This window comes from Mus musculus, chromosome 3, assembly GCF_000001635.26.
Source record: "Mus musculus strain C57BL/6J chromosome 3, GRCm38.p6 C57BL/6J".
Taxonomy (NCBI): Eukaryota; Metazoa; Chordata; class Mammalia; order Rodentia; family Muridae; genus Mus; species Mus musculus.
The window spans coordinates 128,987,026-129,131,204 of NC_000069.6; the positions used below are offsets into that span (position 1 = coordinate 128,987,026).

General features: G+C 40.4%; 1 long non-coding RNA gene across 1 annotated transcript; it reads right to left on the reverse strand.

Annotated features, from left to right (window-relative positions):
• Nucleotides 1-9,124: 9,124 nt before the first annotated feature.
• Gm35726 lies at nt 9,125-118,775 on the reverse strand. Its single transcript, XR_867631.3, has 3 exons — nt 118,403-118,775; nt 118,076-118,158; nt 9,125-9,571 (listed from the first exon to the last, which is right to left on the reverse strand). It is a non-coding gene; the product is annotated as a predicted gene, 35726 (long non-coding RNA).
• Between the last annotated feature and the right edge of the window lie 25,404 nt (nt 118,776-144,179).

Genomic DNA, 144,179 nt, shown 5'->3' on the forward strand with positions numbered 1-144,179 from the left:
GTTGCCTACAAAAAGAAGGAGTCCCAATAAATCCAGTAACAAAGCCCAGACTCCACAGGAAAACTGGATGATCTTTCGAGGGAAACTACATGGGTTCTTGAAGGGAAAAATGAGGTGTTAGGAGAGCTTGATGTATATGCTACCAATCGTAACTGTTACTCACATGATGGAGTCAGAGTGAGGACATAAGGCAGGAACAGACAGCTGGAAAGCCACAAAGGGCTCTGGGTAAACCAGCGACTTCCTCCCTTCCTCCATCTGACTTCCTTCTTCCCTTTTGGAACATTGCCTGCAAAAATACAGCTTGTTCTTCCTCACTACAGTTTTGTAGTGATAACTAGTGAGATGTGGTACCTTGACTGAGTTAAGGAGAGAAATCATGTCATCAACATGAAGTATAACAATTAAAATGGCCTTTACTCAGACCAAACCATACACACCTTTGCTAGGATAAAATTAGATACCCTTTCACGATTTTGTGACACAGAATTCATAACACCTTAAAACAGAGACAAATTCAGGAAACCTAGTCAGAAAAAAAAAAAGCCATGTTTGGCTCTAAGGTAGGGACTTAGCCTGTCAGCTATAAAACATTTTCTATAATACAGAAAAAGGCTTCAGTAATGGTTGCTACGTTCTACACTTTCTTAATGTCGTTTAAACATGAGGAATAAATGACAAATTCCTGTTTGGTTGTAGGCCTTGCACCAGTCGGCATTGAAGACATTGATTCTACTACACACAACTGGCGTTTATTGAGTGCTTACTACACAGGACACAGTAAATGGTTCTTATTTGATCCTCATAATAACTCTATTGTGCAAATATTGGCATCCCGCCTATTTTACACGTAGGAAGCTGAGGCGCATAGATACTAATTTATCTAAGGTCACACAGGTGGTAAAGGCAGAACTGATACAGGAGAAAGAATAAACAAGAGCTGTAAAACTGGCAGCATGGTGAGCTTGACGCTGTACTATGCAAAAAGAGAAGATTTTACTCTAAAGGATATAAACAACTACCAATAATGTTGGTGTGAGAATGAGCATTGACGTGTAGGAAAATGGCAAGACTTGGCCATGGATACTCAGAAAAACAAGCTTCTTCTTGACATCACAAGGCTCACTCTCATGAGCCCGTGCATTGACTGCTCCTGATGCTGGCTGGCTGAAAAGGTAAGAGCAATACATCCTTGGCCACATGCACAGCGGATCACTACACTCTAGGCTGACTCCCAAGGAAACACTGGTGGTTGTTCTCCGAACGGTTAGAACTTAGGAATAAACAATACACATAAACGGTGGCAAGCAGAATCAGTGGGCAGAAGTTCTGGTCACACAATTCTAATGACCTGAGTTTGATCCCTAGGACCTTTGTAAAACTCTGGGTGAGGTGGCCTTTATAGAAACTGCAGCACTCCCATGATGAGCGAGAGGTGGAACCAGCGAATCCAGCCTCAGCGCTCAGCCTGCAGAAATCGGGAGTCTGGCCTCTACAAGGTGGAAGGAGAGACTCTAACTTTGAAATTTGTCTCATCTCCCACATGCACACTGACACTCACACTTACACACACAATACTTATAACAACAATAATTAATAAACAAAATAGATCGTGTACGGGAAGCAATAGTTTTTCTAAATCGAATTTTAGCATCATTTGTCATGTTCTTTTCTTGCACCCTCTATATATGCAATCCATTTAGTCACCACATTTGGGTTCCGTTTGGTATAGTTGAGCTGTGAACATCCTGTCTCCCTGTTCTTACTCTTGGAGGTAGTTTCTCTTTTGTCACGACTGTAAAGAACAGGCCAAATAAAAGCGACCTAAGTGAAGAGTTGTTTTTAGTGCTTTTAAATGTTACACACATTATAAGAGTTAGAAGCATCTTCATCCAGGGTACATTTTTACGAATATGCTGTAGTAGTCCTAACCATGACACTTTACCAGGATGCTGTGAGCTCCTGTTTAAAAAGTCTCAATCGTGGATCTGGAGCTCAGTTAAAACCACAGGTTCGTCTTCCACTTCTCACCATAACAACCAATCCTATTTCCCCCAAAGACCTGCACGAGAACACAGGGCCTCTCAGCATGAATACCAGTTACAGTGGTCACACAGTTACAACCTGAAAGTCAAGGCTGCTTTTAGTCCATGGATTTTTTTGACTATAAAGGTCAACAGTAAAACACATTGGCATTGAAAGCAGCTCTTTTCTACTTCCCAGAGTAGACAGCATCCAGATCTTGGCTCCACTCTAAGAAAATCTAAGAGAAGAGAAGTTTCCCAGTTGCTGAAAACATTGTCCTTGTTAAACCTTGGTCTGGTTTGAAACAAATGGAGTTAAGAAATTCTAAACCAAACACTACATAAAATTATTTCGACTTTGCACCATGGCTAGAATTACATCTATCGTACTACACCTATGCTATTCTCAAAGATCAGGAACCAATCAAGGCCATGGTACTGGGTGTAGTTCTGTGTGCTTATTTCCCAGCATACAGTAAGGACATCTGTGGGAAAGCAGTCATGTCTATAGACATGCAGTAATTGTGAAAGCTATATTCAAGCAAATACCTTAAATGCAAACTGTTCTTGTTTGATTGTATCGAAATAAAATGGAACTGCTTGCAATTATAAGGTTATAAAACTGCCTTGACTACTGTTTAAGAAAACATGCAATGACTCACTACCTTTCTCCCTGCGCTTTGAAAGCATGATTTATGTTGGTGACTACATGTGCATTCAGATGTTTTCAGTGTGTCTTATGGACTTTATCTGGTATTTCATCTAAGGCACAGTGGTGAGTGTGTTATTAACTCCATCTTTTTTAGAAGTGTTCTTCCTTTTGTGAGGCTGTCCTGCTTTTAAATATATCTCGTTTTAGCATAGAGAGTCAAATCTCATAAAAGTAAGAATATCTGACTTGATAAATCTGCTCAAAGCCTTTTACTGAAGTGGGAATTCTGTTTCTGGGAAATTGAAAGATTTAATGAATATATTCTTGTCATATTATGGCATCTCATTTTTTTCCCCTCTCATAAATACTTGCCAGGTTTAGGATTTCCTACCCATTGGCCAGGGATGGCACTGCACTCTCTGCGATTGCGAGTGCTCATACCAAGTTTAATTTCTCTCACAAGGAGAGTTGACAAAAGATCACTGCCACTAAGCCCTGGAATTACCCTAGATATTGCCCTCTGTGCTCTGCAAATGAAATCCTACAGAAGACCCTTTGGAAAAAAAGAACATGATGGTTAACACTAGGAAATCCATTTTGCGCAGGGCAGCATGCGTACACACAGCAGTGCAGAGTGGCAGGAGGGGCTGCTAGGTTCTGGATGAGAAAAGTCAGTCTTAGCAATACGGGGTGGGGGGTGGGGGGTGCGTGCGCGCGCACACACACACACACACACACACACACACACACACACGCATGCACTGTCCCTCACAGACATTGGTACCCTCCCCTGCAGCTTCTCACTCCCAAACCTCTTCCCTCCCACTCATCCATCTTGCCTTCAGTCCCTTCTCTCACGCCCTTGATTGACTACCAGGTCAGATAAGAAATTAAGAGCAGTGAAATCGGACCCACTGCGGCACCTGTCCCTTCTGCCGCCAGAAGAGAGCTGAAATGAAGCACTTATGAAACGGCTGTGATCATAACCTTCAAAACACAGAGCTTCGCCCAGCTGTCTGCTCTCCCAACCAAAGGTTCCACAATAGAGACACTGGCACCAGGGCCTTAACCGTCTATTTGTAACAGAATGCTGTCATTTTGGGACAGGGCTAAGTGTTCCACACTGTAACGGTCCCATTATAGCTACAAAGATTCTGAAAATAGATGTTGCTTTACTGATTTAGACTCGCTAATAGGAGGATCAGTTTGCTTCTATTTAAAATGATTCATTCGCTCTAAAGGAAGAATGAAAGTCCGCGATGATAAACACCGTGGCATGCGAGCAACGCCTGCTATCTGCTTTCATTTCACGGACACTGGTGTTTTGTTTTGGTTCTCTCTCTCTCTCTATCTCTCTCTCTCTACCTCTCTCTCTCTTTCTCTACTTCTCACAAACTAACTCTTGGCATCTGTAAACAGCTATCGAATCATCTGTCATAAAGTTCAGTTCTTATCTAGAGACTCCAGTTATTCATTATCAGCAGCAATCGAATAAGGAAGGGGGCATCTACTTGCACAATGACCAGGTATATGCCCAAGCATATAGTGCCAGCTATGTTTACTGAAAAAAAAAATGTTTGAGTCATTTAATTGAATGTTAAAGATTTAAGTTTTTGAACCAAAGCATTTCTACTTAGTCTTGCAGTAACAAACCGCTAATTTGTTTATTAAGGGAAAATTCTCTATTCTGAGAATAACATACTGAGAACTCAAAAAATATATATGAAAAGATTTCTAACTGCATTCTCTAATTAATATAAATTCTCACTCACATATTTTCCCCAATCACCAGCAACATTCAATAGGAATAGCATAATTAAATATAAGAAGGCTTGACAATGATATATATTTTCTGTATTCATAACACCTATCTATATCTTAGCTTTTTGGAGGTCATGCTGTCTGCATATGGAGTGATACACTAGATTAAAGGTTTAAAAAATCAAAAATCAAAAAAAAAGGCCAGTCTCAAGCTAGTTTAGCCAGATGTTAAATTGTCCTACATATGTGTGTGATGTTGCAAATATTCATACAGATACACAAGACTAAAGCCAAGAAAACAGAAAAAAAAAGGTTGTAAATATTTATACACAGGATATATGCTGTATTTGTGTATATACCACTCCTAAGCTCCTTCTTCTAATGATTTATTTTATACTGTCTCAATGGGCATGATTTTTCAACTGTGCTATTTTTCTTTTGAAACAGTAGACTGTTTACATGAGGCTTCAAAGATATTTATGTAATTAAGGTTCTATTTCTACACTGGCTTTTAAAGCTAAGTTCTTCTTGTTTGGGAATGTCATGAACCCACAAATAAGCATACCAGTGCCACACTGAGAATCCAGTGTGGGGGTGTTGGGTAGGCATGCAGTCAGTCAAGCCAAATTCCAGTGTCTCCCAGGTTTGTGGCTTTACACACCAACCCCAGTCTCTTTTTGCCTCTTTAACTTATCTTAAATAAGGGCAACTCCTTTCTAATCTTGTGTGGAGACACCCAAATTATTAGCTGTAAAGTGGCTAAAATAGAGCCTGTTACTAAGTAGATGTTCTATAAACATGCAAAATAAAATAAAATTGACATTTTCAATGCTTACGTGAATTAGCATATGAATTCTGATCTACACCTAAGGCATCTTCAGAAATGTTTGCCCATCATCTACTTCCTCCTGCCAGTAATTTCAGATTAATGATAATAATAATTTAAAAGAGTATCAACAACAGCATTTATTGTTTACTCCAGGAAGGCACAATGCTCTATGTTGTTACAGAGCTCATCCTCATCTTTAGGGGATGGACACTGTTATAGCGCCCATTTTACAGGTGGACAGAGTGAAATCAGGAGAGCTTACGTCATTTTCCTGCTCCTAAAGCTTTTAGCCAGCAAACTCAACATGAAATAGCATCAACCTGTTCCCAAGAGCAGTGCCTGGGCAGATGAGCACCTCTGCTCTCTCTCTCTCTCTCTCTCTCTCTCTCTCTCTCTCTCTCTCTCATCATTTCTTTATCTTTTCATGAGTCAACTGTTAGTCCCAAGACTTTCTTGGGTGTACTGAGAAAAAGAAAGCAAATGTGTTTGGAAAAGAGAACCTGGGTAGCCAGTGGCTACTGGGCACCTAGATTCTCGGCTTTGTACACAACACCATCAGATGAACTTTCCACTTAAACCCAGTGGGATTCTCCAGACATAAATCAGCAGAGTAGGCTGAGGACAAGAGACATTCCAGAATCCTCTGTTTTCTTACCCCAGATGAGGATGAAGCAAACTGAGACCAGAGGGGCTTAAGCCATTGGGGAGTGTCCAAGGCTGCCCAGGGCTGTTGACTTGGCACTCCCTCTGTAGATGGCCACTGGTGGTTATGTACTCCATTTTAAAATACCTTTAGCAAAATTTCTTATATTAAAAATAGCAGATGACGATGAGAATTCAATGAGAGAACTGAAAGAACAAGCCCTGATTCAGGAAAGACAAAGTCAGCCAGAAAAAGTAAGTACATCTAAGCACATTATTTGAACATCTCTATTAGCAACCATGCCATTTCTGCTGTCTTCAGGCAGTGGCTGGTGAAAGGCTAGAAGATCATATCTGCTATTCTCTATTAATCTCTATTCAGGGTACAATGTTGTTCAAATTGCTGTACAATGGAGAGAATGCTAATCCATTAAATGGCCCCTCCATACAAAAACCAAGTATATTTACTAAACACATCTGGGAGGTAAAAGTCTCAAGCCCCCCGAAATGCCCCTGAAAATATTTAGGTGTTAGAAAATGAAGTTTTTCACAAAATTTAAAATATTCTTTAATGCCATAAATGTTCTTATTGATCTTCACAAAGCATTACATCAGGGACCACAGCTTTGACTTAAAGACTGTGAATGAGCAGTTGATATTCCATCACGTTAGATCCTTAAGGCTTATAAGAAAGATTTGGGTCAACAGCAAATGCTAACAGTTATCCAGACTCGGCTTCAGATATTTGAAAATTGCTTTCTAGATTTGGAAAGTCTCTCACAAAATATAATAGCTACTTTGAGGTTAAGGGCACTTCAAAATTCTTAAATCTCTGTATAGAATAGTAATTCTCTAAAATGAATGGTTTTCTTTTCTCCTAAAAAAAAAACAAAAACAAAACCTAGCACGAAATACTTTAAAACGTGGCTCATAAATCACTTGAGTACAGGTAACTCAAAACATTATTCCCTAGTTCGATGGCTACAATGATACCATTTTCCATTGACATTTAGTATAAGTACTGAAAATCAACTTAAAAGTAAAATAACAATGTTTAGCACAAATTTCTATTTTATATTTTCATGCATAACCTTTTAATTTTGGATTTTCATGAAATTCTGGAAACATGAAAGCAAAAATCTTTTAACATCTCTTTTTTCCCACTAACTACATACTGCTACAACTCGATAATATAAACCCTATAGTGGCCTTCTCATATGATTTGGTTTGTGCTTGGAAATATCCATAAATGTGTGTTTTTAATACTTAAAACATTACGTCTACTTCTTGATAAAATGCCTATTGTCCACAGGACACATAACCGAACAAGTGTGTATTTAAACATGTAATAGTTTGTGCCCCGATAAATATGTTCTTTACAGCAATCCTTTCAGAGCTCTAAAATTGATTATATGAAAAAAATGACCATTTCTGTCTTAGCAACCTAAAGTGCCTCGCATCCCTTGTGTCTGCCTCACTGGTACATCAATAGGAGCTCCACATGGGATCTGAGAGAAGAATTTTGCCCCGTAAGTGTAATCCATTTATTGGTTTATGGACCAAAGAACCTCTCGGGAGTGTTGCAAACTCACGAGCTTTCCGGAATGATGGGTTTTGCACTTGGATTTCTTATTTAATTGAAAGATGTGTAAAAACTTATGTATAAATAGAGTCCCCTGTTGGTTACACATTTCAAGAGTATCTCAAGAGTATAAATTATTCCATCAAGGGGTTGGAATAAATTATACTCAATAATTGGAATCAATTTTCCCTAGAGTAAGCACACACACACACAAAATTCCCATTAACATGGATAGAGGTTGCATACAAAGCATGAGATGAAACTATAATGTCACCTACAAATTAGCTTTGTGTTCCTGGGTAGCCAGAGAAGTAGTGTGGTGAGATAAGCCCACTCATCTTGAACTATATCCTTTCTGGGTAAAGTCCCCATTGCCTTTTGGATAGGACACAGTGTCAGCAGATCAATGGCAGTGAAGAGGATACAGCGGGTCAGTGTGCAATCAGTGCTTTCTGGCTGCCGCCTCTTAGGTGACACTAGGCTGGCCTGGTTCGTGTAAACTTTAGAGGAAACACAGCTCTTTCCATTGAAGAAAGAAAAGGCTAAGGTAGCCAGTCGAAGTACTACTACTAGCAGTAATCAGCCAGCACACAATATGGCTAACTATTTTACCACACCATCCTGTTTACAAAAGAACACAGCAAAATAGCTAAGCATGTAGACTTGCACCCAGACTTTCCAGGGTTTAAATATCAGTGACGTCACCTCCTAGCCAAATAACTATATAAAATGCTGGTAAGAATTCCACCTACTTCAAGTGTTGCTTGGCTTCAACATGGCAGTTCAAATGTGATACCCAGTGCAATCCTGGTGCAGGACAATCTCTGCCGCCAACATTCACATTACAGAACAGGAAGCAGGCACATTGTGCAGACCTCTTCACTCCAGGAGCACGGAAAACTGAAGCTCCCTGCTCTGCCACTTGTGTACATAGCAGAGGCATCCTTCCCACTACTATTTTGAAGAATGTATAATTCACAGTGGTGTTTTCTGTGATAATCACTACGTTTAATCTAAATTATTTTGTGGACCAAGTAAATAATCTTCTTTCTGCTGAAAAGAAAAAAGAAAAAAAGCAAACCTATTTCTAGCAAGAGTTTCAAAAATAGTTGATTCTGTACCCTGACTACAGAAGCAACTATAATCACATTAAAGGCAAAAGTGAGCAATTAGGGGATTGTGGTGTGTTTAGCCATCTCATACGAAAGGACCCAGATATGGCTGTCTCTTGTGAGACTCTGCTGGGGCCTGGCAAACAGAGAAGTGGATGCTCACAGTCAGCTATTGGATGGATCACAGGGGCCCCCATGGAGGAGCTAGAGAAAGTACCCAAGGAGCTGAAGGGATCTGCAATCCTATAGGTGGAAAAACAATATGAACTAACCAATTATCCCCCCCCCTCCCCCTGAGCTCGTGTCTCTAGCTTCATATGAATCAGAAGATGGCCTAGTCTTCCATCAGTGGAAAGAGAGGCCCATTGGTCGTGCAAACTTTATATGCCTCAGTACAGGGGAATGCCAGGGCCAAGAAGTGGGAGGGGGGAGTGGGTGGGGGAGCATGTGGGGGACTTTTGGGATAGCATTGGAAATGTAAATGAAATAAATACCCAATTTTAAAAAAAGAATGCATTTATTACAACAGAGGACTCATTTTCTCTACTGAGATTCTTGACAGCAAAATAAGGAATATTTTTACAAAAGGAGGGGGGAATATTCGTCCATTCAGCTTCCATGGCAGAGTGCAATCCTTCTTACCAACTCCGATGGGGATCTGCTCGTGTTGAAATCACGTCTAACTGTCCGATTTGCACTGGAGAATGAAATGTCAGAAGTCACACAGCATCAATTCTGAGCTGGAGCTTCCTAATGCTGCAGAATGTGTTGTGCTGTGGTATGTCTCTCCCTCCTCCATAGTTCTAGATAAAGTTCTCAGACAGTGCTTTGGGGAAAAAAAGAAAACTATGTCGGAAGAGGGGTTCCTCAGACTCTTCAGTGACAGTGCCAGCCATTTGTATTGCTATAGTACGGAATTCCGAGCTTCCCTCTGCAGCAAGCTCTTGATATGTGATTGTCGATACTCTTCTGCAGAAACAGAGGGAGAGATATCACCAAAATATCCAGGAGACAAGTATGAACTGAGTATCTATCAGGTACAGGGCACTGTGAGAGTGTCTATGAAAAATAAAATAAAATAAAAACTAAGATCTAGCCCCTTATTCAAAGGCTACTGAAATTATTGATAATCTCCTATGCACTAGCCATTTTGATGGCTACTGCACATGACTGATTATCTAGGACCTCAAAAAAAAACTGAGTGGGATACCATGATTATCCCCATCTTAGACATGAAAACGTTAGACTCAGAGTGAATGGACTTCCTTTTCTAGGGTCCTACAACAACAACGGTAAGTTAGTCACCTGTCTGCTATTAGAAATACCTCGGATAAGCAACTTATAAGGAAGAAGTTTTCATCTGGGGTGATAGTTTCAGTGGTTTCAACTCATATTCAACTGGTTCAGTTGATTTGGGGTTTATGGTAAGACAGAATGCCATGTGGTAAATGTATGATTGATTGAAGCTACTTAGGGCTGGAAAGAAGGCTGAGCCAAGAAAGGGTTTGCAGAGCCTGCATGAGGACCTGAGTTCAAGCCACAGAGACTACATCAAAGCTGGTATGGCAGCTCATACCTCTAATCCCAACAGGGACACAGAGACAGGTAGATCCTTAGAGTTTACTACCTAGTCAGTGAACCAGCCTAGGTCCAGGTGTAATAACATGCCCTTTCTTAAAGGGGGTGGGGGTGGAGAAGCAGGAACTACTGACTGAGGAAGACAGCCATTCTCACTTGCCGACCTCTACAAATACATGAACCCCAGAACACACAGTAAAACAATTTTAAAGCTATTAATGGCATGGTGGTACAAAAAGGAGAAACGAGGGAAGGGAAAAGAGAAAGAGAAGAAATGGAATCCAATATACCTTTCTCTTTTTTATTTTTTTAAGATTTTTTATTAGATATTTTCTTTATTTACATTTCAAATGTTATTCCATTTCCTAGTTTCCCCTCTGAAAAATCCCTTATCCCCTCCCCCTCCCTTTGCTCCCCAAACAATGAACTCCCATTCCCAGTCCTGGCCCTGGCATTCCCCTATACTGGGGCATAGATCCTTCACAGGACCTAGGGCCTCTCCTCCCATTGATGACCGACTAGGCCATCCTCTGCTACATATACAGCTAGAACCACAAGTTCCACCATGTGTTTTCTTTTATTGGTGGTTTAGTTCCAAGGAGCTCTGGGGGTACTGGTTAGTTCATATTTATGTTCCTCCTATGGCGTTTCAGACCCCTTCAGCTCCTTGGGTACTTTCTCTAGCTCCTTCATTGGGGACCCTGTGCTCAGTCCAATGGATGGCTGTGAGCATCCACTTCTGTATTTGTCAGGCACTGGCAGAGGCTCTCAGGAGACAGCAATATCGGGCTCTTATCAGCAGGCTCTTGTTGGCATCTACCATAGTGTCTGGATTTGGTGGTTGTTTATGGAATGGATCCCCAGGTGGGGAAGTCTCTGGATGGTCATTCCTTCAGGCTCTGCTCTGAACTTTGTCTCTGTAACTCCTTCCATGGGTATTTTGTTCCCCCTTCTAAAAAGGATTCTGAGTTTCTGGGCTAATATCCATTTACCAGTGAGTGCATACCATGTGTGTTCTTTTGTGATTGGATTACCTCACTCAAGATGATATCCTCCAGATCCATCCATTTGTCTAAGAATTTCATAAATTCATTTTTTAATAGCTGAGTAGTACTCCATTGTGTAAATGTACCACATTTTTTGTATCCATTCCTCTGTTGAGGGCCATCTGGGTTGTTTCATAACTGATGGACCATCACAGATGCCTGGATTCCATATGAGGATATGAACCATGACCCCAAAATGATTTGCCCACTGAGCCATCCTCCTTTCCCCAAAGATGGGAGTTTTTAAGTGGTCTAAGGTACCAGGCAACAAAACCTCTTGCCACATTTCTTGGCAAAGGTCCCCACAACTCTCTGCATCAACTATGCCTCACTTACTAGAGTGTCTACCACCTCCAAAGCATCACCAATTAAAGTCTGAAGATGTAACACGTAAATATTTCATTAGAATATTTGTTATCTATTCTTTAATTTTTTTCTATATATTTACAATGTGTCATGATCATATATACCCAAACTCCCCTTTCTCTTCTCCCTAGGCTCCTCCAATACTTCTCTGACCCACCTTCATGTCCTTTTCTTTTTAGTGATGAATGAATCCAATTCGTACTGTTTGCACCTACATTGGTGTGAATCTATCCACTGCAGCTCTGACACTTAAGGAAGAGTTCCTCTTTGTTGTCTGTTGTCAACTGACAACAGCTCCTTGGCTGGTGCTGGTGTCCACGAACCTTTTCTCTATCTGTTTTGGCATGTTGACTGACTTGATCTTGTGCAGATCTTGTACAAGTAACCTGGACTTCCATGAACTCATGAGTCTGGCAACTATGTTGTATCCAGAAAACAGCTTTTCCTAACATTACTCCCAATCCAGTGATTTCTTGCCTTCTTGGCAATAAAATAGTCCCTGAGCCTTGAGGAAGCATGGAAGGGCAGGTTTGATGTGTGTCCTATTCAGAGCTAAGTACTCCACAGAACTTATCCTCAGCATTTTGATCACTACAAGTGTCTACATTGACTGCTGCTCATGAAAAGTAACACTAATATATGTAAACATAAATATTTAGAAGGCAGTTTGATACTGTATCCATTTAGTAAATAACAGTAGTATATAGCAAGTTCCCTCCTAGGACCTCTTCTGCCACAGGCTTTTGACCAGGCTCACAGTACCAAGCAGGAATTCTCTACAATGGAGCAAATCCAAATCCAATCAAAAATCAGTGACTGATTACCTCTATGCCATCCATGCCACTATTGTACCAGTAGCACACCATCTTGCCTGGAAGGCTTGTTTTGTATTATACACTATGGGATTAACAACATTGATGACTTTGTCCTCCAGCATGCTACATGGAACTTTCTAGCACCACAAAAGCTAACAAAGAGAATGCTGCCAGTTCAGTTCCCTCATGATTTCACTGTGCCCTGCAACCAAAGTGTGTGGTGTCTTCAGCAACAGGATTTCGTCATTTAGTTATGAGAGCAACAGCAAAACCAGGCCATAGCGTTTGGACTTGAGATCCAAATCAGAATACACAAGACCTGATTCAAACCCTGACATTTTGACTACAGAAACTAAAATCATAAATGTTTCCTGACACTCCTACAAAGAATCTTGAAGAACAAATGCATAAAGAAAGACAAATACAATGTGCATTAAAAATCCTAAATTTAATGAACCAACCAGTAACCCCCCCCCAGAGCTACCTGGGACTAAACCACCAAACAAAGAGTACACATGGAGGGATCCCTGGCTCCAGCCACATATGTAGCAGAGGATGACCTTGTTGGTCATCAATGGGAGGAGAGTCCCTTGGTCCTGTGAAGGCTCGATGCCCCAATGTAGGGTAATGCCAGGACCAAGAAGTGGGAGTGGGTGGGTTGGTGAGCAGGGGGAGGGGAGAGAGGATAGGGGGTTTTCAGAGGGGAAACCAGGAAAAGGGGATAACATTTGAAATGTAAATAAAGAAAATATCTAATAGAAGTCATAAATTGAAATATAATTAATTCAAAAGGATTGGATAATAATAATAATAATAATAATAATAATAATAATAATAATAATAATAAATTTCCAATCACTACTATGAGCTGAAACGGGCACTCACTGAACAAGAGATAAATATTGCCAATAAGAGGAATGTGAGCAGAGAGGAGATGGAATAAAGACCAATCAGAATCCAAGCAACAAACCTTAGCAACTTTCTCCCACTTAGAAAAAAGGACCAAACAGCACTACTCATCAAAAGCAGGGCAAATGTTTTCATCTTGGCTTCAATGCCAGTTCCATTGCTGCCATCCCTCAAATAGTGCTTGATTCTAAAGCTAGAAAGATAGAACAGCAACTTCAAAAGGGCCTTTTGACATTTATTTCCTTGCTCTAAACACAGCTATAATGCTGTCAAGATTTCATTCTTACAGAAACTAATCTCGGGCAGGGTCAGCCCTCACTCGGTCAGCAAATCTCCTCTCCTGTTTATCTTCTCCTTTAACAGACGGCTCTGCCCTTTTAGAAATCCTTTCCTGGAAATACTTCCAACTCAGCCCATTTGCTGCCCTGATGAGGATACTGAGGTTAGTGAAGAGCTAAAGTGGCCTCTCCAGGACTCCACAGCTTCTGCAACCCAGAGTGCTCTGTGGCTGTCCCTGAGACCGCTAAGGATAATGGAAACGGCAGAAAGTAACAAAGAGACAGAGGGCCTGGGAAGCAGGTATACTTGCACATAATCAGGGTTTTGGATGTCAGGGACACTCCGAATTGAACTTTAGCAATTATCTAATTTCCCAAAACTTCTAATTTGCACATTATGAGAAATTCCACTGCTTATATAGCTTAGAGTAGTTTACTCCTGGTCATAAGATACTCCTTAAGACTAATAAAAACCAAGAAGCCTTCATAAGATCTCGAGTTTTTAAATTAATATTCAAAATAATCTTTCTCTTACCACATGCACAGATCTCACTTAATGCCACACACCTGGCAATTTCATATTATTCTACTTAGTTAACTTGGAAGACAGAAGTATATGCGATGTCAAGTGCAAATAAAACTTTTCTTCAGCGTGTTTGTTACTGTGGGCAGCAGGGACAGTGCACCTCGGCTTTTATTTCAGGACAACTGCACACAGAAGTAAATGCCATTCTAGAGACATGCGCGCTAACCACAGGCTCTTCTTGAAGAACTCGAAAGACACTAGAGTACCCACCACATGGGCGACTCCAGCACAAGCTGTCTTGTGAAGGTCGGGTTAATGAGGGATAGATAGCTGCTTAGAAAAATGCCAAAACCAGAAACTATTCATTAAGCTATGACAATAGTTTGGAGTCGAGAAACATTTCTAAAGACGCCAATGAATTGTGGTAGTGGTGGTGGTGGTGGTGGTGGTTGTTTGGTTGTTGGTGTTTGTTGTTGTTGTTGTTGTTGTTGTTGTTATTGATGTTGCTGTTATTTTATGTTTTTACCACTCTTTTTAACCTACAAAGGAGTGGTGGCAAATCTCTGTGAAATTCAATGATCCTTTGAGTTTAGGTGATTTATGTAAGGTAGTAGTAGTATTACTGTACTGGCTCTTAGTTAATGCCTGCTAAAAATAGTAAAAATAATGTGCCACTTTATGAACAGAATTCAAGCTCCTTTTAGCTACATATTTTAACTAAAGTGTTCAACAGTGAATCTAAGATAGACAAGGAAAGACTTATAGAAAATAATTTCAAATCATGTTTACTCAATCCTGTATCCAGTTTTGTTTCTAACATCAGAAGCCAAATCAAATGAAACCATTAGAAGAAGAAGAAATCACTTTTCATATAGGAGCAATTCTTTGCATCACAAAACACATTCACAATTTATGATCCATGAAGCCCTCCTAGACCATTCTAATCACTACAAACTATTTAAATATAACAATTATTGAAACAAATCAGCACAAAAATCAGGCCATTAAAAATATGTGAGGATTATCCAGCAAGCCTGCGAGCGGTAGGCAACTCCCTGCTTATAAACACTGCAGCCTCCTAAAAGACGACAAATGATTCAAAACATTTTTATTGAATGGTTAACCATAAAATCCATTTCAAATCTGAAGCTAAAAAGAAAGATATAAATCCCATGTTTTTCTTTTGAGTTTTGCAAATTTTATAGCATCAGTCAAAAAATGTGACCAGGGTAGTAAAACGTGACTGTAGCTCACTGAGATGGTATGTGTTTGAAATACAACCCATTTGCCCTTCACTCATTTCTCCTTAATGGTTGGCAACATTACAAAGTTTTTCTATAAAATATTCTTTGTTGTCCTGTTATCATAGTCTCAGAATTTCTCAATTTTATCTCTCTTGATAACAATGTTTTTCCCACTCATGTCTGTTTTTTATCACTTCACAACTTACGGTCACTTGCCCTTTTTTCTTGGCAAAGTTTATGAAGCATCTTGACTAAGAAAATGCTTGAACCAGCTTATCAACTGGCAACTGTCGCCTAGCACTTGAGTGACCATTATCTTGGGCTCAGTAGTGGACTGGGTTCCTCTCTTCAGCATCATGCTATGTGATCACCTTGGGAAAGTAAACCAGGTTGTGTTTTGTCTGAAGTCCTTGTAGAACAGCTGGCAGTCAGGGTGCTCTGTTCAGTTTTCCTGCCTATCCCTCATGTACAGAGTTTCCATAAATCACTCACGTGGGATGTTGTTCATATTCCCATGCCATTGCGTCTGTGTGAAGGGAAGACTCTGTGGCAGCTGAGCAAGCCGAGCATTTAAATACCCCACTCATCCCTGGTTTTGGCTTCCTTGCATTCATCTAGCTGTTTATGGGCACCCGAAAGCTCCAAAAGCTGTTTTCCTTGGCTGTGAATTGAACTCTATAAAGTGCGTCTTAGTAAGAGTATTGTATTCCTGCCCTGTAAAACCCAGCCAGGTACTTTTCAGCTTTGGCAGCCCTGCGGTTGCCTGCATCAACATAGCTTTATTTCTTTACAATGACTGACAGCATTCTGCTCCTCCTAGTCTCCCTGACCTACCGTGTCATCTCTGCACTTTGTCACAAGACTTCAGAGCACAATGGATGTGCTCCCTAACAATGGCTTATCCTCCCTCAGCAATGAAAGGCGGCTGCTTATGTCCCCTGTTAAAGAAGTTCTGAGCCTGTTCTTTCATTTCTGTTTTTACAGAAAGGTCTTCGTTAGAATTTCATAAACAGGAAGTGAGCCTAATGAGCTCACAGTAGGCACTACACTAGGCAATTTATTAAAGGCAAGAAAAGAAATTGTTCATCTCTGCCATAGGACAGCATTATTGGAAAGAAAAGAAAAAAAAAACACATACTTCTGAAGTGAGTGGGGACTCTTTATGATAAGGCCAAGCAATACATTGTCATTTGAATGTTACAGAATTCAGTGTCACTTCCTGTTAAAGAAAAGGAACATCTCCTTTAAATACCTTGGGATTTATTTTGTTTTACGTATATGAGTGTTTTGCCTGCATGCATGTGTATTAACCAGTTTGTTCCTGGTGCTGGGGAAGGTCAGCAAAGTCGGCTGGATCCTCTAAAGTAGCCAACAGGATGGTTGTAGCACCATACGGGTGCTAGGAACCAAAGCCAGTCCTCTACAGGAGAAACAAGTGTTCTTAACTACTGAGCCATCTCTCCAGCTGGGTATATACCCTTTAAAGGGAGACAATATTTCAGAAGGAAAGTGTTAGTGGCTATGTGATCACAATGGAAGAAACCCCATGCTCCAGCAAATACAAAGAAGAAACCGGCTCTGGGTTTGCTTTCCAAATGAATTTCTTCAATGAAGGTATGTTCATGATTGTCCACATACATGGTGAGAGTCCTCAAAGACAGGACCTTCAGTTTATATCTCTAAATGCAGATCTGGGAATGGACCAAAACCAAGGAAGTGCTTTTTTTCACTAACTTCAACCTGACCCCTCACGGATGAGCCAATCCATGTATAAATAGAAACATGGTAACTCTCAGGTAGTATATGCCAAGGAGATTCGCTGAATGACCCTGCTGGCTGGAACTCCTCTTGGTATCTCACGACAGTAGCTCATGCAGACATACGCAGAGCATTCCATGCAGACAGTTCATTTTGCAGGAAGGACATTCCACTTGAGACACTTAAAGGCAGATACTCTTGGCTGCTGTGGCATGTCTAGAGGACCATGACTATGATGCAGAAAGTTTCTGACTTGCCATGGCTAAAAATAACGCAAAGTCAACTTTGAGTTACCGTTTGTAAGATATCGCTGAAAGTTTCTTATCAGACGTAAATTTCATCCAAGTCTATATAGCATTAGTTAAGAACATTTTTTTGTGAAGTGCTATAGTGATATGGAATCTGGGAAATGAAAATTATCCAGCTCAGCCAAATTCTGCCTATAGCCATTTTTTAATATTGGCACTCATTAACAAATTAGCTTTGCATTCTAATATCCAAAATAAACAGAAGCCAGTCAGTGAATTAAGCACCTTCTGTTCTGTCAGAAAGCAGAGCCCAGGGAAAGGGTTAGAAGCTGCTGTTTTATTAAGGAGTGCAAGCCCAGGATCAACAGTGAGGGACAAAGAAAATTAGGAAGTAAAGAGAGAAAAGCCAGCCATGGGCTGATCACTATGGAGTGTGACTCGTGACTTCATCTCGCAGGTTTATCCAGCCAAAAGCTCTGAACCTGATTCTGAGCACAGTCTGTCCAAAAAGACAGAACACAGTGATTTTCGTCTTGTTCACATCTTCGAATTGTAAGAGATGTGCCACAGAGTACTTTTCGTCCCCCCACCATGTCTGGGCTGTGCACAGGGATGCCCTGAGCAATGCCCCTCAGCATCCCCTCCAACATCAGGAGCAAAGACCCCAACCAGTGAAGCACATCAGATGGTGGGTCTGAAGGCTCTCAGTTTATTCCTTGCTGCTACACACAATCATGCATTATTCTCACAGGTAGGCAGGAAGATGGTGTGCTGGGTGTCAGATGAGATGTCAAGGATTCTGACCACACCCATCATATCACTTGCAATCACCCAGCAATCACAAGTTGAGGACACTTATGCCCCATTTGACACATAGAGAAATGCAGATTCAACACAGCCACAAAGCTCACACCGGAAAGCATGGAGCTTTTAGCAACCTCCACCCATCCTACTGGCAAAATATAAATGTCAAAAGTACTCATACACAATCCCATTTAATAAAAAGCTAAATTCTTAGTTTGATCTTCCCAAATCTCACTCAGGCAGGAATGACTCTTGATGCCCGCTCTACTTCTCATAACGTTGGAAAAGAGGAGCGAAAGCTAACGCCACAGTCTCAGGATGGAAGTTTAAGTTCTACTGTTTCCATTTGTCCTCAGCCAGAAGGATCTCATTGCACTGCATGTCTCAGAGAAAAAGCAGCACACGAGAGTGAACCAGTGACATCAGAGACTGGGAAGACCTGAATGGCACTGGGCTGGGCACTGAGGGCCTGAAAAACACTGTCCATGCTTCCAATATGAAGCATCGGAGCAAGGACAAGATGCTGAGATGTTCGTAGGCATTTTCTTAATTTGCATGAAATTAAGGGCCCAGCTCATTATGGGTGGTGCCATTCCTTGATAGGTGGCCCTATGGTGTCTAAGAAGGCTGGCTAAGTGAACCAGAACAATCAAGCCAATAAGCAGCATTTCTCCATGACCTCTGCATCAGTTCCTGCTTCTAGGATTCTGCCTTCAGTTCTCCTAACTTGGCTCAGTGATGGACTATTGCCCGGAACTGTGGACCAAAATAAACTCTTTCCTCCTCAAGCTGCCTTTGGTCATGGTCTTTTATCACAGGAATGAACAGGTATCATTATTCAACACACATCACCAGTTGTTATGGTCCTGTATCTATCTTTCCTTCCAAATACACTAGCCCATCACTTTCCAGATCTTCAAGTGATGTCATAGCATGTGCAATTACATACGTGTGCACATGATAATCCATTTAACACGCTTAAAGCCAAACAGCATGTAGGTAAATACCTTCTGAAATGGGTATAATCAGTTGTCAAATGAAGCTAAGTTGATTAAGTTCTATCTATTCACATTTTATTAAAGTCAGCCCTCCCTACTCAAGCATTACAACTACTTGAAAGACAAAATTCAATGTACAGGCAATACCTTCTGAGAGCATAGAGCCTGAAGAAAATCGTCAGCCATTTCAAACCGCTGTTATTCTGTAAACAGTGCCTGGGAGGGACAAATTTTGTATTGTGCTTTATAAGAGTTCATATAGTTTCTAACAGAAAAGGAGATGGGCAGATATTTAACAGAATTAGCCTAGAGAGGACAAAAAGAATAAGATATGGAGCAAGTAACGGAACACTTTGCATGGCCTGGTTCTTTTAACATATAAATCACTGAATGAATATTCAAAGTTTAGCACCCTCCTCTGTCTGTTGGTATAATTTCCAGTTTATAATCAAGATTTCTTGGGCAAAGCAGAATGCATTCTGTGTGGGATTTCACAGTGTGAAGCTTGCTGGTAATGGACCCTCTTAATCTACTGCTCTTAATCCTGTGTGCTGTGTTTTTATTAGGAGAGGTGATTAAGTACAGAATGCTCACTGCATTCACAACACAGCTATTATTTGAACCCTAGTCTCTAAAACTGAAATGTATATGTTGAGGGATAGCACCGACATGATCATCCACATTTACAACTTAGAAATGCCGCACATTTTTGCCATAGTACACAGTTAGCAATTCAACAAAGTGTTGCCCCTCTCCTTTACTTTCCAGATCCAGTTCAAACAAGGATAGGAAATCTGAGCTGCACTTAAGACCAAATCTGTTAAGAGTTTTGTCATGGTACCTAGTTTGGCCCAAATGGAATATTTCATCAACAGCAGATGTCATAGGCTTAGTTCCAGAAGCATGAGAATGCATGCATGATCATTTTTAGCAGAGGTGTTTAAGTAATTATGCTTGTGTGGCTTTTATATTTTCTGTATATTACAAAGTATTTGAAGAGGATCTAATAAAAGTCATATCTACTGAACTATTCAACCTATGTGAAAGGCTCTCCCTCCCCAGTGTGCTCAATACAAAATGCCTTGCACAGCCCAGCACCGCTAGCTTTCAAAAAAACATAATTAGATGGATTTGCTTCTCTTTCAGTCTCTGTATTTTTCCTACTTGAGCTCACACAAACTTAAGTCCTTACTTTAACATTTTATTTAAAGAAGTTCCATGTGTACACTTGTCAGCATCATCTATGGATAATAAACAAGAGCATTTCTCCCACCGCTATGACCACCACCCACTTCGAGAACCTGGAAGCCAATTTGCAGCCTGAGAAGGGGAAACCTAACACTTGTGAGACAGATGAGAAAACACCTGAAGACTTGACTATAACCCAGCAGAAGGAGGGGGGACCGGGCCAGTCAATTGGGAATCACTCTAACTATTGGAGATAGAATGTTAAGAGGCAGAGAAACAGAGGAACGTGCGCGCGCACACACACACACACACACACACACACACACACACACACACATAAATCCTCTTCCTTTCCCCAGCATTTTCATTTTCTCCCCTCCCTCTCTTTCCCCTTCCTTCCTTCCTCTCTCTCCTTCCTACCTCCTGTTTTCCCTACCCTGTCTCCATGCATACACATTGTGTGTGTGTGTGTGTGTGTGTGTGTGTGTGTGTGTGTGTGTGTGTGTGTGTGTGTGTTGGAGGAAAACGCTGTCTTACTGCAATAACTATAAATTAACTGGACACAGAAAGAAATGGTTATGAGTAAAAAAACTTAGCGATAAGTATTCCAGTGAACCTTTATTTATTGAAAATGACATTCTGGTAGTCCCTGCCTATATATTAAGATGAAACGTTCCTTGCATTAGTCTTCCTCAAGCTCCATGACTATGAACCAGGGTCGTAGAACTTGACCTGCTCTTCATCAGTGATGTTTCCAAGATGTCCAGGAAGGGCGTGGCTGCAGACCACACCTCTTCTGTGGGCTCTTAAGGAGCAGCTCTTCATTTTTTCATAGAAATGTAACTTCATCCCTTATTTTTTATACAAATTTCTATAATTAATTTTTAAAGAAGCAATTTGTTTTACTTTCTATTACTAATCCCAGATTGTGTTCAGTAAATTTTGAGCTGTTCTTCAAATTTCCTGAGATGTTGAGAAAGAAACCAGATAGCAAGGGCTTTCAAAATGACAACTGGTGTCTATTGTTAGACTCCAGCACATTGACTGTGACCATGGGTCAAGAATAAAGAATAAATCTTGAATTTTTGTTACAGCAAACCACATCTCTTCAAAGATCTTCTTTCCCTATGTTGTGTGTATGGGCATGTGTGTACATGTCTGATAATAATAGAAACAATAATATCATCAATATATAATAGCTCAATGATGTACAAAATATTTGTTGTGTTTAAATTTTGAAATTACCCTTCTTCAAAAAAAAAATCTGTTTTCAAAACTTGAAAAATACAACCTTCACATATGTGCGTTTGCAAATCATATCCTCTTTTGTACCAAATTGAAAGAACTTTGTCATGCCTAACGGCAGGCTCCTCTCAACTACTGCTGAGTTCTTGCTAATTCGGGGATTCTATTTTTTTAAAAAATATGTTCTTTGAGGCTGGTAGCTTTGGCTTCATGGTACTCAAAGGGAGAGGTCTCCATGACAAAGAAGAAGATTCCGCCTGGCGTGGTGGCGCACGCCTTTAATCCCAGCACTTGGGAGGCAGAGGCAGGCTGATTTCTGAGTTCGAGGCCAGCCTGGTCTACAGGGCGAGTTCTAGGACAGCCAGGACTACACAGAGAAACCCTGTCTCGAAAAACCAAAAAAAAAAAAAAAAAAAAAAAAAAAAAAGAAAGAAAGAAAAGAAAAGAAAAAAGAAGAGGAAGATTCCTTTGTGAAACTAATAAAATCCCCAGGATAAAATGTCCATAATGCCTGCTTTGACATTACATGATTTATTTTATCTAATATTGCACATGCATACTTGTGTGTGTGAAGTTGCACATATAAGTGCATGTGTGGAGGCCAGAGAATAATCTTGGGTGTAATTGTGCAGGTGAAGTCTACCTTTCCTTTGAGGAAGACTCTCTCCTGGCTTGGAACTCATTGAAGAGGGTAGATGGTCTCCACAGTGGTCGGGTGTAAGTGCATGTATCCCATGTGGCTTTCTTCCTGTGCGTACTGGGGATCAAACTCGAGATCTGGTGCTTTGAAGGCAAGCACTTTACTGACTGAGTGGTTTCTCCAGCCCCATCATTTAACTTGATGCTACTCAGTCTATGCCAAGCTGAAAAGCCTAGCACTTGCTCTCTTTAAATATTTTAATTACTGCTACACATTACTGAATAAATTTGATCAGAAAACTACGATGGTTTCTAAATTATTAACTGCCTGCAGCTTAAATAATAAAGCTGATATCAATTACACAGAACAATTATTCTTCTATTTGCATCTGCTTGAGTAGCCCTGTAGATAAGAAGCATGTTTTTCTTGGTACAAGCTGTCAATCACTTGTGTCCGGATTATGCTATACACTCACTAATGCTAATACATGACAATAAAAAAAAAGCACTGTCCTAGTCTCAATGGGCTCAAAGACTTGATAAGGAAGATATTTTAAAATGTCATACCCTGGGAGATATTTCCAAAAAGAAAAATCTATACAAGGTTCTCCAAGAGCCCAGAAGATAGACTAGGCTCTTCCTACCAACCTGTGTGATATTAATATTGTCAATTTAGCAGGATCTAGAATTACCAAGCAGCATACCTGACACAAAACATCTGCATTAGGTTAGTTGAATTCAGAGATTCATCCTAAATGTAGGTTGTACCATTCCATGGGCTAGATTCTAGACAGCATTCAAAGGAGAGGGAGGGAGGGAGGAAGGGAGAGAGACAGAGAGAGACAGAGACAGAGATACAGAGAGAGACAGAGAGACACAGAGAGACACAGAGACAGAGAGAGAGACAGAGAGACAGACAGAGAGAGAACCAGCAAGCCATCTTTCTCTCTCTGCTTTCTGACTGTGGATGTAATGTGACCAACTGCCTCACATCCCTGCTGCCCTGATTTCTGCACCATGATGTGCTGTCCATCAAACTCAGTCAAAACTGGCTTTTTCTTCTTTAAATTGTTTCTGTTGGGAATTTTGTTTCAGCAACAAGAAGATAAGTATACAACCTCTATCTCAGAAAGTTAATTATTAGAAAATAAAGCCGGTGATTGAGCGGGTGGAAGAGCACCCTCAGAGAGGCAAAGAGGAGGGGGGATGGAATGGGGGTTTTGCTGAGGGGAAACTGGGAAGGGAGACAATATTTGAAATGTAAATAAATAAAATAACAATAAAAAAGAAAGAAAGGAAATGAAGCAACCAAGTGTAATTGTTTTCCCTTCCTTTCACAAGCCTAGTCCATTTGCTTCTTTTACCATAGATGCTAGTTCGGTTTTATTTTGCCCCATGAAAGGATACTATGATTATGAATAATATTTGCATGCTTTTTGATTGTTCATTTTTAATTTTTCAAGCAATGGATCATTAAATTCATTTTTATATTGATTTTAGAAATATTCGTGATTTTCATTTTACAGAAGAAGAAAAATGTAAAGAAAAATAACTTCTCTACTCCATGGACCCAAAGCCCCATCTTCAAGTAGATCATTGGCATTTTAAAAAGCTTTAGTAGGGTTTCTGTGGACATTGTGGACTTATTTGTTAATTGGTCTTTTCACTTTTTACATGTATTTTGTGTGTGGTGAGGGAGATCAGTACTCATGACACAACATGGGTGTAGAGGTCAGAGGAACACTTTCTGAGAGTCAGTTCTTTCTAGTACGGGGGTTCCTCGGGTCCAAGTCAGGCTTTCGGTGATACAGGGAAATGGCTTTATTCCCTGGGTCATCTTGCCAGCCTAGGTTTTTAACTTTTCCTGCTTACTTTTGACAAGTCAAGAAGTGAAGGTTAATGGGTCAGGGCATAACTAGGTCAAGGATCTAACTAGCAACCATGAAACAGCTGTGAGCTGACCTTCAACCACATAACCAATGTGGTTTAACCAACAACGATGACAGAAGTCAACAGAACATGAAATTATAATGAGCAAATCCATTTGATTGGTTGATTGGTTGGTTGGTTGATTGATTGATTGATTGATTGATTGATTGATTTAACATCCTGACTTCGGTTTCCTATCTCTCCTTTCCTCCTAGTCACACACACACACACACACACACACACACACACACACACACTCCTCCTCCAAGCACCCTCTGATCTGTTCCTCCTCCATTTCTCTTCAGAAAATAGCAAGCCTCCCATGGATCCTCCCAGGGATATCAACCAACCTTACCATATCAAGTTGCAGTAAAACTAGGGCCTCCGCTTCTATTACAGCTAGACAAGGCAACCCACAAAGTAGGAAAGGGTCCTAAAGGTAGGCAACAAGGTTAGACATGGTTCCTGCTCCACTTTTAGGAGTCTCAGAAGAAGACCAAGCTACACAACTATAACATATGTGCAGAGGGCACAGGTCAGTCTTCCTGATTAGTGGATCGCTTTCTGTGGGCTCTTATGAGCCCAGATTAGTTGAATCTGTAGGTTTACTTGTGGTGTCCTGACCCCTTTGGCTCCTACAACACTTCTCCTCTTTTATGGAAATCCTCAAGCTCCACCTAATATTTGGCTGTGGGTATCTGCATCTGTTTCCATCAGTTGCTAGATGAAGCCTCTGATGATAATTGGGCTAGGCATGAACCTATGAGTATAGCAGAATATAATTAGGAATCACTTCATTGACTTTTTTTTTAAACCAATCATGTTCGGTTCTATCCTAGGTCTCTGCGCTATATAGCCTCTGGTTCCTGGTCCTCCAGGCACTGCACAGAAATTGTGGGAGTGTCCAACCGATGACTGGCCCAACTTAAGTATTTCCATTTTTTTTCAGGCCAAAGAGAAGCATTCTCTGATAATCTAGGGCTAATTCAATGATAATTGAACACAATTGATTAGAAAAATAATATCCCTTTGACTATTGTTGCTAAATGTCTCCCCTAAAGACACAGATTAAACAGATCATGAGAGAGGCCCAGTAAATCTTTTAAACAAAAACCTGAATGATTCTGAGCACTAGGAAAATTGAAGACATCTTTACATATCAGAAGTCATTGTCATCAAGAATGTATTTAAAGAACTTGTCAGCTTTATGATGTAATACTCTAATGCTGTGGCCTTATCCTTTCTTCTTTGTGATAGTAAACACTCGGTGCACTGAAGGCATTCCAACACAAAGTACCTTCCTATATTCTCCTACTTCAGGGAGAAAAAGTTGCTGGATAACATAAACAAGGACAAGTTATTTACATGGTATATACAAATCTGAAGAGCAAAATGGAAACACACAGAAGATGAAATGAAATCGTAAATATGAACCAACCACAGACTTGCAGCCCACTGCTAATTAGAATACTCAAAGAATCATGCACTCCCCTGATGCACAATCATGGTTTGTTTTTGTAGCTACAGAAGTTCAGATGCTTTTATCCATAGTGAACATAAACAATCAGTGAAGTTTTCAACATATCTTCCATGTATGGAGGGTGTCTCTTTCTTAGATCAGGAGTCCTCTCCTTCTACACAAATTGAGACATGTCTAGATATTCAGACTTTACACTTTTGAGGACTCTACTACACATTAACTTAAACAAGTTAAGATGGTGTCTCTGTCACAGGAGAGCTGACCTTGCCTCCTGCCACTGGGTGGCCTAACAGGAGCACTGTTGGAGAACTCACCCTGGTAGTGCAGAAAAGGGAAAGGTGGAGGCTGACCAATTCAGCTTCCACCGAAGCCCAGATCCAGAGCTCTGATTGGCCCACCCCAAAATCTATATCATCTGTGAATGGTTGGCGTGCATGAAAAAGACAGTCTTGCTGTTCTAAAGCTGCAGGATCTCCAGGACACAGGGCAACAACAGGATAATCTGGATGAGTCCCAGTGAGGATCTAATATTGATGATGTCAGAGAAGCTAGAGATCTTGAACAAGACGAATGACTCATTGCAATAAACACTTGCAAGTGAAGATGTATGGAAGGAAGGATATATGTGACACACTACAACTTCCACAATGAGGTGTTTTCTATGCTTTGTTTTCTGTTGTTGTTGTTGTTGTTGTTGTTGTGTGTGTCTGTCTGCCTGGCTGTGTATTTTATTGGGGAGATTGCACAGGTGAAAGGTGAGTTTGAGGGGATGGGAAAATCAGTGGGACTGGGGTTCATGATATAAAACTCACAAAGAACCAATACATTTTTTTCTTTAAAAAAAATGCTGTCTCTGTCAGATGAAATGTAATTTCCCACTAAAATACTTTCAAAATTGTTAGAATTGCCTTTTACATATAATTTGCTTTAATTTGACCATAAGGGGCTCTTTTTCCTGAGGTTATGAGTATTAATCTTTATTTTTGTAGTCATCTCTAGTGTAGAACTGAATGGAGGCGTTGACATAGCTTATCAGTGGGCCTCTGAAAAGAGTAGAGGGACTCTGTGTTGTCCTGATAGTCCCGAGCAGCCACACCAGCATCACACCTCTTTGGAATAAATAGACTCATCTCTGTGTGATGCATTTCTCTACTTGGAAAGTCCCTCCAAAGCATCTGCACTTTGGAATCAAGTTCTGCAAAGCAACTACCTCTAAAAGAGGACCAGAGACAAATCTGCATTACAATCCAAGAGTTGATTTATAACTTGCTAACTTCCTTTCTCCAATGCCTGGGGATTATGAAATTTTTAGACTTTAGGTTTATATGTACAACAAACACGTTTTAAAAGCCGGGTATTCCTCAATCATAAATCTGAGGATGATGACAATTCATCATCATTGTGAATGGAGATGACTATCACCTTGTGAGATTGAGACATGCTGATTCTTAGTTCTTAAATTGGGTAAAGAATTCTGCTTTGGGCCATTTTTAGCTTCACAATAATAGCTAGATCTAGAAATGACAGAGCATGCTAGCAAAAGGTTTCTTTCTCAATATTTGTGTCTGAGTTAGCTACACAAATGCCGACAATCTCACATGCAATCCTGCTCTGCTAACATCTGAAGACTTAACTATGTTTAGGCAGTTGAGATAAGCCTTACATAAGCAGCTGAATTTCTGGGTGCTTCTGGAAAATGAACCAAATTCCTCTCCTTTCGAGATTCACTTATGTCTGATTCTAATGCATTCATGTAGGAATATAGGAGGCCTTGCTTTACATACCTAAGCTTACCATTAATATTAAACAATGAGTTGAATGTAGGTAGCCACGTGGTACTCCATTCAACGCCATGAGCAGGGATCTTTTGTGTTTGTTTTACTTCCAGCCAGTGAAATATGTTATTTGCCTTTTGCTAAAACAACTGCTGTGTCTCTCTGAGGAGCTGAGGCACTCTGGGGAAAGTGCATCCACAATTTCAAAAGACGGCATGATATAAAAACAATAAAGGTCTCCTTAGTGTTGAGATGTAGTAGCAGAACAGCAGAGGAAGGTGGTGGTGACGGGCTGTGTTTGCCTGATATCATTATATCATTGCTATGTCGATCTGTAAACCCATTGGATTCCTGTTCACCTTGATTATAAGCTATCGCTGTTGTCCACCAGACTGAACTTATAAGTTAAAAAAGTAGAGTACTGCCTGATGAGATGACTTCTAATGATATTCTGCTATATTCACAGATCAGTGCCTTATTCTGCAACAATCACAGAAGCCTCCACCTGTGGCAGATGGGAAAAATTCAGAGACCCATATAGCCAGACACTATGCAGAGAATGGGAGACCTTAAAACACTCAGCCCTAAATGAGATGTCTCTGCCAAATCCCTCTCCTCAGAGCTCAGAGAGAGCAGAAAAAAAATGTAAGAGCCAGAGAGGCTGGAGGATATCAAGAAAACAAGGCCCTCTAAATCAATATGAGCAAAGTTCATATAAACTCACAGAGACAAGCAGCATACACAGACCCTGCACATGGACCAGGTCTTCAGCATATATATTATGCCTTCCAGATTAGTGTTTTTATGGTACTCATGAGTATGAAAACTAGTCTGTGTCTGTTTCTTGAGCTCTGTTGGCTTGTCCTATCCGACTTCAATGCAAATAGCTTCTATTTTCCCTTATTAGATTTTATTTTGTTATATTTTTGCATGGATGCACAGATGGTAAAGGTCAAACACTAACCTGTCATGTATACCTGCTGGAAGTAGGAAAGTCGTTTTTCTCAATGGAGTGACACTGTGTATATCAACCCTCCAGGGCAAGCCTCATGCTCAGGAACAGTTGAACACATAATGGACTCCACAGTTTGTGTGTGTGTGTGCCTTTTTGTTTATAATTTGGTGTGATATTTTATTTTTCTGTTTGTGTGTTCTTTATTCTTTTCTTGGTTTGGGGGAGTTGGTATTGTATTTTTGTCAGTGTTTTTTACGAGAGCTTAAACTTGGGTAGGCAGAGACAAAGAGAAGATCTGGAAAGACTTAGGGGAGTAGAGTATAATTAAAATATATTTAAATTTTAAGAATGTTTAAATTATTTAAAAATGATTTAAAAAAAAAGGTGAGTACTAGCAATGTCTTTAATCCTTGCATCTGGAGTTCTAGTAGTATGAATAAACTATCACCTCCCTAATAAGCAACTATGATTTTGTTCAAAGGGCACTCTCTTCGGAGATGATTTCTGAGTCTGTGGAAAAATTACAAACAAAGAGCTCCTTCCTAAAAATTCAAATAATAAAGCTAAATAGCTATTTACAATTGCTTTAATTTTTTAGAACCAGATATTTTGAACTTTCAAAACAATTACATCACTAATAAGGAAAAACAAATAGCAAATAATACCATCAACACTATAAAACATAAACAAAAACCAACTACCTAATATCTTCCAGACACTAGGAAACGGGCTTTGATCCACAATGCCTTATAATGTTCTCCCAGCAGCTCTTTGAAGGGGGTAGTGTGACTTGTTTCTATAGATGAGGAGATTCAGGTTCAGAGATAAATAGGTCTGTCCGATATCACACAAGTCTTAAATGATTAATGCAGCATTGGAATTGGATGCTGCCATTAGCATGTTTCTCATTTGTTAACATGAAATCAACGTAAGATGATAGATTGATGAGAAATACATAAATAAATGGTTGGTGTCCCGAGCTATCGTTCTCACTGGCAAGAACACACTCGGACAACCAGATTCTTCTGCAGCAAGGTTTATTGCTTCTTAAAGAGGGAAGACCCAGACCCCGGAAAATGGTGTTGCTTATATAGCCCTCAGTGTGGCGTTTCAGCACCTGATGTGGCATGTCAGCTCCTGATTTGTTGCTCTCCCATCACCTCATTATTATGCCCCGAGATGGCAGTGACTAGGCGTGAGTTCACTCTTGCACTTGCGCACAAGGCTTGTTTACTAGTTAGGCACAGCGGAAGCCAGAGCCATCTTATAATGGCGATTGCTCTCGGCACAGCTCTCCACAGGTTGGCAGATAGGTGTATAAACAATAGATAGATAGATAGATAGATAGATAGATAGATAGATAGATAGGATAGATGAATGAACAAATAAGATGATAGATGATAGAAATGATAGACAGGCAGGCAGGCAGACAGATAATATAGGATACTCGATAACCCAGAGAACTCCTGACAAACTCTCCGTGTTGGAGAATCAAAAAGATGAACTTCATCAGCATAAACAGCTTTTCCACAGCTTTCACAAGGTTTGGGGCAACCATGAAAATAGAAAGCCCATCTGTTATATCCTCAAACATTTAAGTCATAAATCAAGCTGCCAAACTGTTATATATGATACATGCTATCTGCCTTAAGAAATATAACTTCAAAGTCCAGAGTGCTAACCATTACACAATGGGACACACACATGTACACACACACATAAATATATACACACACGTGCGTGCACACACAAACACACACAATTTTAAAAGTCATTAAATGGCAAGAAAATAATGATCATTTTTGAATTGCAAAGAGCTTGAGAGTCCTGAACAGGCACATGAGTTTTCCCTTGTTACAGCACTAGTTCCAACTGAATGGGTCTGGAAATCTGTTTCCTCCCATTTTCCCAGTGTTGCTTGTCCATAGACCAGGCAGAATGGATACATTTGCCTACCTTTAAACCTTAGCTTAGCCAGGAGTGGTGGCAAATGTCTTTAATCCCAGCACCTGAGAGGTTGAGGCAGGCAGATCTCTGTGAGTTTAACACCAGACTGGTCTATGTAGTGAATTCCAGGATAGGCAGGGCTACAAAGAGAGACACTGTGTCACCACCTCTCCCAAAATTAATTAATTAGTTAATGTTATCTCAAATGAATTCTGTGAAATTCCACAAGTTAAAATAAAGGTTATCACATGAAACTCAAGAAAAATGAAGACTGAAGTGTGGACACTATGCCCCTCCTTAGAAGTGGGAACAAAACACCCTTGGAAGGAGGTACAGAGACAAAGTTTGGAGCTGAGATAAAAAGATGGACCATGTAGAGACTGCCATATCCGGGGATCCATCCCATAATCAGCTTCCAAATGCTGACACCATTGCATACACTAGCAAGATTATGCTGAAAGGACCCTGATATAGCTGTCTCTTGTCAGAGTATGCCTGGGCCTAGCAAACATAGAAGTGGATGCTCACAGTCGGCTATTGGATGGATCACATGGCCCCCAATGAAGGAGCTAGAGAAAGTACCCAAGAAGCTAAAGGGATCTGCAACCCTATAGGTGGAACAACATTATGAACTAACCAGTACCCCGGAGCTCTTGACTCTAGCTGCATATGTATCAAAAGATGGCCTAGGCGGCCATCACTGGAAAGAGAGGCCCATTGGACACGCAAACTTTATATGCCCCAGTACAGGGGAACGCCAGGGCCAAAAAAGGGGAGTGGGTGGGTAGGGGAGTGGGGGTGGGTGGCTATGGGGGACTTTTGGTATAGCATTGGAAATGTAAATGAGCTAAATACCTAATAAAAAATGGAAAAAAAAGACAAAAAAAAATAAGAGGTGGGATAGAATGAGGTAAATATACTGTACTCATGTATGAAATTCTCAAAAACTATTTTTTGGGGGGGTCTGGATATGCACATCAGGTTTCCTCTATCTCAACTGTTTCTGCTACAAGCTGGTGATTTTTTCTTTGTATAAATACTACGTGATTTTATTATAATACCATAATAATAACTTTTGATATTTACTTCGGCAAGTTCTCTGGCCCTTCCCAACAATTATATGACTTCTAGGATTTCGTAGCAATTTCCAAACTAGTGTTCTTCTATCTATATGTATTTTAGAGCAATTTCATTGTGTGCCATTTGTAATATTTTTTTCAATTCTATCTAACACTATTATTGAGTTATTATTAAAATTGGTACTTACATTTGAAAACAAAAACAAAAACAAAAAAAAATAAAGGTTATCAGTACTTTCCCCTTAAAAATCAAAAAAAAAAAAAAATAGTCTGCCCAGCCTGGGAGGGCATTGGCTGAGCGTCGGCTGCAGACATCTTGGTTCCTGGACTCTGCAAAGAGTAGTCTGCACAGGTGAGAGTGTGGACTACAGAAGCTAACAGGCCGAAGCAACAGAGCTTCTGGGACAGGTACTGTTTTGGGCCTTCATCTTCAGCCAGGAGGGAGGTCCCTGTAAGAGGAGAGCTTGCCTGCAGAGAGTGCTCTGACCACTGAAACTCAGAAGAGAGAGCTAATTTCCCAGGTATGCTGATAGATGCTAACAGAATCACAAGAGGAACGATCTCTAACCACAGACAACTAAATCAACTAACTACAGAGATTACCAGATGGCGAAAGGTAAACATAAGAACCTTACTAACAGAAACCAAGACCACTCACCATCACCAGAACCCAGCATTCCCACCTCCCCAGGCCAGCGCACCCCAAAACACCTGAAAAGCTAGACCCGGATTTAAAAGCATATCTCATGATGATGGTAGAGAACATCAAGAAGGACTTTAAGAACTCACTCAAAGAAATACAGGAGAACACTGCTAAAAAGGTAGAAGACCTTAAAGAGGAAGCACAAAAATCCCTTAAAGAATTGCAGGAAAACACGACCAAACAGGTGATGGAATTGAATAAAACCATCCAAGACTTAAAAAGGGAAGTAGACACAATACTGAAAACCCAAAGTGAGGCAACGCTGGAGATAGAAACCCTAGGAAAGAAATCTGAAACCATAGATGAGAGCATCAGCAACAGAATATAAGAGATGGAAGAGAGAATCTCAGGTGCAGAAGATTCTATAGAGAACATCGGCACAACAATCAAAGAAAATGGAAAATGCAAAAAGATCCTAACTCAAAATATCCAAGAAATCCAGGACACAATGAGAAGACCAAACCTACGGATAATAGGAGTAGATGAGAATGAAGATTTTCAACTCAAAGGGCCAGCAAATATCTTCAACAAAATTATAGAAGAAAACTTCCCAAACTTAAAGAAAGAGATGCCCATGAACATATAGGAAGCCTACAGAACTCCAAATAGACTGGACCAGAAAAGAAATTCCTCCTGACACATAATAAACAGAACAACAAATGCACTAAATAAAGATAGAATATTAAAAGCAGTAAGGGAAAAAGGTCAAGTAACATATAAAGGCAGGCCTATAAGAATTACTCCAGATTTTTCACCAGAGACTATGAAAGCCAGAAGAGCCTGGACAGATGTTACACAGACACTAAGAGAACACCAATGCCAACCCAGGCTACTATACCAACCAAACTTTCAATTACCTTAGATGGAGAAAACAAAATATTCCACGACAGAACCAAATTCACACATTATCTTTCCATGAATCCCTTCCTTCAAAGGATAATAACAGAAAAAAACCAATACAAGGACAGAAACCACGTATTAGAAAAAGCAAGAAGGTAATCCCTCAACAAACCTAAGTCAGCCACAAGAACAGAATGCCAACTTTAACAACAAAAATAATGGGAAGCAACAATTACTTTTCCTTAACATCTCTTAATATCAATGGACTCAACTCCCCAATAAAAAGACATAGACTAACAGACTGGCTACACAAATAGGACCCAACATTTTGCTGCTTACAGGAAACCCATCTCAGGGAAAAAGATAGACACTACCTCAGAATGAAAGGCTGGAAAACAATTTTCCAAACAAATGGTCTGAAGAAGCAAGATGGAGTAGCCATTCTAATATCGAGTACAATTGACTTCCAACCCAAAGTCATCAAAAAAGGCAAGGAGGGGCACTTCATACTCATCAAAGGTAAAATCTTCCAAGAGGAACTCTCAATTCTGAATATCTATGCTCCAATACAAAAGCAGCCACATTCATTAAAGAAACTTCAGTAAAGCTCAAAGCATACATTGCACCTCACACAATAATAGTGGGAGACTTCAACACACCACTTTCACCAATGGACAGATCATGGAAACAGAAACTAAACAGGGACACAGTGAAACTAACAGAAGTTATGAAACAAATGGATCTAACAGATATCTGAAGAACATTTTATCCTAAAACAAAAGGATATACCTTCTTCTCAGCACCTCATGGTACCTTCTCCAAAATTGACCACATAATTGATCACAAAATGAGCCTCAACATATACAAAAATATTGAAATTGTCCCATGCATCCTATCAGATCACCATGGACTAAGGCTGATCTTCAATAACAAAATAAATAATAGAAAGCCAACATTCACGTGGAAACTGAAAAACATTCTTCTCAATGATACCTTGGTCAAGGAAAGAATAAAGAGACAAATTAAGGATTTTTTGGAGTTTAATGAAAATGAAGCCACAACATACCCAAACCTATGGGACACAATGAAAGCATTTCTAAGAGGAAAACTCATAGCTCTAGAAAAAAAAGAAGCAAATTCACCCAAGAGGAGTAGATGGCAGGAAATAATCAAACTCAGGGGCGAAATCAACCAATTGGAAACAAGAAGAACTATTCAAAGAATCAACCAAACAAGGAGCTGGTTCTTTGAGAAAATAAACAAGATAGATAAACCCTTAGCCACACTCACTTGAGAGCACAGGGAAAAAATCCTAACTAATAAAATCAGAAATGAAAAGGGAGACATAACAACAGATCCTGAAGAAATCCAAAACACCATCAGATCCTTCTACAAAAGGCTATACTCAACAAAACTGGAGAACCTGGATGAAATGGACAAGTTTCTAGACAGATACCAGGTACCAAATTAAATCAAGATCAGGTTAATGATCTAAACAGTCCGATATCCCCTAAAGAAATAGAAGCAGTCATTAATAGTCTCCCAACCAAAAAAAGCTCAGGACCAGATGGGTTTAGTGCAGAGTTCTATCAGACCTTCAAAGAAGATCTAATCCCAGTTCTTCACAAACTATTCCACAAAAGAAACAGAAGGTACTCTACCTGTCTTAGTCAGGGTTTCTATTCCTGCACAAACATGATGACCAAGAAGCAAGTTGGGGAGGAAAGGGTTTATTCGGCTTACACTTCCACCCTGCTATTCATCACCAAAGGAAGTCAGGACTGGAACTCAAGCAGGTCAGAAAGCAGGAGCTGATACAGAGGCCATGGAGGGATGTTCTTTACTGGCTTGCCTTCTCTGGCTTGCTCAGCCTGCTCTCTTATAGAACCCAAGACTACCAGCCCAGAGATGGTCCCACCCACAAGGGGCCTTTCCCCCTTGATCACTAATTGAGAAAATGCCTTACAATTGGATCTCATGGAGGCATTTCCTCAACTGAAGGTCCTGTGTCTGTGATAACTCCAGCTGTGTCAAGTTGACACAAAACTAACCAGTACACTACCCAACTCATTCTATGGAGCCACAATTACTCTGATACCTAAACCACAGAAAGACCCAACAAAGATAGAGAACTTCAGACCAATTTCCCTTATGAATATCGATGCAAAAATCCACAATAAAGTTCTCCCTAACCGAATCCAAGAACACATCAAAACAATCATCCATCCTGACCAAGTAGGTTTAATCCCAGGAATGCAGCGATGGTTCAATATATGGAAATCCATCAACGTAATCCAGTATATAAACAAACTCAAAGACAAAAATCACATGATCATCTCATTAAATGTGGAGAAAGCATTTGACAATATCCAACACCCATTCATGATAAAAGTCTTGGAAAGATCAGGAATTCAAGGCCCATACCTAAACATGATAAAAGCAATCTACAGCAAAGCAGTAGCCAACATCAAACTAAATGGTGAAAAGCTGGAAGCAATCCCACTAAGATCAGGGACTAGACAAGGCTGCCTACTTTCTCCATACCTATTCAACATTGTACTTGAAGTCTTAGCCAGGGCAATTCGAAGAAAAAAGGAGATCAAGAGGATACAAATTGGAAAGGAAGAAGTCAAGATATCACTTTTTTGCAGATGATATGATAGTATATATTTGACCCTAAAAATTCCACCAGAAAACTCCTAAGCCTGATAAAGAGCTTCAGTGAAGTAGCTGGATATAAAATTAACTCAAACAAATCAATGGCCTTTCTCTACACAAAGGATAAACAGGCTGAGAAAGAAATTAGGGAAACAACACCCTTCTCAATAGTCACAAATAATATTAAATACGTGGCATGACTCTAAGAAAGTGAAAGATCTGTATGATAAGAACTTCAAGTCTCTGAAGAAAGAAATTAAAGAAGATCTCAGAAGATGGAAAGATCTCCATGCTCATGGATTGGCAGGATCAATATAGTAAAAATGGCTATCTTGCCAAAAGCAACCTACAAATTCAATGCAATCCCCATCAAAATTCCAACTCAATTCTTCAACGAACTAGAAAGGGCAATCTGCAAATTCATCTGGAATAACAAAAAACCTAGAATAGCAAAAACTCTTCTCAAGGATAAAAGAACCTCTGGTGGAATCACCATGCCTGACCTAAAGCTGTACTACAGGGCAATTGTGATTAAAAACTACATGGTGCTAGTATAGCGACAGAAAAGTAGACCAATGGAATAGAATTGAAGACCCAGAAATGAACCCACACACCTATGGTTACTTGATCTTTGACAAGGGAGCAAAAACCATCCAGTGGAAAAAAGACACCATTTTTAACAAATGATGCTGGCACAACTGGAGGTTATCATGTAGAAGAATGCAAATTGATCCATTTCTATCTCCTTGTACTAAGGTCAAATCTAAGTGGATTAAGGAACTCCACATAAAACCAGAGACACTGAAATTTATAGAGGAGAAAGTAGGGAAAAGCCTCGAAGATATGGGTACAGGGCAAAAAAAAATCTTAATAAACAGCAATGGCTTGTGCTGTAAGATGGAGAATCGACAAATGGGACCTCATGAAATTGCAAAGCTTCTGTAAGGCAAAAGACACCGTCAATAAGACAAAAAGGCCACCAACAGATTGGGAAAGGATCTTTACCTATCCTAAATCAGATAGGGGAATAATATCCAATATATATAAAGAACTCAAGAAGGTTGACTCCAGAAAATCAAATAACCACATTAAAAAATGGGGCTCAGAGCTAAACAAAGAATTCTCACCTGAGGAATACCGAATGGCTGAGAAGCACCTGAAAAAATGTTCAACATCCTTAATCATCAGGGAAATGCAAATCAAAACAACCCTGAGATTCCACCTCACACCAGTCAGAATAACTAAGATCAAAAATTCAGGTGACAGCAGATGCTGGTAAGGATGTGGAGAAAGAGGAACACTCCTCCATTGTTGGTGGGATTGCAAGCTTGTACAACCACTCTGGAAATCCGTCTGGTGGTTCCTCATCAAATTGGACATAGTACTACCGGAGGATCCAGCAATACCTCTCCTGGGCATATATCCAGAAGATGCCCCAACTGGTAAGAAGGACACATGCTCCACCATGTTCATAGCACCCTTATTTATAATAGCCAGAAGATGGAAAGAACCCAGATGCCCCTCAACAGAGAAATGGATACAGAAAATGTGGTACATTTACACAATGGAGTACTACTCAGCTATTAAAAAGAATGAATTTATGAAATTCCTAGGCAAATGGATGGACCTGGAGGGCATCATCCTGAGTGAGGTAACCCAATCACAAAAGAACTCACATGATATGTACTCACTGATAAGTGGATATTAGCCCAGAAACTTAGAATACCCAAGATACAAGATACGATTTGCAAAACACATGAAACTCAAGAAGAATGAAGACCAAAGTGTGGACACTTTGCCCCTTCTTAGAATTGGGAACAAAACACCCATGGAAAGAGTTACAGAGACAAAGTTTGGAGCTGAGACAAAAGGATGGACCATCTAGAGACTGCCATATCTGGGGATCCATCCCATAATTAGCCTCCAAACGCAGACACCATTGCATACACTAGCAAGATTTTGCTGAAAGGACCCTGATATAGCTGTCTCTTGTGAGACTATGCTGGGGCCTGGAAAACACAGAAATGGATGCTCACAGTCAGCTATTGGATGGAACACAGGGCCCCCAATGGAGGAGCTAAGAAAGTACCCAAGGAGCTAAAGGGACCGGCAACCCTATAGGTGGAACAACAATATGAACTAACCAGTACTCCCCCGGAGCTTGTGTCTCTAGCTGCATATGTATCGGAAGATGGCCTAGTCAGCCATCAGTGTAAAGAGAAGCCAATTGGTCGTGCAAACTTTATATGCCTCAGTACAAGGGAACGCCAGGGCCAAGTAGTGGGAGTGGGTGGGTAGGGGAGTGGGGGGGAGGGTCTGGGGGACTTTCGGTATAGCATTGGAAATGTAAAAGTAATAAATACCCAATTTTTTAAAAGGAAAGGGAAAAGAAAAAAACATATCTTTGATCTTGGTTCCGGGACTCAGCAGAACTTAGGAAATTAGTCTGAACAGGTCAGAGGGTACACCAGAGAACCGGACAGCTTCTGGGACAGGCAGAAGCACAGAGCCGCTGAGGCAGCACCCTTGGCAGGCCGCAGACAGCCGGCCACCATCCGGACCAGAGGACAGGTGACCACCTGGCTTGGGAGGCGGCCTCAGCCTCAGCAGCAGCGGTCGCCATCTTGGTTCCAGGACTCAGCAGAACTTAGGAAATTAGTCTGAACAGGTTAGAGGGTGCGCCAGAAAACCAGACAGCTTCTGGGACGGGCGGAAGCACAGAGCTGCTGAGGCAGCACCCTTGGCGGGCCGCAGACAGCCGGACACAGTCCGGACCAGAGGACAGGTGTCCAGCTGGCTTAAGAGGCGGCCTCAGCCTCAGCAGCAGCGGTCGCCATCTGGGTTCCAGGACTCCACGGGACCTAGGAAATTAGTCTAAACAGGTTAGAGGGTGCGCCAGAGAACCAGACTGCTTCTGGGACAGGCAGAAGCACAGAGCCGCTGAGGCAGCACCCTTGGCGGGCCGCAGACAGCCGGCCACCGTCCGGACCAGAGGACAAGTGTCCGCCTGGCTTGGGAGGCGGCCTCAGCCTCAGCAGCAGTGGTCGCCATCTTGGTTCCGGGACTCAACAGAACTTAGGAAATTAGTCTGAACAGGTCAGAGGGTGCACCAGAGAACCGGACAGCTTCTGGGACAGGCAGAAGCACAGAGCCGCTGAGGCAGCACCCTTGGCGGGCCGCAGACAGCTGGCCACCGTCCTGACCAGAGGTCAGGTGTCCGCCTAGCTTGGGAGGCGGCCTCAGCCTCAGCAGCAGCGGTCGCCATCTGGGTTCCGGGACTCCTTGGGACCTAGGAAATTAGTCGGAACAGGTTAGAGGGTGCGCCAGAGAACCGGACAGCTTCTGGAACAGGCGGAAGCACAGAGCCGCTGAGGCAGTACCCTTTGCAGGCTGCAGACAGCCGGCCACCGTCCGGACCAGAGGACAGGTGTCCGCCTGGCTCGGGAGGCGGCCTCAGCCTCAGGAGCAGCGGTCACCATCTTGGTTCCAGGACTCCCTGGAACTTAGGAATTTAGTCTGCACAGGTGATAGTCTGCACCACAGAAGCTGACAGCTTCTGGGAACTGCCAAAGCAACACAGCTTCTGAGAGAGGCCCTGTTTTGGGCCTTCTTCTTCGACCAGGAGGAGGTCCAAAAACAAGATATCTGCGCACCTTCCCTGTAAGAGAGCTTGCCAGCAGAGAGTGCTCTGAGCACTGAAACTCAGAGGAGAGAATCTGTCTCCCAGGTCTGCTGAGAGACGGTAACAGAATCACCAGAAGAACAATCTCTAAACAGAGTCAACTATAACTACTAACTCCAGAGATTACCAGAAGGCGAAAGGTAAACATAGGAATCCTACTAACAGGAAACAAGACCACTCACCATCATCAGAACCCAGTACTCCCACTTCGCCCAGTCCAGGGCACCCCAACACACCCGAAAACCTAGACCTAGATTTAAAAGCATATCTCATGATGATGGTAGAGGACATCAAGAAGGACTTTAATAAATCACTTAAAGAAATACAGGAGAACACTGCTAAAGAGTTACAAGTCCTTAAAGAAAAACAGGAAAACACAATCAAACAGGTAGAAGTCCTTACAGAAAAAGAGGAAAAAACATACAAACAGGTGATGGAAATGAACAAAACCATACTAGACCTAAAAAGGGAAGTAGACACAATAAAGAAAACTCAAAGTGAGGCAACACTGGAGATAGAAACCCTAGGAAAGAAATCTGGAACCATAGATTTGAGCATCAGCAACAGAATACAAGAGATGGAAGAGAGAATCTCAGGTGCAGAAGATTCCATAGAGAACATCGGCACAACAATCAAAGAAAATGGAAAATGCAAAAAGATGCTAACTCAAAATATCCAGGAAATCCAGGACACAATGAGAAGACCAAACCTACGGATAATAGGAGTAGATGAGAATGAAGATTTTCAACTCAAAGGGCCAGCAAACATCTTAAACAAAATTATTGAAGAAAACTTCCCAAATATAAAGAAAGAGATACCTATGAACATACAAGAAGCCTAAAGAACTCCAAATAGACTGGACAAGAAAAGAAATTCCTCCCGACACATAAAAATCAGAACAACAAATGCACTAAATAAAGATAGAATACTAAAAGCAGTAAGGGAAAAAGGTCAAGTAACATACAAAGGCAAGCCTATCAGAATTACACCAGATTTTTCACCAGAGACTATGAAAGCCAGAAGAGCGTGGACAGATGTTATACAGACACTAAGAGAACACAAATTCCAGCCCAGGCTACTATACCCAGCCAAACTCTCAATTACCATAGATGGAGAAACCAAAGTATTCCACGACAAAACCAAATTCACACATTATCTCTCCACGAATCCAGCCCTTCAAAGGTTAATAACAGAAAAAAACCAATACAAGAACGGGAACAATGCCCTAGAAAAAACAAGAAGGTAATCCCTCAACAAACCTAAAAGAAGACAGCCACAAGAACAGAATGCCAACTTTAACAACAAAAATAACAGGAAGCAACAATTACTTTTCCTTAATATCTCTTAACATCAATGGTCTCAACTCCCCAATAAAAAGATGTTAGACTAACAAACTGGCTACACAAACAAGACCCAACATTTTGCTGTTTACAGGAGACACATCTCAGAGAAAAAGATAGACACTACCTCAGAATAAAAGGCTGGAAAACAATTTTCCAAGCAAATGGTATGAAGAAACAAGCTGGAGTAGCCATCCTAATATCTGATAAGATTGACTTCCAACCCAAAGTCATCAAAAAAGACAAGGAGGGGCACTTCTTTCTCATCAAAGGTAAAATCCTCCAAGAGGAACTATCAATTCTGAATATCTATGCTCCAAATACAAGGGCAGCCACATTCATTAAAGAAACTTTAATAAAGCTCAAAGCACACATTGCACCTCACATAATAATAGTGGGAGACTTCAACACACCACTTTCACCAATGGACAGATCATGGAAACAGAAACTAAACAGGGACACACTGAAACTAACAGAAGTGATGAAACAAATGGATCTGACAGATATCTACAGAACATTTTATCCTAAAACAAAAGGATATACCTTCTTCTCAGCACCTCATGGTACCTTCTCCAAAATTGACCACATAATAGGTCACAAAACAGGCCTCAACAGATTCAAAAATATTGAAATTGTCCCATGTATCCTATCAGATCACCATGCACTAAGGCTGATCTTCAATAACAAAAAAAAATAACAGAAAGCCAACACTCACGTGGAAACTGAACAACACTCTTCTCAATGATACCTTGGTCAAGGAAGGAAAAGAAAGAAATTAAAGACTTTTTAGAGTTTAATGAAAATGAAGCCACAACGTACCCAAACATTTGGGACACAATGAAAGCATTTCTGAGAGGGAAACTCATAGCTCTGAGTGCCTCCAAGAAGAAACGGGAGAGAGCACATACTAGCAGCTTGACAACACATCTAAAAGCTCTAGAAAAAAAGGAAGCAAATTCACCCAAGAGGAGTGACGGCAGGAAATAATCAAACTCAGGGGTGAAATCAACCAAGTGGAAACAAGAAGAACTATTCAAAGAATTAACCAAACGAGGAGTTGGTTCTTTGAGAAAATCAACAAGATAGATAAACCCTTAGCTAGACTCACTAGAGGGCACAGAGACAAAATCCTAATTAACAAAATCAGAACTGAAAAGGGAGACATAACAACAGATCCTGAAGAAATCCAAAACACCATCAGATCCTTCTACAAAAGGCTATACTCAACAAAACTGGAAAACCTGGACGAAATGGACAAATTTCTGGACAGATACCAGGTACCAAAGTTGAATCAGGATCAAGTTGACCTTCTAAACAGTCCCATATCCCCTAAAGAAATAGAAGCAGTTATAAATAGTCTCCCAGCCAAAAAAAGCCCAGGACCAGACGGGTTTAGTGCAGAGTTCTATCAGACCTTCAAAGAAGATCTAATTCCAGTTCTGCACAAACTTTTTCACAAGATAGAAGTAGAAGGTACTCTACCCAACTCATTTTATGAAGCCACTATTACTCTGATACCTAAACCACAGAAAGATCCAACAAAGATAGAGAACTTCAGACCAATTTCTCTTATGAATATCGATGCAAAAATCCTCAATAAAATTCTCGCTAACCGAATCCAAGAACACATTAAAGCAATCATCCATCCTGACCAAGTAGGTTTTATTCCAGGGATGCAGGGATGGTTTAATATACGAAAATCCATCAATGTAATCCACTATATAAACAAACTCAAAGACAAAAACCACATGATCATCTCGTTAGATGCAGAAAAAGCATTTGACAAGATCCAACACCCATTCATGATAAAAGTTTTGGAAAGATCAGGAATTCAAGGCCCATACCTAAACATGATAAAAGCAATCTACAGCAAAGCAGTAGCCAACATCAAACTAAATGGAGAGAAGCTGGAAGCAATCCCACTAAAATTAGGGACTAGACAAGGCTGCCCACTTTCTCCCTACCTTTTCAACATAGTACTTGAAGTATTAGCCAGAGCAATTCGACAACAAAAGGAGATCAAGGGGATACAAATTGGAAAGGAGGAAGTCAAAATATCACTTTTTGCAGATGATATGATAGTATATATAAGTGACCCTAAAAATTCCACCAGAGAACTCCTAAACCTGATAAACAGCTTCGGTGAAGTAGCTGGATATAAAATTAACTCAAACAAGTCAATGGCCTTTCTCTACACAAAGAATAAACAGGCTGAGAAAGAAATTAGGGAAACAACACCCTTCTCAATAGTCACAAATAATATAAAATATCTCGGCGTGACTCTAACTAAGGAAGTGAAAGATCTGTATGATACAAACTTCAAGTCTCTGAAGAAAGAAATTAAAGAAGATCTCAGAAGATGGAAAGATCTCCCATGCTCATGGATTGGCAGGATCAACATTGTAAAAATGGCTATCTTGCCAAAAGCAATCTACAGATTCAATGCAATCCCCATCAAAATTCCAACTCAATTCTTCAACGAATTAGAAGGAGCAATTTGCAAATTCATCTGGAATAACAAAAAACCTTGGATAGCAAAAACTCTTCTCAAGGATAAAAGAACCTCTGGTGGAATCACCATGCCTGACCTAAAGCTTTACTACAGAGCAATTGTGATAAAAAATGCATGGTACTGGTATAGAGACAGACAAGTAGACCAATGGAATAGAATTGAAGACCCAGAAATGAACCCACACACCTATGGTCACTTGATCTTCGACAAGGGAGCTAAAACCATCCAGTGGAAGAAAGACAGCATTTTCAACAATTGGTACTGGCACAACTGGTGGTTATCATGTAGAAGAATGTGAATCGATCCATACTTATCTCCTTGTACTAAGGTCAAATCTAAATGGATCAAAGAACTTCACATAAAACCAGAGACACTGAAACTTATAGAGGAGAAAGTGGGGGAAAGCCTTGAAGATATGGGCACAGGGGAAAAATTCCTGAACAGAACAGCAATGGCTTGTGCTGTAAGATCGAGAATTGACAAATGGGACCTAATGAAACTCCAAAGTTTCTGCAAGGCAAAAGACAACGTCAATAAGACAAAGAGACCACCAACAGATTGGGAAAGGATCTTTACCTATCCTAAATCAGATAGGGGACTAATATCCAACATATATAAAGAACTCAAGAAGGTGGACTTCAGAAAATCAAATAACCCCATTAAAAAATGGGGCTCAGAACTGAACAAAGAATTCTCACCTGAGGAATACCGAATGGCAGAGAAGCACCTGAAAAAATGTTCAACATCCTTAATCATCAGGGAAATGCAAATCAAAACAACCCTGAGATTCCACCTCACACTAGTCAGAATGTCTAAGATCAAAAATTCAGGTGACAGCAGATGCTGGCGAGGATGTGGAGAAAGAGGAACACTCCTCCATTGTTGGTGGGATTGCAGGCTTGTACAACCACTCTGGAAATCCGTCTGGTGGTTCCTCATCAAATTGGACATAGTACTACCGGAGGATCCAGCAATACCTCTCCTGGGCATATATCCAGAAGATGCCCCAACTGGTAAGAAGGACACATGCTCCACTATGTTCATAGCAGCCTTATTTATAATAGCCAGAAGCTGGAAAGAACCCAGATGCCCCTCAACAGAGGAATGGATACAGAAAATGTGGTACATCTACACAATGGAGTACTACTCAGCTATTAAAAAGAATGAATTTATGAAATTCCTAGCCAAATGAATGGACCTGGAGGGCATCATCCTGAGTCAGGTAACACATTCACAAAGGAACTCACACAATATGTACTCACTGATAAGTGGATATTAGCCCAAAACCTAGGATACCCAAGATATAAGATACAATTTCCTAAACACATGAAACTCAAGAAAAATGAAGACTGAAGTGTGGACACTATGCCCCTCCTTAGAAGTGGGAACAAAACACCCTTGGAAGGAGTTACAGAGACAAAGTTTGGAGCTGAGATGAAAGGATGGACCATGTAGAGACTGCCATATCCAGGGATCCACCCCATAATCAGCATCCAAACGCTGACACCATTGCATACACTAGCAAGATTTTATCGAAAGGACCCAGATGTAGCTGTCTCTTGTGAGACTATGCCGGGGCCTAGCAAACACAGAAGTGGATGCTCACAGTCAGCTAATGGATGGATCACAGGGCTCCCAATGGAGGAGCTAGAGAAAGTACCCAAGGAGCTAAAGGGATCTGCAACCCTATAGGTGGATCAACATTATGAACTAACCAGTACCCCGGAGCTCTTGACTCTAGCTGCATATGTATCAAAAGATGGCCTAGTCGGCCATCACTGGAAAGAGAGGCCCATTGGACACGCAAACTTTATATGCCCCAGAACAGGGGAACGCCAGGGCCAAAAAGGGGGAGTGGGCGGGTAGGGAAGTGGGGGTGGGTGGGTATGGGGGACTTTTGGTATAGCATTGGAAATGTAAATGAGCTAAATACCTAATAAAAAATGGAAAGAAAAAAAAACATATCTTCTAGACAGATGGGTTTGGAGGTCAAATTACTGAGCTAATAGTCCTAAGCCCAAACTAGCTGAATAAGGAGGCCTCTCCCTTAGTTCCAAGACTATGTCACTTCACTTTCTAAATGAGCTATACTCCTTTCTTTGTTCTCCACCACCGTAGCTTGCTGTGTTCACATGTGGACATCCTAACATCCATTTTCAATTTGCTGAATATATAAACAGCTATGCCCTGGTCATTCTTTTGCACAGATATCAGCACTCTTGCCATAGTCTAAGTGACAGCTGCCAGAATCTAATTCCCTGAAGGCAATGCAAGCTCTGGTAGGCTATTATCTCTTGGCTTTCTAGTTCTGCACCCCAAAGTTAGGATCACAGTCTCATGAGAGACAAAATGAGCCTTTCTACAGCACAGATCAGAACAGGAGGCCCTCTTGTGTGTTAACAAGTATCAATTACATGGGGTCTCCTCACGAGATCTTTATTAACTAAGATTGTTCCTTATTCATTGCTGCCAGCCAACCACAGTGTCTGAAGAATGAAAAGATGAAATAGTGAATGGATAGAAAAGGGAAGAAGAGAAAACACACAGATCTGGAAATGGGAAGCATGAAGTTATTTTTCTCGTGACATGTCTGCCCCAGATGACTCTCCTCCAGATGCCCTAGCTGGTGGCTGCTCTCTACTCATGGAAAAGAAGACTTTGCCACCAAGAGACAGAGATTTTGCCAGTTTGCAGACTGGGAAGCAAGCTAAGAGATGCAATGATTTAAAGTAGCTAAGAGGTACTCATGGGCATGCCTTGTTATCCCTGAGATTCGGATGGTGTGCCTAGCACACAGATAGACACATGCAGTTGAGACCACAAGGCGAACCCACTTCAAAATTAAATGGCATTATCAGTCACTCAACAATTACAGTTGGTCAGAAGTAGATTTCTCCCGAATTTAGCAGAGAAAGGGTGAGTAAGCTGGTGTACAGTTGGGAGCAAGGAGAAGGGTGATTTTTTTTTAAAGGTGAAAAAAAAAGGAGTTCATAATGTTAGATTGCTTTTTTAAAACATGAATGTGTAGCACTTAATATACTGGTCAACACAAAGTAACCTCTTAATATTGGTAGATTAAGTTTAGAGAATAACTCTCTGGAGCTCTCTTCTCTGTATCCAGCTGTCCCTGTTTCTCTTCAGTTGAACAAAGACAAGCAGAAAGCACACAGTGAGGTATTTTAGTCACCCGCAGCTGCCGTAACTGTCCTCACACTTTCAAAAACCCAAGAAGAATTTTAAAACATTGTGTTGTTGTGAAATGATTTCATTTCCCGGAGAATTCACCAACCCAAGCAGCACCCAAGGAAATTTTTTATGAATGTGTATGATCGATGAGCTTGGCGCAGAGTCCATGATGTTTCCCTTACTGAATGTACAGAAAAGAGAGCCTTCAACAAGTGTGTGACCTACCAGAAACTAAAGAGACACTGTTACCCCAATCATGGTTGTGTATACAGTTTTGAGACCTAGGAAGAGTGATGTAACTTGTCTATGGCTTTCTGTGCTCACCACTAAGTGCTGTGGATAACAAAACTGTCGGCTTCAGATTGTTGTCTCTGAGTTTTAAATTTAGTGGCTTATTCAGGGAGTTTTCCCAATGCCTCTTCGTGAGGATGCGTCACCAGCTCTCAATAAGCTCCTCCACTCTGTCTGAGATGCAGTTGTCATGCGCACAACACACCATGCAGAATAGAAATACATTAAAACCAGCCAATGCTGAGTTGATTGTCTGGTGATTAGGCTACTGGGTTGTTATTATTCATGCTATAAGTTAATGTTTTTTCTCACAACATACCCTTATTTAACTGTGCTACTTTATTTTTTACTAGTAAATTTTGCTCTTTCACAAAATTTCATGCATGAACTCTGCCTATCTTAATCCCTCTCCCTCTCTCTCTTCTTTCCCACCACTACTAGCCACCCCTGTTCGCATAATTCTTTCCCCCAGTTACTAGGTTTTGTGTTATTTAGTGTTCCACAGAGTTTAATCAGGCCCTTCTGTGTGATCCTAAGTTTGGAGTTAGTCATCAGAGATTGTTGGGCTCAGTGATGGGCTCATAACTGGATACCATGCCTCCTACATACCCAGAATCTCTCAGCTGCCAACCTATCATTCTTGATTCTAATTCTGTGAATCCATAAAAGCCAACATAATCACACTAATGTGGATCCATTTACTAGATTCTAATACAGCAGATCACTTCAGTAAGTTGGCGTGTTATCACATTTAATTGTACTTATCAAAGGCAATAATTACTTGCTTTAATTAAAATTAATTTAGGTCCCACCTCTGATTCATTTTAGCTAGTTCATTAATATTATAGGCTCATAGTAAGTATAAAAATGAATCTGTCCTTTTGGGTTCATATGTTGCACACAAATAATAATTATGGTAATTTAAATAGCAATTAATTCATTGAAATGTTGTGTTCTTTCAAAATAATTCTGGGGCGCAAAACAGAAATACTATACATTAAAAAAAAACTTCACACAACTATATCTTAAATCTCAACTGAGGTTTTATTACTTCTTGTCATCAATAAAAAGCATTTATAATGCTGGATGCTGGCCTCAATGAATTTAGCTTCAGACACTTGCTTGCCTTTCTTTTCAATCCTTTTTTTATATTCTTTCCAACATTTCATATTTTGATTCCTAATTTCCTTCACATGCTGAACCTTTTTCATCGATGTTATAAAATATACTTAATGCTTATACTTAATGTTATAAAATATACTTAATGCTTATACTTAATGTTATAAAATATACTTAATGCTAGAACTTAGTGACAGAATGAGCTAGAAACCTAGATGCCCCGATTCAGCCTTGACCTAACACAGTCTTATATTTTTCCTAAAGAAGGCACAATTTCATGTGCCTCTTGGTTACAGAACTATCAGTCCATGGTCCCCTTGCTCCATTGTTGCAGGCCTGAGGTAAGGCTGAGCATCAAGGGATGGAGAGGTAAGGCTGAGCATCAAGGACTGGCCTTTTCATGCAGGTTCTGTCTCCCAAAGTTACTAGGATCTTCCAAAATAATAGCAAAGCAAGCTGGAGTTCCAGGTTTCAACTCGAGGCTAATGGGGGATCTCATATTCAATTACCACAACTACTAATTCCAAGCTTCCCATCTAATAACAACTTTTTAAATCATATATTAAAATTTCAATTGTTGGGGCTGGAGAGGTGGCTTAGTAAGTGTAGTGGTTTGAATATGCTTGGCCCAAGCAGGGGTACTATTTGGAGGTGTGGCTATGTTGAAGTAGGTGTGGCCTTGTTGGAGGAAGTGTATCACTGTGGGGGTGGGCTTTTAAGCTCTGCCAAGTGTGGAACAGTTAGTCTTCTAGGAGCCTTCAGATGAAGATGCAGAACTCTCAGCTCCTTCTACACCATGCCTGCCTGGACACTGTCATGCTCCCGCCTTGATGACAACGGACTGAACCCAGCCCTAATTAAATGTTGTCCTTATAAGAGTGGCCTCGGTCATGGTGTCTGTTTACAGCAGTAAAACCCTAAGACAGAAATTAACACCTGGAGTGCTTCTAGAGGAAAAGAAGTATAAAAGCACAGACTGTGCAAACCTGAAGACCTGTATTTAATCCTGAGAACCTCTGTGGAAAGCCACAACACACTGACCCACGTGTGTAACCTCAGCACTTCTGAAGCACAACAGGAAGTAGAGAAATGAAAACTACCCAGAAGCTCATAAGCCAGCTAGCCTGGAGAAAGCAGTGCATCAGAAGAAAACAAACAAACAAACAAACAAACATATAGATAAGTCTTCCTTTACAAGGTAGAAAGAAAGAATAGACATCCAAAAATTGTGCTCTGACTGCCACATATGTACTGGGGAACACATGTGCCAACAGTCACACATACATGTATATCATGCACATATGAAATTATTAAATACATTATTTTTAGTTCCATTGATATAAAATTTAAGCATTTGAACTTGTATGAGTATACTTTTCCTTTCACAATATCTTCACAGTTGACACATCTCTCTCAAAGCACAATTAAGCAGACAAAGCCAGAAGACAGACAATGAGACCTTCTGCCCATATTTTTCAAGAGACACTAACAACAGCACCTACTAACACTTCTTACCAAGCTAGGTGCTAGGCTCCAATGCATGTCTCAAATAGATGGCTTGGACTCCATTTCTAGAGTACTACATTACTAAACTGGGAAAGTATAACCTGTGTATATTCTTTCACTTCAGACAAACAATATATTCAATACATTTCAGAAGATTTGTATTTTTAGAAACATTGGAGTAATTTGTGTTTACACACATTTGAGTTATTTAGAAAATGAGTTCTTTATCAATTCAGAGCACCAGTTTCATCATCTTAAAAGATGTCCTTTATAGATGAAAATGATAATTATTCCCCACTATACTCTTCTCAAAAACTAACAAATAAGCCCAGTTAAAAAATGTCCCACACTTGCTGGGCAGTGGTGGCTCACATCTTTAATCCCAGCACTTGGGAGGCAGAGGTAGGAGGATTTCTGACTTCGAGGCTAGCCTGGTCTACAGAGTGAGTTCTAGGACAGCCAGGGCTACATAGAGAAACCCTGTCTTGGAAAACAAAAAGCAAACAAACAATCAAGTCCCACACTCCTGCATTCTTTTGTACCATAACTCCATCAGCAATGACAAAAACTAAGACAATTCCTTATTGTCTACATGGCCACATTTGTACAAAAACTGTAATTTGTGGTCTTTCAATCATTTTTTTTTTCTTCTTTTGTGGTTCTTGTTGTTGCTATTCTAAATATATAAAAGTTCTATCTCTAACGGACTCATAATATTTTCATGACATGAATCAAGAAATCTTAACCAAAGAGTGTCAGGAAAATGCTGGATTGGAGTATCCTGGTCCGTCAATGCTCCAGCAATACAGGATATGCAGCTTGGTGCTGGACCACACTCACCCCACGGTTATGTGCACCAGGATACTCCCTCCCCCCAACTCTCAGGGCTTCATGAACAGGAAGAGCAGAGGAACCGCTAAGAACACTAGCATGTAATCACATTTAGTTCCTTCTGGAAAATAACACAATAATATCTGAGTTGCATGAGCTCCACTGATTCGCTCTCAATTGTTTGAAATTCTTCACAGCCTCAAGTTCAGGTTTCAGCAAAATGAGGAGTTTACAGCTTTCCTCTGAAGATGGGAGAAACCCAAATGGCACTCGAGTCATATAAAGGACAACTGTTTCTACCTAGCCAACGGTGCTGTGACTGTGAATAAAAATATCCTATGAAAATTAGGTATACAGTAGGTTAAACTACAATTCAGGAATCCTTAACCAAGTAGTACATTCTTGAAACAGAGTTCTAAGGGGCATGATGCTTATTTTATAATATTCTGTGTTTCAAAGTCTTGTATTAAATTAGCACTTGCTTGTGAAATTTCAAGTCAGTGCAGGGAGAGATAAATAACAAATATCTCACAATGGAGGGCTACTACAATAACTCTAAGTTTAATACCCAGGACCTACAAGATGGAAGGAGAGAAGCAATTCCTGAAAGCTATTCTCTGACTTTTACATGTGCGTGTGGAATGTGCATATATGTGTGAGCAAACATGCAAATGCACACAATATATTAATGAATAAATAAATGTAAAACTCAAATATGTCACAATAAAAATACAAAAAAAGTACATCTTTAAACCTGACCAAAAACTGCAAAAATCTAGATAAGAACTGAATATGTTCCCTCTAATCTTATATAAGCTATCTTCACATATAGACATAGGCAGAATAGGCTACTCAAAAAGAAGCTGTGTCCATTGTGACCTGGCATTCATCTGTTAAATGAAGCTACGGCTATAGACCATCAACCACAAACTTTCATGTACTTGAACATAATACTGTGCTAATTGCATAAATGAAAACAAATCAACTTCATATGCTTTGTTTTGTTGAGGACAGAAATATTTTTAAAGCTCTAAAATAAAATGCCATAAACGCCATTGTCTCTGCTCCGGTCCCATGCTTTCATGTCCACAGTGGTTGGTGGCTTTCATTGTATTTTTGGAAAGACTGTGTAATGTAAACCTCACCAGAGCTTTTCATTTAAAGTTTTGAGAATCTCTGGTTTCTTTCTTTATCGGCAAATAAAGATAAGAGCAGCATGCTGAAAATGCCCAGTTTGCTTTTTTGACTTCAAAGCTGATAACACATTTTCCAAAGCAAATTTTCTCTTCTAAATCCAAAGACTCCGTAATATCGCCTTAATAATCTTTTCATCTCCAATGGCACGATTCTTTGAAAATATTAATTACTGGGCCATTCGCGATATCATTTTGAAATGATGTTATACCACTTGTAACACTTTAGCAAATTCAAAAATGTTGTAGAAAGAGAAATCAATATTATTAGAGGGCTATTGACCAAGGAAGAGTTTTCAGAATCACCACTGTTCTTAGCTTGAGTGCATACAACAAGCCCCAGCATTAATTAGGTTCTGAAAACAAGCTTTATTTGGGTGGAAGACATATCATTAGTCATAGGTCCTATGAGTGGAAAATTTTTTAAGATACTTGAATCATGATATTTAAAAATGAATGCAGCTTCTAAAGTAAGTCACCATTCTAATCAGCTTGGTGGTACACTTAATTGATGCATTCATGTGACAAATAACGATAACTGGGGGACATTATTAAGAGGGAGTCACATGCCTATTTTAAAACTCAATTTCTACTGAGATGAGAGAAAGAGCAAATGCTAATGCCTATGTGTTGTACTGTAAATAATACAAAGGTTCTGACTTTTCATTTATGCTTTGGGATCCTAACCACATTGTCTCGCTTATGTGTAGCCCATCAGCCCAGGTGACAAATAGTCTTCTATATTTACCCACTCAGAATATACAAGAAGCATACTGTATTAACAGCTGAAACTACAAACGCTGCTGTCAATCATACAGTCTGGCAGTGTACCATATTTCTTGTCACCAAGAGGCTTAAAGCAAAGAATCTGTGCCTAATTCTTTTAAACCTTATAGGTCAAAAGGTTTTAAAATTATTTTTGACACCATTTCTTTGCTTTGTCAACAGGCCTGAGTACTTTTTAGCTTGTAAAGGATATTGAAAACGGCTCATTCGAACATCACAAATTTATGGGGTTTAAGACATCAGTTCTCACAGTAACATAACTCTGCAGGCAGATTACATGATTGCTATGCCTCAGAAAGATGTTGATCTGATTTTGAAAACTATGTCCTAAAAGCTTGAATGCATTGTATGTTGAGCGGAGCCAAACAGTCAAGAAGCTCTCATGGGTTCTACAGTATGTATTTGTGGCCCTGGGGGAAGTGGCCCTTACTCAGTTAAGTGAACAACAGCTTCTAGGGACATCATCAATTCGCTACAGCCTACACTGAATTACAAGGGCAGAACTTCTAAAAATCATTTACATTTTCATATGTAAATGACATGTAAACATTTCCTTATTCCTCCATCCTCCCTTGCTCCTCCCTCCCCCCCCCCACTATAGCGCTTCCTTACCTCATTGAGTACCCCTTTCTATCTTGCATGGTTTCAATTGCTCTCTTTTCTCTCTATCTCTACTTTAGTATCTCTTCCTCTCACAATCCCCTTTCTTTCTTCATAACACAAACAAACACACTTAGAGAGAGACAGAGATGCACATACCACAGAAATCACGTGATCATCTCAGATGGTCTTTAGAAGAAAAGAGCTCTAACAAACTTTATTCTCTTTCTGGTCAAAACCCTTAAGAAACCAGGAATAGAAGAAAAACTATCTCAGCCTAATGAAGACTGTATATAATAAATCTCTAGCTAGCATTATTCAAAAGTAGAGGAGGGGCAGAATCATTTCTTCTAAAATTGGGAACAAGGCAAATGTATCATTTCCACCACTCATTTTCAATGCAGTGCTCAAAGTCTTAGCTAGAATAATAATATATGATAAAGAAATAAAATGGATACAAAGGGCCATCCCTAGATGAAGAATTACAGGTAAGTTAATGTCTGTCTAGAGAGAAAAAAATCCATTTTCTCCAGGAACCAGCCTCCTTACACTTTATCTAATCCCAAGTGTTCAGCCCTAAACAGGTACACAAATGAACATCCCCAAATAGACTCATATGGAAACAATAATAATTAAAGAAGAGATTATGAATTTGAGAGGGATCAAGTCATTGGGCAAAGTAAGAAGTGATTGATAGAGGGAAAGATAAATGTTGTATACTACTCAAGTATGATATTCTCAAAACAAGTTTTAAAACTTAAATTAAAAATAAAGATCACACCCCCTCCTCCCAAGATACAAAGACCCAGAAGTATAACACCTAGAAATGGTGGGTGACTACACAGAAATGGAGTCTAGTTCAAGACAGCAGGCCAGGTGTATTTATGAACTCAAGGGCTGAGACAGCATGCACAAACATGAACAAGCCTACCCCAGACCTAATCCCAGGAAAAGATGTGGGGGCCACTATCCCACTCCTAGGTGTGGAAATATTGGCATTTGTTAGCATCTGAGAGAGGGTCAGTTCTGTTGAAGAGTGTAGTTCATGGTATGTTTACCACTCTTCAGTGCAAAACCATAGATCTGAGAGTGTTTGAGCATCACAAATTGGTCTTGAATGATTTTTAAAAAGTAGAATTTAACTTAAATACAATCTTTGTTCAGATTAATCTAGCTAGTGCTAATTTTTATATCATCTGAAAAAATGGCAATAATTGTTCAGCCATTGTTATTTTGAATACTGTACAATATTTATGAAGTTACTGAGGGAAAATAAAGTTATTTGGCAGTTGAGGGGAGGAAAAGTAGGACACAGAGTTGGGTGGGGAGAGGAGGGATGGACCTGGGAATAGCTGGGGGAGAGACAATAAATGTGATCAAAACATGAAAGCCTCAAGCAACTAATAAAATAACAAATCAACACTTCATATAATGTCCTTTTATGTTACATAACATTTAACATCTTTTAATATACAGAAATTTTTCTTTTATTGAAATGGATTTTTTTTCTAACACAATACATTCTGATTAGGGTTTCCCCTTCCTCTTATACTCCCAGCTCCTCCCCACTTCCCTTCTCATCCAGATCCACACCCTTTCTGTCTCTCATTAGAAAGCAGACAGAGACAAAGTTTGGAGCTGAGACGAAAGGATGGACCATCTAGAGACTGCCATATCCAGGGAGCCATCCCATAATCAGCCTCCAAACGCTGACACCATTGCATACACTAGCAAGATTTTGCTGAAAGGACCCTGATATAGCTGTCTCTAGTGAGACTTTGCCAGGGCCTAGCAAACACATAAGTGGATGCTCACAGTCAGCTATTGGATGGGTCACAGGGCCCCCAATGGAGGAGCTAGAGAAAGTACCCAAGGAGCTAAAGGGATCTGCAACCCTATAGGTGGAACAACATTATGAACTAACCAGTACCTCGGAGCTCTTGTCTCTAGCTGCATATGTATCAAAAGATGGCCTAGTCGGCCATCACTGGAAAGAGAGGCCCATTGGTCATGCAAACTTTATATGCCCCAGTACAGGGGAACACCAGGGCCAAAAGGGGGAATGGGTGGGTAGGAGAGTGGGGGGGTAGGGGACTGTGGGGAGGGTATGGGGGACTTTTGGGATAGCATTGGAAATGTAAATGAGGAAAATACCTAATTAAAAAAAAATGATGGCTGTAAGAACCAGAGTTACGTGCCACTCAGCTCTGCTCCTTCTAGAAGAATCTTATCCCAGTTTTCCTTTAACTTTTTGGGATGCACTTTTCTCTATTTTGATCCTAGTAAAAATTTTAAATTGTTTAAATATAACAAAAAAAAAAAAGAAAGCAGACAGACATCGAAGGGATAATGACAAGATAAAATAAGATAAACAAACTAATCGGAACAGGACAAAACAAACAGAAGGAAAGGAGACGAAGAAAAGGTTCAAGAAACAGAGTAGATGCAGAGACCCACTCCTTCAAACACTCAACACTGCCCTAAAACACAAAACTGGAAGCCAGACTATTTGACACTAAATTATGAGACATGGTGCTGTGGAGCTCACTTCCTTCTGGCTAGCTAACTGTTTGTCATGCAACCTACACTTAAGAGTAGTCTGTTACCCCAGTGAGAGTCCCACGGAAAATACTAAATATTCATTTGAGAGTGGCTTCCACAGTCATTCTCAAATGGCCTTAATTTTAGCCATCGCTCCCTATTTTCCCTCCCTCATCCTCCTCTTTCCTTGCCCTCTTCATTTAACTCTCCTGTTTCAGCCTCTCCCATCCATCCATAACTATATATTCTATTGTCTCTTCCTATGGAATCACCTGTCCTTCCCCAGATCCTTATTCTGTCTACACCTAACCTCTGTAGTTCTATGAATTGCAGCTTGTTTATCATCAGCTTAACAGCTAAAATTCACATATAAGCAAATATATACTACATGTGTCTTTCTAGGTTTGGATAACACAGGATGATTTTTTTTTCTCATCCCATCTATTTACCTGCAAATTTCCTGATTTCATTTCTTCTCAATTGTGTAAATGTGCCACATTTTCTTTATCCATTTACCTGTTGGTGGATATCTAGGCTATTTCCAATACAGAAATATATTTTAAAGCACTAGTTTTGTATGTGTGTATGTGGATGCATAGTGAGTGGTGCTTGCCTGCACATAGGTCAGAAAAATATATCGGTGTCTTTCTGTGTCACTCACCATTTTAAGACAGGTTTCTCGTTGAACTAGAAATGGGCCAATCTGGCTGGGTTGGTTGACCAGGAAGTCTCTGTATCTGCCTATCTCTACACAGAAATGGTGGGGTTTTGCGTAGAGGAATTTTAATCCAGCAGCATGACTGCTCCAAATATATGATCTAGCTGAAGTGTAGACACGCCAGGCCTGGGTAACAGTATGATCTGGTTGAACTACAGGCATGGCCTTAGTACTCACCATTGATCCCTAACAATAAAGCTAATGTTAGTTTGTAGAAGGAAGCAGCCATGTTTGAAAGTGACATGTAATTAATGAGTAAGGTGCTGAATCTGAGAAAGATTTGTCAGAATGAGTCAGAGATAGGATACACCCAGCTCTCGAGAAAAGAGAGGCAACGAGATGGGGGAGAGGGAGAGGGAAAGAGGGGAGGGGGAGACGGAGAGAGGAAGAGGGAGAGAGAGAGGGAGAGAGAGAGAGAGAGAGAGGGAGAGAGAATGAGGCAATTTTACTGGGACAGTTTTACAGAGAGAGGCTGCAGGTAAAGACAGAACTAGGCTGAGAATGAGAAGCCGGATGATAAGAACACATTGCCAGAGTTAGTATGAGGCTAAGCAGAGCAATTCAGTCAGAAACCAAGAGAAGCCAGTTTGGATCAAACATCTTAGAGAGGAAAACTCCTCTAAGCCAGAACAGCTGAGTTTAACCAGCCAGCCAGAGTTCAGAAAGAACTAGAAAAGGTGAGATTATTCAATGGTAAGCTTATGCAACAGTAAACCTCTGAGATGACAATTACATCTGGTGAATAAACGTTACTTTTACAGTTCTGCCTATCTCTGCCTCACTCCTGTGCTGTGGTTACAGGCAACTGCAGGCATGCCTGGCTTTTTATATGGATGCTGCAGATTTTGAATCACATCCTCAGGATTGCACCGCAAGCAAGCACTCTTACCCATTGAGCTGTCTTCCCAGCCTCTAGTAATATCCATTTTATTAAAAAGCCATGGTTAGATTTGTCTTATGGTGCTGTCATAGTTTTATCCTCACTCTCCTGACTGAAAAAAAAATGTATTTAAGTTCCTCTAGCTTTGAAAACACTGGAAAAATAAGAGAGGCGATAACTTGTATATTCTCATTGTCTCAAGAAAATATCTCAATCCCAACAATGTAGAAATGGTCTCCAAGTATGTGTGGGCTCGTTTATACTTTAAAATACAGCATATGTAGATGTTGTATTTTATGCAAATAAATATATGTTCTTTAAAAGGAAGATATCCCATAATTCTTTTTGCGTATATGAGGCTCTGAACACACATCATCTTCTCTTGAGCTATAACTCCTGAATCCCTCATTTGTATCCAGGATGCCTCTGTTCCCTTCGGGTACTTTTTAATGCCTATCTTATCCTGCTTTGGGTTTAAAGATCTCCTCCTGTTACATCTTACAAACAGCACTGTATCTACATACTCTTTCCTCTCTTCATTTGATTCTTCATGTCTCTTCTGAAAGTATTTTTCTTAACTCCTTTTGCATGTGGAAGAAGTTTTACTCTATTAGCACAAACCTCCTAAGAGACAAACCAATACTCTCCTTTCTTTGTTTAATGTTCTTACCCAAGTATCAGTAAGCCACAGTTGTGAAACACATACCTTATACCTGATACATTTTCTCAGCACGCTTAGTGAATCCACTCCCTTCATAGAGTGAATCCACTCCCTTCATAGACTTCTCTCTCTCTCTCTCTGGCTTTGCTTGACATATCTGAAAGGCAGAGGCAAGCACCTCCTAGTCTTGCCCTGAATAAACATGAAAGCACTCCTCACTGCCTCTTAGTTACCACCCAACAATAGTGGCCACTGCTGTCATGCCAGTTGTCAAGTAACTGCTCTCATTTTCTGTATTCCCTTTCTGTAGGGAGGATACTTTTATGTCAGTCTGCATAAATGTGGATGGTGAACAACCAAAGAGTAGGAGAGGCTATGCATGTTGCAGCAATGCCTTGTATGCAACAGCCGAATGGCAGCATTTTCACAATGAATGCTTAGAACTCTGTCTCCTTCAAACTCCACTCTGACTTCACATGTATTATTACTTCTTCTGCTGCTGTCACTTAGAAGCCGAAAGTCCCTGCAGTCAGTACAGATGGCGTGACTGAGAAAAAAAAGTGACTATAATATTCATTCATGCCTGAGAAACAAAACCGCACAGTTACACAGTGACTAAGACAAATACACACAATTACGAAAATATGTACCTACATATTTTTAATCCAGCTTTAAACACCATCCCCCAGGGGGCTGAAGTGATGGTTCAGTGTGTCAAAGCATTTATTGGGTTTGCAGAGGACACAGCATAGGGTCCCAGCATCTACATGGCAGCTCACACTTGTCCATCATTCTAGTTCCAGAGGATCCATTGTCCTGTTTTGACTTCCTCAGGCACCACACATGCTTAGTGCATGCACATGCACACAGACAAAATACTCATGAACGTTCAATGACTAAATAAATGATAGATAGATAGATAGATAGATAGATAGATAGATAGATAGATGATAGATAGATAGATAGATAGATAGATAGATAGATAGATAGATAGATAGATAGATAGATAGATAGATAGATAAAATTAACAAAACTAAAACATCATGCTCTAAGTGTATGAAAACATCTTATGTTTATCTTCAGGGTCTCTCTTGTGATCAAACTCTCAACACTGAGAAACACAATCTGCTATGCTAATGCTTACCTTACTGTTAGCGTTCTGTACCGTAAAAGTCAAGCCACCTGAACTCATCTCATGAAGATTTTCCAAAGTTAGTGATGGTGACTCACTTACTAAGCCACAAATTGGGGGTCAGTTGTTAAGAGTATGCTTTAACCTAAGGATTTGATGTTTAAGAGCTACCATATTACATCCAAATGGCATTTGACAAACTGCACCATTATGAATGTAGATTCTAATTGTCATTGTAAATGAATAAAAAAATACCCAACATATTGTCTTGAGATGGTTTTTCAGCTACAATAACTCCAAGTGTCTAATCTGTTTTAATTTGTTGAACAAAATGTTACAATTAATAATATGTGTAGTGCGTTCTGATCATGGGGGACAGAATTGGAAATCTCTGCCGAGTTTGCCAGTAAGCTATTTTTAATAATTTTCTTTGTGTAGATTTGTCTTCAAAGCCTAAAATCTTAATTGGTTTTTCTGGTTTTTCTAAGCATTTGTCTCCTTATTTACTTTCTTAGTTGTTTTGTTTTGTTTTGTTTTTAATCAGTGTAAGCTACTTTCCTAGATCAGTGGCATAAAATGCATGACTTTCACATTTGCAAATCATTTTACAATGCACCCTTCAATCACATGACAACTTGAACTAAACAATGTTACTTTAGCTGAGGACACACATAAACATGAGACTATTGTCTTTTTTAAAACATTAAGCTGCTCTTCCAAAATTGCTTAAGTTACAAAAGTTTCATATACAGACAGTCTACTGACTTGAATGGATGTTGTTTAAAAGGTGGAATACTCAAGTTTAGAATTAATAGCTTACTTTGTTTACTTTGCTTCATGGCATATTCTTTAGGGCTCAATGACCAGTGATGTACAGCCTTTGTTCTTTTTTAAAGATTTTTTCATTCATTCAATTATTCATTCATTCAATTATTCATTCATTCATTCAGTGTGTGTGTGTGTGTGTGTGTGTGTGTGTGTGTGTGTGTGTGTGTGTGTGTGTGTTGTACGCCACATGTATAGTGCTGCCTGCAAAGGCCAAAAAAGAGCATCCTAGGAGCTGTTGGGAGTTACAGGCATTTGTGACACACCTGGTTTGGGTGCTAGAGACTGAACTTAGGTCCTCTGGAATAGCAGCAAGCACTCGTAACGGCTGAGCCATGTCTCCAGCCCTGACAGTAACGATTTGACACAGTTTTAATGGAATCTTTTTAAGACCATGCCTTGTACTAAACTGCACTGGTAGAGACTAGTAGCATACTGATGATGGTGACCTATGTGTCATTTGCCTATTTAACTTGCAACCAAATAGTTCATCTAGCCTACAAGCCAAGCTAATAGAATCCTCAGTGCTGTAGAAAGTGGCACATGAGCCACAAAATGTACCTGTCCTGTCTTCCTCTTGATTTCCAGCTGGTAACGGCCTTCTTTAGAGTCAAGCAAGCCAAATGTGTTGGTGCATGTCTTTAAGCCAAGCATTCAAGAAGTTGAAACAGGAGTATCACAAGTTGTAGACTAGCCTGAGATATATCACAAGACTGTCTCACTAACAAAAGAAAAAATAAAATACAGAAGCAAACAGTTTATGAAGACATGACTGGCATTAATCATATTATTTACAATAAGTGTTTGAGACTTGCTTTTTAGAGAAGTATATAACATAGCATTCTGATGCTTCACAATAATGTAATTTAGATTACAGCAAACATACAATAGATACCAGTATTTTAGGGCCAAGTAAGTGTGAAATTTGGAGGAAAGGGGAGAAGGAGTAGGAGGAAGAGGAAGAAGAACAACTTACTGTAAAGGGTAACTTAATAAATAAAATTAAATGGTAATTTATCATGATTAAGCTTGCTAATACACATAAACAACTATTACTGGTCAAACATTTGCTACAGGAGACACAGCACGGTGACAGAATGCTTGCCTAAAAGGCATTTTCCATGTTTCCTGATCTAGCACCACGTGTGACTCATTTCATTCTCAAGTATGTGATGAAGTCTTACTACAAAATCTAAAAGCATTGGCATCTTCTTATGAAACATTCAGAAGAGACACTTGGTTAGTGAGTTAGTTGGTTGGTTGGTTGGTTGGTTGGTTGGTTGGTTGGTTGGTTGGTTGGCTGGTTGGTTGGTTAGTTGGTTGGTTGGTAGGTTAGCTAGCTGGTTTACTGATTGACTGGTTGGTTGGTTGGTTGGTTGGTTGGTTGGTTGGTTAGTTGGTAGGTTGGCTAGCTGGTTGACTGGTTGGTCGGATGATTGGTTTGAAAGGGGGGTCTTATATATCCTGGACTTGGACTTAAACTGGCTATGTAGTTGAAAAATGATCCAATTCTCCTGCTGAGTGTAAGGATTTCAGGTGTACCACCATACTCTGTTGATACGGAAAACAAAAACAAAAAACAAATTCATGGCTTCAGGTATTCAGCCACTCTACTAAATCCCCTATAACACATTTCTATAATGACTCTTTTCCCACCAATTTCATTTCATTTCATTGATCTTTGATTATAGGATTAGCAAGCAAATATAAATATCAAACCTTCTCATGAACAGAAATTGCATCCCTTACTGTTGAGTCCTCTCTACCTGCCCTATCACATTCTGTTGTCAGTGAGAGTCTTTACTACGCCAAAGTTGCCTTCCTTTTCATCAATTACACTGTGTTTATTCTGTCTGGGTTTTGGTCCATTGCCAAAACAATACATCTAGCAGCAAGAAAGCAATGCTGCTAATTAAAACAACATATGTGACTCCAAACATATGCAAAAGGGAGTAAATATTTAAGCAAACATGGATCTGATTTTTAAAACTGTCATGATTAAAATTATATGAAAGTAAATGAAGTTTTGAGAACAGTGGGTACTCTCCCCCTAATCTAGCAAGGTTCTAGCAAGGTTGAAAGAGCATCTAAGTCAAACAAATTAAACACAGATCAAAAATTTTGAAATAAAAATATTTAAAGTAGTAATTTAGAGAATGAAATATTTAAAAATGTTTTCTAAAATTATTTTTTAAACTTTGTTACAAATTGTTAAATGCAAGTTCATTTTCAATTATAATTATATTAAACTGTGATTTAATTATAAAATTATAGTTCTGTAAAGTCAATATTTATTCCAAAGATATTTCCAGTGCAACCATTAGATGCCCTATTTTAGGTGCTAATAATAAAGACATTTTTCTCTTGCTTTAATAGACCTAACAGTCTGTAAAACAATGGGTCTCAATCTATGGGTTGCAACCCCTCAAACTTTTTTCTCCAAAATATTTACATTAGTATTCATATCTCCTCTCCTTTATCTGCTTATTTGTATGTTCCTGTATTTCTTTGAGGGATTTGTGTGTTTCCTCTTTAAAGGTCTCTATCTGTTTGATTATATTTTCCGGTGTTTAAGAGTTTTATTTATTTCCTCATTAAAGGCCTCTATCATCTTTATCAGATTGGATTTGAGGTCATTTTCTTGTGCTGCAGTTCTGTTTGTGTATCTTGGGCTTGCTGTAGTAGGATAGCTGTGCCCCAAAGATGTCATATTTGCCCTGGCTTTTGTTGATTGTGTTCTTTCACAGGCCTTTGGCCATCTGGATGTCCCTGAATGTTTCTTTTGTAGCAGGTATTGGGTATGGGCCTAACCTTGATGATCCTAGTGGGGCAGGCCTCTGATGGGTAACCTTGGGCTAGATAGTGGAACTCAGGGGGGTGGTACAAGTCTCCCAGTGGTTGGGTGTATGGTTCCAGATCATCAGATCTGATGAAGGTGAGCAGAGAGGTCCGGGGAAATAGAGGTGGTGTGAATGACAGGCTGCTTGGGGACAGACGGGAGTGCCCCAGAGGACTTGGCAGGCAGGAAAGATGAGTTCAGGAAGAGAATCTTACATTTGTGGCTCCAGATCAGCAAGTATGATGAAAGGGAGAAGAGACATCCCAGACAGTGAAGGTCTGGGGAAAGGCAGACTTCTCAGGGCAGAAGGACTTACATTACCATTCATAACAGTAGCCAAATTACAATTATGAAGTAGCAACAGAAATAACTTTACAATTAGGGGTCACCACAACATGAAGAACTGTTGTGAAGAAGGGGTAACAGCATTATGAAGGTTGAAAACCACTGCAGTAGAGCATAAGGAGAAAAAGAGTGGGTGAAGGAAGTAATGTGGAGAATGGAGATGGTACCCATGCAAGGACAGAGGAAAGAGATGTAGTCCAAAAGGAGAGCCATGCAAAGGTCTTGCAACAGAAGGGCTTGAGGGGCTCTAGGACTGACACATCATCATGGGGAAAAAATCCTAAGAGTGCTTTAAGTAAGTAGAGAAGACTTGGAGATGGGCTGAGAAACCTGGAGGAATTGCAGCTAGGTTGCTGTGTAAGGACAGTAGGAGCAAAAAGACTTATTTCAGAGGACCCATCGGACATGACTGTAGTATTGAAATAGCAGAGAGCTAAGAGGATGGAACCCAGAAGTGTTACACAGGTGAACAAGGTCACACAGATAGTGGCAGTGCCAGCACTAAATTTCACATAGCCCATATCATAAACCTAAGGATCTTATGCCAAACCTCTCAACATAGTTTCTCCTATCATGCCCCATACTTGGATTTATTATAATATCAGCCCCAAGGAAGTAATCAAGATGCAATTATGAATACATGTATATGTATATGTGAATGGCTTGAATATAAAGTTTTAATCTCCATAAGCCATAAAATGTCTTATCTAAGAATGCAGAAGGAGATGATTTTCTTTTATAGTCCCCTGATCAGAGTTAATGTTAAACTACAGTTGTAATACATTTCTCAACAAGGACTCACTGGTGGAGCTATTAACTGACCACCACAAAACATTCTCCAGGTGGGACCCAGGTGACCCAGGCAAATTCTATTTTCCGGCCTTTCTCTCTTGCACTTAGGAACAATCAGGTACTAAGTTCTCAGTGATCGAATAGAAAGGAAATGATCTTGACTACTTCTAGACTCAATCTGCAGGTCCATGTCTGGTGTTCAACCTTGCCTTATTCACATTCTTAATCCCATGCTTTCTGTCCTAAACCAGACAGAGTAGAAAACCAGCACAGACCAGAAAGATAATGACAACATCCTGGGATACTGTAGATAAATGGCTCTGGGAAAGCTTAAATTAAGGACTTCAAGCATTTGTGGTAGTTTGAATGAGAGTGCCCCACATGGGCTCATACATTTAAATACTTGGTCCCTAGTTGGTGGTTGTTTAGGGAGGATTAGATGGTATGGCCTTGCTAGAGGAAGTATGTCATTTGCAGGAGGTGGGGGGGGGGTCAAAAGACGTGCACTATTTCAAGTTAGCTCTTATTGTTTCTTTTTCTTTCTTTTTTCTTTTTTATTAGATATTTTCTTTATTTACATTTCAAATTTTATTGCCTTGTCTCATTTCCCCTCCAAAAATCGCCCTACCCCGCACCCCCATCCCCCTGCTCTCTAACCCACCCACTACTGCTTCCCTGTTCGGGCATTCCCCTACAAGCCCTTATTGTCTCTTGTATATGGTTAAAAATAGGAGCTCTCAGCTGCTGCTCCAGTCAAAATGTCTGCTACTTGCTGCCATGCTGCCCTTTCATGGTAGATTCTTATCCCTCTAAAAACATGAATCCAAAATAAATTATGTTTTCTATAAGTTGCCTTTACCACTGTGTCTTATCCCAGCAATGGAAAATCCAAAAGTTGGTACCAGGAATTGTGACAGGCCTGGACATACTGGTATTTAAAGGAATATGGAAGTCTTTGGGACTCTGAACAAGAAAAGTGTTTGAATGGTGTAAGCAGAATTTAATGGACTGTCTTAGCAGGAGATTGGAGGACAGTTCGGAGAACATTGGAGACTGTAGAGGCCCAATTCAAGTGGATTCAAAGGAGAACCATATTAGCAAGTTGTATTAGAAACCATTTGTGGAAAGAACATGGCTGCTTCCTGCCTTGTCCTAAGAATGTTTCTGAGGCTCAATTAAAAAGTATGATTTTTTTTGGCAGAGAGGATTTCAAGACACCCTAATACTCTGCAGTATCCTTGTTAGTGGTCACTCATAGGGTTTAGAGTTTTCTGTTAGGTTGATTCAGTCCTGCTTTTGTCTAGTATCTGCTCACTGAGTCTCACATCCTCTGTGCTGGCTGGTTTTAGTCAACATGATACCAGCTAGAGTTTTCCAAAAGGAGGGAACCTTGGTTGAGAAAATGTCTCCATAAGATCTAGCTGTAAAGCACTTTTTCAACTAGTGATTGATGGGAGGTCCCAGCCCATTGTGGTGGTGCCATCCCTGGGCTGATGGTCCTGGGTTCTCTATAAGAAAGCAGGCTGAGCAAGCCAGGGGGAGACAGCCAGTAAACAGCGCTCCTCTGCATCAGCTCCTGCCTCCAGGTCCCATCCCTGTTTGAGTCATTGTCCTGGCTTCCTTCAGTGATGAACAGCAATATGAAAGTCTAAGTCAAATAAACCCTTTCCTCTCCAACTTGCCTTTTGGTCACAGTGTTTTGTTGCAGTAATAGAAACCCAAACTAAGACATGCTCTCTTTTGGAATACTAGCATATATCCTATACCTTTATATACTGGAGGTATGTAATTCATGCTTTTTTTTTCTTATTTTGCAAGGGATTTACAGTTAAGGGACTGCCTTGAGTCTCACAATAGACATTGAACTTTGGACTACAAAGTGTTAAAACTGTGAAACACTGTGAGAACCTTTGAAGTGGAGTAAATGCATTTTTTATTATGATATGGCCATGAGCCTAGGAAAATCAAGGAGTATAATGTAATGGTTTGAATGAGAATGGACTCCATAGGATCATATATTTGAATACTTGGTCACCAGTTGGTGACTGTTTGGAGAGGATTAAGAGGCCTTGCTGGTGGAAGTATGTAACTGGGGCTAGGCTTTCAAATGACTCGTGTCATTCAAGTTAGCTCCCTTTGCCTTCTACTTGTGGTTTGAGATATAAGCTCTCAGGGGTTCTGCTACCAGGCCTTCACACCACCATCATGGACTCCAACTCTCTGGAACCAATAGCCCAATTAAATGTTGTCTTGTATACATGGCCTTAGTCATGGCATTAGAGAAGAAACTAATACAGAAGGCATTCCTGCCATATTGACATTCCTAAACATCTTTGTTTTGCAGCTACTTCACTAGAGGATTTCTGTATGTCAAGAACCTAGCTTGTCTTAAATAATGAATATTCATAAAACTGTCAGTATACTTATATTTCCAATGTTGGAATAACCTTGAACCTTAATAAGGAGGACTATGGAGAGTCATAGCTGAGGAGCTCACTAGACTGTCCGTGTGGTATTTAAGGAATTTCTTGTTGGAACCAGTGGTGCTGCCAGCTCATTTGTCTCCACCCCATCCCCCATGCATGGGCAGCATTGAGGGAGATTGCTTTGGGGAGGGGAGACAGATTGTTGCACTATAGGGCTGGGATGTGGGGGTCCACTGAGCTGCACTTACTGGAAGGAAGGCATAGATAAGCAGATGAGTTCCTCCAGTGTTACAAAGATGAATAACTCATAAGTAGAGGGGTGAGTTCCAAGTAACAAAATTATATAGCCATGGATTATGGAGGCTACCTAGCCTTAAAGCTCTGTCAATGGGCTATGTTTGTTTTGGTTGACAAAAGTTCTATTCTAGCATCTGTCAACAAGAAAACCACTCAGAATCATTGGCTCTTGGGTACCAATGCCCAGTCCAATTAGTTGTGGTCAGGAAAGTAGAGCCACATGGCAACTTTGACAGCAGGTGACAGGTCTGACTACATTACTCAGTAGAGTGATCTGGAAGCTGACGGTCACTTAGCAGTTCACAACATTACTCAGTAGTGGTGAGAGTAATACAGTAGTTATTATCATGACAGTGATACTAATGTTTACTGAGCACATACTTAGTAGTAGGCACAATGCCAGACACCTTCTATACACTATTTAATTTCCATATAACCACATTCATATTCTCATTTTCCAGTAAAAAGAAACCAAAACTTAGAGATGGTGAGGAAAGGAACTAGTCACCAAACTTAAGCAGTGTCATTCCAAGGCCTCATGCTTAACCATGTTACAATACTATGAACTTTTTTAGACAGAGCCAGTCATTTTTATATTTTGGTCCCTGGCACGTCGAGCATAGAGTTACCTGTATGCAATAAGTAACCAGGATATACAAGTGTGAGGCCCGGATTTAACTAATCAAAAGAATACACTCAACTTAGGCAAACCAAACAAACCTCAGCACAGCATTCCGAAGATATTTTTAAATTAACATCTTACCCTCTAATTGCAACAAAGATCAACTTACATCGCAAAACATGAATGCGAAGACTATTAGAGCCTTGCACATGGGATCATTAAAATAAATGTCCCCATGCACATTTCAGCTTCAGCTCACAGAAATAAAGCTTCCTCCCTCCTTCCATGTGCATTACCATGGACAAGGCCCTTTCTACTCTGTCTAACCTACTCTACTCTTCTCCAGTCTTAGACCCAGAAGGATGCATTACAAGTCAATGAACAACAGTCTCTTACTCGTGGCATTTGCTTTACTAACAATCAGGGCTACAGTATCTCAAAAGCTAGAATGACTTCCTAAAATCAGGAAGAGAAGATCTTCCTGGTTCTTGGTTTCTGGGTTAAGATGAGGGTTTATCTTGTCATTTATAGGCCTGTACAGTAAGAGGCCCTGCCTTCTTCAAAGGTGTTTCCATGTGTACCTACTCAGCTGAGACAAAAGTGATTTCTGCCTCCAGTTTTCTTCCAGCACCAGGCTTTTTGCATAATGAATACAGTCTGTCTGATAGGCTGCAAAAGATCCATGGATACCAAAGCAGATGGGTCCCAAGGTTGACTTAAGTTGCCCAATGCGGCATTTCCATAAATGCTCTGGGCTGAGGTATATGCCAGCTATTTGATGTCTGGTGCACTTCTTACATGGACTGTGTATGTGTGGACTCCAAAGGACAACACAGGAGTGCCACACCAGTCCAATAACAGGAACTCAAGAGTGACACAGCTGTATAATTATATGGTATTGGGGGTATGATTATCATGGAAAGAGATATATGGAGAATTACGAGCTAAAACTCAGAAAAACTTCTGCAAACCATTGCATGTTAATTTAGGCCATTGGGTCATCCTCCAAAGAAGTTCACATCAGGGTTTGATTGGAAGTTAAATTAAGAACAATACACCTAATTTAGGTAAGTGGCTGTAAATGTTATCACAGTATTATGGGATTGGGATTTTAGATTTGTTATAGAGATCTTGCCTAATACACACACATGCATAGACACACAGAGACGCACACATTTTGTATATATATATATATATATATATATATATATATATATATATATATATATATTACAGACACACACAATTTATTTGTCTTTCATCCTTTTCATTCCTTATGTTACTGGGGATTGAAGCCAGGGCCTCAAGCACATTAGACACAAATGTGCTTTGCATACAGAAATTCTTTGACACATTTGCTAAACACTGTTGAATTAGCATCTTGTAGCACTTAGCAATTGCTTAAGTTATAATAAGTAGTTCTGGATCCAACGTCTTTACCAACTTTGACTTCTGCTTCCTGTGTTGGTACATTCCCCAACAAGGTATGACAGTCAGAGCTCAACTCACTCTTGCTAAGACAAACAGATGAAAACCTTCTCACACACACAATGCAAACCCCTGAAGCCACAGGGTGCAGGAAGAAGGGTAACAGGCAAGGGGCTAGAAAGGGCAAGTTGACTACAAAAAGTCAATATTTTACATTATATGTTTGTAATGTAAAATATTACAAATGAAAATGGACATAGAATAGGAAAATATAATTTTCAGGATATATATGATAAACATATGAATTTTTTCTACACACTAGTTAATTAAAATGATGATAATGTTATTGTCCCTCAGACCAAAAAGAAAATAAACAAACTGGAACTGTGACCCATGGAATTCCTGGAAATATAAATGACTACATTTGTACTGTAGAATAATTTGCAGTGTTTATGAAAGGTTGAAATGTGTATTACACACAACTGAGCAACCTCACTTTGTGTGTGTGTGTGTGTGTGTGTGTGTGTGTGTGTGTGTGTGTGTGTTATGTATGGTATATCACATTTGTATACCTGTGGGTGCACATGCCCATGGAAACCAAAGAACATTAGTTTTTTCCCCTTTATCTTTCTCTCTCTGCCTTGTTTATTTGAGGTTCTCTCACCAAAGCAGGAACTTACTTTTCAGTTAGGCTAGTTGATAGCATGTTTTGGGTATCCTCCTGTCTCTACCCCATCACTGGGGTCACTGGTGTGTGGCCATGCTGGACTTTTAACCTAGGTGCTGAGGAACAGAATTCAAGTTCTCCTGCTCACCCCATAAGCACTCATACCAACTGTGCTATCTCCCTATCAGCGCTCACTTATAGAAACAGGGACTAAAGAAAGAGCATGCAGGTGATACTAAAATATGGTCAGTACTGTATCATTCTCAATAGAGACAGAAAGTTAGAGAGCAAGGGTGACCTTAAGGTCCAATATGAGATCAGATGGTAAATAGCTGCAGATATAGTGGTAGAGTGAAATATAACTTTAGGTCAATGAGGATGGGTAAAACAGTGGGGCCAAATGTCAATGCCTCTGAGTGCTGAGCAACTGTGACAATGGACATTATCTACCACACCAGGAGGAACCAAGAAGTCTGCTACAAAACAGAATTCAAATTCAATCTTTCAAACCAAAGCAAAGAAGTTCATCAGCAGAACTTCTCCCACCCACCCCCACCCCCCACTCCAGGAGGAGAGTGTAATAACTCATACAAAGTTAAATGTACTGGTCTACAAGGGCAGCCACAAATACAGCTAAAGGGACAAAAGCAATTTGCAGCACCAATGAACATCACTACCTGGTAGCTGTGGATGCATAAGACTGCTTATACATAGAGAAGGCAGACTAAGAAGCCAGGATGGGACATTAGCCTTCCTCTGCAGCAAAGTGGAGGATAGCTTAGGACTTCTCATTTACAAAGGTACGTTTCTTCACAAGTTGTTATTTTGGGAAATTTTGCTGGTTTGTAGGGATTTGTTGCTGTTGTTGCTACTGCTGTTGTTATTGAAATAAAACTTTAAGCAAAGCAAATTATTCCAGCAATTCACAGTTAAAATGTCACACACAAAAGAAAACTATAATCCTTGAGGGTCATAGCTTTGACTATATCTAATTTGAGATATGTCATATGATTATGGGATAAGCATGGTCTTTCTATGAGAAAGCATTGTTATTGGAAGGTAAAAATTAACATAAGCAATTAAATACTGGCTTGTACCAAATAAAGACATCAGAATGAGGAAACTTAACAACTAGGAAACTCTTGTCAAGATTGTCTAAATATTTAAGAACATTTCATTTAAATTATGCACCAGACCTAGCACACTTTCAGCTGCCTTACTGTGATGGTTTGTATATCCTTGGACCAGGGAGTGGCACCATCTGGACGTGTGGCCTTATTGAAATAGGTGTGACATGGTTGGAATGGGTGTGTCACTGTGGGTGTGGGCATAAGATCCTCACCCTAGTTGCCTGGAAGTCAGTCTTCCACTAGCAGCCTTTGGATGAAGACATAGAACTCTCAGCTCCTCCTGTGCCATGCCTGCCTGGATACTGCCATGCTCCCACCTTGATGATAATGGACTCAACCTCTGAACCTGGAAGCCAGCCCCAATTAAATGTTGTTTTTTATAAGACTTGCCTTGGTCATGGTGTCTGTTCATAGCAGTAAAACCCTAACTAAGACAGAAGTTGGTACCAGAAGTGGGGTATTGCTGTGATAGGCCTGACCATGCTTTTATTTGAAAGAATGTGGATTTTGGGACTTTGGTTTGGAAAGCAGTGGAATGCTTTAAATGGGGCTTAATGGGTCATCCTAGTAGGAATATGGAAGACTTTGTTGCTGGGAGTGATTTGAACTGTGTTGACCTGGCCGAAGAGATTTCAAAGGAGAAGAATTTCAGAATGTGGCATAAAGACTGGTTTTGTGGTGTTTTGGTGAAGAATGTGGCTACTTTTTGCCCTTTTCTGAAAAGTTTGCCTGAGGCTAAGGTGAAGAGCCTTGGATTAATTGCATTGACAAAAGTTTCAAAAAAGCCCAGCAGAGACTTTGTTCTCTGGTTAAGTCTTATGAAGAGAAGTTTGAACAAGCATAGCAAGCTTAGAAAGGAAAAATATAAAATATATTGTTTGAGTATTAAAGGGGTACCAGGAAGTGAAATGGAGCAAAATCTTGTGTTCTAGGAGATAAAAGATTAAGGGAGTAGGACCTTGGGACAAGATTCTACCCAGCTAAATTTAGATTCAGGTATGGTGATACACACCTTTAATCCCAGGAGACAGGCATGCTGATCTCCGCATTCAAGGCCAATCTACAGAGAAAGATCCAGGAGAGCCAAGCTTAGGCAGTGAAGGAGTTGGAAAACAGAAAGCCAGTGACAATGTAATAGTACAAGGGGATCATGTTCTAGTTCCTATAAGCAGCAGAACTCGGCAGCTTCAGCCATGTGGCTCTGGCTCTAGAGTTAAGAATGGAAGAAACTACTGGGATAATTGATACTGGTTAGCTGGAGCTAAGATTAGCAATGATTAAAAAGAGACCAGCATCACTGAGTTAAAATCTGGGAGTTGTTTTCTGGGAGCACAAAGAAGTTGTGTTCCAGAGATAGTCAAGGTTGTACCTCATGCTGCAGCTGGACTTGGTAATGTGTAAGAGTCACTCAGGTGGTACTGCTTGTGAAGGAATGAAGGCATCATGGAGAGAAGCTGAGGCTTAGCACTGTGAGAGGCCAGGGAAGGCCATTGGAGAAGGTAAAGCCTCAGCTATAGTTGATGGCCCAGGACTGAAGGGGTCACACAAAGGATTCGAGACTTGGCACCCTGAAGAGAGCCTATGAGAGGCTATTGGTGAAGCCTAGTTGGAGTGGAACACCCCAGTGTATTGGAGATGTCAGTACCATGGGATGATCACCAAGAACAGCAGCCATAGTGGAGTGGATCAACCTGAGTTTAGAGTGCTACAGAGGGCAGAGCTGGAAAAGTGATGCCACCCCTTAGGAGGAGTCCAAAAGATCAACTGGAATCCCAGACACTGAAACAAGAAGCTGTAACATTGAAATTGCCTTGGAGACTCAAAGATGTTAAAGATGCCAGAGCCATGGAATACATGCTGAGGACAGCTGCTAACAGGGAGTGGAACCAGCCCAGGAGAAAGCAGTTTGTTGCAGTCAACAAAGATGAAAAAGGAGTGGAGATCTGAAGACCACTTTGACATCAGCCATGGAGATGCATAGTTTGGAGTTTGCCCAGCTGGTTTACTGCCTTGCTTTGTGGATTACAGTTAATTACGTTGAATGAATCTCAGAAGAGACCTTGAACTTTGGACTTTTAACATTGTTGCGACTGCTATAGACTATGAGGACTTTGAAAGTTGGACTAAATGCATTTTGCATTATGCTATGTTTAAGTATGGCCCCCATAGACTCATGTTTTTGAGCAAGTCTATGGGGACCAGGGAGTGGAATGTGATGGTTTGTATATCCTTGGACCAGGGAGTGGCACCATCTGGACGTGTGGCCTTGTTGGAATAGGTGTGACATGGTTGGAATGGGTGTGTCACTGTGGGTGTGGGCATAAGATCCTCACCCTAGTTGCCTGGAAGTCAGTCTTCCACTAGCAGCCTTTGGATGAAGACATAGAACTCTCAGCTCCTCCTGTGCCATGCCTGCCTGGATACTGCCATGCTCCCACCTTGATGATAATGGACTCAACCTCTGAACCTGGAAGCCAGCCCCAATTAAATGTTGTTTTTTATAAGACTTGCCTTGGTCATGGTGTCTGTTCATAGCAGTAAAACCCTAACTAAGACACTTATCAACCAACAGAATTATGAAATATGTTCAAGGAAAGTTCCCTGAGTGCTTCAACGGATGGTACAATCAGCCATGTGTCTGGCTCACCTTGTTCTAGGTGTTAGTGCAGTGAGCATTGTGTGAGACAGAAACAGCAGCCTTGGCAGAACTTATAGGAATCTAAGGCAGACGATTTTTAGCATGTGATGGTTTCAATGTACTTGAGAACCATGCTGTTTCATAATGCTCACCAAGTGCATATGGACGTGTGTGTGTATCTGTGTTGCTTTTATTGCTTTCATTGTTTGTATTCACTATACTCCCCACTCAGGCTGAATTTGAGAAAAGCATTACTATTAAATGCAGAAAGTTGTTGCCTCAAGGAGATAGTAGACAGGCTTGGTTCTGTTCTTTCAACTGCACTAAAGTCTTCAGGGCCAAGCTGTCTACATCATTTGTTGATAGCTTACTTTGCAGCATCATGGATGATACTGAACACATTATCGGTTGTCACTAAAACAGGCTCCCAGATTCAAAAGTAAAGCCAGCATGTCAGTGTACGGACACAAGGCATATTATCAAATGGTCCCCTAATACAACCGGAACTGCAAAGCAGGGAAGAATATGTGTTTTATTATCAAGTGTAAAATGATTAACAGTAACAAAAGCTGAAATACAAAATACCTGGGCTAATCATGTTACATCCAGTTCTTTAAGGTATCCCTTCTTGTTCAGATAAGGGCTGAGATGTTTTGCAAATTACAATGTATGCACAGGACTAACACATCTTGTGGGCTTCACCTCTGGGTAGTAACTGCAGATCGAGACGCTGAAATAACCTGGGCTCACACGGGACTGATTTAAAGAAGACTGACTCTCTGAGGTCAGCAAACAAGTTAACTGGACAATGGAGAATGTCTTAATTTTGTACTGCTACGCAGATATTTCTCAAATGTACTAAAATGTAAAAAGAAATCTTTGTTTTCTTCTGCCTTAGTTTTTGCTTGGGTTGTCTTGAAGTGTCTGTGTGTGTGAGAGAGAGGGGGGGAGAGAGAGAGGAAGGAAGGAAGGAAGGGAGAGAGAGAGAGAGAAAGAAAGAGAGAAAGAGAGAGAGGGGAAAAGAAAGAAAGAAAGAAAGAAAGAGAGAGAGAGAGAGAGAGAGAGAGAGAGAGAGAAAGAAAGAAAGAAAGAAAGAAAGAAAGAAAGAAAGGAAGGAAGGAAGGAAGGAAGGAAGGAAGGAAGGAAGGAAGGAAGGGAGAGAGAGTAGTTTGAGTTGTCTTGTGTGTCTGTCTGTCTGTGTGTCTGTGTATCTGTGTGTCTGTGTGTGTTAGGATTTCTTCATTAAAAACAACTTTATGATTATTTCAGGATAATGTTTTATATAACCATAGAACAGTGATCGAAGCAAGAAAAATTAACATTGATGGAATATTATTGGCTAGTTTTTAGACCTTCAAACTACATCAGCTATTGTCATGCTTTCCCCATAGACAAGACCCAATTAATTCAGATTCCATGTAGCATTTGTGTGTGTGTGTGTGTGTGTGTGTGTGTGTGTGTGTGTGTGTGTTGCAAGAATCTAACTGGCCAAGAACTCCAGATATATCAGATCCTCCTGGAGTTGGAGTTACAGGCAGTTGTGAGCTGGGAATCGAACTCCAGTCCTCTGAGAAAGCTGTATACACTCTTAACCACTGAGCCATCTCCAGCCCTTATATGTGTTTTTGTTCCATGATTCCTCCAGCTAAAAGAAATCTCACACTACCCTATAAAATTCTATTTTGAATTTCCATTTTGTTTCCTTCCTAAATAATAGGACTCTGTGTGTGGTTTTTTTTTTAAGTTATATCAATTCATGCCTCTCTACATAAAAGCCTCATGATGAGCAGTCATGGTGGCCTATTACACACACTAGCCTAGGTTATGAAATGGCTGCTAACAAACAAACAAACAAACAAACAAACAAAAAAGACAGAGAGGAAAAGGCTGGAATGAAAGCTTGCCATGTAAACATGAACAGGGTCTGAGTTTGAATCCTCAGAATCTAGACTGAGAACGAGAAAACTCAAGGTAGTACACATTTGTTATCCCCATTCTAAGGAGACCTGAGACCTGAGACACTCACTCACCAGTCAGTCTAGCCCAGCCTATTATCCCAGGCTAATGAGAGACTCTGTCTCATAAAAATAAAGTAGAAGGCAGCCAAAGGAATGGACAGCCAAAGGTAGGTTGTCTTCTGACGTCACACACACACACACACACACACACACACACACACAGTGTACTTGCATACACACATGAACACAAACATACACAAGGAACAAAACGAAACAAACAAAACAAAACAAAACAAACAAACAAATGAAGGAAAAGCCACAGTTCCCAACTCACTCCCCAGTGTTATTTAAATGTAATAATCTCACCCTCCCTTGGAACTACTGGATTCATGCTGCTCAAATTACCCAGGCCTCTGGCTGTTTCCCAAGCACTCTAGGCCTTTGCTTCAAATTCAGTTACTCTTCAGTATTGACACAAGTTTTAAAAAAAATTGTAACAATAACATCAAAAGAACTTGTTTTAAGAGGAGACATCTTCTATTCAAACAACAGAAGCCAACTGAGTTTGCTTGTGGAAGAGTCTCATTATCCTCACCAAGTGCTATTCAGTAATAGCATCTTAATGAAGCATAGCAGACCCCGCTCTAATAAACAAATCCAGTCAGTCGGAACAAAACCATTTTTAAATCTTTTTTTTATACAAATTTAGTTTTTAATTCTAGAAAATTATTCAATGCAAAATGTTACCACATTAAGACACATAAGGCCTGTGTCATGCCACAGGCCTATCCTCCCACTCTGTAGGGGGCAGGAACAAAAGGACTACACATTAGAGACTAGCCTGAGCTATGTAACGACTTGCATCTTGGACTGAGCTACACACGTGTTCTCTCTCTCTCTCTCTCTCTCTCTCTCTCTCTCTCTCTCAATTAAACATAATCTTAAGGGTTATTTTTAATTACATGTCTGCTATGTGTCTGTACGTGGATTGTGTCCACATGAGTACAGGTGCTCTCAGAGGCCTAAAACTGTGAGGTTGCTCCAAAGCTGGAGTTACCAGGCAGTTGTTAGCTAGCTGCCCTCAGTAGGCAGTGAGAACCCAACCCAGGTCTTCTACGAGAGCAATACTCATTCTTAGCAGCTGAGCCATCCACCTCTCCAGCCCATAATCAACACAGCTTTTTAAACCCTTCTTCTACCCACTTTTATTTTAATGTACATCTCAGTGTCATTAAGAACATACACATTACTGCTCAGCGCATAACCACCATTCATAGCCAGAATCTTTGCCTCATCCCAAATCAGAATTTTGTATCCATCAAGCAATAAAAAGCTCTCCTGACCTCCTCCAGTCAGTCTCCAATATGTTGGCCTTATGATTGTCTAAGTCCACTGCGAATCACCTGTAACATGCATCACAGAATAATCTAATCATTACTCTGCTTTTAGTCTTCCTCCTTGGACCTACCAAATAGAAACCTGAGCTGCCCTCTTTGTACTGTCACAAATAATGCCACTTTCAAGATGTTCATCAAGAGCAAATACTTTGTCAAGATCTTATTTTCCTCTTGCTCTCTTCTCATGCTCTTTCCCCCTCACCTCCTCGCCCCTCTCTCCCCATTTACCTCCCCACTCTCTCTCCATGTGCTTATGGCTGGCCTCTTCTCTCTCTCTCTCTCTCTCTCTCTCTCTCTCTCTCTCTCTCTCTCTCTCTCTCTGCCTTTCTCTGTCTCTACTTCCTCAACCCCCACCCCCTGGTGCCCTAAATAAACTCTATTCAATATTTTTTAAAGAGATCCTGTTTTCAAGTCTTTTAGAGTAGCAGCCTGAGTTATGATCATTTAGGCTTTATTATTTTGGGGAACCACCGTGATGTTTTCCACAACAGCTGCACCATTTCCCATTCCTACCAACAGAGCACCGAGCTCCGGGTTCCAATTCCTCCACATCCTTGCCAAGGCCTGTAATTTTCTATTTTCTTTGATAGTAGCCATTCTAGCAGATGTGAGGTGGTGGTAACAAATCAATTTGTATACTAGAAAAAGTTTGTAAGTGGATACCCTTTGCCATGACCTATGTACCCTCCTACCTGACCATGTCTCAGGAACAGAATCTGTTCTGTAAAGATAAAGTATTTTAGCGCCTACCTTACTATTTCATTTCTGTCCATGTGGATTGGGAATAACCCACTACTTAGTACGAATAATATCTAGAAAAGATGCTAAAGAGAAACAGAAGAGAAGTGGCAAGGATAACAGAAAATTAGTACAGACGTCTTTAGGTCATGTGCGTTGACAAAAAACACATAGTCCTTCCTTAAAGTTCTGAATGGTTTGGCTTTTTGATGAGAGAAAGATGGAAAATTATTAAATTCATATCACATGTTTTGAGAATGGGGTATTGTGTTTCCTCTACATTTTTATGTTGCAACAACTTGTCTACTATCACTTAATGTCGCTACTACTTTGAGGATTATTGTTAATATTTTAGTACATGGTTATTTTCTTTTAAACATGCATTGTCTAAAGTAGTGCATACTTGAGAGTGATCTTATTACATTCTAGGATCATCCTTTTTTGTCCCCAAGAGTAATAGTCAATAATTGTATAATGCTAGTCAACAGAAAAACAGGATTCACTTAAGAGAATTTGTTTTTCTCCTAGCTTTGCAGGGACACGCTTATTCCACTGACAAGGAGCAACCTGCACTGACATCCACTCAGAGAAGTAATAACTTGGCAAATCCTACTTATCAACGTGTGTCCTTTTCTCAATTAATTCAAGATTTTGAGCTTGTTTACTTTCATCTCCAAAATAGCAACAACTTCCTTTAATATTTCCGACAGTCTGGCCTGTAAGTAACTGACTGATGAACGTTCAATTGCACTCAGAAGGCGGCAGCCGTTCTCATCATCCGTAATTCATTAGCATATAATGGAAATGCCATGCCAATCAAATTAAAGTTGCATGTGATAAGAGCTCTTCCTCATTGATTGAAATTTTTTTTTCCTCTGCAACTGTTGTAACCTCATTTGCTAGAAAGAGGGTCTCTGCCTGCACACGAGTCATCCCCACTCCTTTCCCTCCTCTCAAATGTCACATTTTTATTCTGTGCTTCCACCGTCGTGAGCATCATTCACCGCTGGTCTTGCTCTGAGCTGTACGTTTCTGTTGTTCCGTCTTCATCTCTTTGCATTATTCATCGCTGGGGCTGGGCCTCAGAAAAATATTGGAATGTGTGGCAGATGGCAACAGGAAAAGAAGACTATCCTTCCTCTAAATTTATGTTGTATATGTTTAAGTGTTTTCAGCTTTAAGGAGGCAGCCATACCAAAATTAAAGCTATTTGCATAGATACTACCCACTGCATGCCCTGTGGCCCTATGCCACTCCATAGAGGGTAATCACCAAACATCTATGCCAACATTTTCGGAAAGGCATAAAAATATGATTTATATACATTTTTGTTGTGCTTTTTAAAACAAGGGTTAAGTAACCAAATAAAACATGTCACGTTTTGTTTATCCTTTCGGGCCTCACAGCCCAGCATGTCTTCAGTCTGCAAACATTTAAAATTTTTAACTTCAACATTTCACCACAGAAAACATCTGATGGTTATCCTCTTCCCTCGACTCTAATAAATTCTATAACTCAGAGCTTGATCAAAGCCCTACTCTCTTAACTCTAACAATGTAAAGAAAGAAAATTTTAAATTGAAGTCATTTAGAATTCCTCAGTAGTTAAAATGTTTTTCATAGACACAATCAAACCTTCTTTAAAGTTGCAATTAATTCTTAGTTAGGGGAAAAATTCCATATGGAATAAAATTCTCTTTGGAAATCACGTGTTTGCATTCTTGCTGTATGATTATCCTTACCACACCAGAAACTTCTTAATTAATTGCACTCTTCATGGCTACACTGAAACAGATGTAAATGAGTGCTTTTTATAACCATTAACTTTCACAGCAGGCTTTTTCACCAGCATGGTGCAGCCTAGGGTGTAGGAGGTTCGGGCCAGAGAGGGTTCCCCCTCATCTTTGCCTAGGCAGCCACATCCACCAAATAAAAGATGTTCCCAAACCAAAGGGCTCCAGGGCGGCCAATTGCACTGGCTTTTCTCTCTGGCTTACAGAATTAGTGCGGGTGGGGTTGGGTTTGAGACCAGAGTGGGGGTGGGGTTTAGAGGAGCCACCCTTGCTATCGCTGGGTAATATTTGTTTTTAAATTGGCGAGAAAGCAAGAAGGCTACTGAGAGGCTTACTGGGGGGGGGGGGGGTGGGGGAGACGTTAAGAGTGAGAGAAAAGAGAGTGGTAAGAACGAATAAAAACAAGGTCGTGTAAGGAAGGGGTCCAAGAAGAGCAGTGCTGGCGAGCTGCCAAGCCAGAAGATCCAAGGCTGGAGCTGGTTAAAAGGAGCGGGCTGCTGTCTTCTAGGAATCCCCCGGACAGCCACAACGTGGTGGCAGGACCAGAGCCCATCTGTGCACAGGCTAATAACCGGAGATTCTTCACAAGTAGTCGTGTTAACATGCTTTTTGAGGTTGGGGAAGGGGAAAAAAAAAGAATAGAAAACCAGAAAATGCTACAGCTAACAAACACATTGTGACTGGCATTGTCTAAGACTGGCATGGCCGTCTTCGCTTTGGGTCCTTTCTGCATGAGCTGATTTGTACATAATCAGATTACCTCCGATTCTGGGAGAATCTTCGAGGGAGAGACACTCCCATTAAGCAAGAGAGATTTTTCTCCAACAAGAAGGAAAACTGCATTTGAAGGTAGCCGGGACTGGCATGCAAATCACTCTTGAAACACGTGTTGGTTTGATCAAGCCTGGGAAATTATATCCCAGAGATGGGAATCTTCTGTGTGAAAAAGAACAACAGTGCTCACCTACATTCCCTGGGTGAGATTCACCCAGAGATTTAAATCTGTGATGTGTTAAATCATACACAGATAAAAATGTTCCCTTAGAGCAATGGGCTGAGAACAAAAGGGGACCAGCAAGAGGAAACCAGGGTGACAGCGAATAACAAAGCGTGCGTGGAAATGCTATAATAGAGTCCATTACTGTGCATGATTACTGTGTTTCTTTAATGACTAAAAAAAGGAAAGACGCCTTCATCCATCACTCTCACCCGCTTGAGGTAGTAACAGCATCCCAAAACAGCAGCCCATCTCTAGATCCCTCCATCAGTGAGCCACCTGATCGAAGTTTCTGACACCTCAGAACTGCGCTCAGTCATATCAAGAGCAACAGCTGCCAATTATCAAACGCCGGGCACTTTTACCTAATCACCCCCAACTCCAAGAACAGTGTGCGTCCTTAGCTCCATTTTTGCTGACAAAACATGGAGTTGGAGAAGGTAAATAATGTCCCAAAAATAGTGAACGGTACAGCCAGAAAGACCACCTGTCCTCAGAGCCTAAGCAATTTTTCTATTACCCAGGCATGGCTGAGATACCTTCAACCTGCACCCTGGCTAGCTAGAGCAAAGGCAGGAGGTGTGTGCCTGCATATGTGCTCCTGTGTGTGTGTGTGTGTGTGTGTGTGTGTGTGTGTGTGTGTGTGTGTGTGTGTTGGAGTAGGGGTGGCATTGCTCTGGACACCCTTTCCCTACTCCCATTTTGCAACGGCCTCTTATTTTTTTTTTCTTCCTTAAGAAAGCCAAAGGATGGTCTTTCTCTTTACAACCTCCCATAAAATAAGCTAAATCCAGCTTCACAGATTTATAACTCGATTTAAGGGATGGGGACTAAAGTCCAAATACAGATGTGGCAATGATTATCCTCACACCTATTTTGTATGAGATGCCTACATGATCACACAGGTGCAGCTTCAGCCTGTCTCCAGAACCTGAGCCACCGCATCGTTTACAGAAGTCTTCCTTGTTTACAAGCCATTCTTTCTTCTGAGCCACATCACTTCCCGCACAAGCACAAACACACATGCTCACATGCATGCACACTTCTGAAGTTTATGTGACTATGGCTCCTTTTTCCTTCCCAGTGCATTTCTGAACATATTTCAACAGGAGTGGTCTCCAGTGAATATTACCACTTATAATCAAACAGGACAACCTAATGAAAAAGAAAAGGGAAGCTTTAATTTTTAAAAATTATATATGTATATATATATGTGTGTGTGTGTACATGCACACATATATATGTATATGTGTGTATATGTGTATATTATGTATGTATATGTATATATCTGTATATATGCAGATATACATGGACTCATTGCCCAGAACCCTTTTTAATTAAAGAGTTTGTCATTTTTATTCTCTACAAAACTACATTCTCGTGGCTTCTCATTCTTTATCCAAATTGATCCCTATGTAAAAGAGAGGCAATTAGGAGAAATTAGTGTGAATTAGACTTAAACAGAAATTCTGCACCTCTTGTAAATTTCAATTTAATATTTAGGCTGTCTTCTTAGGGGTTTTCTCCTTTATTCCTTGTTTAGTCAGTGATTTTTTCCCCCTGGCCTTTTAAGTAACCATCTCCCACTTACTCAGAAACTGTGTGGGCTGCAAAGGGCTACTCTGGTATCCTGGGACTTGGATGTAGGAGATTCCCTTTCAGTATTTGATAGCCTCAGACCTGAACCGGCTGTTCCACACCACTCATCACCAATGGTGTCAGAAGCTGTATCAGCGTCTTCAAAAGGAAAGGCAGGACACTTTCAGTTAAAATTAGCCTGTGTGTGCTGCACAACTTTGCTATCTCTTGCAACTATATTTGACATGTCCAACAATGCCTTACAGGTGTAAAACTACCTTTGTTTTATCCCAAGGAATTAGCATACCACCACCCCCCCACCCCCGGTGGTGGTCAAAGCTTGAGAGGTCTCAATGACTTGGCTAGCATGCCAAAATTTTAGTCTAACCCTCAGAGATCTGTCATCAGGATAACATACAATAATCCAACTTAACTCTTTAGTCCAGTGGCCATTTGCTCGGCATATAACCATAATGTTCCGAGTTATGTAATAAAACACAGCCAAAGCAGAGAGACAGCACAGAACAATTAGAGTTAATGCAAGTCTGGGAAGTGTTCCGGCGCAGATGCTGAGGTCTCCTCTAGACCTATTGGGGAGGGGTGGGGAGACTATTGGTTTGTTACTTAGCTATGAAAATTATCTGTAATGCCTCTGAGAATTGACTTGATTTTTCAAAGATCTGAAGAGGAGGGGAAAGAAGTGATGATGGCTTTTTGTTTATAAAAGCCAACTTCCATCACTCTGTGACTGGATAGGGGGTAGAGCAAAATATGGTTTTAATTCGACCCTGGATCAAACTGTACCAAGTGACACAGCTCCAGCAACACTGCCAACACATACTCTTCCGCTCAGATAGACCCCCAAGTCGGGACTAGAGAAGCTTGCTCAATAGGTTTCTGAGCAAGACAACTGTGATGAAACGCATCCCAGAGCTCAGAGAGTTAAGAAGTGATTGTAGCCTATCCAGAAGAAGGAACCTAAAATATCTTTTCTTGCTATATTTACCTTCCTGCTTTCTTGAATCTTATATGCCTTGTTTCAAATGAACGTGTATACTGACTGCAGGCTTGCACATTGAGCCTAAAAAAAATGTCATCTTTGAACCATTCACATATTCCATGGTAATGAAATAAATTTCAACTCCTTGGGAAATTTTAGGTGGATTTACAGGAAATCAAGTATGTGGAATGGACAGACCGCAGCAAGCGAAGGACCTCATCATTCTGATGACTTCGAGAGTGAACCTCTCCAGTGGAATTGGATGCTATTGTTAATGAAGACCAAGGAAGAGGTTTCATTCAGTAGATTTTGCTTCCTGAGACATGGAAGTATGATATGGATAAATCGACTTCGTGAATGGTTTCATCTCAGCCTTTCATAAGCAGCACCAGAAAGTCACTTCCTGGGTGACACCATCAACACACTCCAGAATAGAAGAAAGCTTAGGAAAAAATAATAATAAAGGATAGAACGTAGAAGCAGGGGCTGCTATGAGGGGTTCTATATAAAAGGACTCGGGAGAGAAGAAAGGCTATCATCAGAGGGAATATCTACTCATGTTTGGGGGCTGGACTTCCTGGGCTAGTAACCGTCCTCCTGGCTTTGTATCTCCCAGGAGGCATGGTCTATGAGACTTTTGGCTGTTCACACGGAGCTAACAAATCGTTGAATACAGTAAAGACGCAGGTGGCAGTTTCTATCCCTCTGATGGCTATGTTGCAAGAGGTCCAGAAGGAAGCCGCAGAACTCCAAGACAAAGAAGAAGGAAGGAGGTAACTTGCCCAACCACCCCAACACAGTGAAAACAGCCAGGAGGCACGGCCTGCTTGAGCTCTTCCTCACGGTGAGTGCAAGTTCAGCCTAAGACAGGACTGCTGTTTAACACCAACAGTGCCAAGGCAGACGAAGGGACACTTGCTCCTTACAGATGGTTCATTGCCTACAACAGAACGACAGAGCCTAATGGTTAGAGACAAATGAAATAAAGTGGCAAAACTTACAAAGAGCACATAATAAACACTCGATAAACACTGGCCCTTAAAATCAGACTGAGTGGTGTCTTAGACAGGGTGGATTTTAAGTAAAGAGAGCGCACGCACATTTTATAGCATGAGTCCAATTAAATTATAGTACAAATGGACCAAAGTGAGAGGCTTCCGGAGAGTCCTACACCACACAACAGGGACTTGTTGGTACCTTATAAGCAAGGATTAGCAACATTTGTTGATGTTTTAAAGCACTGCCCTGTGGGGACCTTGAGTAAGCTATGTGGCTTATAGGCCTGGGTTGATCCTCCCCAAATTTGGGGGTTGTTTAATGTAAGTCTTCTTGGGTTTTAAGCTGGCTATTCCGGGACTATTCCCTTAACTAAAACAAGACGGCCCCCTACCTTCACTGAGAGACCTAAGAATCCCTGAAGTCTGGCAGTCTCCACTAAACCAGCTGCTGTTTGCAGGATTCTGATGATCTGGGACTTCCCAGGTGTCAGAAGCAAACAATAGATCACAGCTGGCATTTAATTGGCAGCACCCTGGATGGCAGCCTCAGCAGCGAGAGGCCAAACACTGAACAGGCCACAGAGAGAGGACTCCCCTCACTCAGCTAATATTAATTGAAATGTCTTCGTGGAATGCTGTTTTGCACATTGCAATGAAAACAGTTTGTTTTTAGGATTTAAACATCCCTCCTCTGTGTTTGCAATCTGAACACTACAGCATGTGTTAAAACATAAGATCCAGGGAGGCAAACTGACTATAAACACAGTGGTCTAGGAGCTTGGGGGTGGGGGTGGGGGTGGGGGTGGGGGGTGCTGCGTCTTTTCTTCTGCAATTTTCAAGCTCACTGAAGTGTGCAGGGGTGATAGCCAGCGCAAGCAAGGAAAAAGAAAGATTTAAATTGCGGGGGATTTTTCTCTGGATATGTTGCCCCCCCCCCCAGACTGCTGCCCTCTTGAAATGACAAGCCTCTATGCTAAATATTACCCTGGTTTTTCTGGGGCAATAGTCACAATCCTTCTGGTTAAAAGATATCAAGGAATGTGGTTCTCGGCCAGTGTTACAGATTAGTATGCTAGCCTTGTTCTATGGGTAGCATTGTTAAATAAGCCTGCGATATCCCTGGAATCAAGCCGCATGCACTGCGCCAAGTGTGTGTATCTTTTAGGATTATATGCGGACTGTTAAGAATACAGAACAACTGCTCCATATTTCTCTATGCGGGGGTCATCTCTCTTTCAAATCTGAGAGCAACACCCATATCTTGTCCTCAGCTACTGACATTTGTCAGAAACTTCGACCAACCTTCTGCCAGAGGAGCTTGGGGGGGGGGGGGATGTCTCTTTCTATCTTTTCTCAGGCTTCAGCATGTCAACATTCATGACTTGAAGCCTAGCCAGGTGCTGGAGAGGAGAGGAGAGGAGAGGAGAGGAGAGGAGAGGAGAGGAGAGGAGAGGAGAGGAGAGGAGAGGAGAGGAGAGGAGAGGAGAGGAGAGGAGAGGAGAGGAGAGGAGAGGAGAGGAGAGGAGAGGAGAGGAGAGGAGAGGAGAGGAGAGCAGAGCAGAGCAGAGCAGAGCAGAGCAGAGCAGAGCAGAGCAGAGCAGAGCAGAGCAGAGCAGAGCAGAGCAGAGCAGAGCAGAGCAGAGCAGAGCAGAGCAGAGCAGCAGGTACAAGGACATCAGTTCCTCCTCGGGAGTCAAACCATGTTTTCATGGTACACCTAGAGGCTCTGGAGGACAAGGATCATATGCTGTGTAGACTGACTGATCCAGGCAAAAAATGCAAGTAAGCTATGTAGGCATTTAGTGTTCCCATCAAAGGCTTCATGTAGACCATGCCTTGAGAACTCTATTTGGAACAAGATGAGAAATATCTACGAGAAAAAAAAATTTTTTTTCTCAGACTATTTTTTTTTAAGCAGAAGAGAGAAAGATGTGCTAAGTGGGCCACCAAATGGGAAACAAAGAAAGGCACATTCGTCGGAATAAAACGGCTTGCCCAGGATCATTTGCTGCACAGGGACGATGTGCTAAAACACTCCCGGTTTTACAAATAGCAGTATTGTTGCAGAACATTTGAATAATCCTCCAAAAAGTTGGGAATCCTGCCAGGGCTGATAGGTTGAAAGAACAGAATCAAATGAAACACTGAAAGCCAGCCTGGAAATGCTTGCTGTCCCTGTCCTGCTCAAAGTGTTTGCTGACAGAGGCTTAGAGATGGTCCTTACTGGAGTGTGACATGTCTCCTGTCCTTTCATACCTCCATCGGTCATTTTCCCTCTAGTCTACCTTAACTACCTGCAGCCCTCCTTCATTCCTCTATCCTGCTGTCTCTCACCCTTCCCTTCTCTCGTCTTCAAAGGGTACAGGGGGGAACTGTTAGAAATATTTTCTCCTTTCTCAAAGCAATCCTACTGATGACTTTTCATGCCATCAGCCCTCTGACACCTTGGACTCCGTTTCCACACCTAAGAATGCCACTGGTGTTCCTCAGAGAACAAGTATTTGTAAATAGAAAATGTTTCTTTTTTCTGCTTCAGTATACAGAAATGCCACACAGAGAACAAAGCCAAAACACTGATCACTGACAAGCAGGTCCTTCTTTGAGCACAAACTTTTCCAAGGAGGATGGAGTGTGTAACTGTGGTTGAAAAAGGAAGTCCCACGGAAGTTACCTTCCAAGGTAGAAGTAAAAATGGCATAAAGACAAACTATATTATTTATGACCAAGCATTGTCTAGTCAGTCACCCACCTATGATAATCCTTCCGACCTACTGACTCATGACTCATGAAGATGTGTCATAAAAACAAAGAAACTAAAAAGAGGTTTTTAAGTTAGAAGTGCAGATACAGAGCACACTGACCCTAGTTTAAACAGAATCTGGGACTCAACTAACTGTTGTAGATAGCCAAGGTTTTAGCTTACTTATGGTACCTAGTCGTTGAAGTAAAGTCATTTGTTAATCCATTAATGAGTGAGATCCTGTCAATGCGACTGATCACAAATCGGATCCAGAAAGAATGAATTCACCCATTACATTTGTTTAGTGATCTATCGAAGGACAGACGTGTGGCGACCGTACGATTTCACAGGTGGCACATGCACGGACGGCACACGCTCTCAGATGCTACAATGTGAGAGTTAGGAAGCCTGGTTTGTTTTTTTGTTTTTTTTTTTTCCACTCTGTCTATGGCTCTGATGAACCAACTGCATGAACCCCGGGCGAGTTCTTAAGCATTCAGAGCTCATTACTTATGACCTTATAAACACTAAGGTGTGAGAACCGGAGTCCAAATCGGGGCTTCAAGTGAATCTGAGAGATTTTGCTCAGGAATGGATCAGATTAAGGCAAGCTCTTACCAAACAAAGATAATGCAGGAAGGAAATCATACAATTATAGAATTTTAAAGCCAGAAACAACCTCAGCTCTTATTGATTCCTACCTGCTCGTTGTGTAAATGATAGACTGGAGATCTAAAAAGAGCAAATAAGATGCCCAAAGCCCTGCAGCTAAATTATACAGCTGTGAGGGGAACCTAGAAACTGAGGCAGCACCCCAGCCAAAATGTTTAGAAATTGTTTCTCCATATAAAGGTGAGCATAATCAAGAAGGTTATTAGAAAATAACAGCCTCGGATAAAACCTTTCTTCTCTCTTGCTTTCCTGTGTTTAACTATGTTCCTGCCAATAAATAAATAAATAAATAAATAGTTCGTATCCCAAGGCAAGACGAAGAAGGGTTTGTCCTACTGATAAGAGAGCGGGCTGACCACCTTGCTGGCCATGAGGGAGGGAAAGAAACAAACCACAAGCATCAAAGAAAACTGTCACAACCGTCAAGGTTGCCTGGCCTGGAAGCAAATCCTACAACCAGATATTCAGAAATTGGGAAACACATTTCCTAAACTTAACTTAGTGGTTTCTTCTATCAATTGGAAAAGTAGGAAGGAGGGAGGAGAAGGGAAGGGAGGGGGTGTCTTAGGGTTTCTAAGCCTGTGATGAAACACCACAACCAAAGCAAGTTGGGGAGAGGGGGGCTTGCCTGGCTAATGCTTCAGCATCTGTCTTCGTCATGAAGGAAGACAGGACAGGAACTCAGCAGGGCAGGGACCTGGAAGGCAGGAGCTGATGCAAAGGCCATAGAGGAGAGATGCTTACTGGCTTGTTCCCCGTGGCTTGCTCAGACTGCCTCCTCATAGAACACAAGACCTCCAGCCCAGGGGTGACACCACCAAGAACGGGCCAGGCCCTTCCTCCAACAATCACTAATTAAAAAGTGCCTTATAGCCAGATCTTATGGAAGCATTTTCTGAATTGCGGTTCTCTCCTCTCAGATGACTCTAGCTTGTGTCCAGTTGACATAAGACTTAGCCATCTATACTTGTCCAATGTAGACAGTATGTTGCTGCCACAATCATTTTCATACTATGATTAATATTATTAATATTTTGAGCCTATAATAAGGAAAATATGCTGGCCACGCATGGTAAAGCAGAGACAAGAGGATTACTGCAAGTTCAAGGGCAACCTGGTCTACAAAGTTCCAGGATAAGGTGAGAACCAGTCTTTAAAAAGAAAATCAAAACAGAAGAGAGGGGCGGAGGAGGGGTGGGAAGGAGAGAAGGGAGAGGAGGGAAGGGATAGAAAGGAACGTTTCTAAGCAGACATTTTCTATTGTCACAATGGTGGACAGAGAACAGCCTATTTGGCTACTGGCCCAGATAGAGGTCAAGAATGGCAGGGAGAACCCCCACAGCACACAAGATGGCCCTCCTCTAAAACGAAGAGTTGATTACTTCTCAGCCTTTTGGCTAAGATCAAGTGCAGAATAAAGCGTTCGCTGACTCTAAACGTTGGCTGTGAGAGGAATCACTGCCTCTTCCTGTCTATCATGCGACGATACCCACAGCCGGCACCTCTAAGCTAAATCCCAGACCTACTTTAAACACCTCTCCCCTTCTTCCATCTCCAGTAATTATTCTTTGCTTCTAACCCCTCTCCCGAGTAAGAGTTCATTCCCTCTGAGTATGTGAGAAGCCTTGCTGGCTTTTCTACCCCTGGCTATCAGTGCACACCCCCTTTGTTACTGTGTTCTATTCTGTTTTACAACCCAATAAACGCTGTGCTGAATGGCTAACTCGCACTCCTCCATCCCACTCCACCTTGACAGAGCCTCTGTCCTGCGTTCATCTTGTCCCTGTTTTACATGGGAACCCTTCAAGGCTATCGAAACCTGGAGGATTCTTAACCGGAATACAGGTCTGGGGAGAGAAAATGGGATGGGGCTAGAGGGATTTTAATGCACCCCCTACACATTTTCTGGGAAATAAAAGTAGCCTTCTCCCATGGCAATTATCCTCAGACTTTAAAATGCACCAAATTCTCCTGATAAATAAACAAGTTGTTGAAACAGATCTCAGCAGTCATCGAAGTTTTATATCTAGTAGGTCTACACTTTGGGCTGAAATATCTGCATCTCCCGACAGTACCAACACTTCTGGTCATGGTGACTGGACTGTGAGAAACACCGCCTTTCATTGGAGGCAGGTAGAGATCTTAGACAAGTACTAAGCCCTAGGTCTCGTCCCCAGGGATCTAAGAGGAATAGCCTTAGGTTTCTGTAGAATTCTTCTATCTCCTAGTATGATTCTAACACGAAGTAAAGAAAGCAATGAATCCCTGCTCTCAGGCATCCATGATCCCAAAGAGTCCTTAAACCTTTTACTCCTTCACCTCCCACTTGACCGACTGAGTGGCCACACCCATTGAAATCTCTCCAAGGTACGATCAGCATTTGTTCCCTGCTTCCCTCTACTGGGAATGCTCCTCCCTCCCCTTGCTGAACAACCCTACAGATCTTTCAAAGCTAACTTAGTGTTACCTGCTCTCGTTTTCTCGGACTAATACCTAACCCATGAAAGGAGAAGCATCCATCTATCTACTGCTCCATGTTTCCTGTTCCCATAGCACTTAGCTAAAAGTGCTCATCTTTTTATGTAAGGTAAAATGAGTCGCTTATACTGTTATATGTCATAAGACTGTGAGATCCTGGAAGGAGGAGCTGCTATATCAGGAAGCATTTGAAAGAGGCAGGCAGCAATTTGATATACAAATTCAGTCAGTCAGTCTTTCGTTGAGTTCATTCAATTGGGCAAGGGAAATCTCCTTTCTCCAAACTTTTTCTAGCTAAGGATTTTTTTCTTTCTGTAGATTAAATACTAAATAAACTTTAACAACAAGGCTTCTTTAAACAAGCTGGCATCTTCTCGCTGGTTTTGAAAATCAGACTGGGAATCTTACAGCCAAGGCAGACCTCAACAGCTTTCTTTACTTAGCTATCATAACTGAACACTTAACTGAACATATTCAAATACTTAGAAGTTCTTACTGGCAAACCTGCAAATGAATGCTTAAAAGAGTGTGTGTGGCAGGAGAAATGACTATAAAACTGTCAAGTAAGGAAAGCATTGATCTGCTTCTCTGGGTCTAATTGCTGCCCTGTGTAACTCAACGGGGATTCTCAGAGTGGATTACACAGACTGTGAATCCAGCCCAGATGTGGGCTCCAGGATGGCTCAGCTTGCTTGCCAATAAACTCCTTTTTATGGCTTCTTTTCTGTACCCTCCTGCCATAGCCACAGATACACAACTTACATTCTACACTTTAAACTCTCAAAAACCTATAAATTAGGCCCTTAACTTTGGAGGAACTAGATATAAATTTCTCAATATTTCGAGTTCCCGCTAACACCTAAACAAACTACCGAGTGATTTAGGTTTTACATCAGAATTAAAGTGTGTGTATCAGCCAGGAAAGAGTTGGAAAAATGCAAAATAGGACTGAGTAACAGATAAAATGTAATCCCTGCTGCGGCCTGCTTTCCTTGTCAAGACCACAACTGAAAATAGGAAAATTATTTAAGATTATAAATAGTTTGACTACTGCTACTTTCATTGTAAAATTATTCCAAGAATGAGGTAAAGTGTGGAAGGGAAATATAAAAAGAATTCCTAGATATTTTAGTTGAGAAACAGAAGAAAGAGTTGACTTTCCTAACTGTAGAAGTATTGCCTAACAATGAGCAAATGCGTTGTTAACAAGACATATTAGAGATCATTTAAAAATCACTTGGTGGGGGAGGGTTTGCAGAAGGGAGTCTAAGAAAGGGGACAACATTTGAATTGTAAATAAATAAAATAATTAATCAAAAAATCACATAGTACTGGCTTCAACTATTTTCACTATTAGATTTTTCAGTTTTACAACAGAATGCACAGTTTATTGCGCAGAATTACTACCAAAAACCTGAAACAACATATTTTGCCTTTCAGTTATCGAGTTCCTTAACTGAATTATTAAAATTGCTTTTGATGCTTAAGTGGCCCTTCTGTTTCTCAACTAAAGTCTAGAAATCTTTTTTATATTTCTCTTTTATACTTCTTCACCTCATGTTTAATATTATGTGTACACTCTACTCATTAAAAAGTAAAAAGGCACAAAGAATTAAAGTTTATGTGCACGCACACTCTATATTGTGTATGAACACTTGCACATGCTCACACACATGCCTGTGCCTTGTCATCTCCAAAACAATGGATTCTTAAGAACTGTCATAATTTTGTAAAAAACAACAACAACAACAACAACAACAGCAACAACAACAACAAAACATAATATTACTACAGATAACACATAGCATAGTTTTCCCATTGCTGCCCCCATAGGTAGAATAAAGAAACCTCTTCTTGACAATTTTTCGGATTTAGTTCCTTAGATGAATAAGACAGTTAATGCAACATCAATCCAAATTGAAAATAAACACCAAATTTACCAAGTTTCCCCCTTCATGCCCCATCCTACTCCTTACTACCCCAAAGCAGCATGAGAAATAAATCTAATTATTTAATTTAACAAATTAAATTACCTCACTGGAAACTTGCTGTGACATTACCCTCAGGCATCCTGGCTACCAAGATACCACGCACAAACAGGTGAAAAGTTTTCAACTGAGATTCATCTCTGGAATTTATCCTACACAAATTTCATTGGACAAGGTCCAAAATGGACTCAGCTTACCCTGAATTCCTAGCAGGACTACTTTAGTTTAATTTTGTAGCAGGGAATCCAATCCATATACGGGCATAACTCACTAAGCATGAGTGGGTGAGCAGTATGATATATTCTTTCAAGTCAAAAATAAATTATAGTGAAGGAAGTGTTTGGTTGATCTTGCTTATCTCTGACAGCTCTATAGATAAAAGATTTTTCTCTGGTGTAACATTTGAATACTAAATGACACCACTCAGAATAATTTAGTTTCACAAGCACAAACAGGCATCTAAATTTAAATCTAAGAATTTTTACAAATCACCTTCCATAATTGCAAGTAGAAGTTTCTTGGCTTCAGAAAACCTTTAGTGAATGAAAATTTGCAATTTTAGAAAAATTAGCAATAGCATAGAATAGGTTAAGGTGAAATTTTTAACAGAAATATTTAAATATCTTAATGCAATATTATTCCATAATTATACCCTGCAAATTATTTTAATAACAAATAATTCATGAAAATTTCTGTTTCCAAGATCTAGAAACTGGATGTGACAAAAAATAAATCTGCAATGAAGATAGTTCCTCAATTCTTTTTTCCAAATATGAAACTAAATGAGCAAGAACATGATCTTTCAAATATTGGGAAACCCTCAAAGTTTACAAGATATGGAAAGTTATTATTTATTTATTGGCTGAAAGAAGACTATTCCAAATTTATTATAAAACTTAGACCCAGTAGTTAAAATTTTTGTGTGCACAATTCTTTGTCAAAAGAAGACTACCTAATTAAAAAAAATGCTATATTTTGTTTCTGTGGATCAAGTGTTGATGATGAAATGATTTATAATTCCTTAGGGAACAGAGTGAATAAAACAAATTATAATGTATACTTAGCAGGTGTTAGATTCAAACTAAGTTCCCTGTGACCACTAAAGCTCCAGACTACTAGCCTCATGGTATTTTTCTTTCTAGTGACTATGAAATTCTTAAGGTGTTCTTGTTGAGCCTGGAAACAGAAAATTTTGCTGATAGGAACACAGTAGTCACACAGAGCACTGACATCATAGCATTCAGCAATACCCTCGTCTCCTCGGGTATCCTTTTGGAAGATGTGGCCCTCCCATACGTAGAGTTCCTTGGACATCTATTGCCTTGATGACTGCCTTGATGACGACACTTCAGGAACAGAACAAGAAGGGCAAGGATGTGACTTGGAAGTATCAAAGGCTGATGTTTAGGCATAGGAGGAGGTGGGAGGACTAGAATGGTAAGTTCTCAGCTGGAATTACTTTTCCTTCTTTTAATTTAAATCTTTCTCGTACTCATGCAGTATACTTTGTTTTCCCTCCCCCAGATCTTCTCTGCCTCCCTACCCATCAACCTTCATATTTTCACTCTATCTTTCTCAAAAACAAACAGAAGTGAAAATCAAAATAAACGAAACCAGTAAGACAAAAAAATGTCAAAATGAAACACACACATAAATATTGAAGTCTTGGAATTTAAGGTCCACTCCATGAGATATAACTAACACTTGATGCAACTAAAATGATCAAGAACCCGAGACTAGAGAAGTCATAGGCCTATGGGAAAATCTACTACTGTTATTCCACTTACAGAACATATCGATAAAATGATCCCAAATGAGTGTGGCTCAGCACTTCACTCATCCTCCATTGAGAAGCTTCTTCTTGCAGAAGGTGAGAACTAACACACCTGACAATGTGCAGACAATGGTTTCTGATAACTAGTCGTAAATGTAGTAGCTTCACCAAAATCAGCTTTTCTCATCCACCCACCCACTGAATACAAGGAGCATCCTGCTAAGAAAAGAGTAGAGATGGGGAGCATGTAAAAGAAGGCAGCATTAGGGCATCTAAGCAGTCCTAGCATCTGAGCACAACAGAGTCACCATACAGGTTCTCGGAGGAAGTGTCTGTGGGTGGAAGTCGGGGCTAGAACTCTAAGTATACCTAGACCCCAGCCTAGCCCATGAAACATAGTAATAAAGATGGGTGCATGTAAGTTCTGAGGGGGAAAGCTCTGAGAGAGCTGCAGAAAGTCCCTCCACAGTCCCATCCATGTGTCCTTCTCAAGAGGAGGGGTTCAATGTAACAAGATGAGCTGATACTGTTTGAAAAGAATAAGACAATTGAGGTTTGAAAGAGACCTGAATACATAAACAATCAGAACCCAGGTGTGTCAGTAGACACCATAATGAAGAAGGGACAACCCCAGCCTGCCGTCATAGAAAAGTGGAGAACCAGTGGAGATCATGAAGACACTAAAGATACTGAGACACATCCCCTACCTAGGGCTTCAGGTAAGCAAGCCATTATGGACCTCTGATGCCAATCATATAATAAACATAAGCAGAAGATATTCTTATCAAGCTTTGTGTTTCATTATATCAGATTCTAAACTGAGAGCCAATGAACCTCCTTAGTGTAGTAAGAAAGAGTTAACATCATATTGGATGAGTAGTGTGACAACATCTGCCTCACCATTTTGAAAAGAAAACCATTCCTGGTGCCAAAGACAATTCCAGATGGATCAAAGACTTTTAAATTGCAAAATGAATCCATGAAAGTAATAAAATGTGAGAAAATATTTCTGTAATTGTGTAATGTGAAAGGTCTTCTTAAACATGATGCAAAATTACAAAACCATTAAAGAAAATGCCAAAAAAAATGTAAACAAAGCTAAAACTCCATAACAAATACAAGAAAGTGGATTGGGTTTTGAGCATGAAGAAATCACTTTCTGCAGGCGAGTGGTGGTGCATATCTTTATTGCTAGCACTCCAGAGGCAGAGACAGATGGATATCTGAGAGATTCAAGATCAGCCTGATCTACTGAGAGAGTGCTAGTATGTCCAGCAATATACTGAGAAACCCTATCTTGTTTTCAAAACAAACAAAACCCAGAACTTATACATAAACTCTGAGCAAATGAATTCCATGCCACCCCCCCAAAGGAAAAACTAATAGAGAAATAAACAATTAGTGCGCAATTTAACAAATGGAAATAAAATAAATGGCCAATGATTTGCAGAAGATTCTTCAACAGTTAAAGCCTGGCAGATGTGAGTACAACATCCCAGGCCGGTAAACTTCTAAGTTTTGTAACATACACTTTTAGGTATGATTATGAAGAAATAGATTGTGTAGAATTAAACACTTTTTAATAAGTGTAGTGTAGAATTTAAATACTTTTTAATGAGTATATTGTATAAATTTTGTTAGTGCAATTTAGAAACAGTGATTAAAATCAACACTGAATAAGCATCCTGTGGCACAGCAATCCCATTGTTAAGAACTGACTGTGATGGTTTGAATATGCCTGGCCCAGGGAGTGGCACTATATTTGAAGGTGTGGCCTTATTGGAGTAGGTGTGGCCTTGTTGGAGGAAGTATAACACTGTGGGCATGGGCTTTAAGACCCTAGTCCTAGTTGCCTGGAAGTCAATCTCCTGTTTGCCTTCTGAAAAAAGATGTTGAATTCTCAGCTCCTCCAGCACCATGTCTGCCTAGACACTGCCATGCTTCCTGCCATAACGATAATGAACTGAACCTCTGAACCTGTAAGCCAGCCCCAATTAACTGTTGGCCTTATGAGAGTTGCTTTGGCTATGGTGTCTTTTCACAGCAATGAAACCCTAACTAAGGCACTGATGATGATAAAAAAACAATTCCCACTCATTAACATGTTCTTTATAGAATTACTGTAACAATATTAGGATGGCAACTCAAAGATTTATAAATAAGAGTGTGGCAAAATATGCTACAACATTGTCATTGAACAAAACATTATACATTAATTTTTAAAAATGGGGGTAGGAAGTCTGGGTAGGGAAATGGTTCAGTGGAAAAAGCTCTTGCCCTACAAATAGGAAGGAGTTCTGATCCTCAAAATTCATGTACATATGGAGTGGATGTGAGGGCTCACCTATAATTCCAGTGTCTAGAAGGTAGAAACAAGATCCAAAGAGGAAGCTGGCTAGTAAATATAACACCTACTGGCAAACTCTGGGTTCAATTGAGAGACCTTGCCTCAGTAAATAAGATGGAGATTGATTGAGAAAGACTCCCAACATTCTTCTCAGCTGTCTACATGCACACACACACACACACACACACACACACACACACACACACACCACATACAAACACCTGCACATGCACCCATACATGTGTGAACATACATACATATAGACATGCATACATGCATACACACATGTGTGTATTATATATACATATATGTAATACATTCAACTCATACATATATATTTATTATATAATATCTAATATACATATAATTATATTTTATAATATGAACTATATATATGTAAATGCTCAGTAGAAGGTACCTTCAGATTCCCAGACAGATGTATTTCCCATCAAGGACAGATTTGATTGATATATTTATAAATTACTAGTTTCACTATTCGAAATATTTGATATTATTTTCATATCCCAAAGGAAGCTCACATACCCTTGTTCAAAATGACCCAAAACTAAGTAGAAGTCTGTGCTTCAGAGGCTATCACCCTTTTATGGTTAGTTACTAAGTCTATGGAAGGGCATAGATTTCTGGGCCCCGTTTCCAAGAATGTTTGAAAGGGGATCTGGTGAGGAAGAAGAGCAATTGGAGATATATCACCCACATGTAGGCAGAGAAAGACGACCTGTCCTCTTCCTCCACAGTCAGGAATCTGAATCCCACAGCCACCCACTCCTCAGAGAGCATTCCCCGGGTAGCTGTCTGAAGAGGACCCCATTCATACCCACCTTATACTCTACCTTGGCTGACTGGTACTTTCCTTCCGGTCTCATGGTTGGGCTGATTTGTATTGGTTTGTGAATTAGTTTTGATCTGTCTTTCTCATTTGACTCATTTGACTGTATGAGCCATCAGAGTAGGACGAAAGTCAACTGTCTACCATTGCATTCTCAAAATTGATCTGCTATGATCCTGACTGTACTTTGGAAAAGTGTTTTCCACAGGCTCACATGCTAAAGGCTTGGTCCCCATCCCTGGGCACTTTGGACATGTGGTAGAACCTTTAAGAGGTGGGGCTTAGTTACAAGTTTTCACTCGTGTGAAATGTGTCTTTAAAGGGAAAACTGACACACTGCTTCTCCCTTTTCTATACTCTTTGATTCCCAGCTGCCAAGAGACAGCATGCTCTGTCACATGCTTCCTGCGTGATAGTCACCATGACAATGGTGTCAACTAACCATGGATTGCACCCTCCGGATCTGTGAGTGAAGGTAAATCTTTCCCTTTGTAAGCTAATTATCTCATGTTGTTATAGTGACAGAAAGCTGCCTAACATAATAGTAAAGGTTCATCATTTTAACTTCAGCTTGAAATTTGAAACAAAATGGTAAAGAAATGAAAATTTTACCCAAACCAAGACACTCAATCCTATTTTTCCTTTGACACATAAAAGAAGCATGGCTCTTATGAATGGTAAAAAGGGACTTGTTTCATATTATTTTGCAAAAGTGTGTCAGCGTTTCCCCAGAGTATAAATAGCTTTAGAGACTCTACACCTTTGTATGGAAAATGAGGGTCTCATGAGGTCCAAAGCAGCAAATACCCATTCTACTATAAGCACAGTATGATGGTGCTTCACTATTTTTGTCTGGCATGCAGTTATGTATTGCCGCCATTATCATCAGCAGAAGCAACTGAAATAATTCTGAAGCATAGCTCCTGTTGTTTTCAAAGACCATACAAAAACTAATTCCCTTTATGTTATGGATTTTTCAATAAAAGAAGGTAGTGTGGATAATAATATAAAAACATAGGACATTTTCTATGAAAACTCAATGAGAATTGATACAAAAGGATTAAAGGAAAAGAAAGATTAATTTACCTTGACAACGAGTATCCTACAATTCATTGCTGAATTCCCATTCCTAAAGTCTTTCTTTTGTCTTCAATACACATGGGACAAGGCTTTGTAAGCTGATATGGAGCCTAAAACAGACACACCAACTATAACAGCGCCTGTGTCATTCTTTGTCATACTTAGTATCCACTCATAGTGCCAGAAAAGTCATGCTAACAACCTCTTTTTTTTTTTTTAATTAACCATAGTGTCTTAGTTTGGGTTACTATTGCTATGGTGAAACACTATGACTAAAAGCATATTGGGGAAGGTAAGGGTTTATTTGGCTTACACTTCCATATCATTAGTCCATCACTGAAAAGAGTTGAGACCAGAACTCAAGCTGCAACCTTGGAGGCAGGCAGTTGCTGATACAGAGGCCATAGATGAGTACTCCCCATGACTTGCTCCCAATGGCTTGTTCAACCTGTTTTCTTATAGAAAACATGATCACCAAGCCAGAGATGGTCCCATCAACAATCAGTCACTCATTAAGAAAACGCTCTGTAGGTTTGCCTACAGCCCAATCTTATGGAGAAAATTTCTGAGTTCCCTCCTCTCAAGACGAATCTAACCTGTGTGGAGTTGATATGACAACTAGCCAGCACACATAGCAACCCCTCTTAGCAGTGCTCTCCTTTATTGGTTAATTAGCCCAGATACAAGTCTTATTGTAAACATTCACTTGGAGGACAGAGAGATGGCCCCAGCAGTGAAGAACACTTGCCCTTCCAGAGGGCACACACTGGGCAGCTCACTACCACCTGGAACTCTAGATCCAGGAGTTCCAATGCCCTTTCTGGGCTCTGTGGGAGCCCACATGGATGTGGCATAGTCTCACATAGAGACCTATAAATACAAATAAGTCTTTTAAAAATAAGTATTAACTACACTTTGATTTCTGCATTAGTTACATGTAGATTTAGTTGCCATGAATCAACCTCCTTTGCTCAAATCATCTACAGTAGAGAAAATCCATTCTCTGAACTTCGGGGTTTGGAGGTTTTTTGTTAAGTTTGTTATTAGCTTATGATACTTATATAAAATCATTAGTTTCATTTGCAGCCTTTCATCCATATATATGACATAATTTCAACATGCTCACCCCCACTACACTCACTCATCAATCCTGTTTCTTTTTAATTTTTCTCAGATCTAATGATCTAAGGACATAGGACTTTAAGTTTACTTCACGTTTCTAGATAAGGAAAACTAGCTGAGTCAAAAAATGTTGTCCCAGAAGATGTGACTCAAGGTGGCGACTGGCAAGAGAACTCAGTGCTCAGGAAAGGAGATGGCAGTCTTGTCACTGACCAAGGCAAGGTGACCCTTTGCTGGGCCAGAGGTCAACTCTTCAAAGTAGTCAGTGGGTAACTCGTGAGGCACAACTTAACTAAATAAATAAATAAATAAATAAGACTCACCAAATAGTCAATTTGAAAACTCAAGAGAAACTGTAACTCGAGAACGTTTTCCCCTTAAATCGTATAATCTATCTATCTTTACAGAATGTTCAAGTTCTGTTCTACAAAAGCTTTCCTCAAAATGTTTTTGTTAGCATTCAAATAGACCACATTGAAAACCTTTTCTTCTGTTTCCCCAGAGAAACTTTTTTTCTGTTTCTCCTGGAACGTGGAGAGAAAGTAATGCATAGCTCGCTCATTATTCTGGCAAGGCTTTTTGACTCAGCCCCGCAGGATAGAGCCATCAGTGAACTGGAAACACAGACAAGGCCACGCAAATGATCAGGAGCTGCATAGCTATTGAGCGGTTATCATTGGCCCAGAGTCAACCAGGCAGGGAATGAATAGAAAATCCCAAATGTAAATTTGTTTAACATTTGCCATCAGTGACCTAGAGAAATAGAGAGCTTACTGAAGTTTGTAGCTGGATAAGATAAATGTTCATTTTGTCACACACACACACAAAAATTCAAATGAAGACATGTTGTTTAACAGAATCAGAATTGCATATATGTTTGATTAATTGGGAGGAAGCTAGTTAATGAAATAATCAAGACCAATAAAACCAAGAATGGAATCACGTCTCTGAGAACTGTTTTAAGTATATAAAATGGTATCAACCACTAGCCAAGTGCACAGAGTGTGAGAGCACGCGTGCACACACATACACATTGCATAGTGAAAAAAATGTAGAGTTCAAGATGAAAAGTTTGTCATGGATATCTAGTATTTTACATAGAAATTTTATTTTCTTATAGTGAGAACTCAGAAACTTCTAGTGATAGAATGTTTGTCCATTAATTGTTGTTCTTGGTTTTGACGCTCAGATTCAGTACAGGCCCTGGGCTTTTATGAAGCCAACAGGAGAAAACAAAAGGAAGGTGGTGGAAGGGGGGCTGTATTGAGTGTGATTTCTTCATTTTAAAGGGAAACATATGAGTGATTAGGCCAAAATTATACAGGAAATAAAGCATATGACAATATATTAAAAAATAAAATCATAAGGTTGGCCTTGCTGTGTGCACATTTCCCAACTGGTCAGCTCTAGCTTTCCTGTGGAGCTTCATTCTAAGGCACATCTTTGTTTCCCAACATGACAGTCCTAAGCTAATAAAGTAAAATAAGAGAGAAAACTTAATACCTAATGATGGAACTTTTCCCCTGTAAACTTGGAAGACGTATTCTGTAATAATTTTAAGAAAGCATAAAATGGCGTATCATGTTGCATTGATTTCCTAAATATCTCATCAAAGTATAAGAACAGGAATTGTCACACATGGTAAAATATGATCTCCTCATTCTCTTGCAAAGCAATGCTCCCTGAGACCAGTTTTGAATATTAAGTACATTTAATGGCTTCCTTCCTTCATTTTTGTTAAAACTTTTCACCCTTGATTTTTCCAAGTACTTTCCAATTAAATTGTCCAATTAAATTGAATAAAAGTGTGCCTCCTTTTTGTTATCTTGCTCAGATTTGAAAGTGATTCCTCCTTCCCATTTATGTCAGTTTACAAAGAATGCTGCAACAACTATCACATACTGACTGGCTTACACAACAGAAATGGTTCACACCCTTGATCTCAGTGCTCAGGAGGCAGAGGCAGGTGGATCTCTGTGAGTTCAAGTCCAGCCTGGACTACAAAGCAAGTTCCAGGACAGCCAGGGCTACACAGAGAAACCCTGTCTGAAAACAACAACAACAAAGAAAAACAAACAAACAAACAAAACCATAAAGAAGGAGGAGGAGGGGGGAAGAGAAGGAGAGAGAGGAAGGAGGGGGGAGAGGAAGAAGAGGAGGAAGTACAAAAAAATATAGTGCCTCACAAGTCTGGGCACCGGAAGTAAAGTTCAAGACAATGACAAGGTTTCTACTTTCTGACAGCTGTGAGGAATTATATTTTCTAGGCCTTTCTTTCTGTCAGACATCTTCCCTTCACATGGCCTTCTCCCCATCAGTGTGTCTGTATTCAGTTTATCTTTTTTTTCCAATAAGAATATAAGTTGTGTTGTATTAGAGACCACTCTAATTCTCTCTCCAAATAGCAAATTGAGTTGCTGGACGTTGGGATGTCAGCCTATGAATTTACAGGTCAGGAGTGGTACACAATTCAGCTCATAGCACCATTATATTGCTTTTTGCTTTGTAGACATTTTTTTTCACGTGACTGAGCATAGTGAGACATGTCTGTGATCTCCAGATTCAGAAGGTGGAGCCAGGAGGACCACCGTGAGTTCAGAGCCTGTGTGGGCTATATATAGTGACTCTCTCTGTCTAGAGAACAGATAGATGTGACATGAAGAGGAAGAAAGAGAAAAATTGGGGAGTCTGGTGTTTAAGGTTATTTTTATGTCAATTTGACACAAGCTAGAATCATTTTGAAAGAAGAATCTTCAATTGAGATAATATTTGTACTATATTGGCCTGTGAATATATACCTGTGGTATACCAAGTAGTTAAAACTAGGGGAGAAACAGGTTCCCATATCAATATCAACCTTGTGTTACCACAGGTGCAAAACATAGACGTGGTTATAAAAAAAAAAAAAAAAACCAAAATCTCAAGTGGCAAATCCAAAAATCAGTGGATCAACTTGGAAATAGAGTTTGTTTACTTACATAAGTCCTATCAATTTAACAAATATTAACAAACATTTTAAGGACCCAGAAAATTTTGTAAAAAAACACTGAACTTATCTGTAAAATAAATATTAGCTAAACCTCTGATTTTGCTTACAAAAATCTCATGTTAGTTATACCTATGTGGAAGAGACCCAAAACTGAAAATAATAGCTTTAATTTGTTGATGCTACACAGAAAGTAAAGGTCTAGCTGGCACCACAGATAGGAAACAACCAAAAGAGGAAAAAAGTCGTAACGGAATGATATTTCCTCCTAGCTGGCCTATATTTCTGTATTGAACCATAAAATTTGTCCTCTAACTACATTCATGAAAGAGAAATTTTGTTTTCCAATAAAGAAAAAAAAGAGAAAGCTTTTCAAAATTTTATTTGAAGTCCTAAGTTACCGACTTGGTAAAGAAAGTGAGTCGATCAGAGAAAAGAGTATTTCAGAGTCTGACTCGGTAAGACTATGCGAGGAACTGTGATAAATCAATGGCCACTGTCCTTCTATCTTCAGTCTTATTGTCTTCATGTGCCTACTGACTTATGTCAAGCACTCAGGAACATAATTAAGAGTATATGTAAAAAGGTTTTGGTGAGAGATGAGGTACTTTTTCTACGATATTTTGTTTTTCTAGAACATTGTTTCTTGACTTCTATTTCCTTCCTTGAGATCAACTAAGTAGTAGATGGTCCAGATGATCTCAGCCTTTAGCTTTGTTGACTGATTTTATTCATCCTCTTATAGTGGGCACACACTAAACGATCATGACCAACCTCATTATTTTTAAGCTCTTTCCACCTATCTGTTCTGTTTTAGGGAAGGTTCTAGCTCTTAACAGCTGTCTCCCTCCTTCCTCTATTTGCCTATCAGAGAACATTTGTCCATCAAAGAAGTTTGATGAAAAGAAGAGAGGACCAAACCAGGCAAAGAGAACACTTTGGACTTTCCTAAATATGAAATGAGTTCTAATTACCAAATGCACACCAAAGAACCAGCTGAAAGTGGTTAAGAAGTGTCAGCAATTTTAAATGTGTTACTAATTATTTCTATACCTCATCAACCACTCAGCGCTTTTATTCTTGGTAACCATGACTCACGCGCTTCATTCATTCATCACCTCCATCAACTGGTCCTGCTATGGTTACTGCATGGCTCCATCAGAAAAAGTGCTGAAAGGGGGTGCGGTTATATGTCCTAGATGTCATTGAGAGTCATCTTCCAGCCATATCTCCCCAGCCATGGCCCACTACTTCTCCTTCTGTCCCTGACTTTAGTTGGAAGACGAAAAGTGAGTGGAGGTTGCTAATACTCTAACTCCAGCTTTGCTTTGAACAAAATGGTACAGCACCTTCTAAATACTGAACTTACAAGACTAGATGACTGCCATCATATATAGGCAATGCTTTCATTTTTTAGGTACTTATCCATGAATTCAGGAATTCCCATTGTATACCTAAGGGCCTGGTACCTAAGCCATAGACTGTATTCAGTAGATGCTAAATAAACAAGCAAATGAAATAATGGATATTGTGAAACATACAGAACAAACATCAAGAGTCATTTCATCGGGTATAACAATGAAATATCTCTTGGGAAGATAAATTTTATTATTATACCCTGGTTAGTTAAGTACTTGGATGAAAGTCTAGGTTGTTGTAGGATAAATCAGAAAACACCTGACTTCATAAATAAAAGCCATAAGACTAGGGAGAGCATGGCCTCAGGGGAGATGCCCAGAAGCAAAGAAGAGAAGAGCCTGAGTGGCAGCAGATTCATAGAGGACCTGGCAGAACTCAAATCATGATGTTGAATTTTATAATTCCTCAATATAGAATGTACCTATTATGAACCATTCTTTTGCCTCCTATAAAATATTGAGAAAGTCTTATATTTTTCACTCATCTGGGATATTCTGTTGGGGAACTTGAGAGTTCTGAAATTCCTTTTCCTGTTAGACATGTAGCTGAGCAAAGACAGATACTAAGGAAAAGTAATTAACTTTCTGGAGAGTGAAATGAAAGAAATCTTGGAAGACCTGATGGCTTAGATAGGTCATGAGACAGAGGATACTATTCAATTCTATCCAGATCAGATGATACCGAGAGAACAAGCTGTCATCTGAGCTCCAGGACACTTGCTGGGTGTAAGGATGAAATTCCTGAGAGATCTAGGGCAAGGTCTCAAATGTTTCTTTTTTTTTTTTTTTTTTTTTTGGTTTGGTTTTTTGAGACAGGGTTTCTCTGTATAGCCCTGGCTGTCCTGGAACTCACTTTGTAGACCAGGCTGGCCTCGAACTCAGAAATCTGCCTGCCTCTGCCTCCCGAGTGCTGGGATTAAAGGTGTGTGCCACCACAGCCCGGCTCTCAAATGCTTCTTGTATGGCTTTCAGTTCCCAATAAACCAATCCCTTTCATCACCATCCTGCTGTTCTGAGCTTGACACATTTCTCTTGATCAGCTTTCTGATTGTAATTATTGATTAGAAAGCTACCTAACATTTATTAAGGTGGCAGTCATGTGGCAAGCAGTTTGCAATTGTCACCTTTGTAGGTATCCATCTAAAGTATTCCCATGAGATTGAAATGCTATGCCTGTAAAAGTATAGTTAATGTCCATTTTTCAATAAATGGATGCATATTAATAGCTAGCATTCACTGAGCCTTTATGAAGTCACTGTCCCAAGTATTTTTTTTCAGATATAGTTTCACTTTTATTTTTGTTTTTTTATTAGATATTTCTTTATATACATTACAAATGCTATCCCGAAAGTTCCCTATACCCTCCCTCCACCCTGCTCCCCTACCCATCCACTCCCACTTCTTGGCCCTGGTGTTCCCCTGTACTGGGGCATATAAAGTTTGCAATTCCAGGGGGCCTCTCTTCCCAGTGATGGCCGACTAGGTCATGAAACTGAATCACAGAGAAGTTAAAGGCTGGCCTACAGTTAGAGTCTAACTACCTTTCTCTGTCTCTACTCCCACTTCAACTTCCCTCCCCATTCCTTAAATAAACTCTAGTCTATACTAAATAAAAAAATAATTAAAAAAAAAAAAGAGAGATCTTAGCCTTGTACCACTTCTGCTTTACTCTCTGCTTCCTACTTGTAGTTCAAGACATGATCTCTCAGCTTCCTCCTCCAGCTTCCGGCTGTCATGCCTCCATTACTATCATGGACTCTCTCTTGGGAACCATAAATCAAAATAAACTCTCCTTTGTAAGTTCCTTTTGGTTGTGGCGTTTTATCGCAGCAACAGGACAGTAACTAACACAAAAGAGGAGCGGGAAGCACCAGAGTGAAATTCTTAAATGTAATAGATGTACCAGGGCTTGAGTGCGCATGAGCAGACAACCAGTGGAGTCGCTTAGACTCTGTGCTCAAAGATGCCCTGCGTGTGGGATTTCTACCCTGCAGCCACTATATCGCAGTAATAACATATGGAAAACAGGAGTGAGAGAAGTCAAATAACTTGGCAAACGCTATCTCAAGTTATTGAAGTCAATTAGTAAAATCTGATGGGGCAATGACCACATGGGCAGGTGCTTAAGAGGAGCTCAGTCTACCATCTTCTCATAGTCTCCAATGCCAAACATCTTCATGGCTTCCTGGATCACACACAGCCTCCCACTCCTCCTAACTGAAGCCCTGTGACCTCTAATATTACATTGGGGAAAAAAAAAAAAAAAAAGGCTCCTGCTTTGTCACGAACTTCCCTCCTGTGGAGAGCTCAGGTGTGAGCCAGTGTAGAATGAAGGTCTACTTCAGCACCTAAAGCAGGTCAAGGCAGAGACCCTCCCTAACCAATGCTGGTAGCAACACAAAAAACTAGGGAGCAGCTTGACAGAGGGTTTTTTCTTTTTTTACTTCCCCCAATCCAGCTACCAAACCCTCATGAGAGTGTTTATAATCCATGTGAACTTGTCCAGCATGGACTAGGACAAGGACCTGTAAGAAGAAGGAGTTATCTTCCTCCCACTTCAGGAGCTACCTACATTTATTTCATTCTGGGGCCCACAAAGCTGGGTAGCTACTACTGCACGGGATAAGCCTGGGGCCTTAACCTCATGCTTAAAAAATCCATTGCCCACCAAGCTTAGCATCAAAATATTTGTGAAAATATAAAATAATTTCATAATTCAATTTATAAATTTAAAAGCACTTGTAGGCCTATATTATTTTATAAGTCTATATTTTCATATAGTAAAACTTAACTTTCTAGATTATATATGTATAGTAATATTATTTTCATAATAAAAGTTCTTTTTTAAAAAATCAATGCAATAGGTGTAAAAAAGAAAAAGTTTTTTGTTTGTTTGGTTGGTTTGTTTCACTTTTTTTTTTTTCTAGACCTGAAAGTACCACTTATTGACTCACTGAGGTCAAGGTCATTTAGGACTCTTGTTGCTTTCAGATTCCCTCACTATGACATGCAGTAGACAGATTCTTATCTCCAAATGACTTGAGACTCCAACTCCAACACTTTTAATTTCTCTGGGCTCCCTTTTTCAGGAAGAAATTACTCCTGACTTTAACCATCTCTTGCAGTTAAGACTAAAACTCCCAGGGGTAAAAACAGCTGCAGCGGTTGTTACTGACCCATGGTTGCTCATCTGCCTTTCTTTTAATTCTCAAGGTATTTTTTAATCAAAGACTTCAAGTGTTGCTCAATTTATTCCTGGGTAAGTGACTTTGTGGTCTTGAATTTGTTCTTTGAACCCGGTTTGGTAGATTAATATTATTGAGGGAGTGGTTAACTTTCCCACCTTTCAGCACATTTGTAGAGCTGCTTCTGCGCTGTGTATTGTGGCATCCCATAATTCCTCGATGATTTAACATTGTTTTATGTTTCCTGAAATGTTATGGCATTTTGTTAACTTGCATTTTAAGTTTAGTTATCTATCTATCTGTACCTGTGCAGGTCAGGTGAGAACCTTAGGAACTGGTTCTCTTGTTCTGCCCTGTGGGCCCCCGAGAAAAAAACTCATGTCCTCACCCTTAGCAACAGGCATCTTTGCCAGTGGGGTTGTTTCCAGCTCCACCTTCTCCTCTTTCTCTGCCCAATCACCGGCTCTAGCATTTATTTTATACATTAAGGTGGGAAGCAGGTTTACAGGAAATCACCTGAGTGCTGACTCGTTTCTTGTTCGCAGCCTCTCACAGGAGAACGGAATTAACATCAAATATAATTAGCCCCAGGGCTATCGGCAACATATAAACGTGTATATGGGGAGGAAGAGGGGAAGAGACAGAGAGGGAGGAGGGAAGAGAACTGACGAAAACAGTCCAAGTGGTCTTAGCCAACAGCTTGGAAATAATCCCCTACTCCACCAACTTTGAAACTTTCCATTCTCCCTTATCGCCTCTGTTCCCACAAGTATAAGACTTGCGCTGTATAGGTCCTGGCCATGGCATAAAACCGTAACTATGCAGCTCATAATTAGGTATTGCCAGAGCCTCATACTAGTTTCTTTTATATTCTAATTTGTAGCTACAAGCATGATTTCCTTCAAATGCTATCTTAAGTTTTGCTTAACATAAAAATATCCATACACAGGGAGTTTAAACTGTTGGTTATTTCCAATTTCCACCCCCTCAAATGCAATATAGTGCATAATTATTTTCAAACATTAAATCTTTCCTGTAGGTATTCTGACTTTAATATTTTGCATATTGTTCTCTTGCACACATGTGGGTTGTTTTGAGTTTGTTAGTAATTGAACCCAGAACTTGATTTTCATATTCATTCATTCACTATCACACTTGCCTAGGGTGAACATCTATACATGTTTTCCCATCACTCTCCCAGGACAAACATGGTGCTTAGTGCCCAGTACCATGCCACAAATGCACTATGCTGCGTGATAGCTTTTTGTTATATGTCCGTGCTATTACAACCAGTAGGTCACTGAGGTAGATATCATCATATTTGAAGAGATGACTGTCTAGATTGGCCTTTCTGCTCCAGCTTCCATTAGTGGATCAGTGGGTGTGGCAGTCTCATGTCTATATACTGACCCTGGTCTGTTGTTTCAGTTTAGACCTTTTATGGCTATCAATTAACTGATTATCTTCTAATAATGTTTAGGGGCTTTCAGAGCTTTTGTTTGTTTATTGGCACCCCTGTTACATATTATCTATTACATTCTTTGTCTATTTTCTACTGAGATTGCTGCTCTCATTGTATTCATGATATAGATTGAATAGTCATGTTTTGTTTTGTTTATCAAGACAGGGTTTCTCCGTATAGTCCTGGCTGTCCTGGAACTCACTCTGCAGACCTGGCTGTCCTGGAACTCAGATATCCAACTGCCTCTGCATCCCAAGTGCTGGGATTGAAATCATGGGCCACCACTACCCAGGTGAGTAGTCACCCTTTTAGATGTTAATATCAAGAGCATGTAGCTTCTCTCATGCTGGTAGCTCTTAACATTGTCTGCAATATTCTTCACTAATCAAAACTATTACTATTAATTTAGTGTAACTAGATTCACTTTCAGTTTGTTCTTTTGAGACTGTATTTACTAATCTTTCCTCATCCCTTGGTGCTGCACACATTTTTCTGTTAACACTATAGTTTATTTTTCTTTACAAGTAGATAAATTGCTCTGTAAATTAGCAACTCAACTTCTTTCCCTGTGGTTGAAAAACCAAATTTCCTAGCATCTTCTGGATAACGAGCCTTTCCCCTTGACTTGTGGTGTCACCTTTATTTTAAATTAAGTGTCTGTACACATCGCACAGTTCTGTTTCTGACCTTTCCTTTCTGTTGATCAATTTGTCTGTTCCAGAACCAATTTCTCAACAGCTAACACAGCAAGCTAACATCATCCCCATATTGACTATTAACTATTCTCAAGTCTAACTTGAAAAAAGTCTTCTTCCTGACACATGAGGGAAAAGCCACTGTTATTTTGATTGGGATTATATTGTGCTTATAGATTAATTGAAGAAGTGTGGGGTTTTCACACTATTAAGTCATCTTACAAAAAAACAGGAAATGTCTCTCTAATTAAGAAGATCATCATTTATGTACTTTAGCCCAGGCTTAATTTTTTCCACACAAAATTGTAGTGTGTTCTTGATTAAGTTAATTTTAGATGTCCTGAAAGTCGTAATGCAACTTTGAATTACATTTTCTAGTTGAAGGGGAGAATCCTTCTTTCTCCCTGACAGCAACTCATTTGAAGTTCTTTAGAAACAGACAAAAGCAAAGCAGGTATCTACTTTAGTCTGACTGATTTGAATATAGCAGAATATTGTCTAGGCAGAATAACTGAGGCTAGAAAAGATAAGATGGGCAGCAGGTAAAAACTTTATGTGGCCAAATGAACTCAATGGTCATCCCTTGTGCTTTTTACCCATAAACTTTAATGTGGACTCCCAAGTGTCCAGATAAAGAGGAAACACAAATCAGCGTTTCTTCAGTATCAATGGTAGGGCCGTGCTTACTCTTTTTGCTTAGCAAGGCCAATGTATAGCAAAGGAAACTGAATGTCTGAGTATGTTCAGGCTGCTATAACAAAATTCAATAAACTGAATAGTTTAGAACAATTGAAATGTATTTCTTGCAGATATAGGATCGGAGATTTCTAAGATCAATCCATCTGCAGATTTGGTGTCTAAGGAGGTCTCCTTTTCTTTCCATCCATGGTGCCTTTTGCTGTGTCCTCCTGAGAAAAGGGTTCAATAAGCTTTCTTGAACCTGCTTTGTAAGGACACACTAATGCCAAAGTGGTCACTTTGGATATTTGTCATCTAGTCACCACCCTAAAGACTGCTATCATGTTGGAAATTAGAACTTCAGCATTTGAATGTGAGAGACAGATAGTCAGACAATAACAGTGACCTATTGAGTTTAAATTTAAAAAAAAGTAAGATGTAGGCACATTTATAGCTTAAGGAAAAGTAGTCCTTGAAAGAACAGAGCATAAAGAGATGTCAAGGTGGCACCTTGGAGTTTAAAAAGAAGAGAAGGGAAAAAGAAGTGAAGTTGATTCTTGGGAGCAGGCGAACAAGTATTGCCTCATGGATCCTTCTAAACTATTCTATTCCCCAAGGGTCTGATATATGCCAGGCTCTGTATACCTTAACAACAAAGTCCCTACTAAGATGCCAGTCTAAGAGTGTTTCCTGGAGCTGGGATGAGAAGCAAAGCCAACAACCACTGTGAAATGGATGTGAGGAGATACTGTAGGTGGAGAGTAACAGGAGGGGCACATCCTCTGTGAAGATGAGAAAGAGAATGAGAAAGGGAAGGGTGTAGTATGAGTAGAGTCTGAGGGCAGAGGAAGCAATCATGTATTATGTATCATGGGATCATAGGCCCCAACATTGAGGGCAGGGAAAACAACCACGTAAGATCATGGATCTCAGGCTTTCTGCATCTCAAAAGCTGAACAGCAAACATGTCTGTTGGAAGAGAAGAGCACTGATTTGTAAATGTTGCCATGAGGAAAGAAGACAAATTGTAACTCCAACTCCAATGACAAAAGCAGAATGAGTGTAACCATAGGTCACTTGTCCAAACTGTCTAGGAAACTTCTCAAATACAGTTTCCACACAAATCTCTACCAGAGGCAATGGCACCTGAGTCCCTAGTGGGACCAAGGAGCTGTATCTTAGTAAATTATTTTCCAAGCTGGCAGGGCTCAACCCAGCACTCCAGAGGTAGAGGCACACAGATCTCTATGAGTTCAAAGTCACTGTGGTCTACATAGAAAGTTCCAGACACAGAACTACATTGTGAGACCCTGTCTCAAAAACAACAACAATGATAACAATAACAACAACAACAACAACAACAACAACAACAAAACTGTTCACCAAATTACACACCCCAGTTCAAGAAGTATAAATACAATTGAGTTAATCCTGGCTATGTGGATAGTTTCTCTATCAAGATTCACTATCAAATTTTATAGTAACTTAAATTGCTTACAAATTTAAATTTCCCTTGAATTTTTCCTATCATTAAAAAGGTTATACATTCCTATAGCCTTAGATTTTTTAAACCTACTTTAATTATGGTTCTTTAATGTTTCAACCTCCCTCCTAGCCAACTACCCACCAGAGATAAGGGATAGAAAGTTAATAAGAAATGAGGGTTGTGGACCTGTTTAGAAATAGTTTTTCGGGGTGATTTCAATCTTTGTGGTCAGCAGTCCAATACACTAACAAAACACCAAACATGAATTAGTAGTGGCAGCTCTATCCAAAAGAAACCAAGAGGCTCCACCAATCTGCACTCGTCCCATGGAAGCAGAAAGAAGCATCCAGAATGCCACCAGAAGTTCTTGAGTGTGTTTCTCTCTATGAAGTCATGACTAGCAATGATCAGGAAGAAAGCAAGGCAAACCAATGCAAGAGCATCATCAGCAAAGACCAGCATCAGCAAAGTACAACAATGACCAGAAGAGAGTTGCAAGATGAACCAATGTAAGAACATCATCTACTGTCCACCGTCTGGTGGGTTATTCTTATACTCTTTCTAAACATCACATGTTCTCTCAAACATCTGCTCCAGAAAAACATCACAGGCCCTTTCACCACGCATCTTCCAGAAAAACACCATGTGTCTGTTCTCAGCACAACATGCTCTCGTAAGACAGTTTCCAGAAAAACATCACATGACAAAATTGAGTCTCTAAGGAAACCAAAAATTTTCACTTCACCTTCACTCCTCCATCACAACATATTTTTAATCATTGTATCTGTTATTTGTTCTCTTTAAATTGTCATAAGCTAAAAGAAATAAAAATAAATAATAAAATGACTTGATGTAGTTAAATTCATATATTTTTGATATTTTTCACATTTCAAGAAAAAAAAACTTGCTTTATATTGATTAGAAACTATGTTCCAAGGATGAGGAATGACCTATGCTATGAAATGATGTAATGGCTTACATCTTAGCTAAACACATACTAGCCAGGATCTAGCTCTATGAACAACCCTCTCAATATTTTCCTTTAAATGAACTCAAGGAAACTTAAATGTCTTAAGTATAGGTTTTACTGAGAAGCAGCTGATAGCTGAGCATTAAGTGTGTGTGGAAAACATCAAGTTGGGAAAAACCAATGAGCTACCCCTACATACAGCCCCTGGGTTTCAGGAGCATTGAATGTCAGACCAAAACAACTAACATAAAAATCCATAGGCATCAGGACTACACAGACTGATAACCACCTCTTCCCAGAAGAATATTTGCATAAGAAAGTAAATGATCTCATATATAAGGACAAATATGCAAACATGTACTCCTAGTGACAAATTCTAGTACATTTTCAACTCTATTCATGTCAAAAAGAAGAATTTAAGTTGGATAAACTTACTAAGTAGACATGTTTATAGACATGTTCATTCATACATTCCCTTTTCTTTGTTCTTGCACACTGAACTTTAATGATGATAGCGTCTTTAGAATATGCTTCATAGTCAGGCAGTAGTGGCACACACCTTTAATCCCAGCACTTGGGAGGCAGAGGCAGGCGGATTTCTGAGTTCGAGGCCAGCCTGGTCTACAAAGTGAGTTCCAGGACAGCCAGGGCTACACAGAGAAACCCTGTCTCAAAAAAAATAAAAAATAAAAACAAAAACGAAAGAGAGAGAGAGAGAGAACATACTTCATATCCAAAGCATATCATCACCATCATTAAATTCAAGTGTTTTTAGAATAAATGCTTTACCTTTTACCATTAAGACTTAACAGGAAGCATTCCTATAGACCAGAACAACACGGGGAAATGCTTTTTAATGTTGCATCAAGGAATACATTTTATGTGGTGAATGTATTTGTTTAATGTCCTAAAAATATAGTGGACTTTGATGTTGCCATTTTTAAGCTATTTTATTGAGTTCTTATACTGCTACCACCCTTCCAACACTTATTTTACTCTTACCCCTTCCAACCCCCTAACACTAGGTAGGAGAGAAGGAAGGTTAGAGGTGAAAGGGGACTTAGACCTCTTTTGACTACTTCCTGGTGATTAGGGGCATTGTTTCCTTGGGCCAAGTCAGGTCTTTGTTGTCAGAATATCTCCAACTCCTCCTCAATCTGCAACAACAGCAACCAGAAGCAGCAGTAGAAGCAGCAGGGGCAGGAGAGAGAGAGGAGGCAGGGGAGGAAGGGGAGGCAGGGGAGGAAGGGGAGGAAGGGGAGGCAGGGGAGGAAGGGGAGGCAGGGGAGGAAGGGGAGGAAGGGGAGGCAGGGGAGGCAGCAGTGGCAGGTGAAGAAACAGCCTTCACATACACTCTCTGGACTCTGTTATTTATACCCTCTCCGTAGACCTCAAAATTAAACTATCTGCAGCTAGCAAAAATCACTTCCCTGCTAGAGCACAGAGCAAACCACAATCACCTACTGTGAAGCAGCCTCTTACCCTATTCCTGAGATTAAAATAAAAACATATTAACATAACATAACGGGGTGGTTTTTTTCTTCTCTTTCATTACTGGGTTTTTTAAGAAACCAAAATTCTCATTTGGGGAAGTATTTTTGTTCATCAAAGGTAATTGTCATCTCACTCCCTGGCCTGTTTACCTTTTCTCCTTGGCATCTTTTAATAGAACATATTTCTTCTGTTTGTCTTCTGTCTCCTAACTAGAAAATAAGTTTCAGGAAAGTAGAGAACTTTGTCTGCCTTGTTTGTTACCATTCCCTGGAACAGTACATAGTATACAGTAGGAGCTCAGTAAATGTGTTTTGAGTTAATGAAAAATGAAATTTACCTCCATTCCTTACAAGTAAAAGACAAGCTCATGCAATCATGAAGAACCAAAATACAAAGCATTAAACATTAGCAACAACATAGATATGACAAGAGCATTCTGCCTTAGCAATTACTCCTTACCAAAATGCAAATGGAAGGGTATCTGTCTAATGTCCTGACTCTAATATTCCTGACTCAAATTTGTGCAATTTATTGGCCCAAACTGCAACATCTCCTGCTTTGTAGCATTGCTAGGTTTCTCCTTCATTATTTCACATTTTAGCATCCAGTCACTAGCAATTTTTATTTGAATGTTCAGCTTTGAACAAATCTCGACGGGAATATTTCTTGACATTACAACAAATTTGGAAGGCACAAGAACTATATAAATGTGAACATAAATCAACTACCACAAGTGACCTCAGTGGTATGGCATCTAGGACACGTACTGGCTTGGGGTATTAATTTTCCTCACAAAGATCATGCTGGCTGCTGGCAATTAGTTCTCTTTGAGGCTAAGATCTTCTGTCTCCCATCACGCTCCACTCCCCACAACCCCAGCCCCACTGAATTCTGCTCACCCTCAGTTTGCCAGTCCTGGCTCCACATACCTTCTCAGCCACTTGTTCAGGACCAGCTGTTTTCTGTGCCTAGTTACTGCCACAGTAAGAGAACACCAATCACTAGCTTGCCAATGATGGTGGAAAATTTAGTGCTACCGGGAGTCTTAATAAATCCACATTAACTTCTCTTTAAAGAGTGTCCAGGCTGGTAAGCTGCCAGCATTGTCCCTGTGATGGCTCAGCCTGGCACCATGGAAAGTTCACAGACTTTAAGATTAGGCAGCCCTGGGTTCAAATTCCATCTGCAAGGTTTTTAAAAAATAGCTCACATTTAATGAAGTACTCTCAGCATTACAGCATTACCGAAACTAGCATCATTTCACACTCTTGATGAGATGACCCAAGTTCCATTATTCCTGTTTTTGCAAATGAGAAATGAAGATGTAGTCGCACTATAAGCCACATAACTAATAAGTGGCAAAGCAGGACCTTGACTGTAGTTTTTCAAATCCATAGTTCTGGTCACTATTTTATGTTTTCTGTGTGCATTTGAAAGGAATGTTTATTTTATTGACTCCTGAGGCATAAATGGGAAAACATTATTGTCCACTAACATGATGACGGCTCAATGCGTGTGAGAGGCGAGCCTCCTATCTATCTCTGATGGCAAACTATGATGAGGCCTGATTATTATTCCAGGAGAGTTAGTGAATGATTTCACAGACTGAAGGAAGAATTCTTTTTGCTTTAGAGATAAACATACGAATGCTTACAGATGCAATAATACTATCCCTGCCTTGGCTTAAAAATAACCCAGTGGTGTAAAGATTAAAGATCACTGTGCTGTCTGCTTGAGACATGAAGGCAGTGGGAACTGCTAATAGGAGTCAGCTGGTTTTATTTTATTTAGAAAGTATTTTTTAACAAACCTCTTAAAATAATTTTTAAAAGTGGGGTGGTAAAGGCATTTATAAAACTAGAGGGTCTTGCTTTTAAGAAAGACTTTCTACCACCTTGAAATAAGCCATTTAAACTTCTTCTATGAATAAATCTCCTTTTTGTATAACAGTTATATAAATGAGAAGTTGTTGGCACATGAGGAAAAGAGTGATCTTGTGCCACATTAAAAAAGGTAACAGGCATGAAGTCACATGAGCCGCATTGAGGCGGCCTCAGAACCAGCGCTCTGCTTCTGCACGGCATCCCTGGATTTACATGGTGACTAAACAGAGGAATTAGATGGGTTTTGCTTTGCACACAGAGCCTTAAAACGTGGTTACCTACAATAAACAGAAGGCTTGACTCCTTTAGACAATAATTTTTTTAATGTATAAAACACATGTAGTATTTTCTCTCTGAGAAGATACTGGATTCTAAAAATATCAAGAAAGTACCAAGTAAATATTATTAATAGTGACTGATAATTAGTCTTATTTATACAAATCCCATTTTCTTATCAACATTTAAAAACATGATATAAGTTTTGAATTGTAGGCTTTTTCCCCAAAGTGTGAAACAATAATAAAGAAAGTAATAGTAAGCTAAAATTTGCAGGAAGGTTCATTTAATGAATGCACTAAGAATGCACCCACTGCCTTCAATTCTACTATGCAAATATAGGCAGTAATTTGGATGGCCTGAAAGCATGTATTCTGACTAAAATGAAAGAGATTATAAGCTCTATATAAGGCATGGACACCAGGCTGAGTTTCCAGCTCTATCAGTCCACCACAGTCTTTGTGTGTTGGGAAAACATTTACTAACCTTTGCTGTATCTACCAGAAAGTATTCTAAATGTCTCCCTTGTTCAAGGACCAGTTTGCTGTCCTAAGAGAAACAACCAACACTGACAGAAAAAGGAATGTGTTGCATACAATTAAACAAGTATTTGGAGGTCTTTGAATACATATTTATGGAGTTACAAACCAAAACGTGGCCTCCAGCAGACAGGGAGATATCTAATATATTCTCTTCGTGGCTCCTGAACAACTGGAGCCGGGGGCAGGGGTAGGAGGGAAAAGTTATCCCGAAAACTGTTGCCTGACTGTGGGATATGGTCTTCTAGTTGGGCTGCTTTGTCTGGTCTCAGTGGGAGAGGATGTCCCTAGCCACACAGAGACTTGATGTGCCAGGGTGAGAGGATACCCATATATATACATACTCTCTTCAATAATTTTGTGAATCATGGCAGCAGTACAACACATTCTGAGAAAAGATGCTTAGAGCTACAGAAAAACAAAAATCAGTATCAAGTTACAATTAAAATTAATAACATATAGGAAAAGCTGCAGCCTTGAATGCAAACTACTGACTATTCCCTTTCCTACCATTACCAAAAAAGGCACCAGAACCAGGAAAAGGCAACCACACTACCCTAGAAAGAATTCTAAACTCTCAGATCAGAACTGGGATGCTTTTTGAGCCCAGTTTTGTTCAAGTCTTACAGCCTCTTCAAACTTATTCATCTACAAGTTGATGCTAATGATGCCAGTGTCACAGCTGACAACATTGGCTAGAAATGTAACTGAAAAATAGAGTGTTTGTCTAGCGCATGAAGAGCCCTGGGCTTGTTGCTTAGCACTGGAAAATAAGAAGAAAAGAAAGGAAAGAAGGGGGATGGAGAGGAGAGGAGAGGAGAGGAGAGGAGAGGAGAGGAGAGGAGAGGAGAGGAGAGGAGAGGAGAGGAGAGGAGAGGAGAGGAGAGGGAAATTTTCTAACAAAGAATATTGAGATTATTGAGAATTTTGACTGGGAATATTTAGATTAAATTACATACAGTTAAACCTTTCAATGAGAAAATCTTTATTATTTATTCTTTATAGACAAAACATTAATGTTAATGTAAAACTGTTGCGTAAGAAAATGGCATGGGGGATTGCCCCTGTTCTATTCTGTGACTAGAATTACCTGCTCCCTCTGAGAGAAGCACAGAGAATGTAGCCAGGAGCACAAGTCTCCAGTAGAGACAGTCATGAATACAACCTTTGCTTCATCACCCTGGACAAAAATCCTCTTAGTTTCAGAAAAATAATTATAACTAGAAAGCTGTCTAATAGACAAAAAAATTATAATGTGGAAACGAAATGTATAAAGAATGAAAATAGAATTATTTTTTAATTTATACCTGAGCTAAACTTGTGGGTTTTTAAAACTGTATTTGCCTATTAATTATTCTACAAAATCACGAACTGTGATTTAGAATTTTAAAATCCATGAAAATAAAATAGAAATATTTTACACAAAACTCCCCTGTGACAAAGTTAAAGCTTTTGCTTGCTAAGGTATTAGAGACTCTTTTTTTGAGACTTTTATTTTTTAATTCTTACAACATATCCGATATTTCACTATGCTACTTTCTACAGAGACATAACTTACTAACTGCTGGCAAAAGAGGCGGTGAATTTGCACACAAGCATTCAATATTTGATGACATATCCCCACAACACATTTACATCACCTTCCTGTCTGCCTGATCCCGTGACAGAAAAAGACCGTGGATCCTGACAGTGGAGGGGGAAAAAAAGTGAAGAGCAGCCAATCACTGACATCTTCATTCAGTAAGCCCCCTCCCTCCGAAAGATGCTTTGAGAAGCGTCTTGGCAAACTCGATATTGTTCTCATGGCGCAAGCATGACTTCTCTGAGGAGACACTAGATCTTGTAACAGAAATATCTTTAAATCTTTTAGATAGCCAGTCCACAGGGAAAGGTTTAAGAAAGGATCAAAGCGTGTCCTTTCAGCTTGAATTATTCCATTACAGCTGAATGTGACATAATTACAAAAGATGTTGTATGTGGAATCTCATCAGGATTATCTAACACTCGTCTTTGTTGGCAAAGTCTCCCCAGCTGTTGCTCTGATCGCCCAAATGTGACCGGAGTACAGAGTCCAAAAGTCCGCTGCAAGGGGCAAGCTTACCTTCCTTAGGCCATTTTGGGACTTTCCACAGTTATCAATAGCATTTTATTATTTTTAAATACCATTTTCATCTAAAGCAGTTTTGGAAAACATCTTTTTTTTTTTTAAGCTGCATCTAGGGGCTTATTTTTGGCACGTTTGTGTTCGAATCAGCCAAACTCATTTAGCTATAATATTTCAATCAGAAATGATCACTTGTGTCCCTTTACAAGTCAGCCTCGTGCTTATTTGTTCAGTCACTCTCGGCGTAATTTAGTGCCCCTCCCCCCCCCCCCCCCCCCCCCGCTCTCGGGGCCTGTTACTGGCTTCGTGGTAGAAAGTCTTGTTATGAAGAATGACTCAGAAAGAGCATTTATGACCCTGAAAATGAAATAAGCTGAATAAATATTTAATTCCCTACCATGTTTAACACGTTCTGGCCATCCGTAATCACGTTTAAAATTTTTTAAAGGTGTGCATTGTGCGGACCATTTGCCAAAGTTTCTCTCATCTTGACTATCACGATGGAAGTTCGATTGTAAAACGTAACATCAAACATGAAATGTTGAGTAATTACTCATTCCAAAGGATTTGAGGAAAGCAAAAGAAAAAAAAAAATACTTTTCTTCCCTTCCTTGCCGTGGATTACATTTTCTTCATACATTATTAATGAAGTTAAACTACTAGTAACATGCCAAATGTGCCGCACGGGAGATTTGTGTCTAATCCAGCACAAAACAGGCTCAGTCACATAATGGCGGAAAGAAGAACAAATGTCAACAGTTTCACACTGGGACTAGATTAAGCAGCTCATACTTACTGGTTCCTTACACAGGGATTAGTTCACTTTTAGCGCGACGAGAAGGAAGGCCACACTTCTCTTATATTAACACAAAACTGCACCTGAGGAAAAAAAAATAAAATAAAGATGGAGAAAGAGGCTCCAGCCCCACTCCTACCCGGTCCCACGCCACGGAAACTTGATTTATTAAATACCACAGACTTAAGCCATTGTTTGGATAATGGGCTGCATAAAAATGTCTAATAGTGATATAAACATATTAATGCCTTAGAGATCAAATATAATATCGCTGTTCATTGAACTATGATTAGATCGTGCTTAAAATAACCGCTGTTTACTGTTTACCCTTCTGCTTGCTAGGTTCGAAAAGCTCCGAGGCTTAGGTCGCGGCTGGATTCCTCACAGGCAATATTAATGTTGAAAGAGTTTAAGGATTTTTTTTTCCCCTTTTTAATCTCCAACGGCTAAGGCCTGCAGCCCTTACGTAAGCAAACTCCCCTTGACTTCAGTGAAGACTTCACCCGTTACGTAAACACACCACAGAAGCTGGCCTCACCTCTGTCGTTGGTGTCTGTCAAAGGGAGTGTAGTCATGGAGAGTGTAGCTTTCAGACCTCCAGTTACCCAGGGAGGTCTCTGATTCCTGTCTCAATGAAGCATCACTGTGAGTAAAATGACCGCTCACTGATTCGTTCATCTATCATTAAGTTATACTGCAGAATACAGACATCCATTTGACCCCGAAGCTACTGCCATCCATTCCCGAAACAACTGCATTACAGCCCAAGGTTTCTGTGTTTTAAAAAAAGTCCCCAGTTTGTCTTTTAAAAAAATTGTTTTTAAATAAACATAAACTTGATCCTGAAAATAGAACATTTCGAGGAATTTTAATGAAGAGTTTTTGTCTTCAGATTCACTTCCATTTGGTTCAATATATTGTACATATGCAAATATAAAATGACTCCTTTAAACTTGGGTATGCAACTACAGTCATGTGTTGAAGGCTTGGTCCCCAACCTCTAACTCTCAGGAAACAGTGAAACCTTTAAAAGATGGGCCCAGTGAGGGGAAGTTAAGTCCCCAGAGATACGCAGTTTATGGGAGAGTGGGTCCTGGCACTCTTTGTCTGTCTGTGTCTCTCTTCCTCTCTGTTTCTCTTGTGTCACTCTCTCTGTCTCTATCTCTGTCTCTAAACACACACACACTTGTGACATACCACACACACTTGTGCAACACACAGACACACAAACATACACGTGTACTCACACTTGTGCACACATCACACACACTGTTCTGTTACCATGACTTCCCCTGTCACGGATCCTATCATGCTGCACTAACTCACCACTGTATCCAAAGCAACAGAAACTACTGGCCACACATTGAAACTTTCAAACCTGTGAGCTGAAGTGAACCTATCTTTTCTTCTTTTTTCACATTGATTTACTGTAGGCATTTGTTACAGCAACAGAGAGCTGACTAATACAGCCTTTATTCACACAAATACAAAAGGCTGCACAAATCTTTGAATACAGATCAAATGCTCTTGGCCTCCTGAGGCAGAAACAAAGTCGTCCCCCCCCCCCCCCCAGTTATTTCCCTGTCCCCAGCCCGCCTTTGCTCCCAGCTTATCCACATCCCTTTGTGACTCTGCCAACCTACAGCTTCCCCATCTACCATGGACCCCCAGCCAGGTCATTAGGACTTGGAACTCCGTGATCAGAGCATCAACTAAACCTCATCAGAAAATCTTAAGAGAGAGAACCACAGCTGAACAATATGCAGAAACTGAGAGACTTTAAATACTCAGTTCTAGATGGGATATCTTCATCAAACCCCTCCCCTCAAGGCACAGAGATCTCTGCAGAAGAGGAAGCAGAAAGATTGTAAGAGCCAGAGGTGGCAGATGACTCTCAGGAAATAGTGTCTTCTAGACTGATACACATGAAATTACAGAGACTGTGACAGCACACATAGGACCTGCACGGTTTCCAGCCAGACACAATCCCAACATTGAGAAGGGGAAGTGGACACAAAGTCCCACCCCTAACCAAGACACTATTTGCAGTTGGTACCTCATGGGAAAGTGAAAATCAGTTTTCTCCACTAGGGAGTCACTGAGTATACAACCCACACTCTCGGGCAGACCCCATGCTTCAGAATAGCTGGCCAATACAAAACAGACTCTACCATTTTTCTGTGCTTTTCGTTGCTATTGTTTTGTTTTATATAGGTATTTTTTGTCTTGGTGGTTTGGGGGGATTTTGTTTTGTTTTCTTTTGTGGGTTTGTTTTAAAATTTAAGGGTTTTTTTTTTTGAAAAAAGAAAACAACAAGTTAGGTAGGTATAATGGTAGGGATAATCTGGAAGAAGCTGGGGAAGGGAAAATATGATCAAAATATATTGTATGAAAAAAATAAAAAGAAATGATTGCTTTTAAAATATTATTCATGCTGTAATGGTACCCACTGAATCCTTCATAACAAAGGAGTGTATGTAGATGTATGTGTTCAGAAACATAGTCAACTTCCCATAGGACTATAGAGACTTTTAAAATACAGTCATAATTTATCTCGTATAAATATAAAAAGATATTGACAGCATAACTGAGTGGCCAGCATTGATCCTTTCTACCAATGAGAACTTTCTGTAGGAAATGATGGACAGAGGCAGGCAGACCTCTGTGAGTTCGAGACCGGTCTGGTTTGCAGAGTAAGTTCTGGGATGGCTACAGCTACACAAAGAAACCCTGTCTTGAAAAGCCAACGATGATGATGATGGTGATGATGGTGATGATGATGATGGTGATGATGGTGATGATGACGATATAAAGAAAGGAAAGACACCAATAATTAGTGCCCAAAATGGAAGCAAGGATGTCACCACAGATGTCACAGACATGTAAAAGACAATGAGCTGCATTATGCAGAATGTTTGATCTGTAAGTTTGAGTAACTTAGCTTGTAGACACAATCCTTGCAGAGTTACACAGAGAAAAACAGGTCATCTGAATATGTCCATAGCCACTGAATAAATGATAAATGACTTTATAAAACAGAAAGTACTTAATTCAGAAAGCTTTTTCTAGTAAATATTACCTAATATTTATTCTCTATGGTACCTTCCTGAAAATAGAGGCAAAAGGCCACTTCATCACTCCCTCTATGAAGACTACATAACAAACATGACCAAAGACAGTCTAAAGACATGTATAGATTGACGTCTCTCAAACAAAAACACAAACTATTTAAAATTTTAATCTAACAATGTTTAAATGATAACTGTATACCATGCCTATGTGGGATTCGTCTCAGTACTATACAGTTGGTTCAACAGTCAAACATCAGAGTAACTGATCACATGGACAGAATAAGAAAAGTCTTATGATCATGTCAATATAAATACAATAAAAATGGCGGAGCTAAATAGATGGCTCAGTGGTTAAAAGCACTGGCTGCTCTTCCAGAGGACCCAGGTTCTGTTCCCATCACCCACATGGCAGCTCACAACCATCTGTAACTCTAGTACTTCCAGGGTATCTAATGACCCTTTGGGCCTTCGTGGGCACCAGGCATGTACGTGGTACACTGACATACATGCAAACAAAATCATACGTGTAAAGTAAACATTGAAAAAATATATTTCAGAAAACCTAAAGTCCATCCATGGTTTTTAAAATACTAAGCAGAAATACTGTGAAGCAGGTGAAAAGTGCTTTTCCTATGAGCCTGGCGAATGAATTTAATTCCTGGAAACCATAGTGAAAGGAGACAACAGACTCCCAAAAGTCCTCGAACCTCTATGTGCTCTGATGCATACACACATACTTACAAGCACACACATGCACAAGACTATTAATAGTAAATACGATTTTAAAAAACTTAATTCTGGCCTAGGCACTGTGGTTCACGACTCCAATCTCAGCACTTGGGGGGCAGAGACGGAAAGATCTCTGTGAGTTTGGAGCCAGCCTGGTCTGCATATTGAGTCCTAGGACAGTCAAGACTCACCAGCCCTCAAGCCCTGCTAGCCCTGAGGTCACAGACACCTACCTCCGTGCCCACCTTTCACATGTGTGCTGGAAATCTGAGCTTAGCTCCTCATGCTGTCACAGCAAGCACATTACTCATTGCTCAATCTCTCCAGTACCCCTACTGTATATTGTATGAAAAGTGATAGCCAATGAAATAAGTCAATGCAAAAAAACAGAATGTGTACAGATTGTAATAAAATAAATTCATATTATCCACTAATATTTCTTGGCCTCTTCTCTATCTATTCAAGAGTTTACGTTTTCCCATCTACATAAGGTCTCGATTCCAGGCAAAAGCACTTAAAACCTGGCATGGGATTCTTTGTGACTTCCCCTCTCTTCCTCCTGGGAAAACTGAAAAAGCATGTACAGAGATAGAGGTGTCAAAAAAAATTATCTGGAAAACAGAACTCCAGTGAGGCACATCAAAGAAACATAGATTTTGTGAGTTTTGTGTTGGTGACCATGGCATAACATGCCCTCACTGGGTCAGTACATAGTGAACTCAGGTTAAAAACATGAGAGGGCAGCTTTAGCCATTTTCTGGTTGGGGAATGGAGACACAGCCTCTGGAAATGGCTTTCAGGAGGGAGAAGACTTGGAAGATGGAATGGGATGGGACTGTGAGATGGAACAAATCAGGTGAATAAATTCCAAAAGATAAAATGAAGGGGGTGGGCAGGAGAGGGTAGGAGGATGAGAATAGAGTCTGTGGTGGAAGCAAGCCTTAGATACAAGTCCTGATTGACTGAAGAGAGTGATAAACACAAACTCAAGATCTTGAACTTGGTTCTGTAGGTGGCAGAGAAGACCCTGAGAACTTCTATCTGGGAGACATCCTGATTGGGGCAGAACTGTGGAAAGGTCGAGGTCAAAAAGTCCACTGAAAGCAGAAGAAGATCTTGGAGGGCTTGCAAGTTTCTAGTTGCAAAGAAACAGCTGGAGACCAGGAGGATGATTCTATGTGTAAAGGCACCTGCATCAGTTTGTTGGCCTGAGTTCCATCTATAGAACCCATGAGGAAAAATGAAGAAAACCACATATTGTCCTCTGAGCCCACACATATACTGGAGCAGATGGTGGGCATGCGCATGCACACACATGCATACACGCTAAATAAATAAATAAATACATACATACATACATACATACATACACGCTGAATAAATAAATAAGAAAGAAAGAAAGAAAGAAAGAAAGAAAGAAAGAAGGAAGGAAAGAAAGAAAGAAAGAAAGAAAGAAAGAAAGAAAGAAAGAAAGAAAGAAAGAAAGAAAGAAAGAAAGGAAGAAAGAAAGAAAGAAAGGAAGAAAGAAAGAAAGACAGAGAAAAGCCTGGCACTGCTGTGGTAGTAGAGATGACTTCAAGAACATGAGAAACATTGCTGTGATATGATTGAGAACATGGAAGTGGCTGCTAGGTGTGGGTGGAAAGAAGGCAAGGTTTGCTGCTGAGTTTTCTGAGGTAGTTGCCTTGAAGTGGCTGCTGCTGAGCCTGACCTTCCCCCATGCCTACAATAGCAGCAAAAAAACAAGATTTCTTGCCCCATAGTTAAAGGGAAATAAACAATTCTATCAGTGAGATATATTATACTATACACTGTCCTAAGCTTCAAGATGATACAGTAGGATATGTCACTAAATTGATATAATCATAAGAAAAATAATGAACACATAGCTTCAAACAACTGCCTTTTTATCAATTGAGCCATACCATCATTCTTATATCTAAGCATTTGATGACTTACAAATTCAACATGTATGGGTTTCTTGTGAATTGTTTGCACATTGGATTAAAAGAACAGTAAATATTTAAGGAGAGCATGTTTCTTTGGGATCAAAAATGATGAACAAGCTAAAAATATTATCCTATCACATCTTTCTTAGGACAAGATAATATCACATAGTTTTGAAAATAGGCATGGATGCATGAGTGCCTGAGATAAAGAGTCAGTCTTGAAGTGAAAGGGTTAGAGAATGAGAGACAGTGACGGTGACTTGAAAATTGAGCACAGTGCTAATGGTTAAATGACGTGACTCCGCTGATTTTTTTTAGATGTTCAGACATTTAATTTTAACATCCTTTACAAAACAATTACAAAAGAAAGGCAAATAAATGAAGGTTCCACTCCGCCATCTGCAAAACAGCATCTCCTCCTACTCTGTGTCCAGCCTCCCAAATGCCTCGCCCAAAGTGTCTCTATAGTCTTCTTCTCAACTTGAAGTCAAATCCTGTTCCTTTAGATAGTACAAATAGCTAGAGCCTTGGTATTTACTTTCAGGGAGATTTGCTGTCCAGTGGGAGTCTCAACCTCCAGAGCTTCCTCTGAACAGACTTCTCTGTTCTCAGTGGCTGAATCATCTGCCAGTGCCATGAGACACTCCAGCCTTACTTTTCCCTCTCTTCTACCTTCATTAGCAATGATGGGGCCTTCAGATGGGGTCAGTAATGAGAACTGAAGAGAGAGCCGTTAGCTTTAGGTAAACAGGGAGGTGGGTACGGGCTGAAGATGATGCCTAGAGTTCCTTGAATCTTGCTGAATGGTACTGCTATAGCATGAATGTTGTGTCTGCCTCTCCTGCCCAATTTTTAACACACTGGAGCCTAACACTAATTGTGATGGTGCTATAGAACACTCTATTCCCAATAGAACACTCCCTTCATTGAAGGGAGTCTAGGAAAATGCAAAAAATAGCAAGCCTCACACGTCTGAAAGTTGAAAGGTTAGTGAGGGCCTTCTCCCTGTAGCTGGAGAAGCAGACGCCAATCACTGATGAGACTTTCTACTGAGAGATGCTTGGACCTGTCACACTGCCTGCAAGTCCCACGGTAAGTTCCAAGGCTGCAGCTTTAATGGGGCAGTTGAAGTGGGCATCTCAGTCACCCCTGCTCCTGTAAGTAATCCCTCTATACGCCTCAGTCACCACAGTAAGAAATCCATTGGGGCAAGAAGTTAGACTCTGGTACAACTGTTATATTAGTCTGTTGTGGGTTTCCCTTCTGGAGTTAGTAGATGGGTGTGTGTGTGGTGTGTGTGTGTGTGTGTGTGTGTGTGTGTGTGTGTGTGTGTGGTGTGTGTGTGTGCACGTGTATGTGTCAGTATGTGTATGTGTGCACACATGTGCCTGTGTGTTCATGTGCTTGTGTGTCTGTGTGTGCCTGTCTGTCTGTCTGTCTGTCTATCTATCTGTGTTTGTGTGTGAAAAAAAATCTCTCACAAACAGATGGTATCTGGAAACTGAGTTTTGGGCAGGTGATTATAAAGCCAGAGCCTTCATGAATGAGATTAATGCCCCTATTAAAAAAAAAAAAAAAAACAGACTCCAGGAGGCTCTGCAGCCTCTTCTGCAATGTACAGACAAACACAGCAGCCATCCATGAATGAGAAATTATCCCTGGCCCCATCACCACACACGGAATCTGAGGTGCTTTGCTTTGGACTTCTCAACACAACAAATGTTTGGTGTCTGAGTCACTCAGTTATGGTGTTCCAGTATGCATCTAGGACTGAAAAGGACATGTGTCTCAGCAAAAGACTGGCCTAACTATAAGAGAACTTCTGGAACCTAAAGTATATCTTTACACAAACTCTGAGATGGTATCCAAGAGACTTGGATGCTGCAAGAAGCTGGAGAAACAACTCAACATGATCAGTTGAGGAGAACAGAGGTAAACAACATTTTTTGAGGGGAGAATACCAGAAAGTGGGAGGGAAGAAAAATTGTTTCTTATTTGGTTTAAAAAGAGAAAACCACTCTACAGATGTGGCTCACGCACTTTGGCGATTGTGTATTTAGGCTCTTTCCTGGCCTTGCAGACAGATACACCCCACAGGCATCTGCACACTTGGATCTGACCCTGTTCTCAGGGACTGTCTCCACGCCCTTGGTAGCCTACTGCTTTGGCAAGGCCAACCCTAACCTTCTCACTTAACAGTCTGCCGCTCAAGTGGAGGATCTGTGGCAAACAATGGCAAGAGTCTCCTGTTACAGCACCCATGAAAGTTCAGCTGTTATTTATTTCTATTCTGTGATGATAGTGTGGCAATGTTTAGAAATGAGATGTGCCCCGCCCCCTGTGGAGTACTTGAACCTCCTCCATTTACAACTGGCTTTTTACCGTGTTCTGAAAGTATTTTCATTATGTTCCTGGTACACGTGGGATTAACACGTGACACTCATAGAGCGACTGTGTTCTACCACAGTGTTTGTTTGTCTGTCTGTCTTGTATCTCGTAATAGTATTATGATGACTTAGCCTTGCTTCATGAGAGTTTCTTACCACTGACTGCCAGTTAGGAAACAGAGTCGAACATACAGAAAGAAAACTTCCTGTTTTGTGATTCGTTCTCTGATACTTTTGCAACTCTCTTTGGAATCATCACTCTCTACAGCTGACTGGCAAATCAGCCCTAACAACCTCCCTTAGAAACCAGTTTTCCAGTGAGGATTTTCATGAGTGTTGGCTCTGGTGACCTTGGCTGACAGTATCATTGTGCTAAATGGAGTCAAAGGTGACCTTCAATTCTCTTCTCATGTAGCTCAATCGAGTCTGATCTGCTCTGTTACCAAAGATCCAAATTGTGTTTCCTGAGTAGAAAAATAGAGTTTGAGCAATAATAGTTAGCCACACATAATTCTTCTTAAAAGCAACTTCAAGAGTTTATTTTTGTGTAACAATTTCTACATTCATTTATTAATGTATGGGATAAAATGGCTGTTGCATATGACATTAGGTTCCATAGGTACATGGGTGGCATATCAAGTAACTCAACATTTGTAAAGACTGAAGATAAACAGTCTCTATGAGTAGTGACACAGACAAAGGATTCATGCTACAAAGGACCAACTAACCCTTCCCATAGATGGGTACCCAGAGAAGCAAACCTGGAAGAGTTAAGTATTGGCAAAACAAGATGAATTTTGTGTTTATTACCAGTTTCAGAAATAATCAATAATATTTTATTAGCAGCTCTGAGCTGGGGACCCTTATCTGCCAGTGTGAATTCAGGCAGAGGAAGCCGCCGAGGGTCATCATGCCATCTGCTTACTGTAGGCTAGGTTGGGGCCACTGAGTGGCACTCTTTCTACCTCATAAAAGTAATAATCTGCCAGGTGTGGTGGCGCACGCCTTTAATCCCAGCACTCAGGAGGCCAGCCTGGTCTACAAAGTGAGTTCCAGGACAGCCAGGGCTATACAGAGGAACCCTGTCTCGAAAAACAAAACAAAACAAAAACAAAAAAGTAATAATCTACCTGGACGAAGTAAGAATAATGGCAGACATGGTGCCACCAAGCCCGGACCTGGTTCTTTCATTTCTCTAGAGCTAATCTTACTCTTGGCCTTGCCACTTCCTGGCCATTGCTGTGTTGTCTACCTTACTGAACCTCAGCCTCCATGCACATCAGTGCTCCTCTTCCTCAAAAATCCTGCTGCTCTGACTTTATTATTCTCTAAGAGTCGAGAGTTGCAGGCACATCTCCTCAAAGAAAGGGGCTTACGCATTTCGTAGTAGATAAATCAATCTTTCTCCTTTTGCTTGTTGCCAGCAGACATTATTATTTAAGAATCTCTTTTACTAAGGATAAAAGAGACTCAATATAGAGTCTTAAGTAAAGTTGAAATTTATTTCTGTGATGTCAAAAGGTTAGTAGACAAGTAACGGCGAGGTCAGTCCACTCCACAGGGCCCTTGCTAACTCGGTTCCCTCTGTCTTTGTACTCTTCTGTGTTCTGCTCTATTATCAAGGTCATCTTGTGACTCAAGAAAGCTGCTGCAGCTCCAGCTATCGTAGCCACATCCTAACAATCAGGAAAGAGAAGAGGAGAATAAAGAAACTAGAGGCTGTGCATCATGTGTTACATAAAAAGATCCTCCGATTTGAATGAATTAAAATGTATCTACTTAATACACTTCATCAGCAACAAGGGCTGTGAGGCTTTATCTTTGCACATCCACACACACACACACACACACACACACACACACACACACACACACACAAAGGAAAAACTATTTTGGAGGAATACACATTCATTGGCACAATAACAGCAATTAAAGAAGCACTTTATAACATGCCCCCAAAATATTAAGACAAGCTGTGAGAGAAAGAGGGGGGAGGGAGGGAGAGAGGGAGGGAGGGAGAGGGAGAGGGAGAGGGAGAGGGAGAGGGAGAGGGAGAGGGAGAGGGAGAGAGAGAGAGAGAGAGAGAGAGAGAGAGAGAGAGAGAGAGAGAGATGCTATGTAGTTATATGAGTTTGGCAAATGTAAGGCTACTATTATCATTAATTGCCTATGATACCGATGCCAGCCTTGAGCACTTGAGTTCTTGACTTTGCCAGTTATAAAGAGAAAAACAATTTCCTAGATTCTTCTCTGATCCTAAAAGTGCACAAGCCTACACTAGTTCGGTCTGCTTTTGCTCTATGCAGTGTGTATTATCTTCACAAAACTGAATTCTTTAAAGGTTTTTTTTTTTAGGAGGTTACCATTGGAAAACCTTTTTTAAAAGAAAAGCTCAAGGACACCAATCAATATGGCCTAAGAATCAGAAAGGGAAAGTGGTCACCAGACAGCCTATGAGAAGTCATCGCAGGACAAGATCCACCTCACCACAGCTGAGTGGCACCCTTCTTCAATCTCTCAGAAATCTAGCCAGAAAGACAACTCCCCATGTTGGGATGAGTAGTCTCCTCCCACCTGTATGCATCCTTCCCAGTCAACAGCAGCTAGTATGCTTTTGAAGTGTGAAATGGCAACATAGCTTACAATTTCAAAATGTATCGATACTCAGTGGGAATAGTCAAGTCACTGTGTGTCCTTTATGGTGTTTTCTTTTTGACCCAGTGATTCCTTTTCTTACTAATAGTCTTATAGGTCAGAAATAAAGTATCTAGCTAGATAAAACACTTGTCTCTAAGTCAGGTTGCTTGGTACTAGAGGAAACAAGAACAAGGGACTAACCAATCCTCGCCAAGGGTGTTACCTTTTAATCACTCACTATATTATTCTTGTTATTCCATAGGATAACTTATTTTAGAGACCATTTTGGATTTAGGTTCTTGTGTTTTCCTTTGGATCCCCTTCGATTTGTAATTCATATTAATATTAAACTTATGTGTTCATGAAACAAAAGGCTTGAAATTCTATTTCTCCTTAACAAAATTATTTCATCATTTCTATTAAATAAAGTATGAAAGAGCAAAGAGCAAAAATTTTCCCTCCCCAGGTGTGCGTTATGTGTGTGTGTGTGTGTGTGTGTGTGTGTGTGTGTGTGTGTGTGTGTGACTCCTTTTCTTTTTGAGTGTGTTTTCTACACTTTAAAAAGAAGTTGTAGTGGCTGTCAGTTAATTTCAGCAATCACGTATGGAAAGATTGCTTGGTCAAATGCTTTGCCAAGGTAAAAATATAAAAATGATTGGAGAGCTGAGCTTGAAAAATTCAGGGTCTAGAATTTGAACCTGCTCATTTCAACTGCCTTAGAAACGTAAAACAAAATAGCCCTCATTCTGAGAGATGCAAACGGCTGGTTCAAGATAAGAATTGGTGACTGCAACATCACAGGGCACAATGTGACCGCAGGATTTTGCTTTACGCACCTTCCTGTTCTTATATGGAAAGGCATACTAGTGACAAAGATCCTGATTATACCCTAAAGACTGATTTGCATTTATAACTTGGAATCTGTGAAAATGTAGTCTTATTTTCTTTACCTAAAAGCCTTTCCATTTCTCTGCATTTTGCCTGTGAGAACAGTGCTCAAAAAGAGGCATTATTCAAATCCCCCAACTTGAGACAGGCTGCATTTTCATACAGTAAGAAACTAGTCAGTACCCAAGGAGAGATCCTCAATTGATCCAGTGGTCTTCAATTGGTATGAATCTATTAGGTCCCAAGACATAGTACAGTATTTTATTTGTATTTTATAGAATAGAAAGTATATGAGACAAAAGTATATCACACATTTTAAATGAAATAAAATAATCAAATTCTGTTGATGTAGTTCATTAGTAAACTCTAAGGTAAATATGAACTTATGCTATTGCTGGGCTAGCCTATGAACTGAAGTAATAGCTGTCCCGGCAAGATATGCCCACTGGCGCAACTGTGAGTGGCAGGTGACGTTCTAATAGGATTTGAGCATGCCCCGTGAGACGGAAGCCATACTAGGCTCCGGGAAAGGAGCCAGGAACCTGTGAGTAGATAAATCATGGCCTCTGGGGGAGAACCCACTGTTATTCTGCTAAGTGGACATAGTGTTACGGTAACTCCTGATGATATTGTAATCTCCATTATAACATCCCTCGGCCCTCGTTATAGAAGCTTACTTTGCAACGGAGTTTAGTTAACACAGAGATCCACATCTGGTCCATGTGCAGAGAATGAAGGATAGTGGGAAGCTCAGCCATGAATGTTCTCCTGGTGGGTCTCTTCCCATGTGTCTCCTTGCGTTCCATGGTGTCCTTTGCCTTTATACTGTCTGTTCTTTCTTCTCTTTGCTTCCATCTGAATTTCCCGCTCTCCTTTCCCCAGTTTTTGGGGAAATGTCATTTTATATCCCATATTTACCTGGTGGGACTCTTCTGGCCACTGAAAATGTTTTCTGGTAGGAAGTAGGGTAGAAATTGCCTGTAGATTTCCCAGGGAAACCGACAGAAACAGATCCATTTCCTTTGCAATCTGGCAAAGCTGTTGTCTCTGGGGGTGATAAGGCAGGCAAGCTCCCTTGGACTGAAAGCTGCTATTTTCTGCCTTATGGGATGCAATGGCTTTTTCCCCTCCAGTTGCTCCTGCCCCTTATGAAAGGGGCCACCTCGAAAACCGGCTCTCCACTTCTCTTTGGTAATTTCAGGTTTCTCATCTTATTGCTGTCACTGAATGTTCCGTTCCTAGCTTCAAGTACTGACTTACTGTTCTCCAATCTATGTGGATCCAGCGAGGACTTTAATCCTTACACCAGCTTGTTTCTGCACCAATTTCCCAGGAAAAATTAGGATGCCTGAAAAGGTTTCTTACAACTCAATTTTGATTCCGCATAGCTGTGAACTTTTTGTCCTGGAATACTCAGTATATGTGATATTTAATTCTAATGGTTAATTTGGGTGAATTAGCCAACTACCTAGGGTCCAAATAAAACACACCTTTGGGTATATATGTGCAGTATTCCCAGAACATAGCTGAGAGGGACTCTCTAGAATAACAGAACCAACAGAATGGATATACACATTATAAAGGGGATTTATTAGATTATGCTACATAATACAGCCCAACAATGGCTGTCTGTGTATTGAAAATGCTGAGAACCCGGTTGTTGGCCAATATGTGTGTCTGTAATCTTCAACAGTCTCAATCTGGTTCTGCAAGCCTAGAGTATTCATGGAGAACTGGTCTTCAGTCCACATTGGGAAGCACAGAAGCTCTGCTATCTACCACATTGCAGAAGAAGAGTAACAGAAGCAGCAACAAAGCAGAAACACACATGGGAAAGGATTGAAGGCCGGCAGGCAACGATGTGGCTCTCCTTTAGATATCCTTAAATCTGGGCTACCACTTGACATTGTGCCAGCAGGTCTTTCCTCTTCCGGTACTTCTCCCAAGAAAGTCTTGGACAGACTCATCCAGAAACATGTCTCCTAGCTGATTCAAGATACACTCAAGTTGGCAACCAATATCAACCATCGTAGCCACCCTCAAGGTGACTGGCACCATCCTACAGGCTGGAGTGCCAGCATGAGTGCTGCTTGCTCAGTTCTCTACTTTCCGTTTGGACATTGTGGCCCAGTCTCTCTCACCACCACACTTTCCTCACCACGATGGACTGCAGTCCTCCAACTGTGAGCCAAACTAGGCCCCTCCTTCCCTTAAGGTTTGGATATATGTTAGGGGGGTTACTTGTTTGTTGTTTGTCAGTTATTTGATTACAGAAGTGATAAAAGTAACTGATAGAGCATTGAAGTAGTCTGATTTCTGTGATAAAAACATTCTAACCAAAAGCAACTTGGAGGATTTTATTTCCACTTACAGATTCGAATCCACTGTGGAAGGATATCAGGGCAGAAACTCAAGCAGAATCTCAAAGCTGAAGCCATGGAAAGGTGGAAAGGATGCTATTTACTGGCTTGCTCACAGACTCATGCTCACAATCCAAGACCATGTGCCTAAGGATGCTCCTGTCCACAGTGGGAGAGACTATCCTTCCTCAGTTAACAATCAAGACAATCCCCCATAGAAATTTCACAAGGCCCCACTGCTAGTTCAAAAGCTATAGACAGTTAATGGCTAGTAAGACAGGGAGACTGTGGTCTCCAGGAATGAACCTGCTAATAGTTTACTCAGAGACAATTGGTTAACCCTAAACACAGGACCACAGGAGCAACACTAAACATACTCAGGAGGGTGTGTGTGTGTGTGTGTGTGTGTGTGTGTGTGTGTGTATGTGTCTGTCTGTCTCTCTTTCTCTTTTTTCTCTCCCTCTCCCTCTCCCTCTCCCTCTCCCTCTCCCTCTCCCTCTCCCTCTCCCTCTCCCTCTCCCTCTCCCTCTCCCTCTCCCTCTCTCTCTCTCTCTCTCTCTCTCTCTCTCTCTCTCTCTCTCTCTCTCTGTGTAACAATAGTTTTAAAAGAGGTTATGAATCTAAGAGGTAGTACGGGAGCATAAAAGGAGTCGTGGGTAAGGGTAGAAGTGATGTAAACACAGTACTCCATGTATGAAGTTCTCAAAAACATATATAAAAATAAGTTTATAAATGTCAAGTTTTCAGAATAATGCCCTCAGAATGACTTTTAAAAAGACCATCCCTATAACAGGAACACTTATTCACTGTTGATGGGGTTACAAATTAATACATCCATTATGAAAATCAGTTTAGAGATTTTTTAAAACCTTAACAATAGAACTAGCATATGAGCCTCCAGTTACCCAGAGAACTCAGTATCCTTCTGTAGAGATAACTGCATCTCATGTCTACTCCTCCTTTGTTCTCTGTAGCAAAGAATAATCAACCTAACTGCCCATCATAAATGAAAAGACAATGAAAAGGTGCTATAAAAATAAAGTGGAGTCCTATTCATCAGCTCCACCAGCTGCCAACTCACACAGATGCAGGCACCACAGCCAAACAGTGGATGGAGCTTGGGGACTCTCATGGAAGAATAGGAAGAAGGATTGTGGGTCCAGAAAGGGGTAGGAACTCCAGAGGAAGACCAACAGTCAACTAACCTGGACCCTTGGGGCTCTCAGAGTCTGAATCACCAAACAAAAAACATACTCAGGCTGGACCCAGGCCTCCCTGTACATATGTAGCAGATGTGCACCTTGGTGAATAAGTGAAAAAATAAATATTTTTTTTAAAAAAATTGCACAACAAATGCACAAAATAAAGAGAGAATATTAAAAGCAGTAAGGGAAAAATGTCAAGTAACATATAAAGGCAGGCCTATCAGAATTACACCAGACTTTTCACCAGAGACTATGAAAGCCAGAAGATCCTGGATAGATGTTATACAGACACTAAGAGAACACAAATGCCAGCCCAGGTTACTATACCCAGCCAAACTCTCAATTACCATAGATGGAGAAAACAAAGTATTCCATGACAAAACTAAATTCACATATTATCTTTCCACGAATCCAGCCCTTCAAAGGATAATAACAGAAAAAAACAAATACAAGAACAGAAACCACACCCTAGAAAAAGCAAGAAAGTAATCCTTCAACAAACCTAAAAGAAGACAGCCACAAGAACAGAATGCCAACTCTAACAACAAAAATAATGCAACAATTACTTTTCCTTAATATCTCTTAATATCAATGGACTCAATTCCCCAATAAAAAGACATAGACGAACAGACTGGCTACACAAACAGGACCCAACATTCTGCTGCTTACAGGAAACCCATCTCAGGGAAAAAGACAGACATTACCTCAGAATTAAAGGCTGGAAAACAATTTTCCAAGCAAATGGTCTGAAGAAACAAGCTGGAGTAGCCATTCTAATATCGAATAAAATCAACTTCCAACCCAAAGTTATCAAAAAAGACAAGGAGGAACACTTCATACTCATCAAAAGTAAAATCCTTCAAGAGGAACTTTCAATTATGAATATCAATGCTCCAAATGCAAGGGCAGCCACATTCATTAAAGAAACTTTAGTAAAGCTCAAAGCACACGTTGTCCCTCACACAATAATAGTAGGAGACTTCAACACACCACTTTCATCAATGGACAGATTGTGGAAAGAGAAACTAAAAGAGGGGCACAGTAAAACTAACAGAAGTTATGAAACAAATGGATTTAACAGATATCTACAGAACATTTTATCCTAAAACAAAAGGATATACCTTCTTCTCAGCACTTCATGGTACCTTCTCCAAAATTGACCACATAATTGGTTCCAAAATAGGCCTCAGCAGATACAAAAATATTGAAATTGTCCCCTGCATCCTATCAGATCACCATGGACTAAGGCTGATCTTCAATAACAACATAAATAATAGAAAGCCAACATTCACGTGGAAACTGAACAACACTCTTCTCAATGATACCTTGGTCAAGGAAGGAATAAAGAAAGAAATTAAAGACTTTTTAGAGTTTAATGAAAATGAAGACACAACATACCCAAACTTATGGGACACAATGAAAGCATATCTAAGAGGGAAACTCATAGCTCTAAGTGACTCAAAAAAAAAAAAACTAGAGAGAGCATACACTAGCAGTTTGACAACACACCTAAAAGTACTAGAACAAAAGGAAGCAAATTCACCCAAGAGGAGTAGAAGGCAGGAAATAATCAAACTCAGGGGCAATATCAACCAGGTGGAAACAAGAAGAACTATTCAAAGAGTCAACCAAATGAGGAGCTGGTTCTTTGAGAAAATCAACAAGATAGATAAACCCTTAGACAGACTCACTAGAGGGCACAGGGAAAGCATCCTAATTAACAAAATCAGAAATGAAAAGGAAGACATAACAACCGTTCCTGAAGAAATCCAAAACACCATCAGATCCTTCTACAAAAGGGTATACTCAACAAAACTGGAAAACCTGGATGAAATGGACAAATTTCTAGACAGATACCAGGTACCAAAGTTAAATCAGGATCAAGTTAATGATCTAAACAGTCCCATATCCCCTAAAGAAATAGAAGCAGTCATTAATAGTCTCCCAATCAAAAAAAGCCCAGGACCAGATGGGTTTAGTGCAGAGTTCTATCAGACCTTCAAAGTAGATCTAATTCCAGTTGTGCACAAACTATTCCACAAAATAGAAATGGAAGGTACTCTACCCAACTCATTCTATGAAGCCACAATTACTCTGATACCTAAACCACAGAAAGATCCAACAAAGATAGAGAATTTCAGACCAATTTCCCTTATGAATATCGATGCAAAAATCCTCAATAAAATTCTCGCAAACCGAATCCAAGAACACATCAAAACAATCATCCATCCTGACCAAGTAGGTTTCATTCCAGGGATGCAGGGATGGTTTAATATACGGAAATCCATCAACGTAATCCACGATATAAACAAACTCAAAGACAAAAACCACATAATCATCTCAATAGATGCAGAGAAAGCATTTGACAATTTCCAACACCCATTCATGGTCTTGGAAAGATCAGGAATTCAAGGCCCATACCTAAACAAGATAAAAGCAATCTACAGCAAACCAGCAGACAACACCAAAGTAAATGGGGAGAAGCTGGAAGCATTCCCACTAAAATCAGGGACTAGACAAGGCTGCCCACTTTCTCCATACCTATTCAACATTGTACTTGAAGTCCTAGCCAGAGCAATTCGACAAGAAAAGGAGATCAAAGGGATACAAATTGGGAAGGAAGATGTCAAATATCACTTTTTGCAGATGATATGATAGTATATATAAGTGACCCTAAAAATTCCACCAGAGAACTCCTAAACCTGATAAACAACTTCAGTGAAGTAGCTGGATATAAAATTAACTCAAACAAGTCAATGGCCTTTCTCTACACAAAGGATAAACAGGTTGAGAAAGAAATTAGGGAAACAACACCCTTCTCAATAGTCACAAATAATATAAAATACCTTGGCGTGACTCTAACTAAGGAAGTGACATATCTGTATGATAAGAACTTCAAGTCTCTGAAGAAAGAAATTAAAGAAGATCTCAGAAGATGGAAAGATCTCCAATGCTCATGGATTGGCAGGATCAATATAGTAAAAATACCTATCTTACCAAATGCAACCTACAGATTCACTGCAATCCCCATCAAAATTCCAACTCAATTCTTCAACGAATTAGAAATGGCAACCTGCAAATTCATCTGGAATAACAAAAAACCTAGGATAGCAAAAACTCTTCTCAAGGATAAAAGAACCTCTGGTGGAATCACCATGCCTGATCTAAAGCTGTACTACAGAGCAATTGTGATAAAAACTGCTTGGTACTGGTATAGTGACAGACAAGTAGACCAATGGAATAGAATTGAAGACCCAGAGATGAACCCACACACCTATGATCACTTGATCTTTAACAAGGGAGCTAAAACCATCCAGTGGAAAAAAGACAGCATTTTCAACAAAAGGTGCTGGCACAACTGGCGGTTAACATGTAGAAGAATGCGAATTGATCCATTCCTATCTCCTTGTACTAAGGTCAAATCTAAGTGGATCAAGGAACTCCACAAAAAACCAGAGACAGTGAAACTTATAGAGGAGAAAGTGGGGAAAAGTCTTGAATATATGGGTACAGGGGAAAAAATCCTGAATATAACAGCAATGGCTTGTGCTGTAAGATCGAGAATCGACAAATGGGACCTCATAAAATTGCAACGCTTCTGTAAGGCAAAAGACACCGTCAGTAAGACAAAAAGACCACCAACAGATTGGGAAAGTATATTTACCTATCCTAAATCAGACAGGGGACTAATATCCAATATATGTAAAGAACTCAAGAAGGTGGACTCGAGAAAATCAAATAGCCCCATTAAAAAATGGGGCTCAGAGCTAAACAAAGAATTCTCACCTGAGGAATACCGAATGGCTGAGAAGCACCTGAAAAAATGTTCAGCATCCTTAATCATCAGGTGTTGTGTCCGGCCAGCAGATCACAACATGGGTTCTAGCCCGGAAAGGCATTTTGGAACCCTGGAAGAGAAGAGGGGCTAGGTGGCGAGATAAAGAAATGCAGCTAAGACAGGCATTCTGATCAAAGCTCAATTTTACTGTTCCACACGCAATTATAAAGCAGGGGAAGGGGGCCCGATTCCCGCCAATTAATCTTGGGGTCCAATAGCAGGGTGACCACGTGCACGGCTCCGAACAGCAAAGAGGCAGGTTCCAGCAGTGGGCATGGCAGAAGAATGAGCAGGAAGCTCCACCCCTGAGCAAGCAGGTTTCAGGCTGGGGGAGGGGAGACTACAATCAGGGAAATGCAAATCAAAGCAACCCTGAGATTCCACCTCACACCAGTCAGAATGGCTAAGATCAAAAATTCAGGTGACAGCAGATGCTGGCAAGGATGTGGAAAAAGAGGAACACTCCTCCATTGTTGGTGGGATTGCAAGCTTGTACAACCACTCTGGAAATCAGTCTGGCGGTTCCTCAGAAAATTGGACATAGTATTACCAGAGGATCCCGCAATACCTCTCCTGGGCATATATCCAGAAGATGTTCCAACCAGTAAGAAGGACACATGCTCCACTATGTTCATAGAAGCCTTATTTATAATATCCAGAAGCTGGAAACAACCCAGATGCCCCTCAACAGAGGAATGGATACAGAAAATGTGGTACATTTACACAATGGAGTACTACTCAGCTATTAAAAAGAATGAATTTATGAAATTCCTAGGCTAATGGATTGAACTGGAGGGCACCATCCTGAGTGAGGTAACACAATCACAAAAGTACTCACATGATATGTACTCACTGATAAGTGGATATTAGCCCAGAAACTTAGAATATGCAAGATATAAGATACAATTTGTGAAACACATGAAACTCAAGAAGAATGAAGACCAAAGTGTGGACACTTTGCCCCTTCTTAGAATTGGGAACAAAACACCCATGGAAGGAGTTACAGAGACAAAGTTTGGGGCTGAGATGAAAGGATGGACCTTCTAGAGACTGCCATATCTGGGGATCCATTCCATAATCAGCTGCCAAACACTGATCCCATTGCATACACTAGCAAAATTTTGCTGAAAGGACCCTGATATAGCTGTCTCTTGTGAAACTATGCCGGGGCCTGGAAAACACAGAAGTGGATGCTCACAGACAGCTATTGGATGGAACACAGGGCCCCCAATGGAGGAGCTAGAGAAAGTACCCAAGGAGCTAAAGGGGTCTGCATCCCTATAGGTGGAACAACAATATGAACTAACCAGTACCCCGGAGCTCTTGACTCTAGCTGCATATGTATCAAAAGATGGCCTAGTCGGCTATCACTGGAAAAAGAGGCCCATTGTTCGTGCAAACTTTACATGCCTCAGTACAAGGGAACTCCAGGGCCACAAAGTGGGAGAGTGTGGGTAGGGGAGTCGGGGGGAGGTTCTGGGGGACTTTTGGGATAGCACTGGAAATGTAAATGAAGAAAATACCTAATAAAAAACTATATGAAAAAAATGCAGGAAAATTGATATACTTAGAATGTATAATATTAAGTAAGATCACACAGTCTCAGGGGGGAAAGCTCCATATGTATACCCTAGCCAATAATATATGTGTATATGTAAGCAAATGTATGTGGGTACATACAACATGTAGGAAAGAGAATGTGAAAGGCTAAATGTTAGGGAGTGAGGAAGGGCTGAGTGATATCCATCACTGCAAAGAGAGGCCCATTGGACTTGCAAACTTTATATGCCCCAGTACAGGAGAATGCCAGGGCCAAAAAGGGGAAGTAGGTGGGTAGGGGATTGGGGGGGTGGGTATGGGGGACCTTTGGGATAGCATTGAAAATGTAAATGAGGAAAATACCTAATTAAAAAAAAAGAAAATCAAGAAGAAGGAAGACAAATGTGTGGATACTTCATTCTTCATTCCTCCTTAGAATAGGAAATACCCATGGAAGGAGCTACAGAGACAAAGTTTGGAGCTAAGACGAAAAGATGGACCATCTAGAGACTATCCTACCTGGAGATCCATCCCATAGTCAGCCACCAAACCCAGACACTATTGCATATGCCAGCAAGATTTTGCTGAAAGAACCCTGATATAGCTGTCTCTTGTGAGGCTATGCCAGTGCCTGGCAAATACAGAAGTAGATGCTCACAGTCATCTGTTGGATGGAACACAGGCCCCAATGGAGGAATTAGAGAAAGTACCCACGGAGCTGAAGGGGTCTGCAACCCTATAGGTGGAACAACAATATGAACTAACCAGTACCCCCCCGAGCTTGTGTCTCTAGCTGCATATAGCAGAAGATGGCCTAGTTGGCCATCATTGGGAAGAGAGGCCCCTTGGTCTTGCAAACTTTATATGCCCCAGTAAAGGGAAATGCCAGGGTCAAGAAGTTGGAGTGAGTGGGTAGGGGAGCAGGGCTGGTGGGAGGGTATAGGGGACTTTTGGGATAGCATTTGAAATGTAAATGAAGAAAATATCTAATAAAAATTTAAAAAATAGTTACAAAAATAAAAAAAATTGCAGGAAAATGGATGTACTTAGAATGTATAATATTAAGTAAGATCACACAGTCTCAGGGGGGAAAGCTCCATATGTATACCCTAGCCAATAATATATGTGTATATGTAAGCAAATGTATGTGGGTACATACAACATGTAGGAAAGAGAATGTGAAAGGCTAAATGTTAGGGGATGAGGAAGGGCTGAGTGCAGGCACTGAGTGTGAGTTTTGAAAGAAGATGTAGAGTTAATTATTTTTCTAGTTGTAACTGTCATGAAGTTTTAGTTTTGGGCAGTAAATAAATGCACAAAATGAATACAATAGTGAACATATAGAATCCATGCTGTGCTTCTGCTTTCAGTAGTCTGAATATTCAGGTCTGTGGGTTGATTGGTTTCTGATATAAGAAGAAATCCAGTCCTGGATGAATGGCAATGAATAGCTTGGTTCCTGCTGATAGTTTTGGCTTGTAAATTCTTCAGGAATGGAACTATATTCCTGATTTTTCCTTTATGGCTCAGGAGATAAAAAAAAAAAAAAAAAAAGAGCTGGGTGTGGTGGTGCAAGCCTTTAATCCCAGCACTAAGGAGGCAGAGGCAGGTGAATTTCTGAGTTTGAGGCCAGCCTGGTCTACAAAGTGAATTCCAGAACAGTCAGGGCTATACAGAGAAACCCTGTCTCAAAAGAACCAAAGAAAGAAAGAAAGAGAGAGAGAGGGAGGGAGGGAGGGAGGGAGGGAGGGAGGAAGGAAGGAAGGAAGGAAGGAAGGAAGGAAGGAAGGAAGGAAGGAAGGAAGGAAGGAAGGAAGGAAGAAAACACAAGAAAAGCAATCCCAACCCCCTCCCCAGACGACCATCTACAGTTATTTGTCAATGGTCCTCAGTGGAAGATTTTGGACTAGGCATCTGTGAGGACACCGCCTACTGACTTTCCCTTTAGTAAAGAAAGGATTCCACTCTCCAGCCAGCTTCACACTTCGGTCCAGACTTCTTGCCTTTTGGATTAAATAAGTGCTTCGTGTTGTCATTAGTTTTTCAGTGAAATGAAGTAGTATACTATGGTTATGAATGCTTTCTTAAACAATATGCTTTCCCTTAGAACAAATATTTATGCAATGAAAAATGCATTTTGCTTCTTCTGTTCAGTCCTCTGTATACCCCGAGAGAGCGCTTGCCAAATGGAGAGACGTGGCGGTTAGTGATGAGCACAGCTCTCTCTTACTTCAGCCTTCCCTCTGGTCGTCTGCTCCATCCTCATCCCTAACCCTTAAAACTTTCATTTTTTTACTTATGCATTCGAACTATTACTAAAAATAATAATTATATTTGTTATTATTTTATTTGCTATTGTTCTATTTTATTATATAAATATATAACTCATGGTAAAATATTATATAATAATTCTTACTGTGTGTCACAGCATGCATGTGTAGGTCAGAGAACATTACAGAGTCTGTTCTCCATTTCCACCTTTATGTGGGTTCCAGAAATTGAATTCAGGTCATTAAATGTGTGGCGAGCACTTTTACCCCGGACAATCATAAAGGCCCCAAAGTTAAATTGCTTTTGAGCTCCACTTGTGGAATAAGAATGAAGCTACGGCTGGAATGGCCTTGTCTGTTCCATGACTTTCACAGAAAACACTGTTGGCTAGTATTAATCTTGTCACCAGCTATAATCCCTTAAGCTTTTACATGTAAACTACTTATAAGTAAAGAGTTTTTCCATCATGTATTTCTGTAGAAGAAATATAGGATGAATTCAGATCCTGCTAGGCATTAAAAACTGGATATTGCTTCAGTTTCCAAATGATGTGTCAACCACCTTGCTGTTCTCAGCCCACTGGTTCACTAGGGTCTCACTTCAGGTTAGAATCAATTTGGCATGGGCTATATATCAGGAGTAGAGGCAGTCACAGCATCCCTCCCAACATCCTGTTGGCTTCAGAGAACATTAGTACAACTAATCACCCCTGGTTCGTGATTTCTTTAGAGATATCAGTTCCCAGTCTCTACCCTTTCTCCACAACACTGCTACTTCTCTGCACTAGTATAAACTACTGCTGCAGGTCTGAAGTATGGAGGGAGGCAGCCTGTAGCTCAGGACATAATCAAAACTAAACACAACCTCTCAAGGACTGATTGCTGTTTACTGTCCTGAGGAGTCCCTTCTGGAACCCGCTGCTTGCCCAGAGCCCAGGCTACCATCAAGATCTAGGGCTTCTCTCTGTTCTCCTCTCTGCAAGCTCATAGGACCAATCTTTTTCCTTCTTTATTTATCATTGTTGAACCAGGTGCATCTTGGTGTGGCTTGACTTTTCCTAAAGAAAGTAGGAAGTGATTTAGCCAGCCAGGCGGGGGGTGGGGGTTGGGGGAATCCTAGTTTAGAACCAGCTGGATAATTCAGTGGACAAAGTAGCTTGCCACTAAGCCTGACAACCCTGGGACCCACATGGTAGGAGAGAGAATCAACCCCTGCAAGTTATCCTCTGGCCTCTGCTGGGGCACCCCAGCACACACACACACGGTGTGACTCTAAAAACACACATCCCAAAGGACAAAGGAAAAAAAATGAAATAATGGGGGAAAGGAAGGAAGGAAGGAAGGAAGGAAGGAAGGAAGGAAGGAAGGGCAATAATAATAATTTAAAAAAGAAAGAAACTGTTAGGAAGTTTAGAACAAGATCTCAAAAGAAGCAGTTTTGACTTTTGTTCTAGGGCAGAAGCTTCCAGAAAAGCCCCTGTTTTGGTGCCTGCAGGGAACTCCAGTCCTGGTATATATACCTCCTTATATTTCTTCACCTAAACAAGTACACACTGAAACTATATGAGAAAATGGCTGAAATCAGAGACACCTGGCCTCTCTGGGATAACTCACCTGGACTGACTTGAGCATGCTGTGCCTCTGCTCAGGAAACCCTTGATGCTATATGTTCTCCATCCTGCCTTACTATATAGGAGTTCTGCCTTGTCTTCCAACTATAATTCTTCCAGAGTTGCCTTCCCAATCTGTTTTCCTCTCAGTGAGAACTCTGTGGGACTGTGAGCTTCTAGCACCTTAACTCCTGACTTACATCCTACTTTGGCCTAGGAAGCCTTGGTGGTCCTCAAGGGCACAACTGTTTCACACCAGGGTAATGGTGCACAGGCTATTCCTTGAATAAAGCTGGCGAGATTCACAGAGAGACCTTGTCTCAATAGGGTAGAACGTGATAGAGAAAGCTTCTGACGTCTAACATTGAACTTGGGTCTCTCCATGCATGGCCACACCTGCCTGTGCACCTAACACACACAAGCACATGCAAAAACACATATACACAAAGAATTCAAGTCAGGAAGAGTGACAGAAAAGAAACAGTAGATTCGGGGTGGGCGATGTGAGGTGAGTAGGGAACTCCTCAAGAAAACAAGTTCAATAGCATCTTTTTATAAAGGTGAAAATAGGGTTGCAATATTTGTCTGCATACATGCTCCCAACACCACCAGTTCTTCCTCTCCACCATAATAAAAGGAAAGAATGCAGTACTTAAAATGCCAACATGGAGTAGGGAGTTAAGAAAAACCGCATTTACCAGCCGTTGACAAAACCAGCTCTTTGTTCGTAAGAGCAGCAGGTTATTTATAGAGTCGCCAGTGAGGGCTCTCTGGTGACGATCATTTTTCTCAGTGGTCTATGAGATGAGAACAGGGTAGAAAAGAGAGGGAAGAGTAGAGGGAGTTTCGAGGAACAAGTACACAGGCCAAAAAAATCACCCCAAGAACAGAAAAATAAGCCCAGTTGTGAACCAAGGGTGACGAGTTTGATATATACTGATGGGAATTCTCATTTTCACTCCCATAAATGCGATCTTCTACTTAAGAGGCATCCATCTACAGTGGGGTTACAGAGGCAGTGTCAAAGGGGCAGGAGCTGGCAAGGTGGGCACCGGGACCAGTCCAGCAACAATAGGAAAACAGCAGGCTAAGCAGAACCCTAGAAACAAAGCAAATTCAGTAATGGGGTTTGTAAAACAAGAAAAACCAAAGGATTTTCCAAATTCCATAAGCTGAAAATCAATGTGTGAAAAGCCAGTGTAAAGCAGGTGTATAGCTCATATCTGTAATCCCAGCACTCAGGTAGGTGAGGCAGGATCAGCAGGAGTTTGAGTCCAGTCTGGGCTACAAAGTGAGTTCCAAAACCATGCCTAGATGATAGAGTGAGACCTTGTTCCAACAAACGAAGGAATAAGAAAGCCAAATTTGATTATCAAGTTTATTGTTAATAAGAAAATTTCAATATAAGGGACAGATTCTGTCTGGAAATGGAAGGATTCTGGGACACGAACAAACCATTACATTACTAAATTGGAAGCATTTTTCCAAAATTTTGATGATCAGAATTCAAGTTATTCAGAAACTGATCAACAGGGTATTTCTTCTAAACCCTACAAGTAGAAATACCATTTGGAGTCACTAGATCAATCTTGTAGCAAAACTAGTGTCAAAAATATATTCA